Source organism: Suillus fuscotomentosus (genome assembly GCF_016647785.1).
Source record: "Suillus fuscotomentosus strain FC203 chromosome Unknown F5891scaffold_130, whole genome shotgun sequence".
In the NCBI taxonomy this organism is placed as follows: Eukaryota; Fungi; Basidiomycota; class Agaricomycetes; order Boletales; family Suillaceae; genus Suillus; species Suillus fuscotomentosus.
In genome coordinates, this window is record NW_024539642.1 from 1 (window position 1) to 123207 (window position 123207).

General features: G+C 47.1%; 48 protein-coding genes and 1 non-coding gene across 49 annotated transcripts; 24 read left to right on the forward strand and 25 right to left on the reverse strand.

The window, feature by feature from the left end:
* Positions 1-78: 78 nt before the first annotated feature.
* F5891DRAFT_964425 (uncharacterized protein) lies at positions 79-542 on the forward strand (the record flags this gene model as incomplete). The annotated part of the gene is made up of 3 exons (XM_041376087.1): positions 79-242; positions 270-398; positions 452-542. Coding segments are annotated over 3 exons (384 nt in total), but the record flags the coding sequence as incomplete, so codon positions are not given.
* Positions 543-4089: 3547 nt separating this feature from the next.
* Positions 4090-5559, forward strand: F5891DRAFT_104264 (uncharacterized protein). The gene is made up of 7 exons (XM_041362117.1): positions 4090-4358; positions 4412-4577; positions 4637-4681; positions 4735-4852; positions 4903-5047; positions 5099-5199; positions 5253-5559. The coding sequence occupies exons 1-7, from the start codon at positions 4317-4319 to the stop codon at positions 5419-5421; spliced, it is 786 nt and encodes a 261-aa protein (XP_041218016.1). The 5' UTR covers positions 4090-4316; the 3' UTR covers positions 5422-5559.
* A 29-nt stretch (positions 5560-5588) lies between these two features.
* F5891DRAFT_104360 (uncharacterized protein) lies at positions 5589-6478 on the forward strand. The gene has a single exon (XM_041362151.1). It carries the CDS (start codon positions 5698-5700, stop codon positions 6298-6300), a length of 603 nt encoding a protein of 200 aa, XP_041218017.1. The 5' UTR covers positions 5589-5697; the 3' UTR covers positions 6301-6478.
* Positions 6362-6783, reverse strand: F5891DRAFT_1070133 (uncharacterized protein). The gene is made up of 2 exons (XM_041363260.1): positions 6727-6783; positions 6362-6665 (listed from the first exon to the last, which is right to left on the reverse strand). Exon 2 carries the CDS (start codon positions 6590-6592, stop codon positions 6371-6373), a length of 222 nt encoding a protein of 73 aa, XP_041218018.1. The 5' UTR covers positions 6593-6665; positions 6727-6783; the 3' UTR covers positions 6362-6370.
* A 17-nt stretch (positions 6784-6800) lies between these two features.
* F5891DRAFT_1070136 (uncharacterized protein) lies at positions 6801-7639 on the forward strand. The gene is made up of 3 exons (XM_041363261.1): positions 6801-7054; positions 7107-7207; positions 7261-7639. The coding sequence occupies exons 1-3, from the start codon at positions 7034-7036 to the stop codon at positions 7442-7444; spliced, it is 306 nt and encodes a 101-aa protein (XP_041218019.1). The 5' UTR covers positions 6801-7033; the 3' UTR covers positions 7445-7639.
* Positions 7640-7981: 342 nt separating this feature from the next.
* F5891DRAFT_1197720 (uncharacterized protein) lies at positions 7982-9689 on the forward strand (the record flags this gene model as incomplete). Its single annotated transcript, XM_041368521.1, has 6 exons — positions 7982-8576; positions 8632-8904; positions 8962-9097; positions 9156-9297; positions 9352-9452; positions 9506-9689. 6 exons carry the CDS (start codon positions 7982-7984, stop codon positions 9687-9689), a joined length of 1431 nt encoding a protein of 476 aa, XP_041218020.1.
* Positions 9690-9870: 181 nt separating this feature from the next.
* On the reverse strand, positions 9871-10736 carry F5891DRAFT_1070141 (uncharacterized protein). The gene has a single exon (XM_041363262.1). The coding sequence runs from the start codon at positions 10611-10613 to the stop codon at positions 10041-10043; it is 573 nt and encodes a 190-aa protein (XP_041218021.1). The 5' UTR covers positions 10614-10736; the 3' UTR covers positions 9871-10040.
* Positions 10737-10991: 255 nt separating this feature from the next.
* On the reverse strand, positions 10992-11634 carry F5891DRAFT_1070142 (uncharacterized protein). The gene is made up of 2 exons (XM_041363263.1): positions 11596-11634; positions 10992-11498 (listed from the first exon to the last, which is right to left on the reverse strand). The coding sequence occupies exon 2, from the start codon at positions 11486-11488 to the stop codon at positions 11120-11122; it is 369 nt and encodes a 122-aa protein (XP_041218022.1). The 5' UTR covers positions 11489-11498; positions 11596-11634; the 3' UTR covers positions 10992-11119.
* An 83-nt stretch (positions 11635-11717) lies between these two features.
* On the reverse strand, positions 11718-12458 carry F5891DRAFT_104479 (uncharacterized protein). Its single transcript, XM_041362207.1, has 2 exons — positions 11837-12458; positions 11718-11780 (listed from the first exon to the last, which is right to left on the reverse strand). Exon 1 carries the CDS (start codon positions 12265-12267, stop codon positions 11860-11862), a length of 408 nt encoding a protein of 135 aa, XP_041218023.1. The 5' UTR covers positions 12268-12458; the 3' UTR covers positions 11718-11780; positions 11837-11859.
* A 246-nt stretch (positions 12459-12704) lies between these two features.
* On the reverse strand, positions 12705-13087 carry F5891DRAFT_1197722 (uncharacterized protein; the record flags this gene model as incomplete). Its single annotated transcript, XM_041368522.1, has 2 exons — positions 12705-12959; positions 13016-13087. 2 exons carry the CDS (start codon positions 13085-13087, stop codon positions 12705-12707), a joined length of 327 nt encoding a protein of 108 aa, XP_041218024.1.
* A 958-nt stretch (positions 13088-14045) lies between these two features.
* On the reverse strand, positions 14046-15233 carry F5891DRAFT_964429 (uncharacterized protein; the record flags this gene model as incomplete). Its single annotated transcript, XM_041376088.1, has 4 exons — positions 14046-14316; positions 14375-14466; positions 14512-14698; positions 14755-15233. 4 exons carry the CDS (start codon positions 15231-15233, stop codon positions 14046-14048), a joined length of 1029 nt encoding a protein of 342 aa, XP_041218025.1.
* Positions 15234-17567: 2334 nt separating this feature from the next.
* F5891DRAFT_104531 (uncharacterized protein) lies at positions 17568-19300 on the reverse strand. The gene is made up of 6 exons (XM_041362241.1): positions 18611-19300; positions 18424-18552; positions 18075-18372; positions 17886-18017; positions 17801-17836; positions 17568-17745 (listed from the first exon to the last, which is right to left on the reverse strand). The coding sequence occupies exons 1-5, from the start codon at positions 19215-19217 to the stop codon at positions 17809-17811; spliced, it is 1194 nt and encodes a 397-aa protein (XP_041218026.1). The 5' UTR covers positions 19218-19300; the 3' UTR covers positions 17568-17745; positions 17801-17808.
* Positions 19301-20223: 923 nt separating this feature from the next.
* F5891DRAFT_1131589 (carbohydrate-binding module family 12 protein) lies at positions 20224-21659 on the reverse strand (the record flags this gene model as incomplete). The annotated part of the gene is made up of 9 exons (XM_041364685.1): positions 20224-20250; positions 20305-20441; positions 20504-20546; positions 20599-20666; positions 20778-20973; positions 21030-21113; positions 21171-21455; positions 21511-21548; positions 21599-21659. The coding sequence occupies 9 exons, from the start codon at positions 21657-21659 to the stop codon at positions 20224-20226; spliced, it is 939 nt and encodes a 312-aa protein (XP_041218027.1).
* Positions 21660-22174: 515 nt separating this feature from the next.
* On the forward strand, positions 22175-24039 carry F5891DRAFT_1212362 (mannose-6-phosphate isomerase). Its single transcript, XM_041369218.1, has 5 exons — positions 22175-22674; positions 22733-22979; positions 23034-23167; positions 23205-23481; positions 23532-24039. The coding sequence occupies exons 1-5, from the start codon at positions 22525-22527 to the stop codon at positions 23939-23941; spliced, it is 1218 nt and encodes a 405-aa protein (XP_041218028.1). The 5' UTR covers positions 22175-22524; the 3' UTR covers positions 23942-24039.
* Positions 24040-24919: 880 nt separating this feature from the next.
* On the forward strand, positions 24920-26238 carry F5891DRAFT_1117673 (Alpha/Beta hydrolase protein). The gene is made up of 3 exons (XM_041363817.1): positions 24920-25175; positions 25225-25515; positions 25571-26238. The coding sequence occupies exons 1-3, from the start codon at positions 24954-24956 to the stop codon at positions 26030-26032; spliced, it is 975 nt and encodes a 324-aa protein (XP_041218029.1). The 5' UTR covers positions 24920-24953; the 3' UTR covers positions 26033-26238.
* Positions 26239-26299: 61 nt separating this feature from the next.
* F5891DRAFT_1070166 (mitochondrial pyruvate carrier) lies at positions 26300-27060 on the forward strand. Its single transcript, XM_041363264.1, has 5 exons — positions 26300-26472; positions 26532-26642; positions 26697-26770; positions 26823-26875; positions 26928-27060. The coding sequence occupies exons 1-5, from the start codon at positions 26409-26411 to the stop codon at positions 26959-26961; spliced, it is 336 nt and encodes a 111-aa protein (XP_041218030.1). The 5' UTR covers positions 26300-26408; the 3' UTR covers positions 26962-27060.
* On the reverse strand, positions 27061-27903 carry F5891DRAFT_1070168 (uncharacterized protein). The gene has a single exon (XM_041363265.1). The coding sequence runs from the start codon at positions 27811-27813 to the stop codon at positions 27097-27099; it is 717 nt and encodes a 238-aa protein (XP_041218031.1). The 5' UTR covers positions 27814-27903; the 3' UTR covers positions 27061-27096.
* A 322-nt stretch (positions 27904-28225) lies between these two features.
* On the forward strand, positions 28226-28891 carry F5891DRAFT_964458 (uncharacterized protein; the record flags this gene model as incomplete). The annotated part of the gene is made up of 4 exons (XM_041376092.1): positions 28226-28276; positions 28333-28522; positions 28585-28684; positions 28771-28891. 4 exons carry the CDS (start codon positions 28226-28228, stop codon positions 28889-28891), a joined length of 462 nt encoding a protein of 153 aa, XP_041218032.1.
* Positions 28892-29291: 400 nt separating this feature from the next.
* F5891DRAFT_1070174 (WD40-repeat-containing domain protein) lies at positions 29292-31210 on the forward strand. Its single transcript, XM_041363266.1, has 4 exons — positions 29292-29467; positions 29522-29943; positions 30002-30533; positions 30590-31210. Exons 1-4 carry the CDS (start codon positions 29431-29433, stop codon positions 30865-30867), a joined length of 1269 nt encoding a protein of 422 aa, XP_041218033.1. The 5' UTR covers positions 29292-29430; the 3' UTR covers positions 30868-31210.
* Positions 31211-31523: 313 nt separating this feature from the next.
* On the forward strand, positions 31524-34419 carry F5891DRAFT_1282502 (Na+ dependent nucleoside transporter C-terminus-domain-containing protein). The gene is made up of 14 exons (XM_041370536.1): positions 31524-31988; positions 32042-32077; positions 32135-32312; positions 32363-32460; positions 32510-32699; positions 32752-32799; positions 32850-32881; positions 32937-33091; positions 33142-33403; positions 33454-33593; positions 33645-33725; positions 33780-33972; positions 34026-34049; positions 34108-34419. The coding sequence occupies exons 1-14, from the start codon at positions 31720-31722 to the stop codon at positions 34121-34123; spliced, it is 1722 nt and encodes a 573-aa protein (XP_041218034.1). The 5' UTR covers positions 31524-31719; the 3' UTR covers positions 34124-34419.
* A 626-nt stretch (positions 34420-35045) lies between these two features.
* On the forward strand, positions 35046-36899 carry F5891DRAFT_1070177 (uncharacterized protein). The gene is given in 13 exon segments (XM_041363267.1): positions 35046-35100; positions 35115-35130; positions 35177-35231; positions 35350-35369; positions 35449-35599; positions 35655-35677; positions 35872-35976; positions 36029-36086; positions 36137-36220; positions 36276-36386; positions 36441-36481; positions 36539-36564; positions 36619-36899. The coding sequence occupies 11 exon segments, from the start codon at positions 35177-35179 to the stop codon at positions 36806-36808; spliced, it is 864 nt and encodes a 287-aa protein (XP_041218035.1). The 5' UTR covers positions 35046-35100; positions 35115-35130; the 3' UTR covers positions 36809-36899.
* A 511-nt stretch (positions 36900-37410) lies between these two features.
* F5891DRAFT_1070180 (uncharacterized protein) lies at positions 37411-39223 on the forward strand (the record flags this gene model as incomplete). The annotated part of the gene is made up of 15 exons (XM_041363269.1): positions 37411-37552; positions 37638-37890; positions 37945-37954; positions 38008-38027; positions 38084-38116; positions 38169-38265; positions 38321-38343; positions 38396-38420; positions 38476-38508; positions 38562-38671; positions 38702-38747; positions 38798-38881; positions 38937-39047; positions 39102-39142; positions 39200-39223. Coding segments are annotated over exons 2-15 (708 nt in total), but the record flags the coding sequence as incomplete, so codon positions are not given.
* Positions 39224-41504: 2281 nt separating this feature from the next.
* F5891DRAFT_t124 lies at positions 41505-41576 on the forward strand. The gene has a single exon. It is a non-coding gene; the product is annotated as a tRNA-Met (tRNA).
* Positions 41577-41704: 128 nt separating this feature from the next.
* On the forward strand, positions 41705-43439 carry F5891DRAFT_1070194 (uncharacterized protein). The gene has a single exon (XM_041363270.1). The coding sequence runs from the start codon at positions 41875-41877 to the stop codon at positions 43321-43323; it is 1449 nt and encodes a 482-aa protein (XP_041218037.1). The 5' UTR covers positions 41705-41874; the 3' UTR covers positions 43324-43439.
* Positions 43440-43550: 111 nt separating this feature from the next.
* On the forward strand, positions 43551-46074 carry F5891DRAFT_1070199 (cytochrome P450). Its single transcript, XM_041363271.1, has 9 exons — positions 43551-43783; positions 43835-43913; positions 43966-44338; positions 44397-44542; positions 44594-44741; positions 44790-45285; positions 45338-45425; positions 45473-45582; positions 45635-46074. Exons 1-9 carry the CDS (start codon positions 43614-43616, stop codon positions 45726-45728), a joined length of 1704 nt encoding a protein of 567 aa, XP_041218038.1. The 5' UTR covers positions 43551-43613; the 3' UTR covers positions 45729-46074.
* A 3464-nt stretch (positions 46075-49538) lies between these two features.
* F5891DRAFT_986756 (uncharacterized protein) lies at positions 49539-52104 on the reverse strand (the record flags this gene model as incomplete). The annotated part of the gene is made up of 10 exons (XM_041377810.1): positions 49539-49608; positions 49701-49843; positions 49892-50038; positions 50086-50271; positions 50330-50367; positions 50417-50787; positions 50825-50859; positions 50933-50976; positions 51164-51692; positions 51733-52104. 10 exons carry the CDS (start codon positions 52102-52104, stop codon positions 49539-49541), a joined length of 1935 nt encoding a protein of 644 aa, XP_041218039.1.
* Positions 52105-55411: 3307 nt separating this feature from the next.
* Positions 55412-58568, reverse strand: F5891DRAFT_964450 (uncharacterized protein; the record flags this gene model as incomplete). Its single annotated transcript, XM_041376090.1, has 5 exons — positions 55412-55761; positions 55814-57230; positions 57351-57662; positions 57714-58004; positions 58059-58568. 5 exons carry the CDS (start codon positions 58566-58568, stop codon positions 55412-55414), a joined length of 2880 nt encoding a protein of 959 aa, XP_041218040.1.
* Positions 58569-58649: 81 nt separating this feature from the next.
* On the forward strand, positions 58650-59227 carry F5891DRAFT_1197739 (uncharacterized protein; the record flags this gene model as incomplete). The annotated part of the gene is made up of 4 exons (XM_041368523.1): positions 58650-58826; positions 58879-59069; positions 59130-59137; positions 59190-59227. 4 exons carry the CDS (start codon positions 58650-58652, stop codon positions 59225-59227), a joined length of 414 nt encoding a protein of 137 aa, XP_041218041.1.
* Positions 59228-65371: 6144 nt separating this feature from the next.
* On the reverse strand, positions 65372-67732 carry F5891DRAFT_964432 (kinase-like domain-containing protein; the record flags this gene model as incomplete). The annotated part of the gene is made up of 8 exons (XM_041376089.1): positions 65372-65509; positions 65543-65591; positions 65661-66356; positions 66495-66573; positions 66621-66709; positions 66797-66941; positions 67112-67298; positions 67346-67732. The coding sequence occupies 8 exons, from the start codon at positions 67730-67732 to the stop codon at positions 65372-65374; spliced, it is 1770 nt and encodes a 589-aa protein (XP_041218042.1).
* Positions 67733-68364: 632 nt separating this feature from the next.
* Positions 68365-69285, reverse strand: F5891DRAFT_1197741 (uncharacterized protein; the record flags this gene model as incomplete). Its single annotated transcript, XM_041368524.1, has 3 exons — positions 68365-69056; positions 69105-69138; positions 69190-69285. The coding sequence occupies 3 exons, from the start codon at positions 69283-69285 to the stop codon at positions 68365-68367; spliced, it is 822 nt and encodes a 273-aa protein (XP_041218043.1).
* Positions 69286-70213: 928 nt separating this feature from the next.
* Positions 70214-70894, reverse strand: F5891DRAFT_1070231 (uncharacterized protein; the record flags this gene model as incomplete). Its single annotated transcript, XM_041363272.1, has 3 exons — positions 70550-70894; positions 70452-70500; positions 70214-70285 (listed from the first exon to the last, which is right to left on the reverse strand). Exons 1-3 carry the CDS (start codon positions 70693-70695, stop codon positions 70214-70216), a joined length of 267 nt encoding a protein of 88 aa, XP_041218044.1. The 5' UTR covers positions 70696-70894.
* Positions 70895-72911: 2017 nt separating this feature from the next.
* F5891DRAFT_1154059 (uncharacterized protein) lies at positions 72912-74228 on the reverse strand (the record flags this gene model as incomplete). The annotated part of the gene is made up of 2 exons (XM_041365195.1): positions 73591-74228; positions 72912-73534 (listed from the first exon to the last, which is right to left on the reverse strand). The coding sequence occupies exons 1-2, from the start codon at positions 74198-74200 to the stop codon at positions 72912-72914; spliced, it is 1233 nt and encodes a 410-aa protein (XP_041218045.1). The 5' UTR covers positions 74201-74228.
* A 1730-nt stretch (positions 74229-75958) lies between these two features.
* F5891DRAFT_986761 (uncharacterized protein) lies at positions 75959-76294 on the forward strand (the record flags this gene model as incomplete). Its single annotated transcript, XM_041377811.1, has 1 exon — positions 75959-76294. One exon carries the CDS (start codon positions 75959-75961, stop codon positions 76292-76294), a length of 336 nt encoding a protein of 111 aa, XP_041218046.1.
* Positions 76295-76714: 420 nt separating this feature from the next.
* F5891DRAFT_930602 (uncharacterized protein) lies at positions 76715-76924 on the reverse strand (the record flags this gene model as incomplete). Its single annotated transcript, XM_041373946.1, has 1 exon — positions 76715-76924. A coding segment is annotated over one exon (210 nt), but the record flags the coding sequence as incomplete, so codon positions are not given.
* Positions 76925-76934: 10 nt separating this feature from the next.
* F5891DRAFT_964456 (uncharacterized protein) lies at positions 76935-77921 on the reverse strand (the record flags this gene model as incomplete). The annotated part of the gene is made up of 4 exons (XM_041376091.1): positions 76935-77244; positions 77301-77363; positions 77424-77632; positions 77691-77921. The coding sequence occupies 4 exons, from the start codon at positions 77919-77921 to the stop codon at positions 76935-76937; spliced, it is 813 nt and encodes a 270-aa protein (XP_041218048.1).
* A 1668-nt stretch (positions 77922-79589) lies between these two features.
* On the reverse strand, positions 79590-81832 carry F5891DRAFT_1070241 (uncharacterized protein; the record flags this gene model as incomplete). Its single annotated transcript, XM_041363273.1, has 7 exons — positions 81352-81832; positions 81147-81298; positions 80740-81088; positions 80268-80601; positions 80104-80215; positions 79871-80046; positions 79590-79818 (listed from the first exon to the last, which is right to left on the reverse strand). Exons 1-7 carry the CDS (start codon positions 81719-81721, stop codon positions 79590-79592), a joined length of 1722 nt encoding a protein of 573 aa, XP_041218049.1. The 5' UTR covers positions 81722-81832.
* A 1599-nt stretch (positions 81833-83431) lies between these two features.
* F5891DRAFT_1197747 (uncharacterized protein) lies at positions 83432-85508 on the reverse strand (the record flags this gene model as incomplete). The annotated part of the gene is made up of 9 exons (XM_041368525.1): positions 83432-83568; positions 83615-83894; positions 83942-84135; positions 84186-84450; positions 84502-84613; positions 84685-84773; positions 84832-84841; positions 85170-85378; positions 85431-85508. 9 exons carry the CDS (start codon positions 85506-85508, stop codon positions 83432-83434), a joined length of 1374 nt encoding a protein of 457 aa, XP_041218050.1.
* A 2423-nt stretch (positions 85509-87931) lies between these two features.
* On the reverse strand, positions 87932-89766 carry F5891DRAFT_1166631 (XPA-binding protein 1; the record flags this gene model as incomplete). Its single annotated transcript, XM_041365435.1, has 9 exons — positions 87932-88017; positions 88068-88273; positions 88320-88402; positions 88450-88572; positions 88598-88631; positions 88681-88854; positions 88907-89011; positions 89066-89262; positions 89695-89766. The coding sequence occupies 9 exons, from the start codon at positions 89764-89766 to the stop codon at positions 87932-87934; spliced, it is 1080 nt and encodes a 359-aa protein (XP_041218051.1).
* A 1433-nt stretch (positions 89767-91199) lies between these two features.
* F5891DRAFT_1212390 (uncharacterized protein) lies at positions 91200-92145 on the forward strand (the record flags this gene model as incomplete). The annotated part of the gene is made up of 3 exons (XM_041369219.1): positions 91200-91318; positions 91388-91743; positions 91820-92145. 3 exons carry the CDS (start codon positions 91200-91202, stop codon positions 92080-92082), a joined length of 738 nt encoding a protein of 245 aa, XP_041218052.1. The 3' UTR covers positions 92083-92145.
* Positions 92146-95383: 3238 nt separating this feature from the next.
* Positions 95384-98723, forward strand: F5891DRAFT_1131602 (uncharacterized protein; the record flags this gene model as incomplete). Its single annotated transcript, XM_041364686.1, has 17 exons — positions 95384-95483; positions 95538-95893; positions 95955-96173; positions 96243-96315; positions 96336-96418; positions 96473-96669; positions 96739-96829; positions 97017-97111; positions 97228-97324; positions 97374-97553; positions 97610-97708; positions 97731-97805; positions 98071-98214; positions 98290-98292; positions 98326-98343; positions 98416-98496; positions 98568-98723. 17 exons carry the CDS (start codon positions 95384-95386, stop codon positions 98721-98723), a joined length of 2067 nt encoding a protein of 688 aa, XP_041218053.1.
* A 269-nt stretch (positions 98724-98992) lies between these two features.
* F5891DRAFT_1197750 (uncharacterized protein) lies at positions 98993-100532 on the forward strand (the record flags this gene model as incomplete). The annotated part of the gene is made up of 3 exons (XM_041368526.1): positions 98993-99301; positions 99352-99547; positions 100192-100532. 3 exons carry the CDS (start codon positions 98993-98995, stop codon positions 100530-100532), a joined length of 846 nt encoding a protein of 281 aa, XP_041218054.1.
* A 764-nt stretch (positions 100533-101296) lies between these two features.
* Positions 101297-104217, forward strand: F5891DRAFT_1212392 (uncharacterized protein; the record flags this gene model as incomplete). Its single annotated transcript, XM_041369220.1, has 11 exons — positions 101297-101463; positions 101517-101696; positions 101769-102021; positions 102086-102158; positions 102217-102307; positions 102369-102509; positions 102569-102931; positions 102998-103261; positions 103308-103439; positions 103503-103603; positions 103653-104217. The coding sequence occupies exons 1-11, from the start codon at positions 101359-101361 to the stop codon at positions 104215-104217; spliced, it is 2268 nt and encodes a 755-aa protein (XP_041218055.1). The 5' UTR covers positions 101297-101358.
* A 1484-nt stretch (positions 104218-105701) lies between these two features.
* On the reverse strand, positions 105702-109227 carry F5891DRAFT_986769 (uncharacterized protein; the record flags this gene model as incomplete). The annotated part of the gene is made up of 14 exons (XM_041377812.1): positions 105702-105832; positions 105895-105966; positions 106086-106431; positions 106486-106522; positions 106612-106711; positions 106866-106946; positions 106968-107093; positions 107252-107415; positions 107477-107565; positions 107634-108136; positions 108184-108469; positions 108518-108768; positions 108840-108960; positions 109159-109227. The coding sequence occupies 14 exons, from the start codon at positions 109225-109227 to the stop codon at positions 105702-105704; spliced, it is 2376 nt and encodes a 791-aa protein (XP_041218056.1).
* A 1834-nt stretch (positions 109228-111061) lies between these two features.
* On the reverse strand, positions 111062-111580 carry F5891DRAFT_986770 (uncharacterized protein; the record flags this gene model as incomplete). The annotated part of the gene is made up of 4 exons (XM_041377813.1): positions 111062-111324; positions 111375-111424; positions 111465-111493; positions 111524-111580. 4 exons carry the CDS (start codon positions 111578-111580, stop codon positions 111062-111064), a joined length of 399 nt encoding a protein of 132 aa, XP_041218057.1.
* A 375-nt stretch (positions 111581-111955) lies between these two features.
* On the forward strand, positions 111956-113374 carry F5891DRAFT_1131603 (uncharacterized protein; the record flags this gene model as incomplete). The annotated part of the gene is made up of 9 exons (XM_041364687.1): positions 111956-112041; positions 112096-112184; positions 112212-112239; positions 112299-112407; positions 112456-112649; positions 112698-112830; positions 112884-113012; positions 113062-113207; positions 113257-113374. 9 exons carry the CDS (start codon positions 111956-111958, stop codon positions 113372-113374), a joined length of 1032 nt encoding a protein of 343 aa, XP_041218058.1.
* A 2699-nt stretch (positions 113375-116073) lies between these two features.
* On the reverse strand, positions 116074-117575 carry F5891DRAFT_105147 (uncharacterized protein). Its single transcript, XM_041362495.1, has 5 exons — positions 117530-117575; positions 117067-117475; positions 116500-117014; positions 116219-116453; positions 116074-116164 (listed from the first exon to the last, which is right to left on the reverse strand). Exons 2-5 carry the CDS (start codon positions 117222-117224, stop codon positions 116161-116163), a joined length of 912 nt encoding a protein of 303 aa, XP_041218059.1. The 5' UTR covers positions 117225-117475; positions 117530-117575; the 3' UTR covers positions 116074-116160.
* Position 117576: 1 nt separating this feature from the next.
* On the reverse strand, positions 117577-118896 carry F5891DRAFT_105211 (uncharacterized protein). The gene is made up of 6 exons (XM_041362519.1): positions 118545-118896; positions 118480-118489; positions 118374-118429; positions 117985-118313; positions 117832-117929; positions 117577-117775 (listed from the first exon to the last, which is right to left on the reverse strand). The coding sequence occupies exons 1-6, from the start codon at positions 118669-118671 to the stop codon at positions 117760-117762; spliced, it is 636 nt and encodes a 211-aa protein (XP_041218060.1). The 5' UTR covers positions 118672-118896; the 3' UTR covers positions 117577-117759.
* Positions 118897-119015: 119 nt separating this feature from the next.
* F5891DRAFT_1070254 (uncharacterized protein) lies at positions 119016-119919 on the forward strand. Its single transcript, XM_041363275.1, has 3 exons — positions 119016-119253; positions 119302-119455; positions 119530-119919. Exons 1-3 carry the CDS (start codon positions 119184-119186, stop codon positions 119552-119554), a joined length of 249 nt encoding a protein of 82 aa, XP_041218061.1. The 5' UTR covers positions 119016-119183; the 3' UTR covers positions 119555-119919.
* A 10-nt stretch (positions 119920-119929) lies between these two features.
* On the reverse strand, positions 119930-122404 carry F5891DRAFT_105220 (uncharacterized protein). The gene is made up of 3 exons (XM_041362524.1): positions 122343-122404; positions 122004-122288; positions 119930-121944 (listed from the first exon to the last, which is right to left on the reverse strand). The coding sequence occupies exons 2-3, from the start codon at positions 122246-122248 to the stop codon at positions 120096-120098; spliced, it is 2094 nt and encodes a 697-aa protein (XP_041218062.1). The 5' UTR covers positions 122249-122288; positions 122343-122404; the 3' UTR covers positions 119930-120095.
* Between the last annotated feature and the right edge of the window lie 803 nt (positions 122405-123207).

Here is a 123207-nt window from a genome sequence, read left to right on the forward strand (position 1 = left end):
GCAGCGAGATACTCATCTTTGTGAGCTTGTGCTTGTTTTATTAACGATGAAGTTCTCAGTCCAAGTTCTTTCTAGGGTTACAAACATGTCTTTACGTCTCCAAGCTCAGTAGATAAGGAGCCAAAGGCCACGCGCTCCGGCAACGCTTATCTTCACGGTATGAAATGTGTGACTCAAGGATCCTTAGCTTATATTGCTACGCAGGCACGCACATTTGATTGTACATGCTTTCTCTCGCTGATGTTCCTTTAGGTACGCTTCTCGTTAAGCTCTTCGTCGGTATTTTCACGTACCGACACAGTCACGGACTCCGAAAATTTTTACCATAGCATTCTTGACTTGTTGGAGGATCCTGATGAGAGTGAGGAGGTGGCTGACCTTATGACATGGTGGACTCGGTTTGTGATTTATCTCATCAACTTGAAGCTATCCGAGTTAACACCTTACATAGTCGCATTTTTCCTAATTCTTCTTCTTCGCTGCGCAGTATCAGCAAAAATAGTGCGCTGTCAAAGATTCGGGAAAAACGCGCTGCCTTGTGAGAACGGGCCGCCGCTGGTACCAATTAATTCGTATATTTTCGTAGCTGTACTATATCCTAATACAATTGATGTGGTTTCCCTACGCGAAGCTATAATTACGAACAAAATGTGAAATCTCGATCCAGATGGTAGTTTCCTCTGCAACAGAAGCTGTGAATGTAATAGTAGACATCCTCGGCCGAATACCAGCATCTTGCTAGGACTTCATAACCCAATGCCAGTGTTCAGCTAAGTGTTGTGGATGGTGGCTCCTGCCATCGTAATCAACTTGATAGGATATGATAACTCAATGTCATCCCCTGACACACTGTCATAGATGGTGTCTTGCACCATCATAAACTGCAAATGTCAGGGTAGTTGAAGACCGTCATCTTGATAGGGTTTTGCAACCCAATGTTAGAGCTCAACTCAGTGTCCTTATTGATAACCCAATGCTACCCCCCTACACACTGTCATGGATGGTGACTTCTGCAATCTGAGGCTGCCCATGTAAAGCCAGACATGGTTGGTACTTGATCAGCATCTTAATAGGGCATGGTAACTTGATATCATCTCTGGGCATACTGTCAGTGATTGATACACCCTGCAATTGGAAGCTGCCCCTGTAGCAGCAGACATGCTTGATAAGTAAATCACCATATTGATGGACCATGACAAATCCATATCACACCCTGGCACACTGTCATTGATGGTGGTTTCTGCCGTTGGAAGCTACCTATCCAAAGCTTGATAGGCTTGGTAGAAAATCACCAGATTGATACTTTAGTACAAGTCAATATTATCTCTTTGTCACAATGTTGCCCATTATACAATTGGCCGTCGGAAGCTACCTATCCAAAGCTTGATAGGTTTGGTAGAAAATCACCAGATTGATACTTTATTACAAGTCAATATTATCTCTTTGTCACAATGTTGCCCATTATACAATTGACCGTCGGAAGCTACCTATCCAAAGCTTGATAGGCTTGGTAGAAAATCACCAGATTGATACTCCATTACAAGTCAATATCATTCATTTGTCACAATGTTATTCATTATATATTGGAAGCAACCCATGCAAGAGTAGATACATCTGACAACGACACATCAGTGTGCCAGTACATTGCAATTTGATACCACAGGCCCATCAATATTATAGCTTTGGCAGATTCTACCTATGTAGTCTACCTATCTATTCCTTTGTCATGTGGTCTACAATTGTGATACATATTATTGATATTATACATTAGATAAAGCTAGCTAAAGCTTTGTCATACTGGAGCCAAATGTCTGATGCTGCTACGAGCTGGGTCAGTCGTCTTATCTCTGTTCGAACTCATGCATCAATCAGTCCTCCGGTACTTGGTGTTGTACATCAGATTCACGCTTCTCGTTGAACACAATTAGATGGGTTTCTATCACAGACTCGTGAGTACATCAACTTGAACGAGAGCATCAACAATTGATCAAGTACCACGTCACCAGTCCGCAAATTGTCGCCCATAGTGTCCCAGCCTCTTCGGTCCTTGTCAACCTACGAGCACGTGAATTCATACAACATTGGCTGATATATTTGGGATACAATCTGAATTTTTGTATTTGATTCTATCAAGGTTATGTGTGCAGTACAGGGCTGATCCTACTCTGTATGTATCTCGTGTCACATTCTAATTGTGCTTACGAACTGCGATGTCTGTAGATAGTGGCACTACTCGCGAGCATTATTAACGACGTTTCAAAAGTGCTCAAGTATGCCGAACGGTTGTGTTGAGTCATGCCCTGCCCCGGTGCCCTTCGCTCGTTAACATCTACGCAGGACACCATCGAATTCTGACACGTTGTACCTCAAGCACCGCCCCGGATGTACACAACTATACGAAAGCTCTGCATGCCGTATGCTCCCATGATGAAGAAACCAATATTGCTGATGTTGTATTCTTTTTCAGGACTGTACGATTCTTATGTCTTGAGGGTGGCATGTCACCACGGAAACAAGGCTACCAGCTTTGCTTCGGACTGGACTTGGTCAGGTGCTTCAACAAGAGTACTTGGTCAGCCGTTGTACTCTTATACTTGGCGCGCACTACATTATCCATCATACCAGAGTCCCCAGCCCGGTGCGTAGCTTTTGCCCTAGCTCATCATAGACGTCGAGACAGCGATAGGCGGAGTCTGCGCAGCTGCTGTTAGACAAGCAAAAAGTTTGCAGTCACTCACCAGATTTCAAGCCTAGTCTGAACCCAAGCTGGCCGAAGGCGGCTGCAAAATGTGAAGGTGACGTTGCGGGTGCTAGAAATCCTTACATGGATGAGAGTGACTGGGAATATCAAACAGACGACAAGCTGCTTGCTTAGGCTTTGCGAAATTCGAGCCCAATGCTTGGGCGTGACCCGGGCTCGGGCTCGGCTCAGCTCGAGCAGCCAATTGCATGGCTTAGCAGGGGTCTTCATCGTAAAATCAGCCCATGGGTATATTGACATCCACAACATCATGCCCCTGCAACTAACACTACAAGTGACCAGGTGCAAGAGGCGTTCGGCCACAACCATTGTGGGCTCGTTTCGTGCCTTTTCTTTGTTGGGTCTTCCCTACACTCATTGATGCTGCAACATACGGATACTGATATGTTTTTTTCTCCGTGTATTTCTACTTTGCTAATAATATTTTCTCGCTACGAGATTCGCATTCATGGGGGATTTTCCATTCCGTCTCGATGGTGAATTGGGCGTGGGGATTTGTGTATATATTTGCTTGTCTGGGTTCAGAACTAGGTGCCGTCGCCGGCGATGACCTTGCTTTCGTTTGTAATTGGAAAGACGAAGGGAACGAGCGCAGTTGAAACGGTATTTTGGAAGGACAGAGACTGGTCACAAATTACAATCGTAGCAAATGTTACGAACAGAGAATGCGGAAAATGCCGTTGTTTGTAATTGTGGACGAGTCGCAGAATTAACGGGTTGGCATATGACCTTGCAAGTAAGCTGTGACTTGCCATTTATATCTACAAAACTTACCGAGAGTCCTTCTTTGATATTTTGTGGGTGCCAGTAACAAACATCTTTCCTTGATCAACCCACGATCATAATGGACTTTGAATACATACCGAGTCACGATGCAGCTCCAGGGGTCTCTGGACGCCTACACTTATAACAAGCGGTCCCAGGTCCTAGTGCGCCTTACCAATGTCCGTCATCAAAAAGCTACAAGAAACCTCGGCTTCAGGTTCCATTACGACGTTGTTTCGTTTGGGCTCCGTAGCCGCTATTTCTGCCGTTCCAAAGAGGCCTCCTTTTCACTCTCCTCAGGTTACGGGCTTTGGCTGGTGCCTCACTATCCGTAAAAAGGGAAAGAGGATTCAGCTATGCTTCAATTCCCATAGTTGTCCGGATGTATGGTGTGGCACACTGGCCAAGGTCACGATCTCTTTTCCATCATATCCTGATGTTGATATGTCCCTTACCGCATCTATCGCTGTGATCCTCGGATTTAGTGGTTTTGACGCAAATGATAATCATCCGCTGATCACTTGTCCCGCTGAGAAGCTTGGAAATGTCATTGTCTCGCTGGAGGTCACCTTGACCAAAACACTGACATGCATGCCATTCACTGTACCTGCACGCGTCAGGCCCGTACCGGGTGCACCTACCAGTGCTGAAGCGCCTAGAGCGTCTCAGACCTGCTCTGCCCTTCGTGTCCTCGAGCAATCGCTCAAGACGGGAACTTCGTTTGACATAGTATTCCAAGCATACACTCGTCGTTTGTCTCTCGGCAAAGTCGCCAGACCAATTCCGATCTATGCGAGTACCGCTGTGCTGCAAACAACTTTACCAGACTTTTGTGCGTTATATTCCTATCCTTATCATGGCATGGCTGCTGAGTACCGTTGGCAGCCGGAGGAAACCTTGATTCGTTCTCCCTCTTTGAACTGTCTGAAGGCGACACTCCCTTTCACTTCGCTGGAGAGTTATGAACACGATTCTGACAGTGACCTAGATGACGATGATTTCGTCATGAATAACAACAATCTTTCACCAGTCAACAATAAATCAAACGAAGGTTTGTTTGTTCCAGCGTTGAAGCTTTGATCTCACAGCCCATCGATTACCACTTCACAGACACGGCTGATACTGGTTCAATGTCGTCTTTGTCTAGCATCGAAGGTACTGAAACTCGAAACTTCATACGTATGTCAATCTTACAGTTGTATTTCAAGAGCGACTGGACAACTGGCCATCACTTGTTGGAGATGTTGGGATAGCGCCAGTTGTGATCGGCGAGAACCTAAAGCGTGAATCTCGAGTTATTCTCGTAAAGGGTGTTGCCTGGAAGACGTAGGTATGATTTTTTTCGTGTTACAAGCGTCATTGAATGGATTTTGCAGGTGGCACGCCTTTATTTATTACTGTTACACTGGCATCGTCAACTTTGTAAACTTGCGGTCTCAAAGTACACCTGACGAACAGAGTCGCTTAGAAGATGGTCCACCACATTGCTCCCCGAAGTCTATGTATCAATTGGCTAGGAAGGTAACTCCATGAAACTTGTGTTAATGTATCTATCTGAGCTCAAAATTACAGCTTAACAATGAAACATTATCTCGACTTGCTTTAAAGGCCATTGAAACCAAGCTGTCCGCGGCCAACATACTGGATGAAGCATTCTCCAAATTTACTTCCAGGTATCGATGATCTCGTTCTACATCTGCGTGTTGCTTACTGCCACTCCTCAAAGGCATGATGCTGTCAGAGTAATGGAAATTTCCCTCCTGCTGAAATATAGGAATGCGTCGGAAGTTGTGCAAGGTCTCCCAGCTAAAATGGAAGCTGTGGCCAGGGGTAACATGCCCAACGCTGGACAGGTTCTCACTGCGTTAATTATGCAGGTGCCTGGCCAGAATTGAACCCGGTGTCGTCCGTTGTTTGGGTCTGTTCATTGCGTGGACTTTACATTGTATTACCAACTTGTAGCATTGACCATTGTTGATGCGACCCGCTTAACGCGTATCATCGAGCTCATGTCAAAATTGGAATCCTGCTCACTGTTAGCGGTCTAGAGTTACGGGATCCCCATATTGCCAGTCAAATCCTAAATATGGAGGCGTCACACACTGCACTGCCTTGCAAATAAGAGACTGTCAGAGAGGCGCCCAAGCATACTCTCGTTGTCTTCATCCACCATGCAGAAGGTATCTGATTCAGTTACATCAATCTTCCAGTTGGAAACTAAGGAAGAACGCCTTGCCAAATGCCTACAAGGGGGTTCAACCATAGTTTACAGCGAAAAGTTTGGGTTGGGGTGGCGTTTTGGGCTGCAGCACTCACAAGAACGCTGGTCTTTTGCCAAAGTGAAGATTTACCTCGATCATACCCATTGTTCGCCGTCGGCGACAGACGCCGCCACGGTGACTGTCTGCCTTAAAGATGGGTCTACTCCAGAGGTTCCTTCTTTTGACAGCAGAACGGTCTCGATTACTGACTTTGGCCATGGTCCCCCCGCGCTAATTGGCTCGTTCTCGCCGTCCGTTATTGCTGCACACCCTTACATGTGGTTTACGGTCGCTCCGAAAGCAAACTTTGCTCCAGTTATCGCTGACCCCCTCATCAATACCGCATCTGCTCTCAGGCAGTCCATGAGCAACGGCGAATTCACCGACACCAAGTACTATGCCATGTCCAAGCGTGCAACTTGGAAGTCTTCAGGAGAAACTCGTGCCGTATATGCGAATGGTGCAATTTTAGACCACGGCGCCGATGTTGCGCCAGGTCTCCCTTGTGGGTGATCTCTTATCTTACCTGGTGGACGAACATTAGTAATGAACCTATCCTCTAGCATCTATCAAAAAAAATTCTTTACTCGTTCACTACGACAACGAAAATGGGCTGATGATGGACGCCACTGAACGATATGATTATTACCTCGACAGCGACATCGACTCGGAGGAAGAAGAAGACGTGAAAGTCAAAACCGTGACGAGGGAGAAAGCAAAGGGAAAAGCACAAGGAGTGCCTAGCCAGCCCCCTCCTTATCGTTATAGCCAGAGCTATATTGCTGGCCCGGCATATTACGAGCATGAGTTGGATGAATTTAGTGATACATTCAGTGATACCACTTCCGATAGCAGTGCTTTAAGTTCGGATGATGATAGTGAGTCTGTCTGCTTCTCCCTGCGCCTGGGGTGATCTCTCGTGCTGAGTCTACTACTTAGATGACAGGTGGGCGGAATGGGCGGCTACGCGGCCTCCAGGTTTCCGCTCGACGGACACACTGAAGGCTGAACCGCTGCCTCAACCCTTTTCTCCGACACAGCGAATAGTGTTGGTTCGGAACACGGCATTCACAACGTGAGCTACGCTTTCTGACTAGCTCAAAATGACTCAAACTGTTCGTGCAGCTGGGCATCCTACGTATACTATTGTTACACTGGCCAAATTTCTTTCCACCCTCTGAAGTCCAAAGATCCGCTCAGCCGGCGCAACAACACAACTCAAACTTTACGCTGTTCTCCCAAGTCGATGTACCGACTCGCCTCCAAGGTTTGTGTGTCTCGCGTCTTATGTGGCACACCGATTAACAAGAATCCCGAAGCTCAAGAATGCACGTTTGGAAGCTCTGGCGTACCAGGCAATTAAATCTGATTTATCCTCGAAAAATATCTTGGATGAGGCGTTCTCATGGTTTACAGCCCAGTACACCTTTCTTGTTCTACACCATGATCATCGCTGACCCTCGATCACCACAGGCACATTGATATCCAAAAAATGGAACTAAGACTCCTGTTAGAGTTCCGCAACACACCCGAAGTATCAAGTCGTCTGGATCAGATCCTTGAAAGTGTTTCCCGAGGAGAAAGGCCTTATGCACATGTTATGCTTCGTGGCTTTTTAATGTGTTTGACACGGCGGGGGACAGGTGGTACGAAGTGAAGTCGCAGCAGTTATTTTGTCAGTTGTACTTGTAAGTCATGTTGTCCCAATGTTGTCCTTGTGTTGTTATCTTGTCTTCCACCTCATCGTACGTCACGGTGTTGTATCATTACTTGTAACTTGCCATCATGTGTGTACAAGGTTTACCGACTGTCAATCTACTGTAAAATTCACTACTGCAAAGTTACGGCTTAACGAAAGTTTGAAAAACAAACTGGTTATTCGAGATGAGGAAGTACATAGTAGTACACTGTATTATCGCACCGATATTAGCTTGAACCCGATGGCGTCCGTTGTTTGGGTCTGTTCATTGCGTCGACTTTGCATTGTATTACCAATTTGTAGGATTGACTGTTGTTGATGCGACCTGCTTAACGCGAGCTCGTGTCAAAATTGGAAACCTGCTCACTGTTAGCGATCTAGAGTTACGGGATTCAGTTAACTCCTAAATATAGAGGCGTCCATCACTGCACTGCCTTGCAGATAAGAGACTAGTCAGAAAGGCGCCTAAGCATCCTCTCGTTGTCTTCATCCACCATGCAGAAGGTATCTGATTCAGTTACATCAATCTTCCAGTTGGAAACTAAGGAAGAACGCCTTGCCAAATGCCTACAAGGGGGTTCAACCATAGTTTACAGCGAAAAGTTTGGGTTGGGGTGGCGTTTTGGGCTGCAGTATTCTCAAGAACGCTGGTCTTTTGCCAAAGTGAAGGTTTACCTCGATCATACCCATTGTTCGCCATCGGCGACAGACGCCGCCACGGTGACTGTTTGCCTTAAAGATGGGTGTACTCCAGAGGTTCCTTCTTTTGACAGCAGGTCGGTCTCGATTGCTGACTTTGGCCATGGCCCCCCCTCGCTAATTGGCTCGTTCTCGCCTTCCGTTATTGCTGCACATCCTTGCATGTGGTTTACTGTCACTACGAAAGCAAATTTTGCTCCAGTTATCGCTGACCCCCTCATCAATACCGCATCTGCTCTTAGGCAGTCCATGAACAACGGCGAATTCACCGACATCAAGTACTATGCCATGTCCAAGCGTAGAACTCGGAGATTTTTAGGAGAAACTCGTGCCGTATATGCGAATAGTGCAATTTTAGACCACGGCGCCGGTGTCGCGCCAGTCCTCCCTTGTCGGTGGTTTCTCATCTTACCCTGTGGACGAATAATAATGGACCTATTTTTTAGCATCTATCAGTGAAGATTCCTTACTCGTTCATTACCTCAGCGAACAGAGGCTGATGATGGATGCCGAGCAATCATTTGATTTTGACCTCTCCGACAGCGACATCGACTCGGAGGAAGAAGTAGAAGAGAAAACGAAGAAAACGAACGCGAAGGAAGTGCCTAGCAAGCCCCCACCTTATCGCAGAAGCTATTCCGTTGTGGCGGAACCTTCTGAGTTTGATGCGTCCAGTGATATCACTTCCGAGAGCAGTGCTTTAAGTTCGGATGATGACAGTGAGTCTGTCTTCTCCCTGCGCATGAGATTTCCTCTCGTGCTGAGCTGCTATTTAGACGACAACTGGACGGAATGGACGACTCGGCGGCATCCAGGTTTTCGCTCGACGGACACATTGAGGGCTGAGCCACAGCCTCGACCCTTTTCTCCGATACAGCAATTAGTGTTGGTTCGGAACACGGCATTCGCGACGTAAGCTGCATTTTCTCTGACTGCTAGTAGCTCAAAATGACTCAAACTGTTCGTGCAGCTGGGCATCCTATGTATACTATTGTTACACTGGCCAGGTTACTTTCTACCCCCTAAAGTCCAAAGATCCGCTCGGCCGGCGCAACAACACAACTCAAACTTTACGCTGCTCTCCCAGGTCAATGTACCGACTCGCCTTGAAGGTTGGTATGTCTCGCTCGTACTATATGGCACACAGATTAACAAGAATCCTGAAGTTCAAGAACGCGCGTTTAGAAGCTCTGGCATTCCGGGCAATTAAATCTAATTTATCCCAGAAAAATATCTTGGATGAGGCGTTCTCACAGTTCACAGCTCAGTACGCCTTTCTTGTTCTACATCGTGATCCCCGCTGACCCTCGATCACCACAGGTACCCTGATATCCAAAAAATGGAACTAGAACTCCTGATGGAGTTCCGCAGTGCACCCGAAGTTGCAAAACGTCTGGAACAGGTCTCTGAGAGTGTTTCCCGAGGAGAAAGGCCTTATGCACATGCCATGCTTCATGGCTTTTTAATAAATTTGACGGGACAGCGAGCAGGTGGTACGAAGTGAAGTCGCAACAGTTATTTTCTCAGTTGTACTTGTAAGTCGTGTTGTCCCAATGTTGTCCTTGTGTTGTTATCTTGTCTTTCACCTCATCGTACGTCACGGTGTTGTATCTTGTAACTTGCCACGTATGTACAAGGTTTACCGACTGTCAACCTACTGTAAAATTCACTACTGCGAAGTTACGGCTTAACGAAAGTTTGAAAAACAAACTGGTTATTCGAGATGAGGAAGTACGTAGTAGTACACTGTATATCGCACCGATATTGTTGAAGCTTCGAAGTTCTGACTACCAAAGGGGGAAAAACATGGGAACAGGAAGACGTACAAACGAAAATACAAATGGGGTCTCACAAATCATGCACCATGAATCCTCATTTCGCCCAGCCTCCTCTGCACCCAAGGAGCCCTCAACCGATTGTTCATGTGGAGATATACGATGGCCTCGTCTTTGTTCTTTAAGAACAACAGCATCATCTCCAACTTATCTTCATCTGATATGTTGGTGGCCGCACTGAGGACTTCAAGAGAGCGTGCGAAATCAGAGGGTGGCGCAGCGGGGAGCGCAAGAGCCACAGGTGGGGGTGGGGGAACAACAAGATGTTTGCTCATTTCTTGCACTGCACCGGCGAGTGCTACAATCGCTGCATTCTCCTGCTGCGGTCTGGCAGTTGCATATGACGGGCGAAAACGCGCGCCCAATGGAATGTTATAGTCAGAAGGCTGGATTGAGTGCGTTCGACAGAGCTCTTCGAGCCATTTCTGCACTGCGGGCTGGTAACCATTGCCCAATGGAGTCAATGTCAGACTCAAGTGAGGTGATTCTGCGTCGACGTACCTCGTCATGCCAATTCTCGAAGTTCTGATAGCCGTCCATATCGATTGCAATGGGGGGTAACAACATTCAAGTGAATAGATCTTTGTTATCATGTATCATGAACACGTAAGCGTTTCCATGATTGAGCAGGTCACATGACAACGAAGCAATGCTGGGCCAATGGATGGCCGTGCTCTCTTTTCACAACTACTCGCCAGCTACACCTAGTGCTCGTGGTTCTAAGGATCCGAAGGACTTGATTAAATCGATGACCCATTTGGTGTAGATAAACATAGCCCAGGGCGAGCTAATAATAGACTCACTCATCGGGAGCACACATGGGCCCGGGTTCGCTGACTCCCGTATACATGCATCATAGGTACAAGACATGAAAAAGAATCGGCATTGCGGACTTGAAATTACAAAAATTTTAATCGTCTAATACATAGCGGTGCCCACACACTAGCGCAATCGGTGACAGATGTACCATTACCATTTGTCTGCACCTGGTGTGCGAGACCACCCCACGTAATGATGTTGGCCTTGGTCTGACTGCTACTCAGAGAGCAAAGTGAGCGATTCAATACAGGCTGCTACCGATTTAAGACCACCCTGGCTTCTATTGCTTCTTAGAACTGTATAGCGTGAATTGCTCTATGGTCCCAAGAAGCAACATCACTCGCGCCACCATTACATATTTTCCGTATGGAATTTGGCATCCCCGCCTGCGTCGGCAGACACCTTGCTTGTCTCGCTTAGAGCATGTCGCTGTGATATGGTCTCTGGTGATTGAGCTGACGAAAAGCCGGAGAGGGGAAGTATGGGATCGGCAAGACTGGACGTGGCAAGACTGGACGTTGCCTGACCACTGCATGATCCCATCTACTGGCGGCGAGACGTACGAGTACTCGTCTTCTGGGAGACAGTAAACGAACATGTACGAGAGGATTTTAGTCGGCAAGAGCCAAAGAGCCAGCGCGAATCCCATGCGCGAATTTCTAGATTGAATGATATCGTTAATATAACATCCTTTGACGTGGAAGGTTGGGGAATACTAGTCTGGTCATTATCAATAAATGGCTCGATATAGCATACAAGTAATTGAGCAGGGTGAAATTTGTCGATTGACATGAGCGTAGCCGTACTGGGGCTATGTTAATGTTCCCATGGGTCCTACATTCAAATCAAGTTGTGATGTGGAACGCCGTAATATTTCTGCTGGCATTGAGCAAGAGACTAGCTCAGCTTCTCACGTAATGACCGGATGCCCAATGATGGTGCTGGCTGAAACACTAAGCGTTATTTTTTCACGAGTATAAGAGCAAATCATCTTCACCCCAAAGAAATTATTGGAGTACCTCACACCACCTCGCACAAACAATGCGCTTCTCTTTCCTCACTGTTATTATTGCGCTGGCAACATCTATAATGTCTGTCGGTGCGTGTCAGCCAGATGGCGAGAGTTGCACAGAGACCGTGGCCTGCTGCAATGAAGAGAGTACCTGCGTTCTCATTGTGAGTAGTAGTAGTTTGCATTTTCAAATTTTCACCTGATAGCACACCCTTTGCGCCTTTTAATATCAGCCGACTGGTGCTCAAATTTGCTATAATCCTGGCGATGAACCCCGCAGAGGAGGCCGGTAAATTTGTACACAGCAATACACTGGTGAGGTATGTTTCTGCTTTTCCATTGGTGATCGAATGATGTGCAGTGTCGATCCAGTCACAAACATGAAAGGCTAGAATAAGGACGATCGACGGTTTCATAAGGCTGGCAATGAATTCCACGAGGAATTCTGATAGATACAAGTATAACAAGAAAATAGGGACCTGCCGGTGCTGGACAATCGATACAGCATTTCATGGAGTATAGTCAGTAAGTAACCTCTACAACTTGAAGCTAGACAGAGACTCATCGGAAGCAATTGATCGCTCTTCAACAACTTCAAGCTGCAAGTCCTTGGTTCTCAGATGTGACCGACCACAATACCGACCAACTTGTCCAGGCTTCAGCTGTAGTTACTGTTAAAAAATGTTTCGACCGGAATTCGTGCTCAACCCAAATCGTAATGTTACCTGCTATCCTGGTCAGACCTTCCTAGCCTCTACCCGTACTATGCGATGACGGCAGAAGAGTCAATGGCAATGATGAATTAACGATAGTTGAGAGAGCAAAATACGAATAAAGTCAAAGTGTTGCGTCGCTAATGGCGATCATCTGCGTTCTGAACAGGCATGCAGCAAATCCACCCCACGAAACGAGCGCGCCATCCAGCACCGGTGATATGAGGATGCGAGGGTATTCCCGATGCCCCAGCAGTGTCAATGACGGCAGAAAGCGTCGAGATGGTGGTAGTTGGAGATAGCTGTGATGATGATGCGTTAGGTTTTTGCGTGGTATGGATTTTGGGAAGTCGAAACGAGCTAGCAGTTGGCTTCTTTCTAGCGCGATAATTTCTCTGCGCGAAAACGAGTCAGCGATAAAAAGACAACCGTGAAAGATAAAAAAACGCACAGGCTTTCCCGCTGAGCAAGGGACTTCGATCTCTCGCAACTCAATATCCGATCCATCTCGTCCGGGTAGCATACCAGATATCAGGTTTTGAATTCAGTTGAGAAAAGAGATAGAGGTCGAGTATGGTACTCAGTTTTCCCGTGAGACTTTGAGCGACGCCAGAAGGAGGAAAGCGACTGAGGATGTGTCGGCGTGGTACAAGAGTGGGGTAGTCATGTGGTCCATAAGCTTGGGATAGATGAATGCACGACTGAGGACATACGAGTCACAGGATTGAATAATAAACGGAGATCACGTACATTGGCCTCTCGCAGTGCATCGTCAAAGAACCCTGGAGGTATTCGAGGGGCACTTTTCATCTTTGGAGCTGGTCGCGGTGTATCGACCTGAGGAAGCCGTTGTCAGCATCATTTGGAATGAAATGTATCTAAGATTACAATATCTGAAAGGCCAGCTTCTCTGAAAATAGCAGAAGCATCCCAGGTATATATCTGACCGTCCTGGCAGCGAGTGAAGAGGAACTTTCCATCTGGAGAAAAGGTCACATTGGTCAAGCCGTCTTCATGACGAAGTGGTGTTCCGATGGGTTGATTGGTTTTGATATTTCATAGTTGCGCTGTCCTGCTGAGGAATGATGTGATTGCGAAGAAGTGCTCATCGGAGATAGTAAAATGAAAGAATCGACCCGGACGCGCACGTCAGAAACAGTCAAAGTGGCTGTGTCGAATTTCTAATAGTACCAGTGTAGGCTTGGCATGATTCCGCTTGAAGATATCAGGTACTTGAGTCCATAATAATCAAGTACTGTCACCATCGACGACGTGCGAGACTAGGATTTTTAGCCTAGCTACTCCGAGTCATCAGGAGGCACATTTCATCACGGATCGTGCCCTCTAGAATTCATAAAGATCGAGAGGCGACATGTATCATGTTAATACTAGACAGTATTCAACCAAACCTTTCGACGACATCGTAAAAAGAAAACAAAAATATCATGAAAAATAGATATCGTGTAGCATCATAACAACGGTCACGTAGGTGGCCATGTTCCGGTGTAAGGGCGTTCTCCCCACTTCTCCCAAGCATGTTGACCAATGCGGCGCACAGTGCCCTGTAGCTCCGCTTTCAAAGCTGACCATCCTTCGTGTCTTACAATATCATACGCGCTCGAAAGCGACCACATAAATGAGGGGTAGGGCGGCGAGAATTGGCGGGAGTGTCCAGGTAAGGGGTTCAACTCTGGGTATAGAGGATCATAATAGACGGTATAAAACAATCGGCGAGCTTGGACATGTGTCAATCTATGCAGACAGTCAACAGGTCAGTGAAAAAATTTTCATACAAAATGAAGATATCTACCGCCACATCGCAAGGACGAAAATTATTTGGGCCACAACTCCGAGCAAAACCATGCCACGATGGAAAGAACGGTTGTCGCCAATGATGGCCGGCTATTCGAGAGAACCAATCAGATGCGACCACACGAATGCATATACACTTTGTCTTACCAAAAGCCCACTTCGGCTCACGGCGTCCTTCCCATGTTTGTGCACCAGGTTACGCTCTTTCACAGATTCAACACGAAGGGTCTGGGCTAACTGATTCCGAGCATGCCGCGCTGCCCTCGAAACTTTTTCTAGCTCTTCAAGGTGGCTTGTATTCAAAGCGAGATCATCAGCAGACCTATTGCAGTTCTTATCAGTCAGCACTTGTCTTGAACCGTACACTGGAGATATTACCTGTCCCCATCACTTAGCCCATCGGCCCACTCTTGAAGAGTTTGCCGCATCCGAGCCAGCGTTTTGGTGCGACCAACAGGCAGATCATCATGCAGGACTAACAGCTCTTCTTCAAATAGGGGTTCAATCACAGGGTCGACTTCTTCCTCAATTTCTCTTCCCATCGCATCAACAATACGAATATTACTCTTGTGTTGGACACGAGGGGTGCGAGGAGTTTCAGCTGACGACAGTGAACGAACTACGTCTTTCGCATCCACATGCCCGTTCGCAATATCCTGTGCATCAGCCAATGTTGGAGGGTCATCAATCCTTTCTCGACCGAATGCATCCACAACCTTGACGGTGGGGGATTTTCTCAGCGAACGTGGCGATGGCGTATTGGCACGAGATATGGGTGTTGTAGAACGTTCAGGAGTGACGGGCCTTGCTGGCACTGGATCATGTACGACATCAACGTGAACAGAACCATTGGTCATTTTTGAAGGGTCGCTTTCCGCCTGTCGTGCGTGGATATCAGGCAGAAAGTCTGGCGCAGATACGCGTCCAGAAGGTAAAGGTGATTTTTCAACTTCAGCAGTTGAAGCCTCTGATTCCGTGACGTCAAAGCGTACTTTGAGAATGCTCTTCCTCCTTCCGATAGAACCAAACTGGGATTGATCGGCAGAACCATTCTGTCCATTCTGAGTCACGGGTTGATTTGGAGTGAGCATCCATGCCCCGGGGGGTGCCGGAGTGCGTAGAGGAAGAGACTTAGCGCGCGACAGAGAAGGTATTGGCGTGAGCAGTCCATTGCCTGCTGGGACCTTTGTCTCCAAGTTCCGTTCAGGTTCAGAAATAGCTTGAGATAGAGGCGTCGATGACAATGATACAGTCGGAGCCAACTCGGATGAAGTAGGTGGTGGTGATGTTTCCCTCAGGTGCTTGGGCGGTACAGGTGTAGCAGCCCATGCTCCAGGAGGCTTTGGGGTCTTCATCGCGGTATAGTTCGGATTGGCAGGGCCATCCTCATCCACTCGGACGGGTGTAACATCCGCCTCGCGTGTCTCTGCTTCATCTTCAGAAGATGAAGGGAGAACAGAAAGATTAGAAAGGTCATGAGGCGGAGATGGTGTGCGGAAGTCAAGAATGGAAGTGCTTGACGCAAGACGGCGCGGTGGAGTTGTGAGCGCGAAGGTGGGAATGACTTCAGAAGAAGATTCATCCCGAGGAACGGAACTGGTCATTGGCGGCGTTCCTGGGGGAGTGAAGGATGATGGCATCGCCTGCTCTTGAGACTGAGAATCATCTAATGGAGAGTCTGGAGTAGGAGGTCGGAACGAGGTCGTTGAAGTTGAGGAAAGAGCTCTGTGAAGACGTGCTTCATCATTGGAAGAAACACCAGGTGTTTGAACGAGTGAGCGTTGTCTTGGTGGTGAGGATGGTGGAGACACCAGAACCTCTGTCTCTGGCTCGCTGGGAGGATCTTCTGGTAAAAACTTTGAAGGTCGTGTGTCTGGAGTAGTCAATTGCGGAGCAAACTCCGACACGGATTCCTCGTCGCTCGCTGTATATTCTAAGATAAGAAGGTATATTGTCAAGCTAAGGGAAATACGGGTCTTACCTAAAACCATATCCTCATCCCCAAATGCATCGTGGATGCTCATACGAGGGTGAATACTCCCTACTGACTCAGTAAACTCTGTCAGCCGCTTGCGGTGACCCTTTTTAAACTTCTCCTCATCGTTAGCTTTAGGAGTGGAAGAGGCAAAACTGCCACTGTTGAAAAGACCATTCTTCTTAGATGGCGAGGGTACTGGAATCAAGCTCGACCGATTGACGCCCGACGCTCGATTGGATGCGAGCGAGCCTGGAGTCGGCGATGGCGAAGAGATGGTTGGCGTGTGGTGATGTGAAGAATCAGGCTCCTTGTTGCTACGTCCGCCTCGTTTAGGCGAACTCTCCAGATCTAAAGGAGGAAGCTGATGACCTCGCGAAAAACCCCAGCCAAATCTTGAAGCGGCCGCAGGCTTAAGTGGTGTAGTACGGGGTGAAGCTTTGCCATTATTGGAAGGAGACAACGGATCTGCACCCTGCGGCGGATGAACGGACAATGGTTCATCGAGCACCGAATCTATTTTGCCTTTGTGAGAATGCACCTTCACAGCCGTCAGTGAGCCCTTGCTTTGAGCCTCTGGAGTGAGGCGAGGTAAACTAGACGATGCACGCAAGCTCCTCCCACTCTTGCTTTGGGAAAGATAGTCACTCGCAGATGTAACTTCATTTCCACTGCTGTCATGACTATGATGTCTCGTTGTGTTCCATTTGGGCTGTGGTGAGTTCCAATTTCGCTCACGTTCGTGCGTTACCTTTCGGTCTTCTTCCACTTCTTCTGGGTCTCGTAACGAGTCATGACTAGCCTGTGAACTGGCAGGAGAGCTGGCACCAGATAATCGAGAACTGGAACCTCGTCGTTGAAGGGATGCAAGCGTCGGTGTCGCATACGCTGTGACTGATGGAGGTCGGCTGGGGTAAGTGTGGGAATGATTCGAATGTGAGCTAAGACTTGAAGACGGTCGAGGTGGTGGGTGTCGTTTATTCCATTCTCGTTCACGCTCGAGGTAGCGGTCCCCGTCAAGCTCAGCCATCCGATCACGATCTGAAGGTCATCGAAGTGGTGTGAATTGAAAAGAAATAATCGCTTACGATCTGCCTGTGAGCTCACGGAACCTGACCTTGAGCTCCAATCATCATCAAAACTCCGAAGCGACGCAACGCTGCCCCTTCTATGCAGAACCCTGCCGCTGAGAGGTGAAGTCGCTCCGTTCGAAAGAGATTTAAAGTGAGAAGGTGACGTCCAAGGAATTTCTTGAGAGTGGCGTCGGTGGAACTCCAATGAGTGTTGGTGATGCAGCTCAGGGGTGACAGAACGTGATGGTGCTTTTGGACGGTTCCACTCGCGTTCGCGTTGGTGCATGCGATCTTCTTCACGAGAGTGGTGTTGTTCTTTGACTGGAATACCATGATAAGCTCGCCTCGGAGAAATAATAGCAAGTGGTAATCTCACAATCAGCATCAGAAAGTGATGAGCTCGCCCTTGGCCCTGTGTATACTGTAGGTGGGTGACGTAAAAGCGAAAAGACATCACCTACCTGGCAATTCGAGACTGGCACGCCGAGACTGATCCTGATGTCGCAAACTTCCGCGTAATGAAATGGAGGAACGGGGCCGCAACAGGGTGGTTGACGGGCGATTGGTACTTGGCCCAGGTATCGGTGCTGGTACTAATGGAACAACAATAAGAAAGGTTGCAGTTAGCCATTTTGAGAATGATTGCCTACAATCTTCGGATGTATCGAGATCTCCCATAACATGCTGCATATCCGAATCTTGATCCAGGAGATCTAATTGAATGGTCAGGGGGGTACAAACATTGCAAATGTTTGACCTTACTAGAGTGAGACGCTATCTGGGAGGGCAATTGGAAGGTTCTTTGATACGAACTTGCAATTCTTGAAGGTGATGATGGAGTGGAATCAAGTGGTCGTAACAAAGTCGTTGTCGAATTAATATTAGCATGTCCTTCCAAACGAGGTTCGTCTGCAAATAATGAACCTGTTTCGGAAGGTTGAGAAGTAACTGAAACACTTCAATCAGGTGCACTCGTCACAATGGTGTAGATGAACTGACCGTCATACACCGCTGTAGGCAAATTTTGATCGAGGAGCCGCGAGTGAGAAGACATTAGACGTGCACGAAGGGTATCAAACGTTGCTGCATGAGGAGACCGAAATGATGATTCGGATCCCTTGCTGGATTCTTTGATTCATATTGTGATGAGATGCCAAAGATGATGAAGTAAAGGAAATCGACGCACTTGGTTTATCGCCCTCGTCATCACTTAGACTTTTTCTTTTACCCTTATGCTGTTCCCTTTCACGGTCGACAACAGGAGTAATGTCCATCTCACTGGTGTCAAAACTATTTCTGCGTGGTCTCGATTTCTGTGGTGTGTCCCCAGGCTCACGTCTGGCACGAGAGAACAAATCCTTCAGGCTGTCCCGAGTGATACTTGGAGTGGCAGGTGTAAAACGAGAGGACACAGAGCCAGTGCCATCTTCTGACAGTTGTGCAGCGGGTCTTGTAGGAGGGGATTTTCCATTGGGCGAATCGGATGAACGTGCTAGCAAGGCGCGGAGGCGTGCTGCAGGAGTTTCAGAGGGTGTCACAGACGAAGTAGATGGTCCAAATTCTGAATTTGGACCATAGCTATTTGAAAAAGAAGCTATGTTTCTGAGTGGCATACGAGGAGTAGGTTGATTGTCGTCTTCATCATCGACGACATTGAATTGTGATCGCGCGGAAGAAGGGACTGCGACTGGGGTAAAGTCCATATCACTACCGTCCTGAACACGAGGATTTGGCGTATAGCGGTTAAGCCTTAGACGAGGCCTTGACAGTGAATTTGATGAAGGTGTATCCATGATCGGCGACCTCGTCGGCCAAAGTACTGGCTGCGTGAAGCTTTGAAGCGTGTTTCCAGCGTGTTCGACGCGCTATAATTGTGCTTAAGCTTGTGATAAATTAGGAAATAAATCCCTTGACAAACAAAACAAATTACTCTGAATAGACGTAAAGCACAAGGCGATGGTCTTACTACCTTGTCACAGGTTTCTCGGACCAGCTAGCTTTGCAGACAGCGTCCTCACACAAGTTTCAGGATCTCGTCCCTTGGGCCCATCTGCACAATGGTTCGCAGGACATGCATTGTGTGGGAGAACGTGCCTTCACAAAATCCTACCTTTGCAAGCTCTTGAAGTGCGTACCGGCGGTTCGCATGCGCATTGCAGGAGGCCATCTTGACCAGGACGATGTCTTCCCTATCACGCAACTTGGCCTGTCAAAACCTGGAGAACAGGACGCATATTTATATTTTCCGTGGTCTTTACAAAGTTTTCGCTCGCAGAAACTGTGAACATCCCAGGCAATATCCAAAAGATACAACGCTCGACCTTAGCTTTAGGTTAGACGCCGTGACGATATCAGTTGGTAGCTGACGCTGCCAACTTAATTTCGCTGGAGGTTTGCCAGAGGCAAACTGGAGAGACTTCCGTTATGCACTGCACTCGACGATATTTAGGCCTTTTCTCTACTGTCTTTTCCTTACGAAGCTTTCTTATTTCCATATTTTTGGCTCATTCACTTCGTTCAAATCTAGCTACTGATTTTGAAGAGGTCCCATAACCTAATAATGTGCAGCCAGTCTCGGTAAAAGACTTGAGCTGGTCACATTGCTTGTTATAGTGATGTAGAGAGCGGCAGTCTGAGTGACTGATGAAAAGGTGAGTAGTATGCACAATTCTCCAATTCTTTAGAGAGAAATTTTCAAAACGGTTCTCGAAAAGGACTTATTGACATTGGCAAAACTAATCGTTACATCTTACACACCAGTCCACGCTACTAATTTATATCTTCTTGCGACGTGTCCTATCAGTTGTAGCAAAGCACCGCGTACTCCTGCAATACCATATCAAATTAGATCTTATCAACCCTATTGGCATCTGTACTCACCTTAACCTTCTTCTCTGTGGAGTCGTAAGGAATGAAGCAACCATCACCGAACGACTCGGACGCCTTCCCTGGGTGCACGGCTCCGTGGTAAGGAGCTTGGGCAATGTATTGAGGAGCACCTCCAGGCTCCCGGCCACCTTCGACAGGTCGAAGTCCATTAGAGCTGCCAAGTTGAATTGGCCAGAAACGTTAACCCAACGGACGGCTTGAGAGTTCCCAACAAGGATTTCGTATGTATCAAGCTGTTCCAACGAGTTCAACAGATGGTAACAGCCCAGTTTGGTTTGCACCTACGTGGATCTCTTCCTTCTTGTAGCCGATCACAGCTCCTTTTTTGAAGACAGAGCATGCCTTTCCGACCACTGGAGTGGACACCATTCAGTCAAAATTATGGATATTATCATTCGAAACGCACTGAGACCACCCTATAAGAATCAAAATGAGTGGCTGGCCAGTAAACAAGGCTGTCGGACTTGCCTCATAGTAAGCACGGCAAATATACAAAGGCGCGCCACGCTCAAAGCCACCTTCGATGGCATTTGGTGGGATGTTCTTACCCTTAATGAGGACCCATGCTACTGGACCAGGGTAATTTCCGCTTCGGAAGGCCTGGGTACGTTGCTCCGCATCACGGAGCCAGTTGCCCTGCGACCAAACGTGCGCCCTTTTCTGCAGAAAATCAGAGTGTCAGATCTGTATCGATTTATGGTGAATACCACGTATACCTCCTCTTCACTCTTGTTGTGGTGATTGTAGGCAAAAACGCCAGCGGCAAGGGCACCGACACCGGCCAGGACGCCCCCTCCGATCTAATGTACAAGACACATGTGATGATGTGAGCAGTCTATACGAGGAAGAAAACATACCTCCAGCTCATGCCTCCTTTTTTCATCAATGTCAAACCAGTGCTGCTGACTCTCCTGATGAGTCGGTTGGATGCCGCCTTGAGGGGAATGGTAAGGTTGCTGTTGTTGCTGTTGTTGTTGTTGCTGCTGCTGAGGAGGAGGAGGTTGGTTGCACGGTGGAGCACACGGGTCAGACTTGCAGTCCCCGGCCCATTGACCAGAATTCTCATGATGAGGACTGCGCTGGCAATCGCCACCTTCCAGGCGTCCCCAAAGGGCAGGTGTCACGGGCGGAGTCCAGTCACTCTGGACGGAGCTCGTTGGTCAGTCCGACAATGAGTAGCACTGACTAGTGGGTTACCTGGGACCGGTGAGGCTGAATGATCTTGTACTGGACACCTGCAGGGGATTGGTTTATTACTCGGAGTAGAAGATCGATGGAAACGGACCTTCATAAAGGACCCTTGCACCGTCATTGTACTGAGTTCCAGGTTGCCAGTAATCAATCATGTTGTGCTAGAGTCTGCGGAAAGTTGACAATTGGAGTGGGGTTGTTTGTGTCGCCATCAGCAGACTTATATCCCTTTCACTTTGCGCCGATGATGATGCCGCATCTCCAGATACTTGTTGGAGAAAGAGGGTCTTGACTGCTCCCGGAATTGAGCTCAAATTATGGGGTGGTCTTTTCAGGATCTGGCCTGATCATCTTCAAATATCAACGGGCGGACCTGATCAGCTGTCCATTATCTGATTTCCACGAGGCAATGACAAGGACTAAGAGATATGATCGTGGCATGAGTTGGCCTCGAGGCATACAAGATAGTATGGAAGACGCTTGAATTTGTCGTGGAGTATCTCCTTCTGAACATGGCGACTGATCGTGCAAATGATGGCATCGAGCAGGTGGGGCCCTTCCGAACCACAGAAAAAAGTCTCCAGTGACTTGTGAGGTAGTAAGAGGACTGATTATCGGAGGGTCCTGGTCACAGCATTCGAGGATATTGGCAAGAGTGAAGATTTGACCTGTGGTTCGTTTATGGCACATTGTTACCAGCAGCTTGTTTTCACCCCGGATCCAATGAACTTGAATGAAGGGATCTCAACTCTACTGAGCTGCTTCTTCCTGTCATTGCTGTGAACACGGTCGCCTGAAGAAAGTAATCGAGGAGTCGAATGACGCCGTCTTATCAGGTCTCTGGAGCCGAATGGAAGAGCACAGCCTTTTTAAAGACTCACGAATGCGAATTTCCAGCAGGATGAGCGCACGTTCAACATGGCATGTGTCTACTTATATACGTAACTTCCACAGGCTCTGCTCAGGGTATCTATTTCAACTTGTACCACCTCCATCGATAACGATCAATCTGTATTCACCATGAATACAATCGAGCCAGTTTTTGGCATCATTCCCACTATTCAGAACTACGATTGGGGGAAGAAGGGAAAGGACTCCAAGGTTGCGGAGTTTGCTCCTGGGGCCGGAATATGTGGATTTACTTTGAATCAATCAGCTCCTTACGCCGAAGTAGGTGATCTAGAAGCACAGTCTGCAGCGGATCTGACAGATGAGCGTGCATGACCAGCTTTGGATGGGCACGCATGTGAAGTCGCCGTCGGGAGTGATTGATAGGAAGCAGAATCTTACCCAGATCTTGACTGAGAACCCTGGCTTCATTGGGCACCAGGTATCTCAGCGGTTCGATACGACAAATGGAAACCTCCCCTTCCTGTTCAAGGTCTTGGCCATTGGCAAAGCCCTGAGCATACAAACTCATCCTGACAAGAAGACATCAGAGAAACTTCATGCCGAACAACCGACAGTTTACACTGGTGAGAGTTCTTGTTGACGTGGCCCTCAAGTCCTCACGCATAAGTTGTGCGAAGATCCGAACCACAAGCCTGAGATGGCCTTGGCGTTGACAGATTTCAAGGCGCTGTGCGGTTTCATGCCAATCACGAGGATCGCTGAATACGTCAAAGCCGTTCCCGAATTCAATTCGCTAATCGATTCGTCTATCGTGACGGAATTTCTGAACTTGTACCAACTTGCCTGAGTCAGAGCAGAAGGCAGTCCTTAAGAAGCTCTTTGCAGCACTCATGACCGCTGACGTTTCCAGTATTGCAACACAACTTCGGACACTCGTTGCGCGTTACCAACGCGGAGGTCAGAAACCTCTAGAAGAGGATGTCAAGGATCTTGTCCTGACATTGAATGAGCAATATCCCGGAGATGTCGGAGTATTCTGCGCATTCATGCTAAATTTCGTCCGAATGACTCCTGGGCAGGCTATTTTCCTGGGAGCTGGAGAGCCCCACGCTTACGTTGAAGGCGGTATGTCTTTCTCTGCTGGTATTCAGCTCACTTTAATGATGATTTGCAAGATATCATGGAGTGCATGGCCAATTCGGACAACGTCATTCGCGCTGGTCTTACCCCTAAACCCAAAGACATTCCCAATCTTGTTTCGGTTTTGACCTATACGCCATCAGATTGGCAAAAACATATGGTCGAGCCGGTTGACATCACACCACGCACCCGGAAATATGATCCCCCAATTCAAGACTTTACGGTTCTCCAGGTCAAGACCCAGAAGGGCGAGACCGAAACTCACGAGGCTATTCCAGGTCCTTCAATCGCAATCGCTACCGAAGGTTCCGGCCGGGTAAGCTGGAGTGGTGGCGAGTTAGACTTACAAGCTGGAAGCGTCATCTTCGTGGGAGCTGAAACTAAGATAAAGTTCACTGCCGGAGACTCCGAATTGGTTGTATTTCGCGCGTATGTCACAGCCTAACTAGGTGATAGCACAATTAGCAGGACAGAGGATCAATATTAATGGTTGAGTGTCCGCATCCCGGACATAAATAACGAACGATATCATTAATATTATCAACGATACGACAGAAGCCTTGATATTCTACACTTCGAGTCCTTGGGCGTCGTGGACCCTATGTTGAACACGTTCTCGTCATACACTTGGTTTGTGTGATCTGAATCTCGGACACTCGAAACTATTTATCATCGTTCCAAACCTTCCGAGAGTCGATGGGAGAGGTGTAGGGAGTCCTGAGCAAAATCACAGGCTTATCATGCTGCAAACAAGGGCTCGTGATGTCCACTAGATTCGAGTCATGGCCACGAGGAATGGCCAACAAGGAACGATATCTCAATCGGAGTAGAGCCTAGCCCGCCGCTCTCGAAGACCAGACGATGTGTGATGACACGAGATGGCAGGGTCCATACCATTTACTGTACACATTCCGGTAGTGTCCACCCGAGGACATCCAGTAAATAAACACTCTGGGGCCAAAGTCTGGCGTCCAAATCCCTGACTTTCTGTCACATGTCAAGCAAAGGTCTATGTCCGTATGCGTCTCGTGTGGGATAGGGAAATGACTGGCTGCAAAGTACGCAACAGGACTTAATTCCATGTGATCCTCAAGGCTGCCAGTTTGACTGTGGTAATGTGATATTCTACCGCTGTCCATTGCGCGATGGCTGTTCAAACGTCCATCCAAGTCTCGGGATCTTACACTTGATCACGGTGAGGTTGATGAAAAAGGAAGTGATAAAAAAGTATTCATCCACAGACATGGAAATGACATCGCGACGTGGAGAGTGATTCCAGGTTGGTCTAGACAAAACACGCGGCCCGGCCGCGCAGTGTGGCGCAAGATTCGCACCAAATTTTTGTTTGTGTGACAATGTTTGCCCAAAGGGGGGGCAACTTACATAAACTTGTCCCACAATGGCATAGGATGGTACTACTAGAAAACAACTTAAAAGCAAGTGCTTTAACGGTCATCATGCTCCCCTCAATTGTGCTCTTCGCAGGTCTCGTTAACCTTGTGTCTAGTGCAGCTGTGAATAATATACGACCCCTAGTAATATGGCACGGAATGGGTGACACCTACGCATCTCCTGGTATGGACAGCTTTCAGAGTGAAGTCAAGGAAATGTACCCCGGCATATTCGTCCACTCCATCTTCATCGACGAAGACCCAAATGTAGACCAGCGTGCAGGTTTCGTGAGTATTAATACTGCCGTTATACGAATTTCTAACTGGTATCCGTCAGTATGGCAATGTGAACCAACAAATCGTGCAAGTTGCCCAGCAGCTCGCTGAGATGCCCGAGCTAAGCCGCGGTTTCGATGCCATAGGATTCTCACAGGGAGGTCAATTCCTTCGTGGCTACGTGGAACGCAATAACAGCCCGCCTGTGCATAACTTGATCACCTTTGGGTCACAACACATGGGTATATCAAGTTTACCAGCCTGCAACACGTGGGATCTACTTTGCCAGGTCGCACGTCGAGCAGCAAATAGGGGTGTGTATAGTGAATGGGCACAGGAGAATCTTGTTCAGGTTTGTCAGAAATCCCCCTCATGCATCATGCCACCATTAATTCATTCATCATCAGGCTCAGTATTTCAGAGACCCGCACCGACTCTCGCAATACATGGAGTCAGGGAGCTTTCTACCGGACATCAACAATGAAGTCTTGCTCCCGTCTTCTCGCAATCTATCATACGCAGATAACCTTGCCTCGCTAAATAAGCTTGTCCTTGCCCTCTTCCTCCAAGACAAAACTGTAGTCCCAAAGGAGAGTGCTTGGTTCGGCTCCGAGCAACCTCTTGAAGACATCACTATGGACCAGGCATCTGGATCCCATCAGACGCCGATGCTCGGTGGAGTGAACACCAAAGACATCATCCCGATGCGTCTACAAAACCTTTACAAAGAAGACTGGATAGGCCTTCGACAGCTTGACGAACGTGGACGTATTGACTTTGTGGCATGTCAGGGAGAGCATATGCAAATCGGTGACTGCTGGAGAGATTTGGTTGCTGAGTGGGTGGGAGGATCTCTGGGCGCAGATTGAGGTACATCCTGACAGGATGCGCCACACTGACATTACACAGCCTGTACACTGCCAACGCTTGTTCGGCGTGCCACTATTGATTGGGTCGTGTTCTATGTGAAACAGACACTGCGCCACGATTTGTCCCACTAGCTGTTCACATCATGTAGTACTCAAAAATATTATACAAGTGTCACATTGGCATTAATCGCATGATTTTCCCGGCTATTCCCATTTGTGCACCCATAGCGCTCCGAATCCGCTCCGAATAACGGCAACAATAAACTGGTGAAAGTTCACGCTCACTTGTGCGAAGTTTAAGTGCCTTCTCAATTTCTTACTCACTTGAGTCACCTCGACATTCATTTCCTTGCTCGTCCCCTTTAAGTCATTACCAATGTCTGGTGCAGCATCTGCGGCCGCAGGGTCGAAATTCTCCGCATTCATGAACCATCCAGCTGGTGCGTGGGATGTTGGTTGATGCAGAGATTGGCGCTGACGCACGTCTTGGTCGCGGCAGGTCCGAAGACAGTTTTTTTCTGGGCGCCATTGATGAAGTGGTGTCTCGTTGCCGCTGGTGTAAAGGACTTGAGTCGGCCAGCAGATAAACTCAGCATATCCCAAAACGTTGGTGCGTAGATGTGTCATTGACTCACTATTCCCTGATTAAGTTGTTCCCGGATAGCGCTCGCATGCACAGGTTTTATCTGGGTGAGATACTCAGTGGTCATTACCCCGGTTAACTACAGTTTGGCAGCGGTAAGGGTCGTCAAGTTTTCGTGACGACGATAACTCATGCCCCATTGTACAGGTGAACTTCTTTGTTGGCTCTACCGGTTTAGGGCAGTTGGCTCGGATCGCAAAGTGAGTTGTAGGCCAAGCAGGAGTATGAGTTCTATGCTAACGGTCGAGCAAGTCTCCGATACAACGGAGAGGCAGTCAAAGCTTGATTTGTTTCTTTTGAGAGTTTCACTATGTATTCATGCTTTCTTTGCAATGTCACTTTGGTCGAAGCTCCGCGAATCGTTCTTATTCGAATCATATACGCTGATATATAATAAGTGTGCCTACGCTTGAAACACGTATCATCGACTCCTACTCTTCTTCGTTCTGTCGCTGTCACTGCTAGTGGCTTTATCATCGGAGGTCGGCCCGTCAAAAACCCCCCGAGCTGCGTCCCACCATCCACCTTCCGCTAGTAAGCGATTGGCAGCTTTGGCGATGTTTGACATGATCTTTTGAGCGTCATTCCCTTCTTGATTCCCGTCACGCTCCTGATACTGCCATTGCCTGTGCTTCTCAAATGACTCCCACGATTTGGGACGGTCATTTGACTTGCGTTGCGTACGCGTCTTGGGTGATGTACCAGGAGTGGTCTGGGTTTGCTCATTCAGCACGTTCGAAATGAATCCGGCTAAGCTAGAGATGATGCTTGTGCTTCCAACACCCGCATTCTGCCCCATATACCACCCCAGCCCAGCAGTAAGCGCTCCGAAGATGGTTCCCCACTTGATGAACCAGATACTGGTTCTAACCATCCAACTAGTAGTTCTATATAGACTGACTAGTGCGAGATATGCGGCAAGGAAGCTGATAAGAGGAGGAAGGATAGTTTGTGCATCCCATTGCCATGGTTTGGAGGAAATTAGGGACGAGATCAGCGAAAGAAGCGCTGTGAATAATGCAAGCGAGTGCGAGAGAAATGAGAGCAGAAATGAATACAGAGGTGGGGGAAGCTGATCAGCGAGGAAGTTAAGGAGGGGGTCTAGAAAAGCTGGCAGTGGGATGTCTGCCGGATCCATGGTTGCTATTATGTGCTATGGATTGCTCAATGCTTGAGCTTGAGTTTGAATCTCGAGTTTCAAGTTGTGGTCAGGGCTTGTGTGACACGTCAAGCTTGCGACGAAGTACGTTAACATGCTGTTGTGTGGCTGTGTGATGTCACGTGCACAGCAAGTTACAGAATGGAGAAAGAGAAATTAGTAGGAATCAACCAATCGGATCGGATCGGCATGATACCAGCCGATCGAGCCGACCACCGATTATCGCTACTCCGACATTTCCTGTGAAGTGTTCGCTCCGCGAATATGCACCAAACATTAACAAATCTGATCGTGTATAAGTTCGAGCTTTATATCAGCTTTCCTCCTTTCCCAAGAACTCTACCGTATAGCTTCATCTGCCTATACATACCCACTAGCGCCCTTTCATATCATGGCCATGAAGCGCAAATTCGACTTTGATGCTACTGACGACTGCCCCCAGGTCATTTTATTTGGTCTATCTTATTTTACTTCCCCACTAATACTTGCTCATATCAGGTCGCCAAGCAACTGAAAATGGTTCCCTTCCCGAACTATGAACCCGACGCTGATGCTCTTATGTCTGAATCTCCTTCACATGATGATGTCCTCTCGTTTTTCCCTGAAAACTATCATACTCGCCTTCATTCTACTGCCAGCTCGTCAAGTGGTTCATCTCTATATTCGGATGCCATCGACCATAACTCTCGTATGTGCACCTGAAGCTTAGATGATACCAATTCTCACTGGCATCTACGTATTTTCATACAGCTCTGTACCCTCGTCTCGCCCAGGTCGTCGATTATCCAGCGGACAACTCTGACAAGGCGGTTGGACTGTTACAACCTGCAAGTTCTTTCACTCACCATGGGTAAGTATAAGGAGACCTCGTCCTCGATTATGATTCTGACTTGTTACTCCCTCCCTTCTGCCTCCATAATGCCGTGCTTTTTATAGCTCGCATTGCTCACAAATACCCAAGCTTCGTGTTGCCTGTTCCGCCGGTCCCGATGGCTCAAGGACAATGTGGAGCTTTTGTGAACAATGCGGCGCGATTTCCATGGTGGATTCTGACTGAAGTCGTCGACATGCTCGGCAGCCGTTTTTTTATCTTTTTTATTTTGCTGATTATCCTTTGTGTTTTTCTTTCCCTCTGGTTCAACTGGTCACGTCTGTTTCCGACATCGATCGCATATTCGCCTTTCGCCGCTAAAAGTTACCATCACCTCTATCTGCCTCCTCCGACTTCACCGCCCTTCTCGTGATCAACGCCCGATCAATCTCCGAACCTCTGACAACCACTCGACATCAAAACATAGGCCAAATATCATAATGCACTGCTACGTTTGCTAAATATGCTCTCACTGTACATATCTTGTCCCGTTGTAACACAAGTTACCATGCTCTGTTGCTTTGACACCAATTACGTGTGAAGTTGGTCTGATCAGCGATATTTCCAAAGTAACTTAAGCTTCAGCCCTGCCTCAGGTTTCAAGATAATCCCTTTGAATTTTCACTTGCTAAGTATATCGAAAGTTTGATCGAAGTTATACAATTACTCCGTAACGCACGTCCACGCCACATCAAACACTTCTTTAGCTACTGTCAGCGTGCGCTATGACCCAAACAACTTTGCTTCAGTATGAAGCACCATGTAAGTCCAATACATGGTCACCACTTCTCGAACATACTTGGTAACCTTGATCAGGGCCTGTACATGCGCTTGATTGGTGCAAGTCAACTGCACCTGGACATCAATCTCGTCCACGATCGGCTTTCCGTCTCGGAATTGCATCCTTCTCTGAAGACTATCGGAATCGGATTGCTATCGTAGGACTTCAAGATGAGCGCGTCCTTGTTGAGGATGATTATACCGATTACCCCGACTTTGTGACGCTGGTAGAAGCAAACCATGGATACCCAGCAACCAATCTGCAATGGCAACCCGCGAGTGCGAGCGGTTTCCAATGGACTGGCAAGGCGCCAGCTGCAGAGCTACTTGCCACGACTGGAGATGCGCTGAGGGTATGGGAGTATTTTGGAGATGCACCGCCAGCGTCGTCGGCTTATGTTGGGAGGCAGCCCACGGGCGGAGGGCATCGGTTGACACTTAAGACGGCACTGTCTGGGGTACGTGATTGCAAACCCACGCCCTGATTGAAAACACTGACGCCTCTGTGTGTATCAGCAATCCAAAATCCAAAACCAGTCCACTGGTCCACCATTAACCAGTTTCTCTTGGAACGAGAAAGCCCCCAGCTTAGTTGTCACGTCATCAATAGACACGACGTGTACCGTGTGGAACATCGATACATCCACTGCCATAACACAACTCATTGCCCACGATCGAGAAGTTTACGACGTTGCATGGCTTCCGGGATCGACAGATATATTCGTATCGGTTGGAGCAGATGGCAGTCTTCGTGCGTTTGATCTACGGAGTCTAGAGCATTCTACCATTTTGTACGAAACACCGGCACCCAAAAGCGGTCCGCCCGCAGCCTCAGCATCATCGCGTCTACCCACATCACCTCTACTGCGCATCGCATTCAACCCCGCTGACTCAAATTACATGTCCACATTTCATATGGATGGACAGGATGTGCAGATTTTGGATATGCGGAGTCCTGGTCAGCCGGTGATAGAACTGAGAGGGCACCGCGCGCAGGTAAACGCGATGGGATGGAGCACAACAGATAGACCAACACTGGCTACCGCAGGTAAGCACTGCGATCAATCAACTCGTGCCTGTGTTCGACCTGAACTTCATATGCAGGGGATGATTGCCAAGTTCTACTATGGGACCTCGCTACGTACACACAAACGGCGACCTCTCCCCGCACTGCAAATTCTCGCTTAAATTCGCCGCGGCCAGACGTGAAGAAACGTGTGGTCACCGATCCGATAATGGCCTATTCTGCGAGCAGCGAAGTGACCAACCTCGCATGGTCTCCTCAGATACAGGGGATGACGATGAATACGGGTCACTCGACAGCGCCTGGAGAGTGGCTAGCGATTGCGAGCGGGAAGTTTATCAAGGCGCTCAAGGTGTAAATTTTATTTGCTGGGGGATCGGAATGGTGGTTACAGCAGTTGTACTTTAAATGGGAGTGCGCTTGGCCTTTTGAGCTGTGCATTCTATCTATGGCCATGACAGATCCTGGCTTATCCCTCTTTCCCGCTATCTTCGCTATCTCACAAACGTCCACCGCCCATTTGTTTTTATATACCTCATGTCTCATGATGTCGCGCTTGACGGCAATAATCTGTGTAGGTTAGTTGAGGTGTAAAATGTTGTCTGAATATTGTTACAGTATATATATTCGTAGTATTTATCGAACAATGTATACTGCGATCTGAGTCCGCGGGGCTGATATAAATAGATCGGACTTGCCCATCTAGATAAGAACTTGAATACTTATCATTTATATTTATTTATTTATCACTCGTTTCTCATCTCACAGGCACTTTTGCTTGACCTCTGTGGTTTTAATCGACGGGAGACTCCATCTTGGATGGAATAATATATTGTTGTAATGAGCCCTTCACAGTCCTCGGCTTACAGTCCAGTAAGGCAACTAATTCGGGCCGGTTACGAGTTGCTCCTCCTCGGCGAATGCAAAGTTCCGCATTGGCTCCGATAAGTTTCTCCATTTTTCCTCTGGTGTCCGCACTTGTCTTTCGTATATATTTTATTTTGCCGGGAATTTCAAAAAAAAAAAACCGGGTGCACGCATGCCCAGGAACTTAGGATCAGGATAAGTATCAGGCTATCGCATGACGCCGCATACGACCTGTGATAAAGATGAAACCACATGTACGGAGGTTGCTCGGGGCCCCAATTGATATTAAAGAGGTCGTACAATTGACGCTCATCTCTCTCTGTGTTTCTTCCGGCCCCCCAACATGGCAGCTCCAGCAGGCGATTTCGATGTGGAGAACAAGTTCTTGCACAGAAAGACGTCCGTCTCCACGAACTCTGATGGAAACCGGGAAACCGCACGCGTTGTAAACCCTGTGGGCGATCTGGAGAGCACAGAGGAAAAGGATGAAGGGACGCAAGCGAATAGCACGTTCGATAAGAGACTGCGTGTTGTCGTCCTAATTGCCCTCGCTGCACTCATCCTTGGGTGGTGGATATCCTCTACCATTTTGACAGCGACACGTGGACAATGGTATGATGTGTTCTCCGAGTCTTTCAATTAACAAACCTTTATTCTTTTCAAAGGGTCGTGCGGACAGTTTTCGCGTGGTCCTTCTTACTGTAAGTAGTGATATCTACGCAATAATATCTCTTTTGCTTATTATCCGTACTCTCAAGCATTATCGCGTTCCGCTTCATACCCAATTCGGTAGTGACGGAGCCTATCGCTGCTATATGGATACCATGCGTCCAGGTGCCTTGGTACAAGCTTCCTCGGACAGCGAGACTGACAATTGGATGGCTTTGCCTTCTTGCCATCGTGTTTGGGTCTGCTTTCGGATTACCACTCACTGGCGTGAGTTCCGTTGCCTTGAGTGAAATTGTGACAAGCTGACTTCGTTGTAGAACAGCGACTATGGACATCGAGCAATTTCAGTACTTGGGTTGTTTATTTTCCAGTGCGGTTTCTACCTGTGTTCTATAAATAGATCGGCAATTTGCTGGTTGGTGCCTCCTTCTCGGCTTAGTGCATCTGCTGATTTGAATTGCAAGGCCTACCGTGATAGTCGGCCTTTTCCTTCAACAAACTATTGCTCTTTTTGTGCTCAAGACCGGCGCTGGGTTTTCCCTCTTCAAATACATTGCAGATCTCGCAAACGACTTTTTGTCGGAAGCTGATGTCGGAGCTACGTTTTTCTTCGATGCAGCCACCGTTGCGAAGGGTTGGTTTTTTGTGAATGTGGTATGAGGAGGGTTGTGTCCTCGAGCTCGAATGCAACCTGATAAAATTATAGCTCTCCGCGGTAATATTTTTCATCGCCACAATTCAAATGCTGTACTATGTCAGTGACTAGGCCCTACTCGGAGTCCTCAATGCTAACTTGTACCAAAGCTCGGCGTCATGCAATGGATGGTCAAAGGATTGTGAGTACATGAACCACATTATTCATCGAAGAGCGAGATTCATTGTTTTCATAAGTGCATGGTTATTCTTCAAGCTCATGAACGTATCTGGCGCTGAGGCGGTCGTTGCGGCTGCTTCTCCTTGGGTAGGCCAAGGAGAGTCTGCGTGTTTGGTCAAACCTTATGTTGATATCATGACCCCATCGGAACTTCATCTTTGCATGACTTCTGGTTTGTTCACCATATTTTGCCAACGGAACGTTAATATTTATGAATTCAAGGTTTCTCCACTATCTCCGGATCTGTTTTGACCGCCTACGTTGCCCTGGGTGTTCCACCCCAGAATCTTATCACTTCATCTGTCATGAGCATACCTGCTTCTATTGCCATCAGCAAGATGCGGATTCCCGAACTCGACGAACCTGTTACTCGTGGCCACATAATAGTGGACCGCGGGGACGAGGGAAAGGAACGGCCAGTCAACGCTCTTCACGCATTTTCTTTGGGAGGTCTGTTTGGTCTAAAGGTCGCGGGACAAATCCTGTGAGCTCCTTGAAACGGCCATCAACGAGTCACTCAGCTTATTTTTATAGCACTAACGTGTTGACGATCCTGTCGCTCGTCGCCGCTATCAATGCCGTCTTGACATGGGTCGGCCATGGATTCGGCATCCACCAGCTTACTTTACAGCTAGTTTTGGGATACATCGGGTATCCTCTCGCCTTTTTCTTGGGTCTGGATGCATTTCTGCGATCTTGAGCTACCCAAGCTGATATCTCGCTAGGTGTCCCCAGCAATGAGATTCTCCGAGTCTCACAACTGTTAGCGACGAAGCTAATTGAAAACGAATTTGCTGCATATTTAGGTACTCTTGTGATCCTAATTCACGGACAGGTAGCTGATGACTGAATTCTTGCAGAACTATCAACCATCCAAGCGAGTTCAAACCCCCTGTCGCAGCGTGCCTTCACGATTGCATCATATTCGCTTTGTGGATTTGCAAATCTCGGATCGCTAGGTATACAGATTGGTGTGCTCGGCGCTTTGGCACCATCGCGGGGCAAAACCATTGCGACACTTGCGACGTCTGCTATGTTTTGCGGATTTATTTCGTGCGTTCTTGATTTGTCTAGTGTTCTATTTAGTGATGAGAGCTTTTCTGCAGAACTCTCCAAACTGCTGGTATCGCGTGAGTACTTTTATGGTCTTGGTCGTGGCATCTAGAGCTAACTCTATCTCTCTTAAAGCGGCATGCTGGTATAATACGAAGGGTATCATGGGACCAGAATCACTGAGCCGTGGCGCTATATCTTGTCGTCGTTAATACCTGACCCTTCACTATGAGGGCAAGATACATTGTGAATGATACGTACTTCCAGCTAAATGCCAACTCATACAGGTGACACTCGTCGAGGGTCAGTTCAATGTGTGTTGATCCCTCCTTGGGCGGAGGATACACTATAACGGCTTTAGCTGTCAATTCTAAACGACAAGATAATCGATCCCAGCATTATTGTGAGGATTGTACATCCTCCAAGCGCCGATCCAGTGCTTCGGAACAAGGCAAAATCCGGTCTATCGATATGAAAGTAGCACGCAGCTGCTTCGCTGATAGATAATCAGAACCCATCAGCGATAGAAGCAGTAGAAGTGCCCACTGGCAGAAAGCCCTGCCAAGGGCCAAACACTGGGATCAATCAAGGTGATACATCACCTCTACAGCTGCTAGCCGTGCTGTGCTGTGCACTGATTTATGCATCGCATTTATTCAGTACATTAGGTTACGCTGACTCCGGTATATAGATGTCAATTGGCACCCCAGGTTGATCAGGCCCTCCCTGACATGTGACGCGGACGTGGCGTGCTTATCAACGTCAGATAGTGGCATGGCTATGCACCATTATCGCAGCGGCGCCTCTGGCACTGATCTGATTTCAGTACTGGTTTCCTTCAATCATATCCCAAAGTCATCTTTGCTGGTTCAATTTTCAGTAACGATTGCGTTGCTTCCCACCGAAATTCAAGTTGGCCTTTCGACTTTGTCCACGGTGAGAGTGACGGACGGCGTTTGCTGTCATTGCAATCCTCGGCACATCACATTATAGCTCTTACTATATCTGATGTGACTCAAGCTTTCGCTGTGCACCGGTTTGTAGGCTTAAAATAACTGGGACAATTTCAAATTACTAAATTCATACTAGTGCATTCCTCTATCGAATATCGTACTTAAGTAATATGCTTGCAGGGCTTCAAAGCTTCATTCAGGACTGGCAAGTAGGTACTTCTACAAGGCACATACTGAGTACCTAAATCCTGATGTCTTTCCTACTACCGGTCTCAGACCTAACGAATCTGCAGACTGTCAAGGTGAGTAAAGGACGGCTTGTCTCTGATAAACTTGAGGTTAACATTATGTTCGATTTAGTACGCCAATTGTGAGTGTCCGCGGATCATCTAAAACTGAACGGCGGCATTGACTATTTTTCTAGTGGGTAGTCTTGCAATCCTCGTGAGTATCAAACACATTTCTTGTGTTTCCACCTCAAATTTCTTGCAGGTGTTTGACTATTGCATCACCTTTTCCGAAGAGGTCGAGAAAATATATGTCTATTCGCGACTGTTGTTCTGACCACACCCCACAGGTGCAGTGGACCTGGTCCAGACCATGGGATGTAACTCGTGTCATATTCATCATCTCCCGATATTTGCCTTTCGCGGGGGTTGGAATGACTGCATATGGTGAGTGACCCACTTCGATTCTCCTTATCTTGTGTTGCTGATGATCATATCTTAGACGCACTACGTGTCAGCAATCAGGTAAGCCTGGGTGACGAATAGTTTCTACGCTAAGCTGATTGCATGGAGAAAGTGTGCCTCTACTGTGGAAGGATATAGTGAGTCTACCTGCCAAACGGTTCATAAACTCATGCAAATTGAACAATGTGAATTCCAGTCATTCACGTCCTAAGTATCGCTGCTGCGGAAGGTGCGCGTTCTACATGCATGTTAAGAGCACAGTGGGTCTCACTTCTTTGGTAGCCTTGCTGGTTATCCGGACCTGGGCATTCTGGCAAAAGAGTAAAAATTTGCTGATCGGATTAATTGTTTATAGCGTGGTGCGTGTTTTACAGCGCAGGAATGATAGCATAGGTTTTTATTATTGCATAGTTGACAATCATCGCCGCCATTGCTGCAGACTTGGCTCCTACAATGATGATTCCAGGAGGTGAGTTCATTAGTGCTCACGAACGAAAGTCGTTCTAATATAACTATCAGAGGAGCCCCCTCTAGGAACCTGTTACTTCGAGAGCACACGTAACGCTGCGATCGTTTACTTGTTCTTGGTGATATTCGAAAGTGGTCAGTGATCGTCCAACGCTATCTATTGGCATTCTCACCCATAACAACTTGGCAGTGATGCTGATCCTTAATGTATATAAGAGGATTCGCGACTATAAAGACTTTCAGAGCGGAATTATAGTAACCCTATACCACGGTGGCATGTTCTACATGTTTTGCATCCTCTGTGCGTGGAAATAGTTGGTTCTCGAGATGTTATTGGCTAACGCGTTCAAGGAAGCCGTCACACTCGCTAATGTTATCTTTGAGGGTGCACTTCCAGTACGTGTCTGGTCTGTCAAATCCTACGACTCGCTAACTTTCTGTTCTTTTCTGCAGAGCGCCTACAGCAATATGTTTGACTCGTACGTCACCGGCTGCACTCTTACTACTAGTTGATCTTGAACCCACTGCGCTAGGCTACAGCTGGTCGTTCACAGCGTCCTGGCATCACGGATTCTATTCCGTCTTCGAGATAGCAATGAACGTGTCCACGTACCGTCCATGTCAGTAATGACATTAGACACTCGGATAAACTATTTACGACCTTCGTCAATGTCGATGAGTGGGATGGGTACTACCAGCGAAGTTCGAGGGAATGTAGCCTAGTAGGTGTACTAGTATAAGGTACCATTGGCCTCTGAGCTTATACTCTTATCCAACGTATAACTCAATTGTAATATTATGATTTATTGGGCAATGATAGTGCGGTCTTAGTAGCTGATAGAGAACGAGAGTGAGGAAGTTACTGTAAACGCCAGAGTCTGGAGGTAAAAATCCGCTACTACTCAGAAGTCCGGGAGGAGATTAGGTCACCCATCAGTGACATGCATCAGTATCAGTAACATCATTGATTATACAGCGTGTTGCATATGAGATTGCAGTGGTACCCCGTGTTTTTGAAAACTCGGCCTCGCTAGCGGAACCGGCACTTTTACACCCTATTGATCAGGTCAAGGGATGTGACATCTTGTATACTGTCCTCTCCGAGCATTGAGCAAGCTGAGATATTTCAATAGCTGTCCTGTGCTGCTCCAACTGCAAGAATATGGTATTCTGGCACATTTCCTGGCTAGTGAATGGCCCCATAACGAACTGACGGAGGTTTCGTTTCATTAAGCGGCAAGCCCTGGCTAGAGTGACATGTCACATCCCTTGACCTAATTAGGGTGTAAAAGTGCCGGTTCCGCTAGCGAGGCCGCCGAGTTTTGAAAAACACGGTACACTGCAATCTCATATGCAACACTGTAACATCAAACAAGCAACCCAGCTAACCTTGATCTAATTAGTAACATTTCAGCTCTGGTCTCCTTCAATTAAATCCTACAGTACATCGTTGCTGGTTCATTTCCCGTAAGTTGCATCTCACTGCAGGCCCTATCAGCGTTTGCAGTCATTTCAATCCTCGACATCTCATATCATAATGCATGGCACCTAGATCCTATTATTATCTCTGATAAGTATCACTGCAGTATCAGTTTGTATCAGGCTTAAAATAACTGAAGCAGTTTCACTGATCCACTAAATTCATACCAATGCCCATCGAACTCTATCACACTTAAGTAATGCTCACCGTCGCTTCATTCAAGACTGCGGACACGTACTACAAGGTGCACACTGAGTACAGTTAATATCCTGATATGTCTTCCCTACTATCGATCTCCGACATGACGAAGTTGCAGACGGTCAAGGTGAGTGAAGGGTAGCTTGCCTCTGATAAACTCGAAGTTAACATTATGATTTAGTACGCCAATTGTGAGTGTCCGTGGATCGTCTAAAAATTGGATGGCAACATTGACTATTTTTAGTGGGTAGTCTTGCAATCCTTGTGAGTATCAAACACATTTCTTGTGTTTCCACCTCAAATTTCTTTCGACGTCGCAGGTGTTTGATTATTGCATCACCTTTTCCGAAGAGGTCGAGGAAATATCTGCCTGTTCGCGACTGTCGTTCTGACCACTCCCCACAGGTGCAATGGACCTGGTTCAAACCATGGGATGTAACTCGTGTCATATTCATCATTTCCCGATACTTACCTTTTGCGGGTGTTGGAATGACCGCATATAGTGAGTGACCCACTTCGATTCTCCTTATCTTGTGTTGCTGATGGTTATATTTTAGACGCACTACGTGTCAGCAATCAGGTAAGCCTGGGTGACGAATAGTTTCTACGCTAAGCTGATTGCATGGAGAAAGTGTGCCTCTACTGTGGAAGAAAATAGTGAGTCTACCTGCTAAACGGTTCATTTTTCAAATTTCATTAATGTGAATTTCAGTCGCTCACGTCATATGTATCGTTGCTGCGGAAGGTGCGCGTTTCACATGCATGTTAAGAGCGCAGTCGATCTCACTTCCTTGGTAGCCTTGCTGGTTATTCGGACCTGGGCATTCTGGCAAAAGAGTAAAATATTACTGATCGGGCTATCTGTTTATGGTGTGGTGCGTGTTTTGCAGAGGGGGAATGATAGCATCGATTTTATGATCGCATAGTTGTCAGTTTCTGCCGCCTTTGCCGCAGACCTCAGTCCTACGATGTTGATTCCAGGAGGTGAGTTCATTGGTGTTCACGAACGAAAGTCGTTCTAAGGTGACTATCAGAGGAGCCACCTCCAGGAACCTGTTACTTCGAGAGCACACGCAACGGTGCCATCTCATACTTGTTCTTGGCGATGTACGAAAGCGGTCAGTGATTATCCAAAGCTATCTATCGGCCTTCTTACCTATAACAACTTGGCAGTGATGCTGATCCTTAATGTATATAAGAGGGTTCATGATTATAAAAATATTCGGAGCAGAATTGTGATAACACTATACCACGATGGCATCTTCTACATGTTGTGCATCCTCAGTGCGTGGAAATAGTTGGCTCTCGAGATGTCGTTGACTAACGCGTTCAAGGAAGCCGTCACGCTCGTCAATGTTATCTTCGGGGGTGCACTTCCAGTACGCGTCTCATCTATCAAGTCCTGCGACTCGCTAACTTTCTGTTCTTTTCTGCAGAGCGCCTACAGCAATATGTTTGACGCGTACGTCATCGGCTGCACACTGACTGCTAGTTGATCTTGAACCCACTGCACTAGGCTACAGCTGGTCGCTCATAGCGTCCTGGCATCACGAATTCTATTCCGCCTTCGACGTAGCAACGGACATGTCCACGCATCCATGTCAACAACGATGGCTAGACACTCAGGTAGACTATTTACAACCTTTGCCGATGTCAATGAGTGGGACGAGGACTGCCAGTGAAGTTTGAGGGAATGTAGGTGTATGCGGAACCATCGGCCTCTGTTAAAATAAGAAGTTTCTGCTCTTATCTGATGTACAACTCAATTGTGATATTATTGGCCAATGATACTGCAATACCTCAGAGAACTTGAACGAACGAAACTATGTTTCGTTCTTGCTTCCTCCAAGCCCAGTGGTTTCGGCGTCAAATCTTCCTCGTTTTCCCCGGTTCCCACAGCTTCTATGACACACTTCATTCACTAGCAAGTGATCATCTGCTTGCTCTAGGAACGACTATGATCAATGCCAACGGGTGTATGGATGTATCCATGTCTGTATCTCGTTCGTTGCTTGACTCTGATGGTCGTGCTTAGCAGTGCTGAGTCAGGCTGTGTAGTTGATATCCGTTAAATAAAAGACGCCAGGTTGGAAGAGAAATCGCACATGGGAGACAAGAAGCCTACGGTAACACACAAGAAGCCCGATTTCTGATTGTACAGGTTCGTGTCGATGGCTATTGTGTTTCAGTGATATTTTCATTTCCGATTTGAGCTGTGGCTGGTAAAGGTTGCGAAACAAAAGAGAGGGCCATCAGATGAAAATCTTTGTCGGGACCTTTATCATGCCGCCATCATGCTCAGCCATTTGATGGGCAGGTGTAAGCAGTGTGAGCCTTATGCAAACTTGCGAGATCAAACTAGTGCTGACTAAGCGAGCAATATTCATTTCCTACTTCCGATCTGACAACGCCTGCCGGGTGCCCATATGCACCCACGCTGATCTGTGCGTTCCAACTGCACTTTAAAAATTGGCACTGGTGATGGAGACGCGGCTTATCAAAAACGTCTGATTTTGACCAGCTGTAAGTTGTTCACCCTGTTCCACTAGACTCTCAATGTCATATGCTAGGCTGACCGTCGATACAGCAGCGCTCATGCGTCCGCCGTCCTCGAGCATCTACTCGCTTAGTTATTGACCCGCGTCTAGTCCTAGACTTTATCCCGACCCCGCCCCAGAACGACGAGCTCATCTGTCGATCAAACCAACCATGTGTTTCAACGCTCAAGGCAAGCATTTTTATGAGCTTTCGTATAGGGTGCGCTCCGACTCCCATCTCCCCTCGTAGTCCATCTATATGGATAGTCCAGATGGGCGATAGGGAAATGGTGATTTCGATGAAAAACCACTGCTTTATCAGCCACCTGGTCTATTGCAATTCTTCGTCTCATAAACGGAATCTTCCCATTGTGCTCCATTCGCCCGAGTCCACCAACTGGTCCAAATGGATTAGCAGGCCTGTTGGGTGACCAACTGTCTCAGCGCACTGATTCGACATGCTACTCAGGATGCCCAGTGGACGATTGTGCCACTCCGATTGATTTCTGAACAACGAAGTCAACCAAAGTCTCACATTTTCGAAGTTATTTCACTTCGGCTGCAACACTGATGCTAGCAAAATCAGCGATCTGATTCCCGATAAATGTGACAGGTCCTCTCCACGTAGTTGCATGGTTCCGCCATCGTTCGTGTCGTCGTCCCTTGTACTAATGTGCATCTTCTAGGATTAGTATCATCATCTCTGATGTTGTGAAAGCTTCTAAATTTTCGAGTTGATGCTTTATCTAGCCTAGCCTCTATTCTGTTACTACTTGATCCTTCTTTCATCGTGCTTCCATTTAGTGCGGGGTTGGAAGTACTTTGTCCATCATGTGGATTGTCCATAATCGAATACTGCTTTCACATCTTCACACGTCATGATCGCACAGCGTGTCGAACACGTTCTCGTCGATCTCATCCACTGTTTCATACTCACGAGTTCACCCGCTACACGAACAGACTGATGCAGAGGCGTCTTGTTCAAGACACTTTGTTCGTCGTCGAATCCAGTATGATTTCATCCAAAGCTTTCGAAGTCCCTTTGTTTCTGCAAAGTCTTAGTCTTAAAGTATTTACCAACTCTATGACTCTCTATCGAAGGCCGTAAATTTCCTGTTGCTCAGCGAACTCGACAAGTTAAATCTTCCTGCTAGACAAGATGGTCAGCGATTGTAATATAGTCAACCTCTGCCGAATAAATAACAGCAGCATGACGCAGTGGAAGCGTGCAGGGCTCATAACCCTGAGGTCACTGGATCGAAACCAGTTGCTGCTAGATTTGTTTTGTTTTGACGGTGCGGGTTTACATTTTTGGTCGCAACATTATGTATTATGACCCAAGTCACCCAACTGCAGCTGCTTACTTGCAATTGCGAAGAACATGAAGGTTAGTTTGGGTGCCGAGGAAATGCGTCAAACTAAGTGTATTTGAGGGGCGGGTCAGCCACCTTGCAAGTGATCATAGATAGTACTACAGAGGTTGTCCCACCTTCATCCTCACCGCTTCCACCACTACCTGTTTATTGTATTACCGCCTACTCGCCGTGCTATCAGCCCACCTGACATTATAAGCAATGCCTCCGACTACCGCCACGATGTTCGCTACAGGTACGAGGAAACGCAAAATTCACTACCGCATATTCGGACATGCGCATCGAGCTCCCTATGAGGGGGCAATCAATACGACACTTGCCAGGTACAATTCATTCTTTACATATCCAACATCCATGCTTCCAGCGGAATCGGCGTCTACACCACACCCGGAAAGTACGGCGAGTAGTACCTTCTTGCTCGGGCAACTCATCACGGCAGAGCAGGCGCCCACGGCAATCCTTGCACAGCAATTGCCTCCTACAATTCCAAACGAGAGGTCGGGAGGCAATGCGCTAGTGGCGGTTGTCGTTGCCATTGTGGTCATGGGCAGCCTGGTAGGCGTTATCGTCGGAGGAGAGATCATGAGGCGGCAGAGACGTCGCCAGGGAACTAGAGAGGGGAGTGACAAGGATGGGACAGACTTAGTGCCGGACAAAGGGAAGGAGGTCTTCGATGAGAAGAGTCCAGATTCATCTACATCATCGCTTCAGAATTCGCCCACGTCCATAGAGAGTTTGGCGTTTCATCTAAAACACGCGACTCGTCCCGTGAAGAGAACGACACCCTCCTGGTTCTCGCGGATCTTCCGGAAGGCTCAGGCCATCTTGCATCACAAGAACGCGGAATCCCCAACGGAGGCATCACGTGCATCACGGACTCCTGCAGATCGATCGGCGGAGTTGCCGCAGCGGACGACGTGGTCAGATTTTTCATATACGCCAGAACCGAACTCCTTGAGTTACCCGAGGCCGCTTTTGCATTGCATACTCGAGGAGTGTGAAGATGACTGTCACAGCCAGAGCGGCAGTGAGATCGCCCTTACGTTGGGCCTTGCGATACAGCGTTCTCTAGATTCCATTGCCATCACATCGTCTGTCCACGGGGCATCCCAAGCCAAATTATTTGCCACCATTCGGAAATCAGTCGAAGCTGGCTCTATCGTCGAGGAGAGATATGGTGAAGATCAGGAAGATGCTCATGATGTAGGCTTTCTGGAATCTGTATCCACAGGAATGAGCGTGAGCCCCTCTGGCTTGGATCTGGCACCCACGGCATCTTTGCAGACTGTCGACACTGGAGCAAGCGCAGACCGCGAAAGCTTGAGAGAGGAGATGTTCGAGCTGCGAAGAGTTCAAACGAGGAGCATGCAGATGGACAAGCCTATTCTATTGTCCCTGGGCTTCAAAGCAGCAGGCGACGAGAACGATGAACCATCCGATACAGAAACTGAACATGCACCCGGCGATAACACCATGACGACACCCTTGATCGCAAACCTACTTTTTCCCCCAGGATGCGAAGGCCTACGACCTGATCTTCGGGACCTTCTCGGCTCCCAGATAACTCTAGCGACCCTGGCAAGCAGCTATAGTGCAGTGGACCTCGATGACTTCCCTCTTCCTCCTGCTATTGTACTGCCACGTCCGTAAATTAGAAACAAATTAGCCAATTCTATCATAATGAACGGAAGCACGCTGCGGATTGAAGGTATCAATTCAGGGAAATTGGACTTAGGCCGACAGACGTTGGCAAGCCTGCAACAAGCCTCATGCTAACCCCAGAATGAAATCGGAAATGCAATAACAAACGTGACAGACGCGTGTGTTACCGTGTGTCACATAATCTATTGTCCTTTAGCCATGAGATATATATCCATGTTGTTTCGGCGTTGCATTGAACCACTAAATTTCTCCACTTCTGGGTGACGGTAGAGCGCGTCATGATATCAGTCTCATTTATTTTCTTCAGTTTCTGTTCTGCTATTGCTCTATCACTCACAAGTTATGTTGTATACCATGTCATTATAGCACCCCGGTTCAATCCCCTCAGAAAGTTGGCTGGACCACCATTAAATGGGCCACTGCACAACCACATGTCACCTGTTCTCGAGTAAGTTTTTCGCCTCCCTCACTAGATCACTCTGCTCACACATTCCGTAAGCCCATTCAGGTCACCCAGGACTCATGCTGCCTATGTGGAGAAATATGGCAGGAACGTCCGTATAAGAGGGCTTGGTCCCGTGAGTGACTGGACTGTAAAATATGAGAACCGAGAATGACTGTTTGACGTAGTGGGACGAACGTCTCCTTCCCCTTGACCCTGTTTCCGTTGCACACGTCCTAAAGAACAGCACAATCTACGAGAAACCTTGGCAATCTCGAAGACTTATTACGAGTCTCATTGGGTGCGGTATGCTGGCTGCAGAAGGTCATGTCCATAAACGTCAACGGCGTGTCGCCACCCCTGCATTTTCCATTCAGAATATGCGAGCACTTGTGCCACTTGTCTTTAGCAAGGGAGAGGAACTCAGAGATAAGTGGATGAATATGAGTCAGGCGATGAAAGAGGAGAATGTAGCCTCAGAAAAGCAGAACTCCGGCCAAGTGGAAATTGATATTTGTCACTGGATCAGCCGAGCTACTTTCGACGTTATTGGGCTAGCAGGTAACTCATGTTGGGTCTTGCACCCAGCCTTGACCTGACCATCATGCATCACCCACAGGCTTTGACTACAACTTCAACGCTATACAGAACGAGTCGGACGAACTCTTCGCTGCGTATAAGGAGATGTTTGAGATTGCCGTCTCGCAAGGAGATGCAGTGAGAACAGTTCTGGGGATTTACTTTCCCATCCTAAACAACCTTTTCGTGCGTTTACATGAGTTTCCTCATGAATGCAATACTGACTGAGCTCTGTAGCCTGATGAGAGGGCCAAGACCGTCCACAGATGCCAAGAAACTATTCGTCGTGTAGCAGGAAAATTAGTGCAGCAGAAAAAATCCAGAATTATAGATGAACAGAAGAGCGGTTCCGCATATACCGGTAAAGATTTACTGAGTCTGTTGTGTGAGTCTACCGTCATTTCTTCCAGTCGGTCGGCTGACGGAATCGTAGTGAAATCCAATATTGCAACAGACCTTCCACCAGATCAGCGAATTTCCGACGAAGATATATTACACAACATTAATACCTTCATGTTCGCAGGGTCCGATACGACATCTCTCGCTCTAACGTGGACATTCCTTCTCCTTGCAAAACATCCAGACTTGCAAACTCGTCTTCGTACGGAACTTCTCTCTATTGTGCCAACTACTCCAATATCCCGGTTGTCATCTGAAGAAACTGAGTCTCTACACAACACCCTACAGAACCTACCGTTCTTGAACAATGTCTGTCGGGAGTCCTTGCGTCTGGTCCCTCCAGTCCATTCTTCCCTCCGTGTTGCAACGCAAGATGACGAGATACCTGTATCATACCCCGTCCACTTGAGCGATGGCACGATCTCGGAGCAAAAGTCCATAAGCGTGTCGAAGGGGAGCTTCGTGCACGTCCCAGTAGAGGCTTTCAACCTCGACAAGGGTATGTGGGGACCTAATGCCTGGGATTTTGAGTAAGCTTTTTGTGCCCGCTTACTTAAACCACCTCATGAAACGAATTTACAGCCCTGATCGATGGGATCATCTTTCGGAGGATGTGCTGTCACTTCCAGGGCTATACTCTAATCTTCTGACTTTCTCCGCTGGGCCGAGAGTAAGCTCTCTCAAGTCCTTGTCGACATCGCTCATTTAGACCTTCAGTCATGCATCGGGATGCGTTTCTCTATGATCGAGATGAAGACATTTCTCTATATCCTCCTGACGACTTTCAGCTTTGCCGAAACAGACAAAAGAATCTACAAAGCCAACGTGTAAGTGGCGCACATCATATCCAGGATACATTCTGACACCCTCTTTGAACAGCGTTCTCACACGGCCATATGTTTCTGGACAATTCAAAAAAGGAAGTCAATGTCCACTCATTGTAACGCCACTCGAGTCGATTGCCACCTCCTAGGACATATAAGTATATCAATATATAACACATGTTAAGCACGCATATACCCCTGCATACGTCGAGGCCGGTACACTTACGTAGGCTATCTGTAAATTATTTGGACTCTAATCCACAACATCACTGCACCTGTGCACACAAGTCACGAGTCACATGGATACTGGTGGATCCAGCTCTCAGCTGCAAGGCTATGGTGCTGTTAATACACGATTACAGGCGCATGGTACTTGGCAAGTCCCAATTCCATGGGCAAAATTTGGCTGTGGTGTCAACTATGTTAACTGAGTCAAACCCTCGTTCCTAGTCAAAACCTAGACTCGTAACCAGTCTGACTATGCGTCAATTTGAGATGTACGAACATCACGTGATAAAGCGTGATTTTGAGTGACAAAACACAGAAAAAAGGTTAACAAATCAACGAGGAAACGAGGACACAATCTGTAATGTCAATGGATAGAAGAAGCCTTTGCGAAGATTATGATATTTGCAGAATTTGCAAAAGTGCAGTTGTTAATTAGTTAACTTGATTTCTATGGATTTCCATTTTCCTGATGTCCTAGCGGAGGTCAAAGCTCGTCGACTCCGAAATGCAAGGCTGCCGTGAAGCCGACAGGCTCGTCTGAGGGCCCCAAGTTGGCATGGTTGACAAACCACAGTGGCGAAAATGTCGTGCTGCAGGCCTGAATGCATGGTGGGCATCAAAGCGACAAAGAACAAGCTCGGACACTGCAAAAAATGATGAAAATGTGAGTAGTAACCAAACTTCGGAAGCTGCAACAGCTCACATCAAACTCGGCACATAGGTGTATGAAGCTAGGACAAGTCTCAGCGGGACGTGATAAACGACGCTGACATTGAATCTACCTAGGACAAGTCTAGGGTACGTCAGCAAGGGTCAAGTACTAGTGAGCAAGAAGGCATACCTCAGCGGGACGTGATAAATGATGCTGAGGTGAAACTACGGGGACAAGAACATATAAGTAGGGAACCTAAGCGAAGGAAGCTGCCAGTGACATCAGTACCGGCGAGGACGACATATGGTGCAGAAGGTGCCAAGAGATGATAAGAACTAGAAAAGGTAAAGGATGATAACGACTGGAAAAGGTAAAGTAAAGAAGCTCCGGAGGTTAATCCTCCGGAGATGGTAGCATGCGCCTATGTTACATCATCGATCGTCAACACACCCCCTCACCGAGACACCAGTTGGAGGCCGGGCATGTGTTTTTCGAAGAGTGGACGTGGGAGAGCTTTCGTCAAGATATCTGCCGTGTTTTTGTGTGATGGGACCCATGTCAGCAAGAACGTGCCTCGTTCGACGTGCTCGTGAATAAAATGATACCACACATCGATATGTTTCGAGCGGATGTGGTTCCTAGCCTCTGCTGACAATGAAATCGCGCCCGTGTTGTCCATATGGATGATGATGGGGAACGGGATGTTAACATGGAGAGCGACGAGGAGGGATTTAATCCACAAGCCTTCCTGAATGACATGCATGGCAGCCATGTACTCAGCTTCGGTTGACAACAGTGCGTGTGTTGTCTGCTTCTTCGAGACGTGAGCTATGACACCCCCAGCGTAAAACCAAATGTATCCTGAAATAGACAAGCAATCTATGGGAGAGCTGGCCCAGTCGGCGTCACAGTAGGCGTGAAGGTCGTCATTAACATTGGCACCCCCGTAGTGCAGACGGAGGTTGATGGTGCCAGAGAGATATCGCAGGAGCCGCTTTGCAGCTGCATAGTGTGCAGGAGTAGCATTGGAATTGTGCTGTGCGAGTGAGTTCACGGCGTAGGATATGTCTGGGCAGGTGCAGACTGCAAGGAAGAGCAATTCGCCCACGAGTTTGCGGAATTGGGTGAGGATGTTGGGTACTGCGTCATGGGTGTCATCAGGCTTGCCGAACGGGTGGTGAGAGTCGAGAGGGAGATGGACAGGATTGCAATCGAGCATGCCGTATTCCTCTAACAGATATGTGATATACGCACCCTGGTGCAGCCAGAGTTGACGGGAGCCTTGGTTACGTTCAAACTGTATGCCGAGAAACTTAGTGACTGGGCCCATGTCCTTTATTCCAAAACACTTGTGAATCTGCTGCTTCACCCATGTCAGGAATGATGGTGAGTTTGACGTTCCCATACCGTCATCCACGTGGAATCCGATTATACAGACGATGTGGGTGCTGGTTGCGTGACTGTCGAAGATGAAGACTGCATAGTCGACCTCACAACGTGAGAAGCCCAACTCTCCCATGACTGCTCTGACCTGCTCGTACCACTCCATCGCAGACTGCTTCAAGCCGTATATAGTGTGGAGCATCCGCCAAACCTGCACCCTCCAGTCGCCCTCTTCAAAGCCTCTAGGTTGGCGCATGTATATGTCCTCCTTGAGTACACCCCAGAGGAAGGCTCGAGTTGCGTCAAATGAGTGGAGCTCCCAGTCATTTTTGCAGGCGAGAGCAGCGATGAGGCGTAGGGACGCGGTTTTTAGTACTGGCGCGAATGTTGCACCGTAGTCTACTCCCGGTATCTGTGAAAACCCTTGAGCGACAAGGCGCGCTTTGAATGCTGATCCTCCCTTGTTGTCTTTGAATTCGAGAACCCAACAGTTGCCTATTGCTTTGCGACCGTTGGGGAGGGGAGCGAGCTCGTAGACGTGCATTTCATCCATAGTGCGAAGCTCTTTTCGCATAGCCGCCAGCCAGTCGTCGCGATCAGTGCGCAACATGGCTTCGTCATACGTAGCTGGGGGAATTCGCATGTCGTACCCAGGGCTGTTGGGGTCTCGTTTGCGGTCGCTGCAGATGGTGATATGTGCGTGCTCTTCAATCATGATGTTAGTGTAGACTTTGGGAATGTCGACATTCGGCTCTATATCCGCTAAGTTCTCCTCCATTCCTGCATCTATTCCTGCATCTATTCCTGCATCTTTTCCTTCGTCTGTATTCGCCATCTCCCTCACCCCCTCACTCGAGTGAGCAGACCCTGCGCGCGCCGCCCATGAGTCGCGTAAGCGCGCAATACAATCCTTGGTGGCCGCCATCTCCTCTGCGTAGGTGCGTCCAGCCGGTGTAAGTACTTTGGCCCTGCCAGAACGCTGGGCAGGTACAAGGGGAAGTGGTGAAGGGTGCTGCGAAGGCTGAGTGATTGGAGTGGCGACAGAGGGTAAAGCAGGAGGAAGGTGAGTCGTGGGAACCTCATCCTCAGAATCAGAGTCCCGAGACTCGGGACCTATAGTGGGGAAGCGCTCGTCAAAAATGACATCATGAGCAGTCAAGAAGGACCCATTGCTGTCACGTAGACGATAGCCTTTTGTACCTTCGGGGTAGCCTACAAAAATGGCACGACGTGAGTGAGGACCAAGTTTGGTCTGCAGTTCGGTGGGAATGTGTGCAAAGCACTTGGAGCCAAACACCCCATCTGCAAACCAGAATGATCTGTACAGAGCTGTACAGAGCTGTACAGCGCACAAGCTCTACAGCTTGGTCCCTACTAGCCAGTTTGTCACAGTAGCTCCTTACTTTGTGGATCTCTGTACAGATACTCACAGACCACCCAGTAAATAACAACTACCTGTGAAATTGCACATTTTTTCACTGTCTATGTATGTACAGACACTCACAGAGCACTCAGAGAGCAATCATTGTGCACACATTCATTTATGTACAGTTCACCCAAGGTGTTTAGGAACGATGGCAATATATTCAATCACGTGGTACGGAAACATCAGTATACTAGTAGTAGCAAAATACGAAACAAAAAACGGCTCCCAAACTATGGTAGTACTGTAACTCGGACACAGGAATGCGAAGACTTAGTCGAGGACGATTTGTAGATGGGTGTGTTTGGTCTCCTCAGCGCCATCAAGTTTTAGACATGCGGCCCTGGGTGAAAATAATCAGCATCCGAAATTTCAATAAAAAAAGGTTGTTCTTGCCATCCTGTTTCAGCCCATTCCTGAAGTTGTGATACTAACCTGGGACCGTGATATGGATGTTGAAGAATTTGATCGATCATTCTGACCATCTGGCGGTATATCGGGCCGTATTCCTTGGCGGAGAACTTGGGATAAGATTTGCCGTGACCGTTTTTGACGAGACCGTCGAGGACACAATTGTACTATAAAAATGTCAATACATGATGTCAAGGCAGAAAGTAAGAAAGTACCGCAGCGGAAACCAAAGCCAAACATGAGATGGGCAATTGCTTGCGAAAGATATCTGGCCTCTTCCGGGCAATTCGATACGGCCCTGTGTAAAAGAATCCAATAACTGCGTCACGAAGGCCAGGATGAGCGAAATTCCTTGTTTTGCCCTAGTGATTTTAATGTATGTCGTCGGAGTCAGTGCACAATCACTCACCAATGCATCCAATCCAAACCGTAAAAACTCGGATTCCGAAAGTAATTGCGAAGCAGCATTCTGGACCCACGTTGCACGTTCTTGAGCGGGGACTGATGCGGGGGGAACAAGTGAGTATGCAAGAGGTGCTAAGCCTATGGCAGTTTTCTTGAGTTCTGATCGCCAGGTCGAAAGATCGTCATATAACTTCAATAAAGACCTATTGTATCAGCGAGACTGTAAATTAAGAGAGCGAAACACGTACCAATCGAGCCATGTTACACTTTTGCTCCGGCCAAACCCCTGGATTGCAACATGAAACAAATTAGCGCAAGAAGAAGCAAACACGCACCAGCTTCGAATTGTTTTCCTTCCTTGTCCCAAATGACTAAAGTTGCAATGAGAACTTCAGTTACTGACCCTGGAAGATCACCAACAAAACTCGGGAATGGATCGTCAAGTGCGTGTTCCACACGACATTCTCCCTTGGTGTGCTCAAGGAAGCTTTTCCAGCGCGGCCCGTACCAAGCTAATAGAGTAGGTTTGGGCCCGTCTTCTGACCGTTTCATCTTTCTGTTTCTCCGGGGAGCCTGTTGGTCATCAGCGTGCTCGGCTACTTGATGAAGCAGCTCAAGAGTTTCAGGGTCGGGAAGGCGGGGCTGGCCATTTTTCTTGTGGTGGGACTCCAATACGTCGCTAGGCTTCGAGGTATGCAAACGATCACTGTGAGCCTCGTTCAGAATAAAAACCATTTGCTCACCTCAGAACATTGTGTCTGTTGTTGCCGTTGCACTCCTACCAAAGGATCCAGAGAGCCCTTAAGAGCAAAAAGAATAAGTGCAATGCCAGTAAATCCATGTCAGCATACCTGGGAGTCACTGTTCTGGTGGACGGTCGAGGATTGAGAGTTTGCTACAGTGTTTTATTGAGGCTCGTCTGAGCAGCCGCATCATCCTCATCGCGGGAGTACTGAAAATCGAATTCAGGTGAGAGATGACGAATGACTCGAGGCTGCGAAAGTAGCGATTCGTTTGAGAAGCCTGTAAGATTGAAAGAGGGAACAACATCAGGTGGATCTCAGTACGATAAAGGAAATTACCTGGATGGCCATTGTGACGTTGGTACCCATTCTCATTGGTGTGCTCATCCTCGTCTGACTCATCCTCGTCCTCTTCCCTCTCCCCATCCTCGTCCTCATCCCCATCCTCGTCCTCATCCTCGTCTCCATCCTCGTCCTCGTCCTCGTCTTCGTCATCGCTGTCGTTGGTGCTGCTGACTTTGGGTCCACTGTTCAATAGCTGGGATTCTCGCAGTATAGGTTGACGCCTGACATTGTTGTCCTCCTCGAAAAGGGCCGGATCCAAGTTTTGTTCCACGAAGGTGGTGAGTGGCGGTATGATATTGCGTGGGTTTGGATCACGAGCTACTTTCGTAGCACGCTTCTTGACAGCCTTCGAGCCAACAGTGACATGTGGATTGTTAGCCTCGTGAAGACTACGGCCAGCACTAGGAGGAGCAATGAAACCAAACCTTCCGCCAGGTTGGTGCATTGAAAGACCAGGACCTGTGTTATCAATGCTCGCAGGACCATTGGTAACCGTGAGTGAACTATAAGGCGGAGGAACCGCCTGAATGCAAACATCAGCATTAGTAAAAATGAATACTTACATGCCTGACCTTTGAACGACCCTTCCGTCCTTTACGAGCTGGTTCCGGAGCCTGAGGGTTCACTGGGATATTAGGACTGAGGGACGTGGAGCCCTTGGGAGGACGACTTCGAGACTGAGACTCAAGGACTGCACCAATCTTTTCTAGCTGGCTGTTCCTACCTCCGGTCCCTGCATTGGGGCGGCCAGAACGTCGTGGAGCACCATCTTCAACTTCAGCAAGGCCAAGGGAAACAAGTGGTACGCTGAGTGTTTCGGTGAGGTCCGTAGCCTGACGAGATTTTTTGGGTACACCTGCCCTGCCAGTTGAAGCATCTGAGCCTTTGCGCTTCGACCTCTTCTTCTTGGGGCTGTTAATAGCACGAGGAGGCATGATTGCAACTACACAGAGGATAGAGAAAGAGGTGAAGCCTGAGTCTAGCGATTCATCAAGTCGCAAACTCACCAGTCTTTTATATAATAATATCATGTCTCGGCGCCGGGTGGACCAACAGAACAGCCTTGATGCGAGTAATGGACAGTATTACATTTCAAAAATGCGTGCAACATCACACTGAAGCGCGTACCATGTAATAATCAATGCTGCATGTTTTGAGTGACTCATCTTGATGAGAATAAATGTGTGAAGTCAAGTTGCCAAGAAACATAATTTATAAGTCATACAAGTCACAACAACCAAAAACGCAGTACATCGGGTCAACGTGAGAATGAGAGTACAACAAAGTAGTAATGAAAAACGATGTTTACGTTGAATAATCAGCCTGTATGTATGCTAACCGTCTGACTCGTTGTCAGTCTCCGAAATACCATCAGCCTTCCGACGCTTGGGTAATTCCATGGGGAACGATTGTGAAGCGGCACGCTTCTCGACACGGTCTGCGAGAATAGCAGCAGATTTTCTGAGCGTCTCGACAGTGGAAATGAGCTCCTCGTCATCCGGAAGGCGGTCAAGATGAGTGTTCAATAATGTAAGGATGGTGTTGAAGGAAACAGGGTTCTCCATGTTGTCCTTCAAAGCCGTACGCCACTCCTTGGCGAGAGGGATTAAGTCTTTGAAGTAAGGATGGATCTCGTCTACAAGACGGCGTTCCTCCTTCTTAGTTGCGAAAAAATTGCCCTTGAAGGCCGCGCAGGATTCGAGGTCCATGTTGTTCCAGCGATCAGGTATTGAGTTTCCTATCATATCCTGGCGTACCTGGCCATGGGGGCCACAGAATTTGATGCAAATCCAGATGAAGACGAAGAAAAGTGATTCGAGGTCGTCTGAAAAGCATTGAATGACATGCGATACAGGCAACGCCAAAGCGTTTGAAGACGTTTTCGGGATATATTTCGGTTTCTTTCCGCCCAGCGCTGCCTGTTGTGCATCTGAGAGTTGGGCAAGAAGCCTGCGAGACATGAACGGGATTGTTCCCTGTAGATTGGACGAACAGATCAGTACTAGACGTACTGTAATTAACTGAACGCACTTACCGTACCACCGATGGCATACTTCAGATCTGGGTTGATGCGCACTGCGAACTCCCAGTCGATTAGAAACCCTTTACTACCACCTCCTAACAGATCTACAATCATTGCGTTATTTAAGCTGCAGTCGCGGTGTAGAACCTTGCGTTCCTCCACCGCCGTGCGTTGAACTGAAATTAGATATGTCAGTTCAAAGATTGCCAATCAAAAAAAACACTTTACTGATGACAATGTCCCTCAGCGCTTTCACAAACTCTTTAAGAGTTCAGAACATATGCAGGGGGCGAGCGCAGGGCGTCAAGACAAGTCGAACGTGTGAGCGACTGGTCCCTGCAATACTTAGGCGCTGCGGTTGTTTTCGATATTTGCTGGTCACATCGGGTTCTCCATTCGACCTTTCAACCACCCACCAATCCACCAACTCGGGAATGCCAGGGACGCCAGACATGCGCTTCAACATTTCGATCTCATTCAAGATCACCTGATCCTCCTTACCCTGAACCCAATGGTCTTTGATGATGAATTCCTTATCATCCAAAGAGACCAAGTAGCAGACAGTTCCGCGACTAACAAGGCCGCGACTCGCAAACAGGATCCTTGTGATTGTGTAGATCGTGTCCCTGACACGAATTTTGCCACACGGTTCAGGTGACTGAGCTGAATACGGGAATTGTGAAGGATGGGGTGTAGCAGAATAGATACTGTCAGGCTCCTCAGGCGCTTGGGATGCGAGGTTGAGAAGGGGGGCGCTGGAGATGGCAGTGGCTTGTACCAGGTGGGGATCCTCCAGATTCTTCATAGAAACGTGCATACCATCGTCAGCATGCGGCTCTGACTCGGACTCGGACTCGGACTCTGGCTCTGGCTCTGGCTCTAGCTCTGGCTCTGGCTCTGGCTCGGACTCGGGCTCTGAGTCGGGATATATCGTCTCGATGACAGCGCTTGGTGCACCCTCAACATCACCGGGTGGTGGATAAGGGAGCTCAGACGTGGCTGCAGCCATGACGTGATCTGCAGGTTGCCGTTTGGCAGGGAGGTTCTTGATCGGACGATAGTTATTGGCATGGCGTTGGGGAGGAGAAATGTGTCTTGTGAAGGAGACTGTCAAGTCATAGCCTATGCACTCGAGGCTGCCGAAACGAAGGGCAGCAATAATGTGAGCAACAATGCTTGGTTTTCGGTAGATATTGAAGGCAGGGGACACGACACCACCGGCATGATCGTAGAAAAGGACTCTGAGCTCCCGGTACTCGTTGGTGAGTGATAGTACAAGCGCAAAGCGCCTCCAAGGCTGCTCGCTCAGCATGAGATATGCATGACTATCAGCAGCTTTCACGAGTCGCAACGCAGGTTGATATGAACTGTGCGTCAGCTCAGCCGATACCCTGATATTCCCCCAATTTGCTGTGATCTCGTCTGACAAGAGGAGATCGGGTTTCCGCTTCACCTCACTACCAGGTAATGCTTTATGTGCGTGGGCCGCAGTCCACGTGCGCGTCGCAGTGGGGTTGGCTAGTAGTTTGGGCTCTGCCTTCGCTAAGCAGATAGCCAAAGCGTTGAAGAATGATGAGAAAATTTCTTCGTGAGTTGCTTTTGCGGTTTCGCCGGTCCCTGCATTGCCCTCCGAATCTAAGCTTTCAGGTGGTTGAGAGTGAGTTGTTGATTCAGATTCGTTTGTGGGAGCAAGAGTTGGAAGGTCCCAGTTCCATAGCTGCGCATCAGTATCGTACAATGGCACCAGGTCATCTGGTGAATTTTTGCTGAATTTTGCTTTGGTACGTTCGTTGTGATAAAGGATGTTTTTGAGTGGGATCTGGAGCGTAGATAGATCCGGTAGAGGTATGCTGAAAGGCTGAAAGATATGAGAGAGCATGTGTCCTAGCGATTGCGAATTAGAGGGTTCATCTTCCTGCGTAACTAGACGATTTAGTTCCTCGGCCGTGTACTTGTTCATTGTAAGGGCATCGCCTGAAACAGCGGCAGGGAGCGAGACCAATGACGACAACTTTATTCCGTAGCCGCCCGTCCTGAAAAAGAACTGAGGTGGCATTTGTTCGGTATACTCTAAGCTATAATATGACAACGGTGGGAGCAACAAGATGCCCTTATCGCACGGCGTCACTACATCCATCAATGCTCGTTGAACTAAGAATATATCAGAAAGAAGCTCGTTGACAACCAATAGCACAAAAGTTAAAAATACAGGCAGGAAGCTACATAGAGAGCGGAAAGAATGTGTTCTTGTCCCAAAATTTATTTACCCAAAACTCTGACGCGTGCTCCATGCTGTTCTGTGAGGTAAAACGGCTGTCTGCACTGGCTCCAAAGCGAGGAATGAGATTAACAGGAGCCTTGATCTGCGTCAGTGGTATAATATCGCCCACTAATGTACCGTTGGAACGTTTCGCCCTTCTGATCGAGTGCAACTGTGTGGCAGGATCACGAGCGCTTGTTGTACCATCAAACCGGTACATATAGACAAGGAAACGGTCCTCCCATGACCAATCCGTGTTGATTCTTCCAACTGGACGCATGATAAGTCTAATTTGACCAATTGTGTGACCTGAAAGATAACAGTGAGAATGTATTCAGCATGATAGAAGGTTGTAACATACCACGAAGACCATGAGCAGGCCAAAGGCACCCTGACTCGTTGTTCACAATAGCTGAGTCGTACCTACCAGAGTTCCAGACATCAGAAGGCGGCACACAATTCAGGGTCTGCGCGGGCCGTATGATGCTACTGTCGTGAAACTCTGTGTCCTGTAGGCGAAGTTTGAACCAGATTTGAATTTTATCAAATGGCAGGGAAGCAGTAGGTCCAGCCCTCCTGGCTCCCCCAATTGTGTGGACATAATTCTGTCCGTGGGTAGCTTCGCGACGAAGAAAATCAGCAATGGCCAGCCGTAAGTCAGGAAGGCCGAATTTGATAGCAGCATCGTTGATGGAGATGGATCTGATGGATGGGGAATATGTGAGATGATAGGCCGTGCGTCCGATGACGAATGTGCGCAATGGCAGAGGGACAGTCCCAACCTCCTTATGCTGGAGGATCTTCGCAATCGCAAAGTAATTGGTGATTGGGCGCGAATGTCCAGGACATTTTATAGTGGCCGTAAATTCCGTGGGGAGGTCATCATCATCATCCGCATCAAAGTCAACATCATCACCAATATTGTCATCCTGTAGCCTCGAGCTTGCCATACCATCCACGAGACTCATTGCAAGGTCAAAGCGACGGCACTTATCAACCCGGTCGAGATGTCGACAAATTTGAGGATCATAGTTGTTGTTGTTGCTTGATCGCGCGGGGTCTTTAATCTCTGTAATGTGTGCATGCTCTGTTGTGTCTGCAGTCCATTGCATGGCGACACCAGTGTTGCGGATGCTGGGAACTATACTCTGCATGAGCTCCAATTTTGGAATGTACCAGTTATCGATAACTTTGTTCTTGTTGCCTCGACGAAATCCTCCAGCTGTGATAGCGTGTTTATTGGCGTGAAATTCATCGAGGGCTCCAGAAATGCGCTTGATGTCGTCTTCATCAATACGTGGTGACTGGATGAGATACCGAAATTCCATCAATGCTCGGACAGCAGTGATCACAGCACTAGGTGCTGCGTCCGCACTGACTGCAACGATCGAACGCTGAATGTCACGTTGAGTTCGACCTGTAACCTGTTTTAGCTTGGAGATACCACCATAAAAATGACGAAAGCCAGTGACGGGCTGCAACACAGAAAACCGGAAATCAATTTCCATATCCCCGACCGCACAAATCATCCACTTGACGTCGTGATCGTAGAATTCTCGGTGAATGAGATGCAGAAATTCTGGAGTGAGGAAATGAGACGGTTCACCAAGGGTCCAGTCCTGCCAGAAAGGTTTAGAGACACCGTTCAGGCGAAATTTCTGCGCTTCGCGAAAGAAGGCTTCAATATCGTTGGGATCTGCCCTTGTTTGAACGACAGCCAGCTGTGCAAGTGTGGTTGATTTCGTGCGAGGTTCGTGACGGAAAGGGTCTCCGAACTGCTTGAACATGGCCATGGTGACCGGAGATGTTTTCCCACCGACAGTAGCTAGCATCATAGCCTCTGGAGTGTCGACAATATAGCTTGCCAGGGGGGTAAAACAATAGCGGCTATGTCCAACAGGGTCTGATAACATGACTCCTTCACGTGCAGCCTGCTTGAGTGGACGCAGGACGATATCTAAACATTCATGAATTAAGCGATCCTCGAGTACACCTCGCATGCGTTTATTCTTATGTATAAATTTAGGTACGGGGAGCAAGGCGGTGAGTACAAAGGAGTTGGACGATGTCTTGAGTCGTGTGGACATGTTGATATTCGCAAGGCTGACGAGAAGCGGGTGTGCAACTCTGTCACCCGTCATCGTGGATATATTCGTTTTGTCGGATGATAGAATGGTTCCAAGGAGTGTTGCGCCTTTGGGTAGGGCAGACTGTTGAGAAACCATTAAGTTCAGCGACTGGTGCAAAACATGAATATATACCTGCATATTCCATGCGTCATCGCCTGTCATCCATTCTGAATATACACGACACAAGCGTTGTGCAGTAGTATAGACCCTGCGAGGCGTGAAGTCTAACCGATCGTGAAAAAAGGGATGATTCAGAATGGCTGAAATACAGTCCAAGGGATCACGCCAGTACAAAACGACGGGTGATTTGGTGGGATGACTCGTAGAGAGCACTTGGGACATCCAGCGTGGACCACTGGGCAACATTTCTGCTCTGCCTCGCAGTTCCTTGGCCGAGGAAAAAGATATTGGAAGACCCTTAATCTTGACAAAAGACTTATCATCGGAATTGTAATGAAAATGAAACAATTTGCTTACTATGTCGAGTGATAAAAAACTGTCTATCTTCCCCATGCTCAATCCTGAGCGCAGTAACCACGATGCAATCTCCCAATCCTTCCAGCCACTGAATGGGTAATAGGGATTCTTGGCACGGTACACACTATTCTCATCAGAATTGAATAAGTCGAGGAAGGTGTACCCCATGCCATACGTCCGAGAAGATTCGGGATATTGGTCGACGAAATCTGAGGCACCATTCGGAAGTAATCCCTCCTCAGAGGCCTGGCCACCACTCTCACCGCTACCTTCAAATGACTCGTCTCTATCTCCGAATGTGAACTCAACCTCAGCCTGAGGCCCACCACCGGGAATATTCGGTCCGTCCAAGTCATCTGTATTCATAGAATCGTCAGATAGGTCCCGCAGACGTATTAAATCCTGTAGCCAGGTGCTACATCCTGAGCGAGGCTGGCTCATGTGACGAGCAACAGCAACCTGATCTCTGAAACTGGCTTTACCGCATGAAGGACACTGGAAATTGGACATGATGGTCCTCGCAAAGTCCGACACTCGTGAGTCGTGAGAAGCCCAATTCATAATCAACAACTTACTCTTTGTTTCTCTGAAATGTCAGCCCCACCAATCAGTCTTAATCTCAGCAATGATATCCCATCATCATCTTCGCGCCTGATGCCTTGTACGCGCACACACTCTGTTCAGCAATGTCCAAGTTGTCACTCGTGTCGTCACGATTCCAGCGGTATTTCTGACCTGTACGATATAGCCGATGGTATCAGGTCAATGGTAAGTCAATCATATTGTATCGCATTCGCTCTAAGTAACATGGTACTTACAGTCAATCAACGACACTGATGAACTTGAAGCCAACCTCGTCATGGACCTAGCGAGGGCGAGGCGGGATGTATTTAGGGCGGAGAAGGTGCTAGCGGATTGTGTAGTGCGAGAACGCGAAATCATGGCGAATCTTTCTAAGCACCAGTCCGACGTTTCGAAGAAAAAGCTCGACAAAGCAGATATAGGATTAGGGTATATGCGAATTACTTTTCAAAAATACGGTCTTTCTCACCGTTCACTTGCGCCATGCAGTTTGCAAGGTAAGTCATATCTGTTCACATTCGCCACTGCAAACTTCATGTCTTATCACAGAACAATCCAACCGTCGTGTATCAGTAATTTTAGACTGATGACTCGAGCTATTCTTATTCTTTTGTGTTCAAGTTCGGCGCGCGCATTAGTAGTACTAGTATGTACAGTACTACTACTATATATTGGTATTTCGTTGAATATAATGTTTGTATCGTAATTGGGGACAATGTGCAAATTCAAGCTAGCAATTAAAAGGAAGTTCCGAGCCTGCTACTACTAAGTACTAAGTACTAAGTACTAGTACTACTAGTAGACTTCAACACTTTAAAAAGATTGAGGCCGTTGAGCTGGAAACCATTGAATTTATTTTGAACAGTCTGACCCGGTTGTGAGCTCTGTGACCACTTTGGCGTCTGGGGCTGTACGTTCTGTGAGCTCTGTCGCCACTTTGGGTGGCTGTGGGAAACTGTCGAAAATTACCATATCTGTGAAGAAATTTCTAGTTTGCAGATGCCGGAGGTAAGAAAGATCAGGCTTTCGGCCATTCACCATCTCATAAGGAGTGACGTCCGAAGGTAGGGTGCTCGAAGCGCTTCTGTTCCACAAGTAGCACGCCGTGAGTGCTGCCTCTCCCCAAAGGTTCGCAGAGAGGCCCGCCGTTTCCAACATCGCAAAAAGGCGACCCTCGATTGTGCGAATTGCACGCTCTGCCTTTCCGTTCTGTTGATGAGCGTAGGGTGCGGAGAGCTGTCGCTCAATCCCGGAGTCCTTCACGAAGGCCTTACTAAGGAACTCACCTCCATTGTCTGAGCGGAAGATTTGCACAGTACGACCCGAATGATTCTCCCAGTGTGCCTTAACGATCCTCCAAGCCTCCAGCGCCTGATCCTTCGTTGCAAGAAGCTGAAGATTAAGCAGGTTGGTATGGTCATCGAGGAAGATTACGAAATGCAGTTTGCCGTGAGGTGTAGCGATGGGGAAAGGACCGCATAAGTCAGAGTGCACCAGGTCCAGCATGTGACTGGTGCGCTGCTCCAAGGAAGGTGGATAGGGCTTACGAGGGTGCTTTGCCATGATACAAGGCTCGCACCATTGAAGGGGAGCCGACGTTTCGAACATTACTCCAGTACCTGTGTGCTTGAGACGCTTGACAGCATCTCCTCCTGGGTGACCCATCTGAGTGTGCCATAAGTCCAGGGACAGCGGTGAGCGAGCGAATGCTGAGAGTTCTCGAGTGTGAAATGCAGGAGGGGACTCATCTGGGCGAATGAACTTGAGGTCAATAAAGAACAGATTCCCGACCATCGGAAGTTCTCCCAAGAGCTCACCATGATACTTGAGCTGACAGCGAGCTGGGGAGTGTTCAAAGGCACAGGACCACTTCCTTTTCAGCATATGTCCGACTGAGAGCAAATTAATCATTGCCCCAGGTGCGTGCAGGCAGTCCGTGAACGTGATATGGAAAGTTCTTCCTCCAAGCGTCAATTCTGCGACGCAGTTACCGCGCCCTGACGTTGCGAGTTTGCCATGATTAGCGGTCTTAACGGTAACAGTGGAGTTTTCCGAATAAGTCCAGAAGTAAGAGCGATCAATGATGAGATTTGACGTAGTGCCGGAGTCCAAGATGGTAGATAGCATCTGACTGGATATGCAGGCGACATCATCGAAGCTTGGGTAAGATTCGGGATCGTCGAATGGGATTTCCTCCAGTATAGCACACAATAGGTCACGGACAGCAGCAGCAGTGCTGCTGGAGTACGAAGGTGGTGCTGCTGGTGCTGGGTTAGACGAAGAGGCATTGCTTTCACTGGTCACAGCGGAGACCTCGGGTTTCTTGGTACTCAGCTTCCTCTCACGATTCCTGTTGCCTCCCTGGCCCTCCATTCCTCCTCCCGACTGAAAACAGTGCTCCCGATCGTGTGTGAAGGAGCGTGGCTGCCCAGTGCACAGCGGGTTGTTGCAACTCACCCCCTTGGGATTAGACCTATGAATGCGGATCCCGGTCTTGGGGTTAGTCTTCCTACTGTCGAAGTTCCTGAATGACGTGGCATTCATGTACTCCGAACCAGGTCCAGCAAGCTTCTGTTCTCCTCGCAGACGGTTAGCCTCCTCGGATAAGGATGTGACTACAGCCAAAAAGGTCATCTTAGTGGTGGTGGTGGTGGTGGTAGTGGATGCGGTAGCGGAGGCAGAGGAGGTGGAAGACATTGTCAAGGGAGTGCTGTACAAATTCATAGTCATACGCTTGAATATGAGCCAGTCAGGAGTGTGTGGAAGGCCGTGGAGTAGAAGGAACACCAGCTCGTCCTCGGTGACTATAACACCCATCTCTGCGAAGCAGCGCCTAGCATTCTCAAACGCACTAATATAACGTGGTGTATCGTCTGGGTCCTTGAGTTTTTCAGCAAACAGCTGTGCGCGAAGTTCAAATTGAGACGTGATGTCTAGACGTCCAAAATGAGTTGCTAAGGTATTCCACTGTTCTCTCGCGGTCCAGGACTCGTTGAGGAGACCTTGAACAACGGCTGAGAGTTTCCTACAGACAATACCTTTTGCCTGTGCGTCCTCCTTGATCCAGTCAATAATGTTCTGTTTTTCGGTGGCAGTAGGAGACCCAGCGACTGCCGGAGAGGGTATGACTGAGGCGAATTCTGCGTAATTGTTAGGGTCGGTACCAGAACTACAGTGGTTCCATAGTCCATCCCCTTGAAGAGCGAGGGTCACTGCACGACACCAGGAAGGATAATCATCTGCGCCGGTGAAGGTACAACAATTCAGATGGTGAGTCTGAACAATGTTGGGTCTTGCAGAACCTAGCTGCTATTCGACCCTAAAGGGTTTCTGGACTAGGCTTAAGGCTCAGAGGAGAGGAAATATCATAGAAACTTGGTCAGCCCTCAGACCCATACTGGTAACTGGTGAAAAGATTCATTGATTATGTAAGCTACAAAAGTGCCAACATAAGGTAAGGTAAAAACAGTCTCTACAAGCCCAGCCAGAAATGAATCCCTACACCGGTTAGTTCGATGATGAAGTCGTACTTCCCCATGACGATGAGGTACTGGGGAGAAGTTCGATGAGTTTGGTGCAGACCTGCAGCGGGAACGTTATACATTAATGCGAGAGTCATCAACTTCGTGGGTGTCTGAGCTTTGCTAGAGCTCAGGGCTCATAACCTGTACGAAGCTAGGACAAGTCTCAGCGGGACGTGATAAACGACGCTGACATTGAATCTACCTAGGACAAGTCTAGGGTACGTCAGCAAGGGTCAAGTACTAGTGAGCAAGAAGGCATACCTCAGCAGGACGTGATAAATGATGCTGAGGTGAAACTATGGGGACAAGAACATATAAGTAGGGAACCTAAGCGAAGGAAGCTGCCAGTGACATCAGTACCGGCGAGGACGACATATGGTGCAGAAGGTGCCAAGAGATGATAAGAACTAGAAAAGGTAAAGGATGATAACGACTGGAAAAGGTAAAGTAAAGAAGCTCCGGAGGTTAATCCTCCGGAGATGGTAGCATGCGCCTATGTTACATCATCGATCGTCAACAATAGGGTCATGTTGCAGATGATGTCTGCAGTGCATTGAGCAAAGCATCCAATGGTGCAGCTTTGAGTATTGTTAGCAAGCCTTTCTCGCAAGTCCAAAGTACCGTGGCCATCGCGTTCTTCCAGAGTCCATCATGCGAGAGTTTGATCAAGTCTCCATTTAAGTTTTTTAGCATATTTTCATTGGTATATATCTCACATAAAGTGTTCTAATGTCTGCATTTGTATATGCACACTCTACAGTACTACCTACTTACTTATCCTCCTCACCATTCGCTCGACATCTACCTTACTTTACTTATCCTCTTCGGCATCCGCTCGGCGTAGTTAGCATTGACACGTCGCACTCATGTCACATCATGTGATGTTTGTAGAATCTGCATGACGCCTACCTTAGTATACACCAGGCTGGTCACGAGCCTAGTCAAAACCAGGTTCTTTCTCAGCTACTGCCTTGAGTGTGAGGGGCAGGCTGCGAGGGCCAGTGTGGGGGCCCGCCGGCCCGGGCCTAGAACCATGTACATAACACATGTAAACATTGTCAGTGGGGATAACGAAATTTGGACGCTAGAACAGGAGGACAGGGTAGAAGTGACTTACTACCACTAGGACTTCTCCTGCAGAATCACCAATCTCCTGCTTAACGTTATGCCCAGGGAATGCAAGACTTACGAATGCGATTGCACGCACATTTGCATGGGACGGCTCATTGTTGCCACATGAGGACAATATCGCCAAGTATTGTCATCTTCCTAAATCACAACACTTGGTGTGATATTGAGAGTTGACACTACGTCTGCACCACGGACAACACAATAGCTGCGCGAATTCGCGACTGAATATTCCACTTAGAGGAAATAGATACCTCGCTACCAGCTCAGGTAGTATGCACTATTTTTCGTCATCTTGCACTTGAGCCAAAGCCAAGTTCATCTCATGGTCATCTCACCTCAACAGATCTCCACACCATCCCCCTATGATTCTCCACCAAAACCGTTATAGCTCTTCTGTCGAAGACTATCCCGCTGAAGATGCAGGCACGAATCTACTGCAGTCATCATATGTGCGGCGCAGCCACTCAATACACCTTTCTCTCGGATTGCTACGGCTGCATGCTACTGACTGTATCATCGACCCAGCCACCCAGCTCCGAGTCTCAACCATGCCCTGCTATTCTCTCCTCTATTCTCCCAGAGCCCTCTGCACTGACTCAAATTACAAATGGCGCCATCATTCAAGTTGATTTGCGCTCGCTACTACCCGAGAAGGGACTCGTCGTACCTGATGTTCCGAAACGACACTCTGATGAGAGCCACATCCCCAGAGCTGCCTCTTGGAAACAAATTGTGAAGCACTGGACAGGTGGTGACCCCGAGCATGGCTTGCTACTTCCACTTTGAGATTGGCCACCTGAGTGGCACCGCGGGAAGAATGAGAATTTTTTTGCAATGAATGATTGCGCTGGAGTCCATCACCATTCCGTGTAATAGATTCAATGGACATGAGCCTGCATTCCTCGCTGTACATCCAGAGACCACTGCGGGCCACACAGCTTTGCTTTGCGCAATCAACCACGCGAAGGAGCGTGGGGATATCATCCCTCGCAAGTAGTGAGTCGTATCTCTCGCTCGCTGCCAGCGACCGCGCTGATGATTTTTGATTTTTTTTTTCAACACTCCTGCGGCACGTTACATTAGCCCGGCACTGGGATAGGACAGTCCTCGCTAGAGGAGCTGGCGCGAACGGGTATACTAGTACCGGCGTGTAGCCCATTTTCTGATTCTATCGATTTTCAATGTCCGTCGATCTCCCGCGTGCGACTCGGCGCGAGGGCATCTTCCGATTTTCACTGGGATGTAACTCTGACTCTAAGCTCCCCTAGTAACTGCTGCACAAAAATACCGATAACTCAATCCCAAATCCGAGTAAGTAATACAAATTGTAGATGCGCGCACGCGCATACCAATACCAATACCAATACCAATTACTACATAAATCGTTACCCCGAGTCGCGCGTGAATTTGTCCCCTGAGGTCAAGAAGGAAAGTATAACAACCCCGAGTCGTCAAGCTCACAGATGCGGTGCATTACATTTGGATATCATCTTGATTCCGGTCTCCATGCCTGAGTCCGTGTCTGGAGATGCGCATTTCCCCGAACGAGAGCCTCGTTGATCTTCTCCACCCACATCGCAGACATAGCGCTCGTCTCTGCAGCGTATGTCTGTGATCTATTAGACTGCGTGGCATGTAGAGCATCAACAGGGTGAACCACGTAAAACAGGAGTGAAAGGACTGACAGTCAAAATTACAAACTCTCGCTCGCCTTTCGGCTCTGCACTCTCGATCACATTTCTGCAGTCCTTACCTGCATCCCGCTCTTTCTCCTTTCCTTCCCTCGGCTTCTCGCGTTCCTTGCACTTATCTCCGGCGCCCAACCCAACCTCACTCTTCAAGCTCACTTGACCACCCCCCTTCTGTTTCACGCATAGCAGCCGCATATTTGTAAGCACCAGCTGCCGCGTCTTCGTCTTCGTGAGGCTCGCGCTAATCGGAAGACGTAGTTTACTACCACGGCGCTTCGGCGACCGAGCCTCGACGCGCGTATGGAATAGGACGCATTCGGACAGTAAGAGAAGGCTTGACCTATGAGGGCAAAGGGTCAGAAAAGAAATGGCTAATTAGGAGTGTCTATAACTTGAGTACATCAACGACGCACCAATCTGCATTCGAACATGGCCCGTTACCCTGTACCGGAGTCTGCGCACGATTCCGTCCGCGCGATAGGCTTGGATCCAGCTTTGCCTCAGTAGCTGAGCCAATCCTCATCTTGATGTCGAGATCTGCTGCCACCCTATCAACGATGGGGCTCCCGTCAGAAGAGCTAGAGCCTGAACCGGTTCCGTTCACTCTGCGGACGTGGACAGATATAATTGGGGGAATGATCTCAGCAGGGAGAGGAGAGACTTCTGATGGTGACAAAGGTTCCGCTCCATCCTGCGTTGGTGGTGGAAAGGTCTGTATTTCCGGTAATGCAGTGTTGTGCTCGTGCTCGTCAACGACCGTCTGCGTCTCTTCCAGATCTTCTTCCAGCCCCGGCATCATCCTCCCCTCACTCGTCCTTGATTGCCATACAAGATAATCCGGATTCTCTCCCATCGGGCCCTCTTCCGCATACCTTGTCTTGAATGAATGCAACATCGTCCCCTCACTGTCCTCTGCCCATCCCACGCCATCCCCACTTACCTCACCATCCCCACTGCTACCCACATCAGCATGACCACCCACTAATCGATCCCACATCTCTCCTAAATCATTCCACTTTTCCCCCTCCACCTCATCTGCCGCAGGTACCTCCTTCTTCACCAGCCCCGCCTCCAAAAGAGGTGCAGGGTCGGTCCACAGCGTCTCCCACGATACAGACGCGAAAAATGGATGTGCTCGAAGTGCCGCGTATGAGTGAGCAGAGTCTGGACCGCCGGCGCCGAGCCGTTGTGTCGGATCGTGTACAAAGAGACGCCGTATGAGGTCCTTGGCGTCTTCGTCGAACCCGTCTGGGAAGGTGTAGTCGAGAGACTTGATCTTTTGCCAGGTGAGGTATTCGCTGAGGCCTTGGAATGCGAATCGGCCAGAGATCATTTGATATATTATACAGCCAAATGCCCAGAGATCCGAGCTGTAAGAGATATCAGTAAATTGATGAGTTGTGTTTGAAACATCGGACACAAGGGTTCCCGATGCCAAAAACGAAGAAAGGGAAAATATAAATGTAATGACACTCGATATATGTATGTGTTTTGAAGGATAAGCGCACCTCTTACTTGTCTCGTTGCTCTCTAGCAACTCTGGCGCGACGTATTGCGCGGTGCCCACAAATGTTTTGGCTCTGTCCGCTTCGGGACTTGTGAGAAACGCGTATACACGAAAGACATTAGCTAACCTCCGTTCTCTAATATCTTTCCGGTACCAAAATCAGTAATCTTTATTCGAAACTGGTCATCTAGAAGGAGGTTTTCGGGTTTGAGGTCTCTGAAAGTGACGTCAGCAATTGAGTACATGTACCCTTTTCCAGGTGAGGTGGAGAGAACCTCCGGGAAAGGTGATGGAGTAACGCACCTATGAATGACGTCTTTCCCGTGCATATACTCCAGTGCGTCGACGATCTGTGCTGCGTAATATCTGGAAGAGGTGAGGCTTAGGGAGCCGAGGCGTGATATGCGAGATTGCATCTCCCCATTGGACGCCAAGTCAAGGACGAAGACTGGTAGGACATTAACGAAGGGGGTTCATGATAAAAGCGGATAAAAGCGTGTTCCATGCACCCGATCACTAAAGCAGGCGTGGCAGTGTGAAGCACTATCTGCCAAAGAGGAATAGCCGGCCAATAACCGGGATCGGATGCACACGCACAGAGAAGAAGGTGGTACTGACATAGGCTCCACTCGTCCTGAAAGGTCCAGTGTAGGTGTATGATACCTGGGTGACCGGCACCCAGTTTGACGAGAACATTTTTCTCTGCGAGGGCAACGAGCATCTTGTCCTTTCGAATGAGATGATTCTTGTCAAGGATCTTGATAGCGTATTCCTGACCAGTTCGGATATATCGTGCACGCATTACCTGAGGTGACATGAGTAGGGGGTGCGGGTAATAAGTGATGGACACACTGTCGAGTAAGATCCTTCTCCAAGGGTGTCTCCAAAAGTAAATTCTTGGGCCCCCAGTCTACCATTTGCACTCCTCGCCCTACTTGCCTCTCGTGATCTCTTCCTGCTCTTGCTCCTCTCCTTGGTCTGCTGTTGGGGTTGTGGGAGTTCTTGACGGCTGGATACTCCGAGTTCACGAGTGAGATAAGTTGGTGGTTTGGAGGGAGTAGCAATTCTGGGCTGTGGGCTTTGGGAACGCGGGGAAGAGAAAGTGCGTGCTGGTCGTGGGCGGGAAGACTTTTGTGATTCAGATGGGATGTCAGTTTCGGAGGATGATGATATGACAGATGCATTTCTGCTGAGATCGACGAGGGTCGGCGGGAAAGTTGGTGGGGTCACTTGTACCATCCAAGAGTACTGTCTGTTGAGCGATTCGTTTCCAACCGAGATACTTATGAGTAAGTTGCTCGCAGCTGGCAACGAAACCTTAATTATGTCATCTACTATATAGCCAATCCTCAGATACTTATGGCTGTGACAGATAAGTACATTCAATACCACGTAATCTCGCGGTGCGACCTCCGAATTCACACAGTAGCGACATGACACACTTGACAGCAAACAGCCAACCCTCTCCGCTCTCACCCGCTTCAGTAACATTTGCTTGGATCACGAACAGATGAGTAATATATCAAGGGGAGTGCTGTCAGTCGGGATAGTTCTGATGTTCAAGCCTTCTGTTCATCCCAGACTGGCATCTCCTCCGCTTCCTCCGCCGACATTCATGGACACCAGCTCCATCTTCCGTTCGCCTCGTCCTTGACGCAGCCCATCCAAAGAAAATGGGGTCATGTGACATGTATCACTAGATATTGTACAGGGATAAAATACTTTGACGTTGTGGTAATCAAGTATTTCATGGCGCGCTGCATCAGTGCACTAATCCTTGTGAGTCGCTAACCACCCGCCCTACCAAAAATCTTATTACCAAAATGAAGAACGATACGTTTACATTTAGGATGTCGCCATGGTGCGGCCAGTCACACGTAGACAGGAAGATCTTTGTCCTCTACGTGCTCAGCAACAGCAGCCGACACCAGAAAAATTTCTACGGGAGTGACTCTGTGAGAAGTGGTACAGTGCTGTGGTACCTGGGTCGCCTGCAACCCTCCCTCAGCCCCGGCAAGCTCTAAGCCAGTAGCATCAACAAGCCTTCCAAGAAACCCCCATTTGATGTGAGCGAGGGTCTGGTCGGACGAAGTCCCTGATTCTGTGCCTCCGTTTAATTTGATGATACTCTCGGTCAATTCGGGAGGGATGGGAATCATTCCGCGAACTACGGATCTCACCTCACTACGCGCGGCACACGCTTTACAAGGAGAATGGTCCGGCCGCGCAAAGACTGCGACGGTACCTACAAGCTGTGTCGAATGAGCTATCCCTTTGTGGTGGAGCTGGAATGAGTAGGAGTGGTTGTATGCATGCTCCAGAAGTTTCACATGCACAATAAATGTGCGGTAGTGAGGGATGACGGTATGATCATTTGGCACAGCAGTATTTTCCTTGTTTGGAACAGGTAAATACTTCCAAGCATGCGAGGCCACCTGTGTCGCCTTGGTCTGCGGATCAAAATCGTAGTAGGCTTGCACCCTTTTGCGCGCTAAGGCACGCTCTTGGGATGTCATGGCAGTCTGATCGACCTTAATTCCTTCAAACTCGGGAAACGAATAATCTATTCAAAGTAAACTTATGCGATTCAATTAATAAGGTTGCTACGTACACTTGGGGTAGCTTTGTTCACGCAAAAATCGGGCCTGAGTCTTAGATGATTAGATTGCTCTAGATGATATCCTCAAAAGACTCACTGTAGGTGTCTTCCGCTGAGTCTTGGACAAGACGATGTCCAAGAAATCTGCCGCAGTGGGTACAGGGGCAATCGCCTTCAGCCCGCTGGTCGACATTTTAGAAGTGTAAGGCTATGAAAATGAGTATTTTGACCAAGTCGGTGATCCTGATTCCTGAGGGTAGCCAAAGTTTTTGTATATTCCCACGGTCCGGCGCATGCTTAATTAGTGGTTGGTACTAGTACTTAGATCATCTTGCCAACCGTTTTTTTGCCATAGTTTAAGTTATGCAGAAATTTTACTTGTGCTTCGGCAAGCCACATAGAAGGACTTGATGTATAGTCACATGATATGTGAGTTGTAACTTCTCCCGCTCATATTTGTCTTCGCAGAGCTTCACTCTTTGCGACAATGCGATCCGGAAATCCAATTACTCCATTTCGCCATTTGCATCAATTTAAAGAACAATTATTTCGTCCTGTGAACTGCCTGACTTCTGCCAGTTGTGCCTGCCGCGGACGTGACATGGTTGTTGCACTACCAGCTTCACTAGATTTATCTTCGTACTCAGTTTGCACTTCTGGCTAGCTTCGCTTATTGAGATGTAAGCTGACCAAAGGCCGTGTCACTGACGAGGCCTTGGTAAGGCTTACGCGGATCGCTTCTTGGCTTAGTACCAAGCGGCACCCTGAGCAAGGCCCAAGAAACCAACACCCACCAGGCACCCTTGGCACTACTAGTCCTAAGGCGACTCTATCTTACTCGCCTTTTATATCACCGTCACAACTCTCTTCTCCCTAGATCCAATCGTTGCACTGGGACAAGCTTTTGGAGATGTGTTGATTGAGTTCTGATGACATCCCAACCCTGATGGCAGACGATGAGTTGCAGACTTTCCAGATCAAGAGCCGTTGCAGCGCTCGATGGATTGACTCTGGCGAGTCGCAGAGATATAGATCCATGAGCTATTCGAGGCTGACGTCAGACAAACAGATTCGAGAAAATATCAGCGCAGTATGTTCCATCTTCATACAGCCTCCAGATATCAATCATCAACGGCAATGATCGCTCGTTTCGACAGCCTCTCAAACTCGAGCTTAGTGGACCACGAGAAAGACTAGACACAGTCGATCATTTTCAGATAAGTTCAAACATCTACATTGCTCGAGCAGCACGAAGATTTCTCCACAAACAACTACACTGATTGACTCTGAACTAGATATTGCTCCATCAACCATGATACCAAAGCGAAAGCAGAAACATGGCTCACTGTCGCGATGTACCACTCGGGCCCCCGGCTCAACTTCCACTGAACGCGCAGAGCCGTCCTCTCTAAGGCGTGCAGGTGAGTCATGTGATTGAATCATGGTTGCACAGCGACCTGCTCATACTCACAGCCGAATTTGTGCATTGGTAGTGCGGGCAGCAATTTGCATCTGTTTTGCAACCTGAATATTGCGTGCCACATGCACTGACAATCATAGACGCTGTCAAAGAAATAGCAACGGCGAGGAACGAGAAACGCATTTTCCGTGCTAGATGATGCTGCGAGGCGGCGATGAAGAATCTTGTGAGGGAATTCTCGAATGATATCGGGGAGCGCTATGGGACGACAGCCAGCTTTTATATCGTGCATACACTCATGAGCATGATTCTGATCGATCAGGCAGAATTGTTGTGGCTGTCTCGATGGCAGAAATTTTGGTAGAACCTGCAGGAGCGTGTTTAGTGCTGTGGGCAGAAGTCCCCCATTCTGCCAAACCGGTTCTGCCTGGCAGATGGCAGAATTCTGTGGGCAGAATCCGGCAGAATGCCAAACTACAGGGGATCACACCATTCGAGTTCATGGTTAGAACTGCACTCGCCGTCGCTAAACAATGGCGATGGGGCGATTAATGGGTATAGTTCGTGATATGCGAGTTCTCCCGCTGTCTTTGAATCCGTCTACTAAATGGTTACTCCTGAATTCCAGTGCTTACAGATAAAGCAACATATATACATTGCCAACACAATTGTACAGCATACGAGTTCAATTCTATGCATGCGCAAGCGCGAAAGTATGGTGGACGATAGGTTACGGTTCAATTCGCCGATTTGCCGTGATAAATTTTGAAGTCCAATCGATGTTTGTTCTGCGTATGTATACCCAGAAATTTTATTAGAGAACATGTAAAGGATGCATTAATGCAGTCTCCAATCGACGAAAACAGCCGCGGGCGCGCACCTCCATCTGGTTCAGTCTTCAGTATAGTACAGTAGTTCATGATAGTGAGTTCTCTCGCATAAATCACTCACTTGAACCGACTCTAGTAGCACTCCACTCTTTGCAATTCAGAAATACAAATTTCTCCACTCATGCTATTTGCGTGCTGCTAGTCTTGAAAGAACAACCGGTTCATTTTGCGACCTGGTGTCCACTGCCTCATTCATTTTGGCCGGTCGTGCCTGCCGCGGACATGATACGACTTGCAATACCAGCTTCACTAAAGATTAATTTGATCTGAGTATCGGCGAGAATGATGCTAACTTCTTGACTTTGTCGTTGCACTAGCAGGGTCAGTGCAGGTTCAAATGACAAAGGGCAAGGAAAAAGAATCAGGCAGGCTGGTATCAGCAAAATCGACTGTGATTGATATTATGTAGTACTACCCATGTCGTATTCTACGATTCATAATGTGTCACCCGCGGGTGACCCATACCATCTGCGGACCCACCCGTGGATCCACCCGCACCCGTGGTACTCTCACCCGCACGGGTGCGGGTAGGCCTCTGAAGTTCCATCCACCCGCGGATTGGGTACGGGTGCCACCCGGGTCCACCCATGTCACACCCTAGCCTGAGAAGAGGCCCAGTAGTTTCCTTGTTCCGTTCGGAACGGTTGGAGTGGTCCGTCTGGAAGGAGCTGTTCGTTGTAGACCTGCGCGTAAGTGCCACGCGCCTATAGGCGCGTGGCACTAGAGACAGCTATCCAGTATCTGTGCGAAAACATCATCCAGCCCATACCTGTGTCCAAGGGTATTGTTCCCCATCGTGTTCATATCCGCTTCCCATCCAGTATTCGGTGTAGCACCACTCCCACAGAGCCACTTGGGGGATTCACTAACAAGACAACGCCCTTGGACGAAATCATACATACACAGTCTGTCCACATTCGAATGAAGAACTGAAGCAAACCACGTAAGTAATGCAGACGGGTAATTTGCACCTGTTCACGCACGGAAAAAGATCGGATCGAAACCGGCCTATGTGAAGACGAGCGCCAAAATCATTGCAGAGGTCAGAAGGAATTGCTCACGTAGTCTGGGTGACTCTGCAAATTAGATCAACAAACCTTACTTGCACGCAAACAACTAACCATTCGTCCATTCCCACCCTAACTCATCGCTGGAGTAAGCATGAGCCAAAGTTGGAACCAATGTATTCCACCCACAAGCAATCAGTGAACAGTGTCGTGCACGCCTTCAAGCGACCCACGCTGGATGAAGTCTGTATCCCTCTTCGATTCCGCGGTATGATTAGAAAACTCGTCCCAGCTTTCAGTATATTCGTCAATACATACATACAAGGTCGACTTGCTGCTCGTAGGATATGGGAACGTCAATTTAGGGACCATCGCCACATCTCTTCCTGTCTTGGTCTGAGTGATGTTGTCGGACGCCAATTAGCGATTGAGGTCCAGCTTGTAATGATGACGTTAATGCTGAATATGTGATATTACATATGTAATTGGAGCGAGGAGAATATCACTGTACGCTGTTGCTGAGCTGAACCCAGGCCTCCGTGTGCGTAAATAAGTCGAGAAATTTGAGGTCATCTAATTCTAATTCCTCCGCCATGATCAGCCTACCGACTCCTGCCTGTCGTCGCTTCTTGTATTCAATGGTTTCTCGACGATAGGCGTCTGCTTTAAGCAACTGTAAACAATCCATCACCAACTCCCACATACGTTGGTCCACGGCGAAGACTTCGTACTGCAAAAAGTTGGTCTGAAAGAATGACTTCTTCTCACCACAAGTCTCGGCATCTACGGTTGCCCATTCATCGAAAGGGCGAGATTTCCGTGATAATAGTCGCCCATCCTTGTAACGCAAGGAGACCCAGACGAGAACCCACACGAACGACTCGAGATCATGACGATACAAATGTTTGACTTCGCCTCGTTGGCCCTTTTTGCTGAGAAGATCAAGTGCCATGAACGGTATTGTCCCCGTACGCTCGTTGCCCTGAGGACCCAGCGCAGTCGCCAACGAGGATAGATCGTAATCGTTTAAGACGCCCATGAAGACGGTTCCGTTCCGGTACCACATCATGTTACCAGGGCTGACATCTCGGTGGTAGACTCCTGCTTGCCAGAGAGCATAATGGCCTACAAAGCACATCATTTCAACCAATGGAGAGAGGCAGATACAATGAGCCACATACACATGATGCATTGCCGCCACGCGTCGAAGAACTCTGTGCCTTTGAGCTCCGTAATGGGCTTGAGCTTGCGGAATACAAGAATGTAGAGCACACGACTACCCTTCGCTGGTTCTGAAACGCCGAGCGCTTCTCTGATTTTGGACGTAGGATCCTTGAATTTGTGGTGCCATAGTAGGTGAGGAACATGGCCCTTCACGGCATCTTGCTCTTCCGCAATCTCGTAGACCTTCTTCAAAATGTCTGGCTCGCTAGCGCGTTGCTCCTCCGCCCAAAAGACTTTAGCCACCATGCCATCTTTCGCAATCTCTGGGTTGTCCTTGGAGAGTTTTGCGCTAGTGACAGGAAACACATTAGTGGCGCGTCCCTTGAGTCCGTAGTGTGCCACTCTGTCTTTGTGACTCGTATGAAGCTCGAGATCTACGCCATCAATCATGAGTTTGTGAGAATCATTCGTCTCATCGTGCTTGAAGTCCGTGTTTCGACCCCAATGGACAAGACTGAATCGTTGGAACGCATATAACAACACCATGAAACGTGGGAGGTCTTGGATGAAGTTGATACCGGAGCACTGAATAGTCCCCTGTCGATCATATTGCCAGACCCAGACCATCCATCAGGGAATCGACCCTAAATTGATATGACCAGATATAATTGGTAATCAAACAACATTATTATACACCATGTTTTAGCCTTAGATATTATTATCATGGTGTCACACATATCTAACATATGATAAGACTATGCCAGAAAAGCATCGCCTTGATGCATGTTTTGCAAGCAGACAGCAGTGTGATACCAGCCTTGGATATTATTGTCGTAGTGAAGCACATATCCAACATATGATATGACTATGCCAGAAAATCATCGCCTTGATGCGTGTTTTGCAAGTAGACAGCAGTGCGATACCAGCCTTGGATATTATTGTCATAGTGAAGCACATATCCAACATATGATATGACTATGCCAGAAAATCATCGCCTTGATGCATGTTTTGCAAGCAGACAGCAGTGCGATACCAGCCTTGGATATTATTGTCGTAGTGATGCACATATCCAACATATGATATGACTATGCCAGAAAATCATCGCCTTGATGCATGTTTTGCAAGCAGACAGCAGTGTGATACCAGCCTTGAATATTATTGTCATAGTGAAGCACATATCCAACATATGATATGACTATGCCAGAAAAGCATCGCCTTGATGCGTGTTTTGCAAGCAGACAGCAGTGCGATACCAGCCTTGAATATTATTGTCGTAGTGAAGCACATATCCAACATATGATATGACTATGCCAGAAAATCATCGCCTTGATGCATGTTTTGCAAGCAGACAGCAGTGCGATACCAGCCTTGGATATTATTGTCATAGTGAAGCACATATCCAACATATGATATGACTATGCCAGAAAAGCATCGCCTTGATGCGTGTTTTGCAAGCAGACAGCAGTGCGATGCCAGCCTTGGATATTATTGTTGTAGTGATGCACATATCCAACATATGACAAGAACATGCCAGAAGATCATCGCTTGATGCGTGTTTTGCAAGCAGACAGCAGTGTGATACCAGCCTTGAATATTATTGACATAATGTCACACATAGATATGACCAGGTAGAGCTGACCAATAAAACTCATTATGACATATCTAATCTCTAGATTAGAATCCCATGATATTATATTTGTGCAACATGTGTATGAAAGAATATCATTTTGATGTGCATCTTGTATGTAACATATGCATGAATATATATCTATACTAATGCCATCTCATTTTGATATAGTGCGAGGTAGATTTGATTTTGATTTACTCTTGAAGGCGGACTGACAGTTGAACTCTATGCATTGTAACTGATCTGCGCCTGCAGCAAACCTTCTTACATATCTAACATTTCTCACGCTGATCATGGTTCCATAACAGATACTATCCATTACGGTTCTATTCGTGATGGGCCTCTATTTCGTGAGTCACACTCATGTCACGAATAGTAACGGACAGTCACATTTACGATCCTAGAGCTAATTATTGATAGTTTTGTAGCATCCTATTGAAAGTTATGAGCATCCTAGCTGCACTGGACATGTTTTTTGAGGCTTAATATCACACAATGTTCAGATCAATTAGGTTTCACTTGGAACTGGGTATCAGGACGAGTACAGTGAAGTGTAAGATGTAAGGAATGAGCGTGGTGTTACTATAAAACAATATGATGACTAGAATCGGCCTCAGCAGTCTGACTTGGCGCTGCTCGATGGTCGAACGCAACTTAGGGATCTGCACGCTGGGCAGCATTGGATCAGCGTGGCCGTCGCTCGAACGAGGATCGACACACTCACAAACTACGAACGGTGGGCAAAGACTTGGATCAGCATGGCCATCGCTCGAACGAAGATCGACACACTCACAAACTGCGAACGGTGGGCAAAGACTTGGATCAGCATGGCCGTCGCTCGAACGAAGATCGGCACACTCACGAACTACGAACGGTGGGCAAAGACTTGGATCAGCATGGCCGTCGCTCGAACGAAGATCGGCACACTCACGAACTACGAACGGTGGGCAAAGACTTGGATCAGCATGGCCGTCGCTCGAACGAAGATCGACATACTCATGAACTGCGAACGGTGGCCGACGACTTGGATCAGTATGGCCGTTGCTCGAACGAGGATCGACATACTCACGAACTGCGAACAGTGGGCAACGTAGAAGAAGGAAGGATGTGGTAGAAGAGGGAAGGATGACGTGTTCAATGTTGAACGTTCGAATGTTGAAACTAAAAGTCACGTGAGTCAAACAAAAACAAATACACGCAAATGTTGAACTTGTAATTTGTTGCTCGCTATATCGTGCCTATGACGCGGCACTGTCAAGTCTTGGGCCAGTTGGTATTATTTAATTTGTAGTCACTAGTACATGTTTTTCGTTTAGTTTGAATGCATACGCGTGCAACTCATCAAAAGCTGTTCGAAGATAGGTAGAGCTCTTGATACAATTACCCGCGCTAATCCCTGGCATACTTTTGTGACTTTGCGCTATTTATGTACAAGTTTTGAAAAATTAGAGAGCTTAGGTCAAATTTTACTAGCGTAGCGAGCTTAAGTCAAATTATTTCTTGACATGCTCTAACTGAATGATACGCTCGTCGATGGTGCCCCTCGTGATTAAGCGCCGATAGACAGTCACTTGGCGCGTCTGACCGAGGCAATGAGCGCGACTCTGATAGTACGTGGCCTGCGCATTGTTTGATGGGTTCCGATCGTGATCGACAGTGTCTCCTGCGGTCTGGTTGATTCCGAGTCTGACACCACCCGCGCACGTACTTGAAACAAATATGAAGATGGCCGAGCTATAGAACATTGATCAAAGTCGAGAATATACAATCTAAGTTAAACACTGACCGTGTCTGCCAATCCATCGGTTCCTTGATACAGAGTTGAGCGATGCAGCACGCCACACCACCAAAAGCAAGCGCAAACTTAAACCATATCCATCGTCGAAATCGAAGGTCAGCTTCATCCATTCGGCTCTTCATCGTTTTGGGAGGGTTGCGCAGGGGTCGTATTGGCATGAGAATGCTTCGCGTGAGTTGGTCCGGGAAAGGCGGATTAAGCAACAGGAGAACATGCGAAGCTATGTAAACATTAAGAGTCATGGGCCTGATAATGGGCTCAGATAACGCAAAAGGCAAAGTGTTCATGCTGGTCTTGCTTACCGGTCACCAAAGAAAAACTTCTGCACATTCAGTAACTTCGCATTAAGAGTGGCAAGAGATGCTCTCGCTTGCGCAAATAGTACCTGTAAGACAGTAGTAAACACCAGGTCCGTTTAAGTAGACGAAGATAATTTTATGTTGTCCTGTTCAAAAGCAAGCGCATACTCGGTTTTAGCCTGGTCGTCTTTCCTTGGTCCTTTCCCGAAGGAGCGCGATCGATGTATCTCGCGTATAGTACGTGCAGGGACATAGTGGTGCTGCGAAATTGGAAGCATGGTGGGATTTTTGAGTTTCCCGAAGTTGTTGTCGTCCAAAGAATAGAACGAATATGTCTATTGGATCGTCAACCGTTGAACTGCCTGCAGAGTATGTCATATACTATGTACTTACCTGGGAGTCCCCAATATTCGCCTCAACCTGCGAGTACCAAGCCGTTCGCTTCGTTCTGTGTAGTACGCTTAAAGACGCGTCGAAATCCCATGCGCCTGATGAGGTAGACTTTGCTAGCAAAGAAACGAAGAAACTGATGGCCGGGACGGATGACACTGTTGCATGGTCCTGTGTGAGGAAGGGAAGCTTTTCTATAGCATAATGTAGTAAACGCACCGCTATGAGACACATCCAAGTCGTGGTTAGTACATCTTCGTTGTTGCTGTTGGAATAGTATTGCCTTCGTAGAATAAGGAGTGCGGCGGGTTACAGGAGGGGAACCGAGAGGGGACGTCTTGTGATATTGAAATATATCTGAAGGTGATGGCCGTGTCTTGGGGCACGCAGCATTTCGAGAACTCCGGTAAGTAGTCGCAAAGATATTTTTCATAAGTAAGGAAGCGGCAGGTGAGATCGCTCGAGGAAAGAATTTGAATGAGCCTGAGGGGGGTAATAGAGCGATGGAGAGAAGATGTTGCATCAGTATGTTTTTATCGAACGAGGCGGGAGAAACCAGATTCCAGGATCCGCTGGATATAGTTGCGTGGCGCTAAGAAGTTCCTAAATTGGTCGATATCGTATTAGTTTTACATTGAAGCTGGTCCCGCTAGAATAAACGCTAACCGTCAATGAGAATCATTACTTTCAAACTATCTTCCATGGTACTGTACGCCTAGGTATCCCATGCTCGACATCTATTGATGCCCAACATAGATTTTCCTTTGCATTTTTATAATTGTTAGCCTTTCAAAACACTGCAGGACGACCAAGCTACTCAGATTACCGCGGACTCGTACTGTCTCTGAATAGGATCCATGCTTCTCAGTCATTCCCTTCATCCACCTATCATTCCCGTGCCCATCGATGACTCCAACAATGCACTAGCAAGCTCTTTCACATCATGACACCATCCCACACACTCTTCTCTGTGACCACGGCGAACCGAAGCTTATCGAGTGTATTATTGGCGTTTGAAATGAGCTCCCGCAAGAACACGTCCCTGAGGAAGTGGGTTCAGCAAAGAGTGTTGATGAACGTGAACTTCGCAAGGGTACTAACGAGCGCATTGCGTTCGAGGTCCGAATCGAAGGAGTAAACTATGCGGATGGCATTCTTGAATCCGTACAAGCAGAGATCAGCTATCTCAAGGCCATCCGTAGTTTGAAGTGGGCTAAACAATCCAGCCAAGAAGAGTATCCGTGCCACCTCAAACATCAGCCTAACATGGATGAAGCGTGACGCGCTGAAGTGTTGGTCTCCAGTACGAGATCATCTTCATTGAGGACGCATGAGCGTTTTGAATAGTGACTACAAGATATCAATCAGCGTTCAATTGTAAGACTAGCAACTTACTTTAGTATTGTTGGCCATGTCATTGGACTGCATCACACATGCCTGGTCCCTCCCCGCATTCGTCAACACATTAGTAAGACCAGGACCTGTCGAGGGCAAGTTGATTGTGACATCTACACTTCGTCTTTCATCCTAATCCGTTGCCCTAGATGTGACGAGAATCTATCCGGAAGACTCTCCATCGTTGATAGCACGGTAATCCTTGATGAAGTCAGCCTTAGTCGTGCGATTTTTAATCTGAGACTATGAGCATCGGTATTGAGCATAATGATAGAATACCCGAGAATAAAGGCAGCATCTATTCAAAGGCAGGTAAGTAATCCGAACAAATTAGGCAGATGTCCACAAACCTGCAAGCATTTCCGGCGATGTATCATTCCGCGCACTTGAGCATGAAGCGATCGATCATCTGAGCTTCTCCAGGAAGGCGGAATGCCTGCAAAAACATACAGCGTCCAGCTGAAATCTAGAAAGTCGACAAAAGCATGCATGATAGCAACATTGTGTTCATCTTTGCAGTACAGTGAGAATCGTTAGGCAGTGTCCATTTGTGACCACCTTCACTTCGGGTATGTCTCCACTTGCAACGTGCCCACTCTCCAGTGCTTTCTTCAAACCCTTGTCAAACATTCCATCACTCTTCTTCGCAGCACCGAATCCTTCCAGATCGTGCAGACCGATGTCTAACACTTGGCCAGTACGTGGGTCCCTGTCCGCTGTACCGTACGACTCTTGCCTGGAAAAAGATAAACTTAAATGTGACAGAAACGGCATGAGAATGAACCAACAGAGGAATGTGGAAGAACATCATAGCATTAGGCTTGGCTAATTTGTGTGTCGTGGGCGTGATCTGATCGGCCTGTCTGTTCCATATGGAACCAAAGTCCTTGCCAGTGTCTGGTGTGAACGGACGCTGTATAGCCTGGATCTTGGAAGATTCTTGCAAAAACCAGTTGATTTGGTCCTTGGAAATATGAGCGCAATTGACATAACGATCACAATTATATCAAGGGACACCGACCTCATGTATCCAGTCGTACTCCGTTGGGAAGAAATACCCGAGCCAGTCCAAGTAACCGCTCGAGTAGGATCCAGAGTCCAGGAAGTACAGCGTCAGCAGCGATGTCTTGGAGCTACCAAACGAGCTCAGCTTGCACTCTGCTATCCTCAAATGGAAACACTCACGCATCAGCACTCTTCACGTCTAGAACGTAATTTCCAACACCATGAATGTCTTTTGGACCCCTCTGCACCAAAGAATACGGAAGGGCATTCATCATACGTACTTGCTCCTGCTTCACATCGCCGTTCTCTTCGTCATGATTGCCGAAGATAGCTGCGACTGCAAACTTTGCTAAAACGGATTTAGGATCCCAAGACGTGCCCTGCCCGTTGAGTTGGTCGCCGGAGAAGACGACAAGATCTGGCTTTTCTTCGTCCATAACGTGTCCGAGGAGCGTATTGGTGAGATTATCGGAGTTGACGCAGGGATCAATATCGGTTTCCCTGACAGATGCCCCTGGAAACAGAAAAATGCAGGTCTGCAACTTGCAAAATCTTGAATTTTCCGTCCCGCGAGAAGTGTAAAGGATGGGCTTGAGGGACCGCTGCAGACCAAATTCAGTACACTATCGGCATAAAGGCTGTTCATGCTCACATTGCGCGCCGCGGCGGTATGTCACATACACGCTCTCTAGTTGCCCTTCCTTTTCCGGAGTTACGGCAGGCTCTATTTTCTCAAATCCGTACCAAGGCCTATCCTCTCCAAAGAGTATGTCGACTTCGGTAATGAGACTGGATTTCTCTTCCGCATTCATTTCATTCATCATTTTGCCCAGGAGGTACCAGAGGTACATTGGTTCCGCACGCATAACACCATAGCGTATGGAGAGATCTACTTTTACCCAGGAATCTGATAGAGGTTCAGGAATTTCATTGGCAGGAAGGAGGCGCAAGTCGGTAATGAGAGGTATGTCAAGACGGCGCGTCCGTCTGTAGTAGATGTTCTAAGGTGAATGTGGTAAGTCATGGAATACGTAACATAAAATAGTGGTGCGTGCGTACCAAATTCCAGAGACCAGCTTGCTTGTTGAGATCCCGGTCCACTCGAACCCAGTTACCCTTGATGGCATCCTGCTCGACGGTTATCGTGGGTGCACAGAGGTTTCCGACAAGGCTCGGTGACATCATACAACGCGTGATAGCAATTTCAGACACTGTAAATATGAAATTGAAATAAGTCCCTGACAAAATTGGCGAGCATACATACGACCGGTATCGTGAGATAACAAGGGAGCCCATACGTCAAGGGGATAACTCTCTATATCATCGGTAGTACCCCAGGACTGATTTTTTGTGGTTTCCCACCAATCTGTCTCATCATCGTTGACTGGAATTGGTTGGCCATCCGCTGGGTCGCCAGTGACTGTTGGCTTAGAAGGTTCCTTATCGAAGTAGTCAACTGTGGCGACCGCATCCCAAGCTTGCCAGCCTAGACGCTGGACAATGCCGGGTCCGACGATGGGCTGGTATAATACAAAGAAGTATGTCAGGAGGCATGAGAAGCCAATGACAGCTGCTGTGGGAAGCAATATGCCCCTCATAGATCGGCCAACGCAAGAAAATGGAAACACAGCCATTATGGACTGTCGAGTTCTGGATAAGTGAGCGACCACGGTCAGTGGATTTAAGAGAGTTAGCGAACAGATTACCTATAGCTATAGGAAAGTGATGACCAGGAGCTGTCGTACCGTGAGGGCTGCGTGTTCAACGAAGGGGGTCACATATCTAAATCGAGCAAATAATTGGGGTCAGGTCACAAATTCTTCATTTTGGGTTTCCGAAGAAGCTTTTATGGATGATGATGTATTGGAAGTACTCACCCTTCAGTAAGGTACTCGTCAATCATACTTTTGCTGAGGCCATCAGTGGTCAGTGAGAACTCTGTGATATCGTGAGGCCACGAGCTTGGAATGAGCTACGTCTCCCCCAAGAGTTGAATGCCCTAAGAGGAAATCAACTTTGCTCGTTTGCAAAGAGTGAGAGGAAGAACCTGAAATAAACCTTATAAGAGTGACGAACCTGGTACATCCGACAGAGAGTGGTTCCCCATGGGAAATATCGTGTAACAATCTAGGAAAGCATATCACAAAGTATTGAGAAGTTAACAAAGATATATACCTTACATCGAAGACACATCCACACGCATACTGGCTCGAGATACTGTTCATAGTTTCAATATAGATACAACTTTCAATATATTGCATCACCTTCAATAAGCTGGGGAAGGAAATGTGCTTTCAAGCGACTATTGATAATGTCGTTCACATATACTCTGCAGGTGATGATAAGTTAGTTATTTGAACAAAGAAATTATATGAGCGTACAGGCAGTGACTGCAAGTAGGTTCAATGATGGCGCAGAAGAACCCTCCGTAGATGGCAATATTAAGACACGTCTCCCAAGGAATGACCCTCGACCTGCACAGGATAAGTTTCTGATATTGAATTCGTCAGTGTGATCAAGGCATCAACATGATCTTCACCTTATTTGACAAACCAGTCGAGAAGTTGCAGCCCCACTGAAAGAAACCTTGGTCAGCTTGAACATTGACCATGTAGATCTAATACAGACCGTCCTATATGCTCGAAGATTGTACCAGTATGTTCGATTGCGTCGCAACCACGTGCGGTGGCACGAGTCGATTTGTTGCACAACATAAGTTATTGTTGGGGCAACAAGCGCACTTTCATTTCATAAGAAAGAAGGTTTTGACAAAAAGAGCTATGAGGGACTCACAGTTGAGAAATACGATGTGACAACGACACTAGTACCATCTTTAGAATCCCTATTTGATGGATTCCACAAGGGGTCGGAGAGTATCTAAGTTACAATCCCAACCAGAGTGACTGCATGAGAAGGATTGAAGGCAGAGAGTACGATAGACTTAGCTTCATATTGTGCGCGAGCACAAATGACATCGAGGAGCTGCTTTCTATACCGGGGAATGTATTCTGGTATTGAAATAGGGGGGGCGGGCTGCAGCTTGGTATCCGAAATAGAGCGATGCTATTCCGAGGTAGAGTATATAGACGTAGGCGTAGACAGATACAACGGGCCCAGCGTTTGTGCCTCGACATGTGAGAACCCCGCTCCAGGATCATCATAAAATTATGTTTCGGAATGATACAAAAACTTGTCAGAAGCACGGACACCAAGCACATGCTAATCGGTAATTGAATAGATAAAAATGGCGGCAGAGGCAGTACAGATAGCGTAGATCAAGTCCATGTACAAATACCATTACAACAATTCACTTCAAGTGGGCGATCTGCAACTACAGGAGAGCTTCAATAGAGCGCAGAGGCATTGGAAGATCCAGATGACGTCGAAAACCCATCAAACCAACCATCAAACCAATCATCAAAAGAATTGTCAGGTAGACATGATTCATATGTCCCGTCAGAGCCATGAGATGAGCACATGCCTACATTTATCTTAGTATGAAACTTCAAGGAAAGCTGCAAGCTCACCATTCTCAGTCAACCGGGGCCCCGTAGTGCGTGATATGGCTTCAGAAAACATCTCCACTTCGGCTTGTGCGCGATGTTTCTTCAACTCTAAGATGTGGAAATCAGATTTTAGGACGTCCGGGGTTTTTTCATTCTTTGCTTTAAGGCTATCGCCAATGCCAATACCTAGGAGCTTGGTGTCTGCACAGTCGGCAGAGGATGTGCTGATGTAGGCGCGATATGTGACATTATCAACCCAAGACTTCATCAAGAAAGGAAGCGAAAGAAATCGATCATTGGGCTGCATAGTATGAGAATGCAGAGTCTGGTAATATGAATAGCGCTCACCCTTAAGACGTTTTCGTAAAGCTGGGGAATTTCTTGAATTTGCGGGAAATCCACTAGAAATTCCGATGACGTGGAAAGCCATTGCTGGCATTTGAGATGCGCAGCAGTTGGAAGCCGAAAGCCTTCAAATTCGTCCGAGCGAGGTGTTTGGCATGCACTTATAGTGCTAGTGTACTTTGGCAGGGGTGCTGGAGCTAGGAAGAAATTGTGATTCAAGTGTCATTTCTCGAACAGTATGGCTTACATGGGCGACATTTCGTATTAAACTCTTCGCACAAGTTCGCAATAGCTTTGTTGAACAAAGTGACTTCCATCTGAGCACGATACATCCTCTCCTCCATGTAGCATCGCCCTCCTTGCAGAAGGAATGAAACGCAAGTGAGCTCTTCTTGCTGGAAGAGTTCTTCCATTGCAACCACTCTGAGGCTCACTTGTAGGACAGCTATGAGGTCAAGGGGGTCGACCCATGCAAATAGCACAGAAACCGTGACGAAGAGGGAATCTGGAAGCTGATGTTGATGTCGTAGGATACCATCACAAAAATATGGAAACCCACTAACAATTTCGCGTCCCCGTTTCTGGAGCCAAGACTTGAGGGCATTCTCGGTGTGTTCGATCTCAAGAATGTGTTTTGTCGAAGGAGTGGTGAGGGGAGGAGGACACGATGAACTACTATTTAACATGCTGAAGTGGAGTGGTAAGAAAGGGTTAAAGAGAGGTCCATACAATTGTTGAGGCCTTACATACAAGAAGGTTTGGCAGCGGCTATGGGATAGTGGTCTGCAAGCCGATCAACGGCTTTGGTCAGCGGTGGCTGTGCAACTGTAGCGGTCTATAAAAAAATATTTAGAGATGAAAATCATTTGCGCCGACGAACAACGTCATCATACCTCACAATTCCTTGTTTGGAAGTCAGAAAAAACCTGTGCAACGTTCGTAAGCGACTCAATATGTTACAAGAGACTTTGATACTTATAGCGCGTACTATGTTCCTCGGTCTGACTTAGTCATGTGATGGTGGTGGTCTTTGGGATCTTATTCTTAAGATATCGCAGGAAAGTTCACAACACAGCAGAGCGCTGTACATTTCCAAACAGACCAAGCGGACAAAATATGGAAGACAATTGTCCTTGGAAGGATTATTTACGAGAAATCCGATAGACATCGTTGTCACTGCGACGCATTCCCCATTAGCTGTTAGTATAAAGATGAACTTATGTAAACTCACAGGATGTTACAAAAGCTCGCCAAGCGGTTCACGAATGCCGGGTGTTCTGGGTCGTCTTTCTGTGCCAATAGGAGAGCAACCGCCTGAAGGAGTTCGTCATATATATCGCTGACCGGCGGATATACTGATAGGTCGATAGCTGGGAACTCCCCCTGGTCTGACATCATCTTTAAAATATCCGCTAACCATTGGATAATGGCGCTATAACACTAATGCAATAGGATTGCTTAGATGAACGAAAGCTCATAGAGTAGAACTTACGGAGGCCCCCACAAATGCTAATGTCTCTGCGGGCGGGTGTGGAACGTTCCTGAAGATGTCCGGCGCAAAATCAGCCATTACTTGTGCAAGTTGCTGATTTCTATGTGGAATGGCGAATGGCTAATATTTAATACAGTGAATATAGAAAAATTCTTTGGAAGAGCCTGCGTACCGGCTATGTATTATCCTCGGAGAGGTGTAGGTCATCTATCAATAGACTGATTGACGTAGCTACAGCGCACATATCAATATCTAATCCTGATTTAGAAATTTGACTCACTATTAGCAATGGGTCATGACTTCCAACCACGAGATATGTCGAGTACAATTCGAAAAGATCTTGTTACGACATCCCAGCGCTTCTAACACTCCAGTCACTCCCTCCGAGACAACTTCTCGGACTCGAACTCCCTCCGCGAGTCCAGGCGTCACACATACCGCCCTATGGCCTCGACTTCTTCAATTCTGGCACCAGACAGCACGACACAGCCCGTTGCTTCGCGTAACATGGCATGGGCACAGGGTGCAGAAAATTTCTGCGCTATTCATTATTCATCTGTCTGAATGGTTTGTGAAGTTGTTGATCACAGAAGCAAAGCACCTTACTATTGTTATCATTGTGGCTGGCATATCATAGTACTTGTTCATCATTTTAAGTTTGCAGAATCAAGTTTCGACTGTCCAATGTTACTGAGGCGCGTGCGCAGTAGTACCGCCTTCGCTGGACTCGCAAGTCTATGAAGCGAACGTTTATACGCAAAACACTACATAGTCAACTACATTACAGCTATTGCCTGCATACTCAGTTGCGAAGTTGTTAAGTCGAAAAGCTTCACAGGTTTCAAGATGAGCGGTTTATATATTGACTGACTATATAAATCAAACTCCGCTGGCAGTGGCCGAACGAAAACCTGGCCATCTGTATCTACAGTTGCGGACAAGCAAACACCACCAATTTTGGACACCGCCAAAGATTGATTTTTCCTGTTGCCACAAATAACCGGAAACCCATTTTTAGTGCAGAATCTACTCATAGGGGACCAAAGCAACTGATTTGCACGAGCAGATTTTAAAAAAACTGCCATATGAGGGTTTTGGAGGCCAAAAATTTGGTGTACCCCCAAAAAAATCGCTAAATTTACGAAAAATATGCCAATCGCTTCCTTTTAATGTCCTATACATGATTCTGTCAAAATATCTACAGAATCTCAAGGCATTTCAGTGCTAAAAATTGGCAAGTATTGATGTAATTGCCTCCAGTATTCCCAAAAATGTTGGAATTATTACTCTTTATGACTTACTTTCGATTACAAAGAGGTGAATTAAGTTTTACACAAATGATTTTGACCAAATTCTGGTGCAGAGGGGTACCTTGGATCACTCTCAGACCCCCAAAAGGGGTACACAACATTGTTCAAATTGCTCAAAAATTTGGCGCGCCAAAAATCTTGTGGGAAAAATACGAGAGCAGTGTTTTTAGACGTATTTTCACTGCCTGAGTTTGGATCCGGCTTCAGTTTGGCCTGAAAAAATCACCAACAGGCCCCATAAAATTTGCAGACTTTGCTTGTCCGCAACTGTACACCGTCACTCACTAAAATCCTATCCCACACATCCAAAAGCGGTAGTATAATGTTCATGACCAATTACGGCAGTTTCACGCCATTCATAGTACTGCAGGGTTTCCTCACCGAACTACACAAGACGTGTTTTGGGCGACTGCTGTCACTCTCACCGCGAAATATTCATTGCAACAACCGTATTATTTCCTGCTTGACAATATTAATGTATGTAAGTACTACATATTCCATCAACCTGGGTCCCCAGGCCTCAGTGTTTAATTCTAAATTCTACTATCTTTCGTACTTGCTATGAAGGCGCTCACACTTTTCCATCGCTCACTGCACATCGGCAGAGACAGTTTGTTCCAAAGGAGCACCGTCGGACCGGAGCTCTCGAGTGCTGGAATAATATCAGCAAGCATTCATGGTCACTGCCACTTGGTTGTCAAGGCTTAACAATAGAGTCACCTTCCCATGAACTCAGATTTTTCCTGTGACACCATCGTCATCGCTTCACTGCAGCGCTATAAAATTCATGGTGAGCGCAGGGTACCATTTAATTTATTAATGCTCTTGCCACGCAGACTCCATTCACCGGCGGAATCACTCGGTGGAGAGGCGACACTCATCAAGGAAGAGGTGTTTCAGCTATAAACGAGAGTAATGAAGATGCGGCAATGCGACAATTGTCACAAGATCATCATGTCGTGAACAACTCGTGCAATCGAAGTGGGTGAGCTATCATGTTATCACACAAATCTTTCATCTTGCCTGTTGTAATGTTGACACGTTTATTTGATAATGCGCTTATCAGTGCTGTGCACGAAATTGACAGTACTTAGTAATGTAAATATCACGGAGTTCTCCTTCTACTTCAAGTTACCAATGGTAGGGTACATTATGTCAACGTTGAATGGAACGCGTATCCGATGACAAATTTCATCCCGGGTTCGGCCAGTTTATGTTCTCACTGTGTCCTCGCATACGCGTGACGTCGATGTATTGGCCAGGATATGGTTCTTCACCTAGTAAAACTGTTTCAGAAGTCGAACGAAAGGACTGGCAAGTCACTCACTCCGATCGATCAGGTTGACTTCCAGCTCGTCGTCATCATCGACATCTTCCTCGTCTGACGCCCAGCGGTCTTCTGCGGCTGCCTTGGGATTTGCTGCATGATCAACGGCAAGATCTTTCATCAGGCGATTTATTGAGTCCTCTTTTATATCCTGCAGTGAGTTTTCCCGTGCCGCGCGGGCGCGTTCAAGTTCTGGGAGATATTCACTGAAGACGTAGAAAAAGCAAGGAGAACAATGAAGATAAAACGTACGTCCTATATGTTTCACGAGACTCCTCCACCGCATCGAAAAATTCCTTGATACCGGCACCTGTTGTACTTGAGACGCCGACAGCCTGTAATAGTCAGCTATGCATTCTACAGCATGATGAAATATAATTACCTTGAGGTGTTTGTAGAATTCGTCCAAAACGAGACTCACGCTATTCATCAAACTGTTCATATAAGTCGGTCCACCTTCAGAGTCCCTCAATCCTAAATGGGACGCAAGAGCGACTTGAAATGCCTAGTGCATCCGTCTTGTTAAAGACCAGGATGAATGGTAATTTTGTCTTGTACATAATACTAATAAAGCGTCATGGATCAGTAAGCCGCTAGACCACGCAGTACTCACCTGCAGGCATACAGCATGTTAGACATGAATGTCACTGGAGCTGTCGTCCGTGGGGTGTCGATGATGTACGCCACCACAGTGGGAAATGAGGAAGCAACGGCATTCGTGATGATAGCACCAGATGCTGACCAAGTAAAACTCTCAATTTGCCCCGGAGTGTCAAGAATTATGTGACTACGTGAGCGCATGTAAGAGCGAATACAAAATAAAAATGACAAGCACATACTCGACTGTCTCAGCCCGTTTCTCGATCAACTCCAGAACCTGGTCAAATTTCGTCGTAAAAAGATTCAAGGCAGTCAAAATGCCACCGTTCGGTCCTAGGTTATACCTTTGATCCATTCAGTTATTCGTGCACTCCCGTTCAAATGGAGACAGCACGCACTGTTTCATGACTTCTTTGTAGTTTACAGTATCCCGGATATCAATGTTGGCCTCAAATGGCACATGAGTAACCGCTGGGTCAAGGTTTAGGATGTATGGCGGTTGTTGAGGATTTTGCGAGTGGAGGTAGGAGGTAATGCGCTGCACGAAGGTGGACTTGCCAGCCCTAGTGATGGAAAAGTCCAGTTCGGTCCGGTTCTCCAGGAAATTAGGAGAACCGTGGACCGGACCATCGGTTTGGTCCGAAAATGGTCCGGTTCTGGTTCAGTGAGGGTTCGAACCGAGAACCGGACCATCCAAACTAATAGAAATTTCTTCAAGAAAAATTATATTGAAACACACCCAACAACAGATGCATCATATAATAAGATAGGGCTCATGCACAAACCACTAATGTGTGACACATTGTGACTGACTGTTACCTGATGTGACCTCTAAGTGGTGGCGACCAAATCTCGGAGTGCTATGTAGTGTAACATCCATACAGTATGAACTATGCCATCAGATACTAGTGTATGCAATGAAAGGTAAAATGTATTGCTGATTACATAGTGAATAATGATCAAAAACAAATAGTCTAAAATGTCAGATTCCGGCTGTCTCGTTCTCTTCTTTCTGTGCTTTGCTGACCCTGGTCCTCTTAGTGTTTATTTCAGCATGTCCATGAAGATTACTCAGGTGGCCTGCCTTGCTTTGGGGCATTTTTGCGCCTGGAAGAGTTGCAGAATGAATGGTATACCGTTTTTGTAGTTCCCCTGCATGTCACGCATACAACCTACGTTCCGTAGCTCATAACATTTCATTTTCTTAATGCCACTCACAAATTCAAGTTTTCAAAAAATCCAGCTGCGCAGGGTTGTCTAAAATACAAATCTGCAGAACACTGCACAAATATATTTTCCAAAAATCAAGATTTACGAGTGGCATTAACTTTATACTCCAAAATCACGCCAGAGTCACTCTTTATCACGTAATGTTGGTGGTTTGTGCAAGAGCCCTATCTTACTAAATGCTAACTCACTTAGTACTCATGCTCAGCACTTGCACTCTCCTGGCTTGCATTGGCACCTGCATGTTCTGAATCAGACCCAGGCGTCGTACAGGAGTACAATCACCGCGCGACTCACGAGCTGCCACCTCCGCAGCTGTTCGAGCCGCAGTGCTGAGAAACAGGGACTTCAGTGACCTGTGAACGAAGGTCAAGATAACTATACTGATGATGCAGTGGAAGAAGCAAGGCTCACGGTGTACATGATATTGCGCTGCTGGATAGATTGGTGCTTTCAATGTCTTTGGGGGTTTATCAGTGTAGCTTTTGTTGCCTGTTCATTGACAATGCAAAGACTTTTTATAGCTTTCCTTCAGTGTGCTGGCATCGTGAACTTGAACCCCAAAACCAAACCAAATGAACGGCTATGTGCACTGTTCAAGGCTAACATATCTCCCCCACAACATCACTTCGTCACTCTTGGCCCAACGTTGGTGCGCAGTGCAGCACCGGTCAGACCCATGAGTTGTCTGCATGCACACATCTAAACAATGTCATAGCAATCGATCCTATAAGCCCCAATCCAATTTTGGTGCGATGACTTGCAATGCCAGGCCAACAAATCTGCACTCCATGTATGTAACACCTTCATTCAAAGATCTTGTTGGGCTTAACATACATACACTAGGCTAATGCTACACGACCTCCGGTCCAACGACATCCACCTCCCACTCCTCAGAACCGCAAAGAAGCACACTTCTCAGGCATTTATTCCACCGCCACCACAGCTCATCCAGTGCCCATGATACAGTTACTGGTGATTCTACCCTCGTTTATGCTGATGCATTCTGAACTGTTCTTTTCGCATTATGTACGATATGGATACCAAACATTTCATCATCTCTGCCTATAAGTACTACACTAAAACTACATACTGACTTGCCATCGGTTCGAACAGGTTCAGAACTGGTTCTGCAATTCTGCAAGTCCCCAAACCACGGACCGGACCAACAGTTCGGTCTTCCCTATTGCCCGAACCTTGAACCGGACTTTGGTCAGGTTCAAAACGGTTCAGGTTCAAACCGCGGTTCAGAACCGGACCTGGCCATCACTAGCCAGCTCCCGCCATCCTGATCATGATGATGACATGTGGTTTTGTTTTCGAGCTCATACCTGGTTGAGCGTTCAGAGACGCGCTCATGGTAGTAGAAGAAAAGTCTTCCCTAGGCAGACCAATCGAATTAACTGTAGAATAGCATATGCTGAGTAAGTAGCTATCTTGATGCGGCATGACACACATGTGACGCGACATTGATGAACCTTAGCTTGATGCAGCCACTGGCACACCCGGATCGGTACACGTGGACCAGCATCTGGAAACTGGAGAGATCATTGTCATCTGCAAGCCGACTTGGGTAATACCAACCGTCGCAGTGTTATCAATCATACACCCAAGCAGCGCCCATCTTCAGGCAATAGGTCTGCGAAGAAGTCTGTCGCTGAAGCTGTACCTGAAAGAGAGCACAGTGAAGCCAAGGTGCAAAAGCCCAGGAAATCGAGCCAGGAGGTCAGGGGTGACAAGGATGCAGATATAGTAGTGGTCGATGCGAGCGTATTAGTACACGCCCTCCACCAGGTGAAGAAATGGTGCAGAGATGGACGTGATGAAATCATTATTGTACCCCTTGAAGGTCAGTTGAGATGTTAAAAATGTTTAGTTGTCTGACATGAGGTGGCTTAGCCTTGAATTTTCTTGATTTACTCAAGAAGGGAACGAATCCTCTCACCCAACGCGCGCGGTCAGCTTCACGAATTTTAGAGGCTTTATTGGCACAGATGCTTGTATCCGTGTCCAGTGGGATGATGCCTTCGTTCTGTGGGACCGCATCGAGTTCAAGGACATGTCAGCTGATGATGCTAAGGACAAAGCTATGTTACAGTCACTGCACCTCTCTGGTTCTCCAGAGTGGGTTCGGCACATGATGATTATGTCGCTGAAACTCGTGCTTCAACGAGTGACAAACTCATAGTCGTTTTTGCTATCCTTTCCCCTTCTGTTGTTCCAGCTCAGGTCTGTCGAACCAAGGCAATCCTTGGTTCCAAGGCTGTTCCAGCTCGGTCTCAATCAACGATGTCATGGAAAGTATTGGAAGCCTCACAAGTCATGCATACTCGCTCTGCCTCTCATTCCTCAGAGCATGGATTCTGCAGGAAATATCTCCAGGCATCTTTGTGTGGTCTCTTTGCTTCGAGTGTGTGGTCCTTATGAGGGTCTAACCACAGCAGTTACGGAACTAGTGTTCATGATAACTTTTTACTGGTTCCTACCATCCTACAAACACTTTGTTTCACTGTCTGCGGACTGTCCGATGTGCCCCTACTGTGTATGTTCTATGTCCTTATGGTCCCATTTCTCGAAATAAACTATATATTCATTTCCCTGGCGGTTTGACATCTGTTCTTTCGGACTGGTTGCAAGGGGTGGAAGATAGTACCTCCAAATTTTGTGTTTATGGGTTGGTCGGCGGTAAGCAGGGTCATCTTTCGAGATATTCTATTTGATTGTCTGTTACCCCAGCGTATGCCCCGGCATACACCTTGTGAACAGGTGAATGTATCCTTTCATGTACATAATCCTTTGAGCTCATTTCGAGCGGTGCAGATCGGTGTGGATCAACTCGATCCTTCTGTTTTGGGCCTTCCAGCTCACTCTAGATCATACGAAGCCATTAAATGACATGGGCTTCATGGGTCTGGTGTCACCACGTGCCTCTTGCCCTATCGTGTTTACACCGAGAGTTCCAGACATGGAGCTCAGGCACGTCATGCATAGGTATCCTGAGGTCGACTCGGAATGAGAAACCTCTGTGAATATCCTTCTATACCTCGCAGTATGATATTTCAATTTTCAGCACGACCCAAAGTATGTATTGTGTAATGTATGTCGTTGATCGCTAGTTTTTCTTCCTCTCAAACTCAGAGATCGCGTGCAGGTCTATCACATTCCTACATAGAGAATGAACTAGACATGTGGCTTTGAAAGTTGTCTTGAACAATGAAGGAGGGAAGAGACCTTTAAGTAGTTAGATCATCACAATCATCAGCAAACTACATTGTTCTGTGCAAAATGTGCCAGCAATGTAGTAAATAAACCAAAACAAAGTGGCATTTGTGGCATTTTAAAATGCCTAAGGCAGGAACTGAACTTGGAATACCACAAGGGAAGTAACAAGAGATAGTTACCACTGCACCATAGTGCCTCTGACAGACATAAAATACAGGAACATTTGTCAGAAATGTCATAAGTTGGTTGCAACAGCGTGCCTGTGAAACTCGGTTTCAACTGTATTGATACTGAGTCACAATATCGACACATGAGTTCTATTCTTAAAACCCATTAGGGATATTTATACCAAAATTGCATCATTGAAACTCAATAGGGATATCTTAAGAAGAAAGGGAGAACAGTTTCGGAAACACACGGGCACCCACGTGGTTTTCGCATAGGGCCATGTGATTTTCGCCTAGATACACTTAGATACACTTAGATTCGCCTAAGGCCACATGGTTTTCGCTTACCTCGCTTAAACCTCTTTTTGGAAGCTCACGTGGCTTTGTCATGTGTTTTCGAGCGCCAACTCAATCGCCGCTACCCGCGCACTACTCGACACACTGTTGTAATTGTTTATGGTACATACATACAATAAATAATAAAACTGAAAATGGAACAACATATGATACAATCTTGCAGACAGGGAGACAACACATATATGTGGTGATGGGAAATGAATGACAAAAGGTTGTGAAGAAATAAATCAAAAGGAAACAAAGCTGGAGAATGGGAGGACAGAAAATTGGGAACAGGAAACTGGGAGGATGGGAGACGGGAGACGGGAGACGGGAGACGGGAGACGGGAGACGGGAGACGGGAGACGGGAGACGGGAGACGGGAGACGGGAGACGGGAGACGGGAGACGGGAGACGGGAGACGGGAGACGGGAGACGGGAGACGGGAGACGGGAGACGGGAGACGGGAGACGGGAGACGGGAGACGGGAGACGGGAGACGGGAGACGGGAGACGGGAGACGGGAGACGGGAGACGGGAAGCAGGAAAAGTGGGAAAATAAATGCATTCAATAATACTGTTACATATTTTGTAATTTTACTTTTGTCAAAATCCCACTCAAAGAATGTAGAACTGACTGATCTTATGTACTATGTACTTTTACATGGTGTGGTAGATTTGACTTTTAGTTTTTTTTTTGAAATGATCATAAATGTATTTTCAAAATTATTCAAAATACACAATTTATTAGGATGCAGCCAATGCCCATCAGGAGCCTTCAGAATTATTAGGATGAAGCTGAGGCCAGGGAGCTTAAAAAGAGTACAAAGCACTCTTTTTTGGTGATCTGTGCCAAAGGCGGGGCAGGTGTGTGTTTATACCAAAGTTGCATCATTGAAACTCAATTGAAACTGATTCGTAATATTGCCCTGGTCTACCTTTTCTTTTAACTCAGTGTAGAACAGTTCAACCTGGTTGGGAAGTCCTAGTATTATCCGCATCCCTCAACTAGGGAATATCATACCTCACCCCTTCTATTATCCAACCCTTTCACCTCAGTCTCATCCAGTCCTTTTGTCAGCCTGTTTTCAGGTGTTGATGACCAAGTACATTTGCTAAACCAGTCCCTATTTTAATAGGTCCTGGTATTGATGCCGGACCTAGACCTTGATGATACGTTAATTACAACACTGTAGCCAACTGTCAGTTCAGATGCTGCACCAACCTCTTAACACCCCTTCATCAACAACTTCAGCCCTTGTTGGTATCTTCTGCTCTACTTGTTACAGTTCTAATTTGTTGACAGATCTGTGCCTTTTAAATGTTACTGGTCCGCTGATTCACTTACATATTTCAGATTCTGCAAGCTTTATATACCTAACTTCACCCTCCAGCACTTCTCCATCAAAGTGCCGCACCCCCTGCTTTGTCCCTGTTTCAATATAGATGCCTACTGATTTGCAATGATCCTGTGATTATTGTGGCGGATCCTTTCATCGCCAAGGATTCCGAGCACACGAAAAAGCTTGCCAGAGGTGCTCTGAACAAAGGAGAGAGAATTTAGAGCTTGCTAGGGCCATTCATCAAGGGATGTCTATACTAGCATCATTTTGATTTTACACTAATGTTAATTAATTGTAGAGCGAGAACAGGCACATCAGGGTAGTGTGTTTGTTGGCAGACATCCATCCATCAGTAGTTCAACACTTTGTAAGCCATCACTTTCATTTGTCCTCAATCACTAATACTGACTTGTTGGGGATTGATGCAAGCTATCAACAATCACTCGGAGGATGATGATTTTTATCCCAATAATCAGATGGACTACCAACATGATGTTGATATGGGGCGGACCGATTCAAATGGTATGTCTTTGTCATTTCTTTGTATCATCATGTTTTCAACTTACATCAATACAGGTGACCCACCATCATCTGGAACAGCATCGCCTGCACCCCAGCACAACATTGACAATATCAAAGTGGAATACCACCCCAATAGTGGTAGACCCACCAAAGTGTACCACTTTGAGGACTATGGACATGGTCCTGGTGCCCCACCAGTAGTTCCAGAAGCAGATCCTACACCCTGGCAGCCGTTTCGCACTTGTATTGACTTTGAGGTTGCGGAACTTGCTCATGATGCTGGACTCTCTCATGAGCAGCTGGATGGGCTCATTCACCTCATCCATCGCAGCAGGATTGAGCTCTTTACCCTCAAGAATTGCAAAGATGTAAGAGACACATGGGACACAGCGTCATTCAAGATGACACCTGTGTGTACTATTCACTAACTTTGTATATACTATGCTTATTTTTGCTTCTGTCATATAATAGTTTACAAAGGAGGAAGTGATTGTGCCCTTCCGAGGTGTTGATCAAACATTTTTGCTATTTCATCATTCACTGTGGGACTGGGTCACCAATTTACTTCAAGATCCACAAGTAGGTCCGAACTTTGTCTTCAATGCGCCAAGGCTGTCAAAGTTCAACGGCAAGAAGTTTGTTCAATTCATTCATGAACCATGGACCACTAATGCAATCTGGGAGTATCAGGTAGGTCACGCTCTTATTAATATCACGTTAAGCATCTGCACTGTATATACCAACTGAATATCATCATAGTCAAAAATCCCACCAGATGCAAAACCTCTTGCTTTCATTTTATATGCCAACAAAGCAAAAGTGTCATCATACGGTCAAAAGGCTACCCTGTAGTCACTCGCTGTGCTAATCTTCCTATTGCGATTCACAATGGAGAAGGCTTGGGTGGGGGGCACGTTGTTGGTTGGCTGCCTATTGTTTGTTCTACTTTTTCTTACTACTGATGGTCTCATTATTAACACTCAGGACAGGTAAAGGAAGATAAGAAACATTCAGGAAAGCCCGCCTTTGTCAACTTCAAGAATGTGGTATGGCATGCCTCGTTTATGAAGATTCTTGACTGTCTGGTGCCACTATCGAGGTTTGGTTCTTCCGTAAAATGCTGGGATGATCTTATTCGTGTCTTCTATCCAATTGTACTAATACTATCTGCAGACTATGAAGAACAGTACATGTATTTCTAGCTCCTGAGGTACCATTAGATATCTCTGACATCTGAATGTGTTCACTGTTGTAGGGCTGTAATGGCATTGATTCATGGTTTGATGGGCAAATTTCCTTGTCCTATCTGTCTAGTACCTTGTGATGAGCTTTCAAATACTCTCAAGGTATATCCTCTCCGCACATGCACAGGAACCAAGGAATTACTTGCTTGAGCGTGAGAATCTACTACATTGGAGGCAAGAGAGCAGATCTTGAGTTCTCAGAGCCTCCATGATGTCGATGTAAGTCTTGCTCTTATCTTTATGTTTATCTCACTCAGTCTATTATTACTCTTTTTATTTTCATTTTCAGAGTTCATTTGGCATTCTGGAGCACACCGACGTTCACAGGGCTCTATCGCATGATAAACTCCACTTCAATGACAAGAGATTGTTCAGTGATCACAAGTGACCTGAATTGCAAAAATGGGTTGAATGTTTGGGTCGACAGGCTGATGTCCAGATTGACAGCTTGTGAGTCATTTTTCTGCTGTACTTATGTAGGTTTTCAATTATATTGTCAGCTTTCAATCAATTCCGCATTGGCGAAACCTGAATCACTTTGATCAGGTTATACCAGTATCGTTCTCTGATGGAACAAAATATGAAGACATCTCTAAGGTGAGTCTCCTAGATCGTTTACTTTGATATATCATTCACATTTTTTTAGCTTATTGTAGTTGCAGCGCATAATGTATTTGACCATGATACGGATCCAGAGGCATATCTCCTGCTCTGCTGTATCCGAAACTATGTAGAGTTTAATATGTATGCTTCGTTAGAAGTCCATACTGAAGATACCATCAAAAATGGCCGGGAAGCATTGTCAAAGCTCACTGAATTGATGGATGTACATATCCCTAGTCTAGTTTTAATTTATTGTGATGAATCCAATTGTATGGTCAGAAATACATTGAGGATACAGCAGAGATTTCCAAGAAGTCCTGGAATTTCCTCAAGAAACATCTTTCTGCCCATCTCTTTGATGATATTGAGGCAAAAGGTGTTTCAAAACTACAGCACCAAGCCGAATAAGAAAATGCATGGCCCATTGAAAGATGCCTATCAAGATCGTACAAATTCCAAAAACTTCGCTGAACAGGTAAGTGACTTCTGAATCTGAGTCTGCATATATGCGAAGTGAGCTCTGATATATGACTAACAATTAAAAATTTAAGATCCTCTGATACAACCATGACAGCTTGATTGTGGAATACATTTGCAACAAGTTGGATCACCTTGACACTCAGAATCTCAGCAAATCCAACTCAGAAGACTGACCCGATACTGCACCCCAGGAGACCGATGATATTGATGTTGACTCGATGGAACCAACTGATGCACAACATTTCAGTTTTGGCTTAAAGCAGGTGGCAATGTCATTCACACACATCGAGGCAGGTAGTCAGGGTAATCCAGCATTTGAGAGATTTCGGATCAAGCTAAACGACTTTCTGAACTGTGCGTTTGCTGCCAACAGCATACCGGACGACAGATTCAACTCGCTGCGAGTGACATAGTGAGTTGATGATGTTTGCAGCTCCGAAATGATATGATATGTCTTACTCTGAGTCCTTTTGAATTAGATCGTGGAATATTGATTCCTTAAAGTCAATTTTGAGTCGCTTGTTGACTGGCAAGTATCCACAGACTACCTTTGATACACTCCGATGTTTCATGGCTCACCGCACTATGATTGCATCATCTTGCAGACCGACACTGGCATCATCTTTGGCAAACTAGTGTTGATTTTCACCTGCACAGTAGGGGATGTTCAATATCCTGTCACACTTGTTTGACCGTATGATCGACTGGTTGGCATTTGTCCACGAAAGGACAAAGACCCTCAGTTTTGCACGTTAAGAGAAAGCCTAGGGCTTCTGCAGAGTTTTTCTCAGTTCACTCAATTGTTCAGGGTTGTATGATAGTAGAGGATGTCAGCAGACCTGACAAGTTTTTAATTGTTGACACTATTGATACAGATATGTTCCTTCAAATGCAGGACATCCGCAGCCAGTGACTCTTACTTCCAACCTCCTTATTTCCCTGCATCTGCCTTCGACTATTAGCAATGTCGGTCCTCATTATTAGGACAATTTCATTTATTTCTTATTACTATTACAGTCTTCTTCTATCTTATGATGCGCAGCACCTGTTACTAACTCATTGATTCAGATTCAGAGGGTCCATGCTGTGTCACAATGGCCCGCCTCATGTCAGGTAATAAAGCAGCCCTCTGATCCCAGCTCGTCCCAGCCATGATTGCGCTGTTGGACCATCTGCATGATCATGCTTATGCTTCTGAATCCTGGACCTAGTCCCTTGTTTGCGCAACTTGTTACACCAAACATCCCTGCCAGTTCCTCTGAGAAGGAAAATTTGGGCGATATCAAGGAGCTTCTTCCTGATGGGTATGTCTTGCAGGTCCATCACTATCATGAAGCTGAATCTCACCATCACCACCATGAAGCTGGATTACACCACCATAACCATCATGACATGAAGTGCAAGAAAGCTGGATCTTTCCTCAGGCGTGTCCACTGCACCATCATGGTCCTTGGCCTATGGGAGGGTCTTCATGCTGATGTGTTCGTTCTTGTGAGTGCTTACTTTGTATCATTGAAATTTCTTTGATGTCCTTGGGAAAGGTTGTGGAATCATTAACCAGATGGAGTGCGAGATGTGTCAGTATCTGGAGCAAGGACATGGTCAAGAAGGATTTCATAGGTCGAGGACCTTACCCAACTTATATCCTTCCCTCCTCGTCCAGGACAACCCCTCCACCTACCACAAATCCCTTCCTGCCTCCTCCAGCCGCTTTGGCACCTAATATTGCTACTTACTGTTGGTGATGTGATCCTGGGGAATAGTTGCAGGTCCAGGCGCCAGAAATTCAGCTCAGAGTTGAGCTAGCTCAAGGGGTATTCTAATTTCATGTATTCTGAATTATGCACTTTCCCTACTAGTGATGTGCATGGCCCGGCTTCAGGCCATGGGCCAGGCCAAGCCGGGCCTGAATAGGCCAAGCCGAGCTGAGCCAAAGTCATGGCCTGGTGACAGCTTTGGCCTAGCCTGGGAATATGAAAGGCCAAAGCCGCTGGCTCAGGCCTCGGCTTATAGTCAACTGTGCCTGCAGCACCCAAGCTCAAACTGTTTGACGATCATTGATTGAAAATCTGACTTCTGTCTCATTTTAGCTTTTCGATCACTTACATTGTGTGCATGTTCATGTGGTAAGAATCACAGTGAGTTGCAGACATTCTTTCCAAGCTCGACACAACTCACTTGTCACAGTGTTGGCAGATAGCACACTCATCATTTTCAGTAATATGCCCTCCTTTGCAAGTTTCTTGCAACTTCAAATCGCAAGCTTGGCGACAACCATCACATACGTTTTCAGACAAAAGGCATGCATTTGTGACGGTAATTTTTATTTTTTATATCTGCCTCTCACTACTTGTCTCTGATGGTTGGAACTGTCCACACAGACAGCGATGACAAATGTTGTGCACACCGGCCGGTCCGCCAAACCAAGCCTACCGCCACCCTTCTCCAACATTCTGAGAAGGCGGCTCTCCCATCACAAACCAAGGCTATCAATGCCTTTCATGCAGCAGAGGCTGCGAAGTTGCCTGATTCTCGACATGCTTCCAACGCTGGTGCTGATCAAACCACCCCCAGCATATCCCTGAATTCACCTCCAGGTGACACTGCACCATCAGGTTCAAGCTTGGCTGCACTCGAAAAGGGTAAGAGGACTCGCGTTCAAGAAATTCTTGACAATGAGTCTGGTGGTGAGGAACGTGAAGATGCGCGCATCAATCCATGACGTAAGTGTATTTGCCATCTGAGTCGTGAATCATACAACTGATACCAAACTTTTGGCAGCGAAACAGTCGCACAAATGAGCTGCGCCGGTTGATGATTTAGCCGACAATGATGGTATTCCGATCAATGTCAATGTCCAACCTATTGCAGACACAGCTCCAACACACGAAAGCAAAACTGCCGATCTCAATGTGTTTTTTTGCGCAACGTTCAAACATGCAGGAACTAATGGCAAGGTTCAAAAGCATTGAAAGTGCAAGATATGTTTGTAAGTCTACGATTTTCTGTTTTCAGTGCTCGGGCTGCAGCTCAGGCCGAGCCAGGCCAAAGCCAAGCCGTCATTGACGGCTTTGGCCTGGCCCGCAGTTTTTGAAAGCCAAGGCCGTCTGAAGCCAGGCCGAAGCCGCGGCTTTCAGGCCAAGCCGGGCCGTGCACATCACTATTCCCTACACTAATATAAATACCGCTAACGTTCTGAAACTGATGTTCAGGTGTGTTTCAATGGATTGTCAATGTGATTATGTCAGCATTTGATTGCATTTCTTGCTAAGTTGTTTGGTTGAGTTTACTGTTGTAACCAAGTTGCAGCTTCTGCATCTTAATCTGAAGCCAATTGCCTATCTTCATATCCCAGGTCCAGGCTCATGGTTTTGGTTCCATTCATTTTCCTTCTTTGCTTTCACACTGCCCTAATTCAAATTATATACCCCATCATTCTTTCCTGTCCCCTTTTAACTAATTAAAACTACCAAACTCTGACACACTTGCACTTTCAGATCACCTTTGCGACACCACACCGCCCGTTCCACTCACCATCATCCATCACTATGGCTGCTGTATTACACGGTCCTACAATACCTACCCACCCTTCGCCATTTCAGAATACCCAGAGTGTTTCTCATTTGCGAATGGGCTATCATCCTGAACCATCGGTCAGTTTTTAGTAGCCACTTGTCATATTCATATCCTTATCATACATACATAGGCACCACCTAATAAGCCTCAGTCCACTCAACCCATGACAAGACATTCTGACCCATTCTATGGTCATGAGCAGGTTTCCCAGTTATTTGACCGCTTCATTATGCATCTGTTTGCTTGTCCAGAGTACCCCCCTTCATCTTCCGTAACCTTCACTGCCCTCGTCCTCCTTCAGCAACTCAAAGTGCGCTTCCCCACTGCTTGAGGATCTTTGGGTGACTGTCTTTTCATATCCGCTTTCATGCTCGCATCCAAGGTTATCTGTGATGACACTTACTCCAACAAATCCTGGAGTATTGTAGCCCCACAAACCCTCCACCTACCACAAATCCCTTCCCGCCTCCTCCAGCCACTTTGGCCCCCACACCTTCGCCTTCATATGGCCATCACCCCCAACACCACCGGGTATGGAGGATTGTATGGCACACATTGTCTCAGCTCCATCATCTCCAGGTATACCAAAACACGAGCCTGTGCCAGTACCACCACCATCGAAGCACAATTTGCAGGTAAGTCATTGTTTAAATTGGACGCCTGGCAGCTGTCCAATCTTCTTTATTATGTCAAGAGCAGGTCTTGCCGACAATGCTATTACTCAACACCTTTGCCATGAATCAGCTCCTCTGAGAACGCAACTGCCACACAGGTAAGTTACCTCGTGTCATATTGACATCACCCGCATGCTGATTTTAATTAAATGTCAGGGCTATCATTCACAATGTAATTTTCCTCGTGTTTTCTTTCCTCGTGTTTGGTCCAAGTTGCACAGCCAAGATTGACTATAAATTGTGGTGGGTCCATTGATATTTTTCACACCATGTTTTACTTGACCTTACAACTTGTTGTGATGCCTCAGCATCCCATTGTGCACCATGACTCGGAGTCTGAGTTAGAGTATGATGATGCATCTGAATCAGATGTACTGTCATCTTATGTGGCAGGGACCACATCAATTACCACTCAGTCATTGGCTTCTTTGCAGGGTGGAGACATGGAGGTAATGATGCCTTACTTCGCTCACTATGATTTAGTAGCTCTAATGTTGTGCATCTCAAGATCATTTGGTGCCTGCAACTCGAAAACCAGTCTCTCAAGAATAATAATTGGATGCTGGGCGAGAAAAACAAAGTCTTGGCGTCCAATCAACATAGATGTTCGAGTGCGCAAGTTCCTGACGAGCTGAAGGCCTTTGACATCGAGCTCTCAACCTTTGCTTGCAAATATGGTATTATTGCTGAGATGTTCCCACCTGAGCATCACATTCTCAGATTGCCAGTGCCAAACCCTCCGCCCGTCATCATATCCCCTAGTCATTACTCAACCAAGGGTGCCAAAGAACTTTGCCTTGTGACAGAGTTGTATTCGCTTCTACCAGATCACCTCCATCATTTCATACCAACTTCTCATTTTCAATCATTGGTACGTTAGTTTATATGCTTCACCATCCCACCAAATACTAATTGATATCTAATTTGAATATTGCAGCTAGAGCAGCATCTCGAAGGTGAACACTCCAGTGAGATCGGCAAACTACGCTTGATGGCAGGGCACATCTTTGGTCTGGATTCGTCCTACTTTGACCTGAGTTTCATGAAGCAGGATACCATCCCTGAGATCCAGAAGATGCTTGGATCAGGCACTGCTGGTGGCCGCTCTTTGCCATCAAAGTTTCCGCCCATCCTTTTCACAAATCAAGAGATGGACCCCACAATGTCCACAGTTTTTGGTAACTGGGAACAACTCATGAAGGTAATTTTAAGCTTCACTTCATTCTTGTGCTAATGAATCTACATAGGCGATTAGGATCATGATGTTCAGAAAGAATTCACTAGTAGATGTTTCTGGCTGGCCACGCACTAAGTGCAATGCTCGAAAATGGGGCACAATGTCCTGTACTCCTGGCCTTCTTGCATGGGGTTGGGTCGCAGTAAGTTCTATTTCTGCTATCATCAGTCCTCTGGATTAGCATCTGACTAATATTATTCTCTAGTTAATCTTCATCCTTTCTTCCGACACTTTATTCAGGAAAGCTGGAGTTGGTGCGAAGTCTCAGCTACCATATGCTGCCATGTTTATGGCCTACAAGCAGCTGTGGGTAACTCTTTAGGACCAGCCTCATATTTGTGCAATCCGCAAAAAGATTGATGCCTACATCTGGCAATCATCCTCAACTTCCAATATCACAACATCTGACACTGAAGGTTTTTACCTCTGATCTGATGTGTTTGGCCATCACAAATGCGGGGCATAAGGAATCCGACGACTTTCCTGGACCAATGACTACCAATGACAACCCTGTCAATGACATTCCTGGACCGGCCATGCCTACTACACCTATGATCGCTCCTTCAGCACCGGTCATTGTCCCTTTAGCACCAGCCATTGTGGTGCTTGTCCCTGCAAATGCTACCACCACTCTCAATCCTGCAACCCTCTTGCCGGCTATTCCAGCCCCTGGACCACCTGTGGCATCTGAATTTGCAGGTGCGGCTGCTGCCACTGCAGCCTATGAAGACTCTGTACCTTCAGTGATGGCTGTTGATTCAGAGGTTCCTGGAGTACCTGGTGATGTACCAGTGGTAGTGACAGCCCCATCTTCTGGTTGTCGGGGCCGAGGAAGGAAGGCAGGGATGCTGGCACCTGTATCTAGTGGACCAGCGAGTGAGCAGGCTGCAGGCCGACTAAAGCGAACTCAGAAGAAGTAGGACCGCTACCTACAGATTGCTACTTACATGTAGGTATCATTTGATATGTTTTGTTGAGGATGGTGCCGGTTTGTAATTGAATTTACTTGCTCTCAATTATATTTCAATTAGAATGAAACCTGCCTGTTTGTATTCCAACGTCGTTGAGACCCAGTTGGGATATTTAGATAAGCCTTGGAATCTAGATCTCAAGGTACCAAAAAATCAACTTGGACAGTTGCAAGCCGACGGTCAATATTGCAAACTTGGTTGAAACCTGATTGGAATCACTGTTGTGACATAAACTCAATATTGTAATGTGGAATGTAACATAAATGTAATGTCACACTCTTTTATTGCAACCTATTGGGACCTCAATTTGTCATTGGATTATTGCAACACGTTACAAGGTGACGAAACCTAATTAGGAAATTTCTGACATATACGTATGAAAATGCTCACATGAACATCCTAGCTAGGATTCACTATGTGTATCCTACACAAAACACACCAAGTTCCATTTCCCTGAGCATACTGAATGCAAATAGCATCATATAGAACTTGAATTTCTGAAACACTGCTTTGTGTATGGTAGATATTACACTGATCAAGATGCCTGCACTGCAAGACTTGGCGAAATTTGTGAAGAGATGACCTAGAGGTGATGATATACTATTAAGAACAGCAGTTTAACAAGCACTGATAGCTTAGCGGTATGACTCTGTGTGAACTTAGAATGTGCCAAGCGGAATGCCTGAGTTCGAACCTCCCCTGTTCCATTTTGAATTTTTGTTTACTTTTTCAGAACGCTGCTATATATGATATATCTTGTATAGGCTGCTTCCCAGCTCTAAACCACATCTCTCACACAGATAGTGAGAAAAATATATCTAAGGGCTCATTGACACCTTGACCATTTTTGGGCTCTACCATAGGTTTTCGAGAGTCGACGGGTGTAGTGCCTAGTAGGTACACGATCGTCAACAAAACGTCACACCCTGTCACAGTGACATCAACTCAAATCTATGAGGGTCCGAGTCTTTTACTAGTACTAGTAGTTCAAATCCATATTATTTTTCCAATGCTTTTTCGGGGAAGGGTTCTTGTGCAGGCATTCTGACTGGCACTTTATTCTAGTAGAGTCTCTATTAGTACTAGTATCCACGACCGCGTAGTATCACTCTAAAGTCCCCTCACACGGGAGTCAGACGAACTTGAATTGCATCCGCAGGATCACTGGCAAATGTTCCGTTCTTTTGGATGTTAGATATACAAATACATTGTTGTCAAATGATCATAATGGCCACTTTGAATGACCTGAAAAGGGCTGGATTAATGAACTACCACGCAGATAAGAATCGCAGTGTCCAAAAGTTGAATTGATGTATAGTACAATGGGTACTACATGGTATTTTGTGCACGCTGCACGAGACATATCTGATCAAAACGTAAGGTAATCGTAATGGAATCATTAGTAGTAAACTGAGCAGTTTTTTTTACCAACGCTACATTGTGAAATAGTCAGAATCTGACCGTAATAATTGCCATCTATAATGAAACATTCTTGTTTTCTTTTTTCGTGGAGGAGCTGGGCTCAGGTACTTGGCAGGGATATGGTAATGTTCAAGCGCAGCACCTGCACGACTGGATGTACAAGATACTGCAAACACAACCTTCGGGTGCGGGTCCCGTTCGCACCGCAGAATGGATCAGGACAGGCTGATGATACGAATCGTTTGTGAAACTTGGCGTGATCAAAGCTCGGCGAAACTGTAAACATTGCGTGATATGTAAGGAATAGCGAAGAAAACTCCTTGCTCATGAACCAAGGTAGAGGCCCTATAATAAAATGAGCAAAAGTTGTTGCGATACCTCCGGGGCGGACTCACCATTGTCTTTGAGCTGCTCCGCTCTAGCATCTATGCCATCCTGAATGTCCTGTGCATCAATAGTCCATGGGTCGGATGTCGATGAGCTGAGATCGACGCCCGATGACGGATCATTCAAGTTCGCACCATCGATATCCTGTGTGAGATTCCAGGCAGTCCAATTGGATGATGATGGATTGTGAGCTGCGCTTATAGAATTAGACGAGTTGGAGGAAACTGCCAGCGGGACAGGAGGGGGCGTGATGCATCTTCGTGGTTGTAACGCCAAGTAAGATCTTTTTCGCATGTCACAGAATGCTATTAGGTCCGATTCTCCTAGCATGAGACCATTCAATCTCATTCCGTACTGAACAGCAATGAAAAATTACTAAATGACGAGGACAGTATGTGCACTGCTCACTTGGTTACACGTCTTGGCATTTGAGTGTGGTGCGCGCCTGCCCATTGATAGCAAACAGTGCAATTCTCACCGCCAATGCCATACAACGTGGCTCGGGAAACCCTTTCGGCACCTCTAACCACGAACACTTCTTGGCCGATGACGTTGTTGAAAGAATCCAAGGACACGTTGAGTATTTTCATCACAAATCCAATTGGGACGTCGATCTGTTCCAAGTCAGATATGCCTGTGTCAAGTTGAATTTCACTTACAAGCGAGCGATCACTCTCAGAAAAGTAGCGTTAGGTGAGCCCTTTGGGAAGTCAACGCTCTGCACGATCCTTTCGCCTGATACTCTGCCACGTGCGACACTTACGACATCTCCAGGCTTGAGGTCATACCTTTTTCCTTGGTAAATTTAACTGTCTGGGGTAGGCGCGTCCACTTGACAAATGCCACAGGAACCTGAAAACTTGGAGGTCCTGAATATTACTCCATAGAACGTAAAGTCAACGCCTGAGGAGACTCTTCCTGGAACCACAGCTGAGTTCCTCCATAGAAGACCAGGTCACGACGCCCCGCTTCTCCATGTGTTTCTCCCACAAGAACTTCTATATAATCTCCGATTTCTATTGATTGAGACTCAGGGGGAGGTTCAAAATGTTTGATACAATGGTAGATGTGACTGTGTCGTGCAAGTCTGGTGACGACGATCCAAGTAATATCTTGAAATTGCACCTATGCACCAAGCGTTAGTTGTAGATTTTCTATTCGCGCAAAGATTTACCTCCTCCATGGAGGACCCCTTGGCAAAGGTGAAACAAATCCTTGTCCATTTGAATGACATGGCCTTCTAAACCCAGGTATGAACCTGCTACGACCCGAACCGCGTCCCCGATCCAAAAAACGCGCTCCACATCCTCAAGTCGAGCTTCCAGCTCTTCCCGATGTCTGTCGAGGGTTAATTCGATGCATGCGGAGCCACCAAAACCATGGTCTTATCGACACGGACCGTGCCAATCTCTGATGGTACTGCTCCCGTGATGATCCTAACCGCATCTCCACACGCAGAAAATGCTTGGAGAACGCCACGATAGATTTCTGACGAAGGGTGTGTCAAACCCTGACTGCAGATGCAGTCTAATATCATCAGCGTGGGGGCAAGCAACAAGTTCTAGTTGATAACGGTGGAATTTTTTAAGGAGCAGTCCCCTGTAGTATCGCTGTCCTTTGTATGCGCATCCTATGATTTCGCCATTGCGAATGATATCGGTAACTTCCTTGTCCTTTGGAAGGCGAGAATGGTCGATCAGAGCTTCAGATCCCGCAGGCATTGGATAGGGAAACTTTCGAGTGATGACTAAGACATCGACAAAAAGGTCCGACTGGTCTGGGTCGAAGACATAGCCTATGACGCCCTTGTACATGCCAGATTTGACTCTTACCCACGAAGGGTTAGGAAATTTGATGGTTGAGTGTTCCACCGCGACGCGTTCTTCATCCGAGATGCGATGATAGTCTTTTACTGAGAGCTTATGCGAAGCCGGAAGGGAGGATGCAATGGTTTTGGGGCTATCTGAGACCACGTAGAGCTGCCCCGGCAACCAAGGCGACACGGTCACGGGGAATCCTTTACCATGAAGATATTCAGCAATATAAACCGTAGCAGTTCCTAGGAAGTGATGAGGAACATAGTACACGATGAACCAATAGACATACTATGGACATGCAGCAGATACATTCGACTCTCGAGCGTCGCGGGGGACCAGGCGGCTCTGTAAGAGATGCGGCTTCTTGAGGAGCTGGAGACCTTTGTCGCGTTGTTGTAGATCTCATCAATCTTTTTGGATAACGTATCCTTGGCTGATGGTCCTGGAATGGACGTAACCTTCGGCGATCGAGCAGAAGAGTCAACCTGATCCTGCGTGTCGTAGTCGCCATCTTCCTCTTCCTCCTCTTCACTGTCTCCCTCGTTTGCTTCAATGTCGAGATACATATTCTTCCGCTACAATTCTTTAGTATGCATTCAGTAGATGTGAAAAAAACCACTTACAGGGCGGGGTCGACGGGGCATGTACCTCTGCCTTAAGAGTTCGAGATTTCTCAAACATGTTCCGACATTGTCTTCGCCAGAGAAAAGCGTTGTTTTGGCATCCTTCCAATCGTCCGCAGAGTATTGATCGCCGAGGTACAATGAGAGTTTCTCTTCCATCTCACTATAACTCATTTCGGTTTTGAGGAATTGAGCTAGAATGCGCCATGCGCCTCGATTCGCCAGCGGCGATGGCGCTACATTAGAAGTGCCTGTATAATGATGTTCATACTTAGCTATGACAATAACGATGGCCCGGGTTATATTACGAGTCATGACTTACCTTCATAAGTTCTGTTTCGCGTGCACTTCAAAGCGGGTTCAAGTGCATCATCACTTGGTGCGGCACGTTTAGTACCAGCAGTAGTAGACATCAATCGGATTACTATGATCCTGCCTGTACTCTAAATCATTAATGCCCTGTAAGGAAGCCAAAACATAACATACTGTGACGATAACTTGAGCTTAGTCTATTCAAAGGTCTATTCTATGTTTTTCTAGCGACTAGTATACTAGGTATCGATGTAGATAGAGAGAGTAGAAAGAAGACCTACGAATGTGCGTGATCAGAATTTATAGTGAATGACTAATTGTGGACATACTTTCTGACGGTGTGAAGTGTTATGGACCGTGCACCATGCACGGCGCACACAATGAGCTTTTGTGGTCATTGTGGACCGATGGCGCGGGTAAACAAACTGTCACATCCCGCCCGCCCCACCACAATTTTGGACAATGAGTACATTAAATTTTGCCAAGTCCTGCAGCCTCGCACTGCCCACACAATGCTACATAGTAATACTAGTTATAGATGCAGCCGCAACAGCCTCAAATTGAACTAACACGTACTAGTACTACTCTAATGAAATACAACCATACGATTTAATAATAATCACAGCACATGTATGATCGAAGTCGAAAAGAGACTTCCACGGCAAGCGCCGCACAGTTGATATACTGAATGACTACGTATTCAGACCCAGCCTGGAAATGCCCGATTACTAAGTGAGCTGAGTTCCGGCTGAGTCTGAATTGTCATTCACTATATCATCTGCGTTATTTCTTTCAGAGAATTTCTTTCCAACCTCCATCTCACATTGCTGATATGTTACCGTTACCACATGCCTGATTATTACTATTATTCTATGTCATTTTTTATTTTCTGTGTTCGATGTTCGATTATCGCATATATATAATTGGAATATCGATTCTTGAGTCTCGAGCATAGAGAAGCTTTCTTATCTGAAGCGTTGGACATATAGTTAGTTAGTTAGTTAGTTATCATTTAGTTGAAGTTAGTACTACATCGAGATGACTGTTCTTTAGTGACTGGTTATGAGCCTAAAGACTTCGTAAGTCTTTACTAAAGCGGAGGACTTCAGAACATAATAATGATTTTCCTCAACTCAGGAGTCGTTCCTTATGTGGAAGCGTCGGAACGGCCGTGTTGCGCGAACTCGGAAGCAATTCTTGTCACTCCTGCAAGGTTAGGTGATAAACTTGGTCATGTAAAGTCTGACGCCAACGAACCCTCACAGACCGATCCGGCAGAGGGATATGACAAACTTCCTGCACCTCCGGAATTCAGTTCATCCGGGCTGCAACATTCTCCCGTAACCCCGCGGCATAGCACAGCGGGCACTACATTGTATCATAGCAGCTTTACATGTGATAGGTTGCGGCCTCCGATCAGTAAGTGATCCTCACGTTTAGTATGCCCATTAGATTGAATTGAGCATCAATTGCGATGTAAAGACTATGAATACTTCTAGGAACCAGCCACGCAAGCAGAATACTTTCGCGAGCTGCACTCTAGTATTGTCGTCGCTTGAACGCTAACGACCCGGGAGAAGAATGGCGCAATTATTGGTAAGTCGAATCATTTACAGATGACTGTCATATTGAGTTCTATGACGTGTAGTAGGGTGCCGCGAATATCTACGGGCAAGTCTCATTCATGAGACACTTGGCCTCTTGTCAGTGACACGATTATTGTCCTCAAGTATAGGCTCCTATCCACAAGGGTTTTACTGTTCCAACCCAGATGGTCTGGAGCCCGGTCATCACGAACCATTATAGCCATCATGGGTGTATGTGATTTATACTGGTAGGTCTTACTTCTGACACCAAGTGCGAGTCAGCATTCAGTTGTTGACCTGGACAACCTTAGTATTTTCCGGAGTTCTAGGATGATTCTTCCGATGCTTGGGGCCCAACGGTGACCAGGTAAATCATTAGTATACGCCTTGGTTAAGCCTTTACCTGACCTTCCCATCAGGTGACGATCAATGCTGCATACTACTCACGGGATTGAATTTTGAGAATATCTTCAACCTTGATGTTTGGACGTCTAACTTGAAACCAATTAACTACGTGATATACGGACAAGCCTTACATTCTCGTTTGTTAGAAAATAGGTGCGTTCTCTTATCCTAAATTCTTACTTAATGGTTCAGACTCGGATGTGATATCTGCTCAACTCAAAGCCATTATTCTCTTCCAGCTCTAATACTCGTCATCACCGTCCAAGCTTCTGGAAAAGAACGTAGGAGAGGGAGCACCGTACGGAATTTGAGGGGGGTAAGCCACGTGGATGTTAGAGGGCATGTGGTGTTCGAGGTTATCGGCGCGGTAGTATTCTTCTAGCCATCTATCTCTGTAGGTCATCACCCTATCTGAAAGGTAAGCAATATTGTTTTCCGCGTTCCTCAAGTGTTCCTTGACGAGTTGTAGCTCGGATTCTTCACTTATGCATTGTTCGTTGGAGACTAGGTGATTTTTTAGTACAAATTTCCCGCATCAAAATATTAAATCTCACCTGTAGTCTGTGTCCCCATATCGATCAGATTTCTGTTTTGACGAATTTGCCTGTACGCTAAGTCTCTTTAGTAGATCTGTATCAACTTACTCACTTGCAATCGATGCCGACTTGTATGTCTTTTGTGTCGTTGATGCCTCTCAGCTCACCTGATGAGGACAGTTGAATCCTGTAAGGTTCATCTGCTCAAAAATCTTGTAGCGCATGTCATATTAAAGAAGTCACCTGAACGTGACATTTTTTTCGACGTGGAAGCATTGTCGCAAACTTTTTCGAGAGTGTGAGTCCAGCGTCGGCAGGCTACTCGGCATGATGCTGATAATTGTGTCAACAGTGCCGACTTGACTTATGTATAAACGTACGATGCTGTCATCTGAGGCAATGCACCCGTCCGCTGTCGGTGCCAGGATAGCGATTTTTTTTTCAGTTCCGAAATGAATAATGATTGAACCGCGCTTTCAATGCCGTTACGATATCTGCAGCGGACGGAAGCTAAATTTTCCGCTACTTCCTATCCGATGGCATATAAACCGTCTCATGTAGCCATTGATATTTCAGCCTCCCTCTTCCTAAACTTGAGCATGAGTGATGATGAAAATCGTCCGTCTGTTGAACCTTCGCGCAAACGTAGTGGTTCGGCACTCCGCTCGGGCCCGCGTAAAAAGGCGTAGGTTGTGTTTGACTTATTATAATCCTACCGTTCTGACTCTCCTTCAAAAAGGACTTCATCGAATCCCCTTGTTCTGCATGGTCGACATTTTGGCCGCACTGTGTTTGCAATGTGCAACTATCCTGCCCTTCTGACCGCAGGTATACTCTGACTCGAAGAACTACGAGACTCTTCAATCGAGGATTATCCAGCGGAGTAAGTGTAATTTTGACGTTTCAATGCCAGTACCCCCTCATAACCCTTTCAATTTTTAGTGTTCGCCGGGAACACAGGGTATTCGTGGAATTAATAGATTCCTACCCTGGTCTTCTAGATCGCCTGACGAATGACGAAGAAGAGGACATCATTCACGTGGGAGAACTGGTAAGTTTTTGATACTGTAGTGTCATCATCACAATCATCTTCTGGCAGATGGGTAAAGGAGCGTCTGGTGCGCGAGGCGATGACACCAAGACTCTTAAATCTGCCGTCCTCGAATGGCTTGTTCCTAGAGGACAGCCACTTATTCCGCCTCTTGCCCGAAATATCAAATCTGACCGGGGCTTCAATCATGAAGTGACTGGCGCATTGCTCTGCCCGGCAGGCCTTGACTGGTCGAATCCAGTGTAAGTATTTTTACCATTCAATCACCTACCCATCAAATCACTTGCCAGAACCAAGCAGAGCCTCAAAAGCGGTGAAACTGCAGTTCGTGGTGATCAGTGGCCGATGTTTCTTTATGCTGGGTATGTCTATGACCCTGAAGATCCTTGGACTGGTTTACTTAGGAACGAGATACTCATCTTTGTAAGTTTTTCGCCCATAAATTTACCGCTCATTATAAGGTTTTGTTTCGGCAGGGTTTCAAGCACGTATTTACGTCTCCGAGCTCCGTGGACAAGGAGCCAAAAGCAACGCGCTCCGGAAATGCATATCTCCACGGCATGAAGTCTGTAACTAAAGGGTCCTTGGCTTATATTGCCACGCAGGTGCGTCGAAAACTTGACAATTTATGCCTGCCTACTGATTAATCTTTAGATTCGGTTTTCATTGAGCTCATCGTCTGTATTTTCGCGTACCGACACGGTCACAGACTCCGAGAACTTTTATCACAGCATTCTGGATCTGTTGGAAGATCCTGATGAAAGTCAGGAAGTAGTTGACTTGATGACGTGGTGGACACGGTTCGTGATCAATTTCACTCTCTAACTCTCAAGTCAATGTCTTTTACAGCCGTATCTTCCCCAATTCTACCTCTTCGCAGCGATGTATAAGCAAAAACAGCGCACTATCTAAAATTCGGGAGAAACGTGCTGTCCTTCGAGAACGAGCCGCTATGGGTAGTACTTAATTCATTGTTGTTGTTACCGCAGTGTCTGTATTAACACTTGATATCCTAATGCCACTTATGAATGAATTGGCTGATCCTTCTGTCATTGTATCACATAAGAATCCCAATGTAAGTATGTACTATGCTTGAGAAAAATATCACCAACCTGCTGCAGCGAGATAACTGAATGTCAGAGCTTAACTTATTGTTAGTAATGATGGATTTTGTTGTTAGAAGCCACGCATGCAACATAAGGTGTGTTTGGTGGAAGGTCTACAGCTTGCTATGGTGTGGTAATCGAATAACATATCCCAGCACATTTTGAGCTATTACAGATCCTGCCACCAGAAGCTATCCATATAATGGTAGCTGTCTCTAATAGAGGATCAACAACTTGTTGTGGCATGACAACTGGATGTCAAACCCTGGCACAGTGTCAGCAATTATGGATGTTGCCATTAGAAGCTGCCCATGTAAAGCTAGACGTATGGGGGGAATGATCAGCACCTTGCTACACCTTGATAATCTAGTGTCATGCCCAAGCACATAGTCAGCAATTGTAAATCCTGCTACCAGAGGCTGCTCATATAACAGTAGCCATCTTTGGTAGAAGATCAACAACTTGTTGTGGCATGATAACTGGATGCCATATCTTGGCACACTGTCAGTAATTACAGATCTTGCCACGGGAAGCTGCCTATGTAAAGCCAGACATATTGGGGCGATAATCAGCATCTTGCTACAGCATGATAATTAAGTGTCATGCCCAAGCACACAGTCGGCAATTGTGGATCCTACCAACAAAGGCTGCCCATATAACAGTAGCTGTCTCTGGTAGAAGATCAACAACTTGTTGTGGTATTACAACTAAATGTCGTATCTTGGCATGCTGTCAGTAATTACAGATCTTGCCACGGGAAGCTGCCTATGTAAAGCCAGACATATTTGGGCGATAATCAGCATCTTGCTACAGCATGATAATTAAGTGTCATGCTCAAGCACACAGTCGGCAATTGTGGATCCTACCAACAAAGGCTGCCCATATAACAGTAGCTGTCTCTGGTAGAAGATCAACAACTTGTTGTGGTATTACAACTAAATGTCGTATCTTGGCATGCTGTCAGTAATTACAGATCTTGCCACGGGAAGCTGCCTATGTAAAGCCAGACATATTTGGGCGATAATCAGCATCTTGCTACAGCATGATAATTAAGTGTCATGCCCAAGCACACAGTCGGCAATTGTGGATCCTACCAACAAAGGCTGCCCATATAACAGTAGCTGTCTCTGGTAGAAGATCAACAACTTGTTGTGGTATTACAACTAAATGTCGTATCTTGGCATGCTGTCAGTAATTACAGATCTTGCCACGGGAAGCTGCCTATGTAAAGCCAGACATATTGGGGCAATAATCAGCATCTTGCTACAGCATGATAATTAAGTGTCATGCCCAAGCACACAGTCGGCAATTGTGGATCCTACCAACAAAGGCTGCCCATATAACAGTAGCTGTCTCTGGTAGAAGATCAACAACTTGTTGTGGTATTACAACTAAATGTCGTATCTTGGCATGCTGTCAGTAATTACAGATCTTGCCACGGGAAGCTGCCTATGTAAAGCCAGACATATTGGGGCAATAATCAGCATCTTGCTACAGCATGATAATCTAGTATAATTTTCCAGCACACTGTCAGTAATTAAATATTCTGCAATTGGAAGCTGCCTATGTAGGCATAGATTGATTTGACAATAACACAACAATATGCTAGTAGATCATAACTTGGTACTATAGGTCAGTCAATATTATAGCAGTGGGAGATCCCACCACTGTAGTCTGCCTATTTATTTCTTTATCATGTGATTTACAATTATGATAAATATTTTTGATATTATGCATTAAATAAAGCTAGCTAAATTCTTGTCATACTCTGGTCAAATGCCTGATGTCTCATCTAAGGTAGGCGTCATGCGGATTCTACAAACATCACATGATGTGACATGAGTGTGACGCGTCAATGCTAACTATGCCGAGCGGATGCCGAAGAGGATAAGTAAAGTAAGGTAGATGTCGAGCGAATGGCGAGGAGGATAAGTAAGTAGGTAGTACTGTAGAGTGTGCATATACAAATGCAGACATTAGAACACTTTATGTGAGATATATACCAATGAAAATATGCTAAAAAACTTAAATGGAGACTTGATCAAACTCTCGCATGATGGACTCTGGAAGAACGCGATGGCCACGGTACTTTGGACTCGCGAGAAAGGCTTGCTAACAATACTCAAAGCTGCACCATTGGATGCTTTGCTCGATGCACTGCAGACATCATCTGCAACATGACCCTATGTGCCGAGTTTGATGTGAGCTGTTGCAGCTTCCGAAGTTTGGTTACTACTCACATTTTCATCATTTTTTGCAGTCCGAGCTTGTTCTTTGTCGCTTTGATGCCCACCATGCATTCAGGCCTGCAGCACGACATTTTCGCCACTGTGGTTTGTCAACCATGCCAACTTGGGGCCCTCAGACGAGCCTGTCGGCTTCACGGCAGCCTTGCATTTCGGAGTCGACGAGCTTTGACCTCCGCTAGGACATCAGGAAAATGGAAATCCATAGAAATCAAGTTAACTAATTAACAACTGCACTTTTGCAAATTCTGCAAATATCATAATCTTCGCAAAGGCTTTTTCTATCCATTGACATTACAGATTGTGTCCTCGTTTCCTCGTTGATTTGTTAACCTTTTTTCTGTGTTTTGTCACTCAAAATCACGCTTTATCACGTGATGTTCGTAGAATCCGCAAGACGCCTACCTTATAAAGACGATGATAAGAGCATGACCGATATGAAAAGACCAAATAACACACCGACAACGACGAGATTGACAAGATGTTTGACAGCAACATTGGCAGCAAACATTTCGGCAGCGTATAGCCCTGTTTGGACAGTCACATCTAGCTTGGGTTCCGGGGTCGGGTTCCGTGTCGTCGTCAGTCTTGGCGCGCTTGCTGGCGGATTCCAAAGGTTCGGCGGCCTTGCGCTTGCTGGAGTCGTTGGATGGATTTTGAGAGCTTACAGCAAGACGAGACGAACGTCGTACAGCTGAGCTGGTTTAGTTTAACACCCGGGTCGTAAATGCACCACTTACGTCGTTCAGCATCAGGTACTGGCAGGATTGCTGGGGTCTGGGCAGAGTCTACCGCTGCAATCGCAGGCGTGCCGGTCTCAGGAGGTTCCACGCGCCGATATTCTGGATGGGTAGGCTTATACGGCGCCACTTCATAAGAAAGGGGACACTGTGAAAGCTTTTTCGTTGGTCTCTTAAACTCGATACAAGCTAGCACATCTTTCCAAAAGAGTTTCTTTTTCGGCTTTGTGGCTGCACTGATGAGCTTGTAATCATCGGCGCCCATATCGCGATTCTCCTCGGGCAAGCCAGCGAATGCGCATGCGTAAGGAAGAATGACAACGTCGGGCTTCCATTTCGATGTGCGGTCCTGGTGATCTTGGTGGATAGGATGATCGTTCACTTGAAAAATGATGTCAAGGTTTGAGGGCGTATCAAGCATTCCCTTGACTTGGAGTCCTGCAAGGGATGTAAATGCGATGTTTGAAGCTTGAACAAAAGACCCGTAGGATGTAGTTTCAACTCGCTCCGACGCGCTGGCAATCTCTATGAGCATGATGGCACCTCAATCAGCAAAAGAGCACTCACAAGCTGTCGAGGGCTTCCTTGATGCGAGAAGGATGAAACCTATCTGCAGCTGGCATCTTGTTGAGAACGCGCGCAACCTCCTTGAGACACTTCTGCAGGAGATCGGGTTGTTTAGCCTCGGGCCTGCGAGATACGTGCTGTAGGAATAACTGTAGCATGTCTGCAATATCTCTACCCTAGGATTTCTCACAGTGCCGCGTCACATATGCCGCATCAACAGGCGCATCACGAGTCGGCGATTCGGAGGAGGTACTCCAGGGTGAGTCAACGTCGCGAGATAACCAGGCGTGTTCTCTGGTCCGTTCAATTCAGCGTGCTCTGCTTCTTTTAAGCTGTTCGAACTAAAATAGGACTCTGCGGATTCTCGTCATTCGTAATGTGAACACATTGACATGAATGTCTCCAATTTCTGGAGTAGCAATGAATCCGTCGTATCGCCAAAAGTTATCTGATACTGACTTGCATTTTGCAACAACTCCATGAAATGAAGCGGACGTCGCCATAGTAGTGAATGAAGGAAGAGCAAATAGGAAAGACAAAGGAGACCAAACTATCAACGTGCAGCGACACAGCATGACGTGGTGGACACAATTGCGCCCGAGCCGGCGGTATCTCATGCTTAAATATTGTAAGACGTACGCTATCATCGTTGAACGTAAAGAGATGAGCGACTCTGAGTCTCAGATTTTTTGCTCAGGCTTTGAACATCCTTACAAATGCAAAATCAGCACTGGCCTCGCGCAACATGTTTCCATCGATACTGACTTTTGCAACAAGTATATGCGGCTGCCTTCAGGGTCTGGGGTACTATAAGCGTAGCGGTATGTCCTTCGCCACTTGGAGAAATACGCTACTTGTCCTGTCTAAAGACAACATTTGAGCAAGTTTGGTGACCCGGAAAGGCTAAGGTAACATTACCAGGTCATCCTTCTCGTCGCTGAAGTCGGCTGGGGTTCCGCCAACACACGAGGAAAATGAGAGCGGATTATCGACAATTTGTTCTTTACCTCCAGTAGCCATGATTTCGACTTTTTCTTCGTACAAAACAGGAGGAAGGCCATTCTCTGGTACATCCTTACCGGCCCAGTCCCAGTATCTGCATGTAGTGTCTGTATCAGTGTCAGGAATGATTTGCCACACACGGAAAACACAATTCTTTAGCAGCTTTGATCCATACTCCATTTTTATCCGGGTTATCGCTTCATTGTCGTGGGCCAATTGTTCAGCGATGTTTCCGATCGATTGCTGTAACCCAATAGAACGGAATTGAACAGCGCGTTAAGCACAACCGTATTTGTTGAACATATCTCGATAAGCATAACATATGAGCGATGCCAGGTGGGGAAAAACAACGGCGCCATGGCTGAAGAAAGGTTTTAGGTCGACAGAGCAAGAGGACGTGTATTGACTTACTTACAATAACCTGTCACACAATACTGTCAGGCTGTGGGGAACCACGGTGGAAACGACGGCCATACCTCTGAATCTGGAAGGAACAGGGCTGGTATCTTTCTTGTCAGTGGAGCTATAGTCAGCTGAGATATCCTCGTTGCGGTCACCAGCCCATTCAACATAGGACTTGCCGTGAATTGATGCAATTTCCATGAAGGTAGCTGCAGGCTCTTTGACGACGTGGGGAGCATCGGACCGCTGCTGGATCGCATTGAAAGCAAGAAACAATGCGAATCAGTAGGGATGGTCTTTCTCCAGCGTCTGGATGGGTAGGCGATCAAATATGCCTCCAGTGCCTTTGCGGCCGATCACGGGGTAGTGGTATTTAACAGAGTTCATTGTTGCAGTAGGTTAGAGAGCGGGACCAACTGCATTTATGTACATACAACAGTGTAGCGCCTTGACTACTGTCAAGGTATCATTGTGTCATCTCGTCCTTTATTCTATTAGTTTCCTGCACATTCCAGATATTCCGTTCAAAATGTTTGCCAGCGCACCAGACAACTTGTCTCCTCCTGCCTCACTTCCCGCGAGTGTGGAGAGTGTAGACGCTGGTGTTCTTGAACTTGGAATCATGAGTGCCTGGACCCATAATGACACTTTTGTCACCAGTGTAGAGCAAAGTGAAAGCGTTCGCGCCGAACCTCCTTCCAGCGGTCCAACTGATGAGTCTGGTTCTGATAGGTCTTGTGGCTGTTGGCCCTGCTGGGGAGGTATCGAATGCCCCCTTAGCTTCTAGTACCCTGTTAGTGGATAATGAAGGGAACGAATTAAGATATTTACCTGAAGACGGGGAAGAACTTGGCTCAGTCACAATGAGTATCAGTCCTATTAAGTGGGGGCCTTGGAAGCCCGGACAGTGGCAGCACCTCACAAACCTCAATCACGTATGTACACTCGAGAGCCGGTCGGACTGGCTCATGGTTCAGTGTAGGATCTGGGTCAGCAAGGAGGTCATTATACGATCGAACCTCTCCATACGTCATTTCAATGTAACCCGAGATGACGCACATATGGGAGGGTGACGGTCATTTGATAAAAGGGAAATAATGAGCAAACAAAGCCTCGTGAGGTACAGCACCTGACTCGGCGCGTACGCGTAAACAACAGAAGTGCATTAGAAGGAATTTGATAAAATCAGGACGGGTACGCTTCTTCGGGACAAAGGCTGAAGAATGTTGGCAAGCCGCCTCTAACGCGGGTAAATGACGCAGGATTGTCGCTGACAACGGTGACATACGGAGCGCCAATACCGACCATCCGAGAAACCTGATGGTATGGTGCTAGTGCGGGGTACGCATGAACCACTAGTAGGAGGAGAATCGGGGTAGGGCGGCGTTGGTGAGGAGAACAACGAAGGACTTCGGGAACAGACACGAAAACATTATTGGGAATTTCGGCAGGTAATTATAATCAGATTTGTAATCCGTGTCAAAGTATTAGGATATCGGGGACGTTACAAAGCTAAATACACATTAGATACATAGCTACCAGATCTTGCCATACAATGTAAAAGTCGTAGGACAAATCGAAAGAACGCACACGCACAATGGCTACAAATCAGTATACACCGAGCCCTATGAAGATTCCTTGCCCTTAGATCCGATATTCCTTCCCCAATTCGTTATACCCCGGCTCAATCTGGCAGCAACTCTCCCCAATCTCGATGTCCGAGGAGGGGGAGGCGGGGGTGGTACCACATCCATTTCCATGAATGATCTTATAGCCGACTCTGGGTTCTCCGAGTACGGATATAGCTTTGCATCGCGCTCCTTCAGGCGCGCATTGATGGGATCAGTTTCAACCCGAGGCGGCTTACGATGGTTCCGATGAGCTGTCACATCGGCCATGGGGCTCGAGAAGTGACGTCCGTGTCCAGAACGAGAGTCCGGAAGACGAGCGGCGACGCTGGAGTGATGCTTGCGCTCTCGTGAGGTAGTGAATGGAGATGGTCTTCGGTTTTCTGAAGGCACATTAGCTTTACTGGACTTCCGCGACTGCGAATTGTGCGCCTTGAGCCTTGACAAGCTAGACTCAAGCCTGTCGAGTGCCGAAACAGGTCTCACAGATCCGGAGGGAGGTGGTAGAGGTGGAAGCGGCGGCGCATCTCTCGTAGGTATATAGGACGTGCATGAATCAACCACGCCACTAGGCACAGCACCCATGACTTGTTTCTCCACGTTGAAGATCTGTCCGCGGCGCCTTAGGTTGCCATCGGTAGACCTGGACCTGCGAAGGCTTAGTTGTCGGTCCGGAACCAAGCCGTCGCAGGAATTCGCCGAATAGGCTTCATTTGAGGTAAGCGCTACGATGACAGGTACATCCACCGGCTTGGCAGCTACTGCATATTCACGAATGGAAGGATTGCTGCCCAGGACTAAACTGGAGGTTACTGAATGTCGAGGTGCGACGTCAAGGGGATCCATACGGTGACAGGAACTCGTCGAAGTCCTGTCGCACACGTTGGCACCGTCTGGGGGGGCAGACTGATAAGACGAACGTAGGCCTAGGATTTGTGAACTCTCATGACTATCCTGGATCAATCGACCCAGTGTATCAAGCCCTGGAGGTGTGGATGCGATCGAGGACTGGCCTTCCACCATCGATGTTTCAAGCGAGATGCCCACCATCTCGCTAACTTCGTGAAGAAGCATGCTGCAAGACGCGGAATCTCCAACATCGTCCTCAACTTCTGCGGCCTCCCATGAATAATCATCATCACCCTGAGTACCTGGGGCTTCATCTTCAATCACCTGCAGCTTCGATGAAGATTTCTTCACCCTCTTGTTTGAACCCCATATCCTCAAAAATTCCCTAACGGCAGTAGTTTCGTCCTCAGAGAAAAGGTTACAGACCTCTGAACGTGAAGGTGGGGGTAGGAGGTCATGACTCAGCGGAGATGGGGGAGAGGAAGACAAAGGTGTTGTCGGCAAGTCCTTTGCAAGATGTGTGGGAAATTCGTCATAGATGGGGTCCTTTGATGGGACAGGCTCTCCAAAGTCCCGGCAAAAGCGACGAGACTTGCGAACGTCAACTTCATGTCCTGAACCCTGACCATGCGCACAGCTTGCCGCGCTCAATGGTATTGGTGTTGGTGTCTCTATCAGGTGTATATCGTCGGGAAGAGGCGGATTAGCCCCATCAGCCAGGTAACTGACTGGAGATTCCGTGAGTATTGCATTTTTCATACCATTCCTGTCTCTCTCTCCGAAGAGATCCAGTCGTCGAGGATCGCCTCGAGATAAATGGACCAGCGTGCGAGTACCGCTGCCCGATTTTGAATCTGGTTCATAGAATTCGGAAAGGAATGCGGTAATAGGTGTCACCTCAGGAGATGCGATAGTGGTCGACGGCGAGTAAAAGAGTTCGGGGGTTATGGGTGATAGTCGTTCTTGGGTGCGAGAACTTCCAGACCAAGACAACGTGCTGCGGATATACAAAGTGATTTTTAGTATTGAATACAACCCCATCTAGAATACGCGAACCTGTAAGTCGATGTGGGAGAGAGAGTCGGTACCGAGGAGACAGGGTGGTCAGACGACCACGATGTATGTGATGCATCTGAGGGTAAGCGGTCGTGGATGGGGAAGGATGAAGAGCCTTGGCGCCGTGACACAATGTTGACGCTGTTTGGAGGTTGATCATAGGAATGCGAACGTGAAACTCGCCGGGACGGTCTGGAGCAGGGTTGTCCCTGCATCGATTGAATAACAAGATTAGTCGGCAACATGCCAGACGAGAAGCGTTGGTGATAGAGTAGAGGTGTTCAACTTTAATCATCATCATTAGGAAAGATCCCAATGCTAGCAATTGGGAACACTCACATAGTCAACAGAACGTACGAACGGACTAGATTACGATAGAAATATGTTAGGCTGCAACAGAAACTTGTATCGTGTGCACTGCAGGAGGACATGAACTTGTGGCCTTTGAAACGAATCAGTTTTGTTGGCGCGCCGAATTGCGGGGGTGATTGGAATTCAATCAAATGCCGTTCCGTCAAGCAATGCAGCGTCTTCAATCCAATGGGACGAGTGCAAGGACAAAGAAGACTGGCGGGACCGTGGTCTGGACTTTGGGAACATGCTTTATATTAGATCTTTCTCTACTGGTCCCGCCGTGCCCGCTCGATGATTCGGAAAGCCTTACTCGGAGGCAGAGCACCGAGCCACTGTGCTCTGATAAAAAAATATTATCACCCCTAGTACTGCCCGCTAGGAAGGATGACCGTTGAGGAGCAAATACAAAATTAGATAGGTCGTGGTCATGATGCGATACTCGCACTCTGTCAATATTAAGCCTGTTTGAATGTCATTCTGTAGCTGGAACCGGACACGGACAGTCCTGCAATGCTAAGCTGCTCGTTGCGTGAATCATGGGACGAGGACTCGGAGTTGCCTTTGATGATCGGTGATCGATCGGCAATCCGAATTTCGCAGGCGACAGTCGGGGCCTGCGTGAATAGTGTCTCCGCCAGCTGCTGCAAGTTGGACCTGATATGATCAAGTAGGTCGCCTGAAGCACAAACCCAGATCATGATGCTCAATCGTGGCAAGACCCTCGAGGTCGGTCACAAAAATTCTGTTCAGGTTTTTCTACAATTTTGAATTACATAAGCAGCCAATAGCAGAACCTCGCATGAGATTATCATCGGCGGTGTTTATGGAAAACATACTTGGGCATATGATT

Coding starts and splice junctions, on each gene's coding strand:
- F5891DRAFT_104264 (XM_041362117.1), top strand. CDS start 4,317: ATGCGAGTACCGCTGTGCTGCAAACAACTTTACCAGACTTTT. Junction 4,682..4,734: donor GTCTTTGTCTAGCATCGAAG/GTACTGAAACTC, acceptor TTGTATTTCAAG/AGCGACTGGACAACTGGCCA. Junction 5,048..5,098: donor TGTATCAATTGGCTAGGAAG/GTAACTCCATGA, acceptor TCAAAATTACAG/CTTAACAATGAAACATTATC.
- F5891DRAFT_104360 (XM_041362151.1), top strand. CDS start 5,698: ATGCAGAAGGTATCTGATTCAGTTACATCAATCTTCCAGTTGGAAACT.
- F5891DRAFT_1070133 (XM_041363260.1), bottom strand. CDS start 6,592: ATGCTCGTAATATGCCGGGCCAGCAATATAGCTCTGGCTATAACGATA.
- F5891DRAFT_1070136 (XM_041363261.1), top strand. CDS start 7,034: ATGTACCGACTCGCCTCCAAG. Junction 7,055..7,106: donor TGTACCGACTCGCCTCCAAG/GTTTGTGTGTCT, acceptor AGAATCCCGAAG/CTCAAGAATGCACGTTTGGA. Junction 7,208..7,260: donor TTCTCATGGTTTACAGCCCA/GTACACCTTTCT, acceptor CGATCACCACAG/GCACATTGATATCCAAAAAA.
- F5891DRAFT_1070141 (XM_041363262.1), bottom strand. CDS start 10,613: ATGATAACAAAGATCTATTCACTTGAATGTTGTTACCCCCCATTGCAA.
- F5891DRAFT_1070142 (XM_041363263.1), bottom strand. CDS start 11,488: ATGGGATTCGCGCTGGCTCTTTGGCTCTTGCCGACTAAAATCCTCTCG.
- F5891DRAFT_104479 (XM_041362207.1), bottom strand. CDS start 12,267: ATGAAACCGTCGATCGTCCTTATTCTAGCCTTTCATGTTTGTGACTGG.
- F5891DRAFT_104531 (XM_041362241.1), bottom strand. CDS start 19,217: ATGGATACACCTTCATCAAATTCACTGTCAAGGCCTCGTCTAAGGCTT. Junction 18,373..18,423: donor GCCTACAGCGGTGTATGACG/GTCAGTTCATCT, acceptor GAAGTGTTTCAG/TTACTTCTCAACCTTCCGAA. Junction 18,018..18,074: donor TCTCGATACATCCGAAGATT/GTAGGCAATCAT, acceptor TTGTTCCATTAG/TACCAGCACCGATACCTGGG.
- F5891DRAFT_1212362 (XM_041369218.1), top strand. CDS start 22,525: ATGAATACAATCGAGCCAGTTTTTGGCATCATTCCCACTATTCAGAAC. Junction 22,675..22,732: donor AATCAGCTCCTTACGCCGAA/GTAGGTGATCTA, acceptor GTGCATGACCAG/CTTTGGATGGGCACGCATGT. Junction 23,482..23,531: donor CCACGCTTACGTTGAAGGCG/GTATGTCTTTCT, acceptor ATGATTTGCAAG/ATATCATGGAGTGCATGGCC.
- F5891DRAFT_1117673 (XM_041363817.1), top strand. CDS start 24,954: ATGCTCCCCTCAATTGTGCTCTTCGCAGGTCTCGTTAACCTTGTGTCT. Junction 25,176..25,224: donor TAGACCAGCGTGCAGGTTTC/GTGAGTATTAAT, acceptor GGTATCCGTCAG/TATGGCAATGTGAACCAACA. Junction 25,516..25,570: donor CACAGGAGAATCTTGTTCAG/GTTTGTCAGAAA, acceptor ATTCATCATCAG/GCTCAGTATTTCAGAGACCC.
- F5891DRAFT_1070166 (XM_041363264.1), top strand. CDS start 26,409: ATGTCTGGTGCAGCATCTGCGGCCGCAGGGTCGAAATTCTCCGCATTC. Junction 26,473..26,531: donor ATTCATGAACCATCCAGCTG/GTGCGTGGGATG, acceptor TGGTCGCGGCAG/GTCCGAAGACAGTTTTTTTC. Junction 26,771..26,822: donor TTAACTACAGTTTGGCAGCG/GTAAGGGTCGTC, acceptor CCCATTGTACAG/GTGAACTTCTTTGTTGGCTC.
- F5891DRAFT_1070168 (XM_041363265.1), bottom strand. CDS start 27,813: ATGGATCCGGCAGACATCCCACTGCCAGCTTTTCTAGACCCCCTCCTT.
- F5891DRAFT_1070174 (XM_041363266.1), top strand. CDS start 29,431: ATGACCCAAACAACTTTGCTTCAGTATGAAGCACCAT. Junction 29,468..29,521: donor GCTTCAGTATGAAGCACCAT/GTAAGTCCAATA, acceptor AACCTTGATCAG/GGCCTGTACATGCGCTTGAT. Junction 30,534..30,589: donor ACCAACACTGGCTACCGCAG/GTAAGCACTGCG, acceptor CTTCATATGCAG/GGGATGATTGCCAAGTTCTA.
- F5891DRAFT_1282502 (XM_041370536.1), top strand. CDS start 31,720: ATGGCAGCTCCAGCAGGCGATTTCGATGTGGAGAACAAGTTCTTGCAC. Junction 33,092..33,141: donor TCATCTTTGCATGACTTCTG/GTTTGTTCACCA, acceptor TATGAATTCAAG/GTTTCTCCACTATCTCCGGA. Junction 33,404..33,453: donor AAGGTCGCGGGACAAATCCT/GTGAGCTCCTTG, acceptor TTATTTTTATAG/CACTAACGTGTTGACGATCC.
- F5891DRAFT_1070177 (XM_041363267.1), top strand. CDS start 35,177: ATGTCTTTCCTACTACCGGTCTCAGACCTAACGAATCTGCAGACTGTC. Junction 35,600..35,654: donor GGTTGGAATGACTGCATATG/GTGAGTGACCCA, acceptor ATCATATCTTAG/ACGCACTACGTGTCAGCAAT. Junction 36,087..36,136: donor TACAATGATGATTCCAGGAG/GTGAGTTCATTA, acceptor TATAACTATCAG/AGGAGCCCCCTCTAGGAACC.
- F5891DRAFT_1070194 (XM_041363270.1), top strand. CDS start 41,875: ATGCCTCCGACTACCGCCACGATGTTCGCTACAGGTACGAGGAAACGC.
- F5891DRAFT_1070199 (XM_041363271.1), top strand. CDS start 43,614: ATGATATCAGTCTCATTTATTTTCTTCAGTTTCTGTTCTGCTATTGCT. Junction 45,286..45,337: donor CCTAATGCCTGGGATTTTGA/GTAAGCTTTTTG, acceptor ACGAATTTACAG/CCCTGATCGATGGGATCATC. Junction 45,426..45,472: donor CTTTCTCCGCTGGGCCGAGA/GTAAGCTCTCTC, acceptor TTAGACCTTCAG/TCATGCATCGGGATGCGTTT.
- F5891DRAFT_105147 (XM_041362495.1), bottom strand. CDS start 117,224: ATGCTACAGTTATTCCTACAGCACGTATCTCGCAGGCCCGAGGCTAAA. Junction 117,015..117,066: donor AAGGAAGCCCTCGACAGCTT/GTGAGTGCTCTT, acceptor AGAGATTGCCAG/CGCGTCGGAGCGAGTTGAAA. Junction 116,454..116,499: donor AGTACCTGATGCTGAACGAC/GTAAGTGGTGCA, acceptor AAACCAGCTCAG/CTGTACGACGTTCGTCTCGT.
- F5891DRAFT_105211 (XM_041362519.1), bottom strand. CDS start 118,671: ATGGAAATTGCATCAATTCACGGCAAGTCCTATGTTGAATGGGCTGGT. Junction 118,314..118,373: donor CATATGTTATGCTTATCGAG/ATATGTTCAACA, acceptor CTATTGGGTTAC/AGCAATCGATCGGAAACATC. Junction 117,930..117,984: donor GCGACGAGAAGGATGACCTG/GTAATGTTACCT, acceptor TGTTGTCTTTAG/ACAGGACAAGTAGCGTATTT.
- F5891DRAFT_1070254 (XM_041363275.1), top strand. CDS start 119,184: ATGAGTCTGGTTCTGATAGGTCTTGTGGCTGTTGGCCCTGCTGGGGAG. Junction 119,254..119,301: donor ATCGAATGCCCCCTTAGCTT/CTAGTACCCTGT, acceptor TAAGATATTTAC/CTGAAGACGGGGAAGAACTT. Junction 119,456..119,529: donor CTCATGGTTCAGTGTAGGAT/CTGGGTCAGCAA, acceptor GAGATGACGCAC/ATATGGGAGGGTGACGGTCA.
- F5891DRAFT_105220 (XM_041362524.1), bottom strand. CDS start 122,248: ATGTTGCCGACTAATCTTGTTATTCAATCGATGCAGGGACAACCCTGC. Junction 121,945..122,003: donor TCTCCCACATCGACTTACAG/GTTCGCGTATTC, acceptor GTATATCCGCAG/CACGTTGTCTTGGTCTGGAA.